This window comes from Chanos chanos, chromosome 10, assembly GCF_902362185.1.
Source record: "Chanos chanos chromosome 10, fChaCha1.1, whole genome shotgun sequence".
NCBI lineage: Eukaryota > Metazoa > Chordata > Actinopteri > Gonorynchiformes > Chanidae > Chanos > Chanos chanos.
The window spans coordinates 2,625,346-2,769,524 of record NC_044504.1 but is presented as its reverse complement, the minus strand read 5'-3'; the positions used below and the strand labels follow the sequence as shown (position 1 = coordinate 2,769,524).

Here is a 144,179-nt window from a genome sequence, read left to right as displayed (position 1 = left end):
TTACCTTGCTTCGACTGCGAAGACTGTTTGTTGTACTAGAAAACTCCTATAAACAAAGTAAGAATTCGATATTGTGTTATTTTAAGGGGAATGTGTGTTTTCCATGAACATTTAGTGGCAGGATGTAAAGGTACTTTACAGATTGTATTTTTTTACAGACTGACTTTGTATTTGCGCGCGTGTGTTAGCTAACGCTGACTAAACCTGGTTATTCTTAAAAACCCACAAATTTGTAAGCTCGCCAAGATTTCTATGTGGAAATACCTTGTAATTTTTACTCATACGACGTAAAAAATCATACCGCAAAACAATTAAAATTACTGGAGTGTCGTTGCTATGCTAAGTAGCTAGCTAGCTAAGGATACTTTTAAATAACGTTAAACGGTTTAAATGGCAGAGCTCCATTTACATGAAATGATAGCTAGTTATCTAGCTGACGTTACAGTCTTCTCAATTGAACTCAGAACATTATACAGTTATCATAAAATTAAAATCAGGAAACTTAGAAACACACAGGATGCCTGTTGAGCATCGCTGCTTGGCCCCCAAATACATAAGTTTGATTAAGCGGCTAATTACTTTATATTACCACACACAGATATGAATACATAGATGCCGCGTTGGCCGCCGCTGTATGCGTCTACGCGTCCGCCATATTAAGATCCGCTAGTAAACCAATACAATGTGTATTGAGAGATGCAGACCTCTCTGCAAAATCGACTGGAACTCGTTTAATTCTGAGCCGATTTTCATGAAATTAGCTAGTCATCACCAACATATTCTTGTGAGCGAAGTTATTTTCTCTTAATCCTTTTTTATCTATATTTATTACAAGACTTTGTTGAACACTCGATTCTGATTGGTCAATTATGGTATTTTACGGTGTGTTATTTCTGAGTCGCAGGCCGTTGCTATGAATAACAGACCGTTGCTATGAACCAACCGCAGAATCTTGTTTTTAGCGGAAGCAATGAAATAATTTTTTAATCAATATTTTGTGTGAAATGATTGATTTCTTTTAGTAAGTAGCCTTGTAATAAGCGAGATAATACAGCTTCGCGTCGAGGTCCTGCAGAACCCTGCCGGGCTTTATTTTGCAATAATAACCGGCTCGCTGTGTGTGATCCCTACATACTTCTAGTCACATTTTTACATTACAGTATTTGAACCTAGCCTAATTTGCCTTACATTACATAAATAGTAACATTGTAAATAGAAGCAATGGTTTTCAGTGGTGTTTTGGCAACAAATTTGATTATGGAGTTAGATTACATGTTAGAAGATGTACTAGGGTTGTCTTCTGAGTTGGGATGTCCATAAAAACACTCAGGCTTATCATACATTTATGTACATTTGCACATGCCTATACTTATTGTGGAGTTCTCTGTCCCCCACTGGTCATTAATCAACACAGTTTTTTTAGAATTTAATATGTCTAATGCAATGACTAAGGTCTTTGTGCTGATTTATATTTTATAATTTTATATTTTCTAAAACACTGTATAGTGTGGTTATATGTGGCCGAAACATAGATATTTTAATTACACTGTGAAATATTTGTCCGTTCAGTGCAGATGGAGCAGTGAGAGCCTGGACATAAAATGGATACTCTGTCCAAATGTTGCACTGTGGAAAGTGTCAGTCTGTGGCCAAACACGGGAGGACATGCAAACTCCACACAGAAAGGAGCCTGGGACGGCCAGGATTGGTTGTGTAGATACTTTTTTATATCGGGGCATCAGACACTGGTTTTATTAGAATAAGTTTCTAATAAATGTCTTGTGTTTTATCAGGTTTTTCAGAAGGATGAAGCTGAAACAGAGCTTGAGAGGTGTCCAATGACAGTGTTTGTCATCAGGGGGAGGAGGATCCTCTCCAGCCACCACATGAAATTGGGATTGTTATTGTTACAAACCAGTTTTACATTTCAAGATTTATGTGGTTAAGGTTACAGAAAGGTTGCAGAAGGTTTAAAAAACATATAAAAAAGACCATCATTTACTTAATTTTATACTTGGTATGTTGTTTTTCCCCTCAACAAGCATTGATGTGTAAGACACATACTGGCTAGCTTTACTGGCTGCAAAATTCATTGTGGGTTTGTATATTTATTTATTTATTTTTAGTACACAACAGAAATTTCAATAAATATTAAGGTCTTTTGAAGAGAATATGCCTGTCTTTGTTTATACTATGTAAACTAAATTAAACATTGAGTGTAACAAAAACATTTTTCAGTTTTATCTAAAGTGAAAATTCTACTTTTATATTATAGCAAATTTAGGTTTTGTTCATGGTAAAATTTAAGATGTAAAATAGCAAAAAAAAATTTTTTTATTGACCTACATTAAATAACACTTTGGCTTGTGACTAAAGGAAATATATTGATTGGGTTATAGTTAGAAATTATAGTCTGTACTGAATCAGAAATGTAAGTTGAGGAAAGTTAATAAGATTGCCTGTAACAAAATTAGAGTGTTTTAATTCGTTTATTTAAAAGTCAAAACTATACTTAGATGTAATAGTAAATGTTAGGTCTTTACAAAGTGAAAAAATTAAGTTGTAACAAAGTGAAAAATTGTGTGTGGTTTTTGTGATAAATAGTCTTCTTACTTTGAGTGAATTTTTGTCTTTGGGGCAAGAAATATTTTGATTGACATTAAGTGAAAACTTAAGATTTCAACCAAGTCATACATATAATTTGAGAAAAAGGAATAAATTTATGTGTAACAAATGAGAGTCATTTTTTTAAGTTGGTCCAAAGTACCATTTTTGTTTCAGTTATAGATTTGTCAGAATAACGAGACAGGCAGCACACTTGTATTTCTGTTTAAATCAAGCTCCTATAGCCTATTTTTATTTCACATTAAACATTAAGAACAACGTGTAGCCTAAATGAATAAAATGAAACAGTTTCAAATAATTTCACAGCTTCGCCAGATATGAAACAATAACTTCTTGTCTTCAACAGGATAGGCTTATTAGGCTACTATATTTCTCTTTCAACCTATCAAATAGATCTTAAGCGTGAACAAATAAATACAGAAATGAAACACTTGCAATTTCAGATATGAAATCTTTGAGATGAAAAAGCAGACGTTTGTCTTTTTCGATGGTCGCGTAGCTATGCAACTTACAGGTCCAGTTTTGTTTTCACAGGTACATCCTAATGATGTATGAATTATGACTGATTAGTATTAGAAGGGCCCAGTCGTGTATCAGCGAATTTGAAAAACCCTGTGTCAGTGAATTAGACTAACCGTGTGTCAGTGAATTAGAAAAAGCTGGTGTGATTTACTGTATTCAGTACAGCTTTAATGTCAAACTGCACTGGCTTTCAATGCCACACACTCATCCTGTGTTACAACTAGGACAAATACAGATCAATACTAACCATGGTGTTATTCACACATTACAATATCAGACATTGTTAATGAGTCCAAATTTTATTTTGGCTCTTTTTGAGAGACAAATGTGCTCTCAGGACGTTGTTTTGTTTGGTCCATCATAGAAGAGGGTGCTGTATGTTTCCTGCTTTAAAAGACAAGAACTTCCTCAGGAGAGACCCAGTGAAACCTTTTTTGTTGAGGTTCGGTGGTCTCCCCCTGATTCACAGGTTCAGCCTCCTGGTGGAACTGTTCCCTTTTCCTCTTCACTCCCACCCGCTGCTGAAGAGGCTGAGTTGGAGCAGGAACCTGGCCAGCTCTCTGAGTTCTTTCCTCCTGCTCTTTCTTGTCGATGAACGTCTGCAGCAGTTCATCAAGCAGGGAGAAGATCTGAACAGGAGACTGAATCACATCTGTGTCAGTTTCACTGTCCTTCAGCAATTCCTCTATGAAGTCCAAGGAATCCATGTTATCTGCAAACATTATAACAATATGATATACAACATGAGTATTAGAACATGAGTTCTAAAATTCTTCTGCCCAGTATTATGCTGCATTCAGTGATGTGTGTGGTCCTTTGATCAGATCACAGATCGGATGCACTTGGCATTGTTTAGTCGTGTTCACGTGACTCTGTTAATCAAAATTCAGTTCAACAGTTCAGCTTCAGTAAGATGGAACAAGTCAAGGAATTCATTGTAGCATCACTGACATTCACATACTATCCATGTTTCAGACACCATATAGAGCCTGTTGGCTAGAGACTGTATCCAGCTGGTGTCTTTGTTTGAACTGAGTTCCTCATGTATGGATTCTCAAATCAGAGTTATGGTCATATTATGCTGGGTTACTCACCATCTGTCTCATCAGTGTCATCATCTTTGACCTGGTTCAGATCCACCTCGATGGGTGTGAAGTCATCGAGGAGCTGAAACAGGTCCATGTCTTCATCCCTGGAGTCGTGTTCTCCACGGGTGTATCCATGGTCATCTCCAGAGATGTCTTCAGTGATGATGGTCTCTTTCAGAGCCAGCTGCTCACTGCGCACTTTCCCACCTCTCCTGGAAGAAGCGCGTGGAGTCCTCCTTTTCCGGGGTTTGGAGGTCCGCGGTGACTCTGGAGGCAGGAGGACAGTGCAGTTCCCCATAATGTTCAGTGGTACTGGTGGGGAATAAACCACGTCTATAATGAATACAAAACGTCAATCATTCCTTGATCTCATTTCTCTGAAAAAACGCAAAGACATTTTCGATTTAATAACAGATATGATGTACTCTCTACTGTCCACTCAACGCAAGGTGTGATTGGTGGACCGACCAGGACAAGGTACTGCATCCCCATCACATCTGAGAAATGCAAAGTCATTATCTGAATCAATTGAAACGTGTTCATTTTAACACCACAAACAAATCTGAAAATACATATATATCTCTCTATATATGGATATGTTATTTTTTTTTTTCCAATTCATTTCAGTAGCATCTATGTTCATAATGTGTTTTGAACGTGCAGAGAGTCTGTGCTGTGGTTGTGTGATGATGGAGAACACACCTGCTGGCTGAGGGGAGACTGTGGGTAATTCAGTAAGAGTCACCCCACGACCAGGGAGGACAAAGGACCCTGGGAGTGGAGTCGTCCCTGCCTGGCTGCTGGAGGCCTGCAGTGGATTTACAGGCAGGTTGGCAGCACTGAAATAAGTCAGCGGTCCAAGTGGAGTGCTGATTGTGAAAACTATGGATAAAATAACAAGTTGATCAAAATTCACCTGTTAAATCAGGTGTAGACTGTATAATGTAAATAAATCTTTTATTCCCTATTAAGTAGTACCATACTTCCAAACCTGCAATTATAGATCATTTCTCACTGCACTACTTAAAATAAATAATTAATACGTTTGAATTAAGGTCCTTATACGGATGTTTACAGCCTTTTTTCTCCATTGGTCTCTGAGGGTAAAATTAGTTACCTGGGCCTGTCTGGCCAACAGACTGGTTGACTAGCTGTTTATTTCTCATTTGTTTCCGTCAAGAGCAAAAGTGCGCGGGTCTCGTCTTTAGTTCGACTGTGCCGAAACTGAGCTCCAAACATTCTTATCCGTCAAACATAACGTACGGCTAATTATGATGTCATCATATCAGTGATGCAATTCAGTTTGAGTGAACCTGTTGTCGCTTTGACCTGGAAAAAGGGTAGGAGATGGATCGAAGACTACAATTGTAGTTCGACTCATTTTTCGGTCATCCAATGAGAAAGCATCTCTTAAATCTGTAGTTGTGGATGGTCTTGTGTAGCGTGTATTTTTAGGAAAAAGCAGTTACACAGAGAGCGATAAATATATCTTATCTGACAGTTTATCGTGGGTGATGCGGCCCCCACCGCGCTTCAGGTTTTAGCAGTTTTTATCTCCTGTTATTTTACCTCGATAATGGTACATTTCCTACAGTTTATCAAGGGTGACGGAACCCCAAGCCCACTGCAGGTTTTAGCAGTTTTCATTTTAATTTCACCTCGATAATAGTACATTTCCTACACTTTCCTAACAGGACTCTTGCTGATAAAGCTAATTCAATACTTTCCAACCCCTGCTAAACGCCATTACTATTTATCTACTTGTTCACCATTGTGTCCGAGGGAACGGCGCGCGTGCTAACTGATTCGCGCGTTAGTCCGGTTTGCTTCGCCCCCACGAAGAGGCCGTTTGTGTGTTTATGGTAGACAATTTATCAGAAGACTTAATCAAAAATTCTGATGGTTTTCGTGCTTCAGTAGGCTGGCCTACATACTATTATTTTTCTTAGAGAGATTAAGTTAAAACTATGTCATGGTAAATTATGTTATTTGAAACTCCAGCTCACTCATGTATCGAAGATGATCACTCTCATCGTCTTTTTTGTACGAAATGAAAGACTGTTCTCGTTTTACCACTACTAGTACTGTCACAAACAACAACAATAATAATAGTGACAAAAAAAAAAATAATAATAATAATAATGACGATGGGGCATTTTCCATTCATACTGTTAAAAGGTATTTACTGTTAGCAGTACCAAAGTAAGGAGACAATAAAGAAACAGAAATAAGTAAAGAAGGAAAAAAGACCATTACATAAGCACATAGCACATAGAGCACATAGAAAACCGTCAACATCCTGAAATGTAATATCTAGTACTCTGAAATGTATGTTTCACTTTAGTGGTAACACAATGATAATGGGATTTTATGAGATTTTCATAAATTTCCTTTTTGCATTTTTTTTCTTCTTTAGAAAAACTCCAAACCTCCGCAGCATGTAGGACTTAGAGTTCACTGAACAATGTAACAAAAATTATGGGATGCATACTGTTTTAAAATACTGGGGAAGATTCTGGGCTTCTTTGTGTGGGAACCGACTGGTGTCCGTATCTGGGGCCTTGGAGTCCATGGATTCAGAATGTTTTGACTTTGGGGGGAGTATCGAAGGTGAAGTTGTCCCTAAAGACCTTTCACTTGTGGTGAACAAGCTTCTAACTGCTTTTTGTTTACCATCACTGACACTGCTCAGTCCAAGACTTTAGAAGTAGTGAGAAGTGTTTAACTTGAGAAGTAGTGTGTTTGTGCACATGTTTGTGTGTGTGCGCACATGTGTAAGCATCTCAGTGACAGAGAGAAATAGATTCAGTCACCTGTGTGAGCTAAACTGTTCACATTTCAGAATCACATTTTAAAATAATGTTAGGATATTGTAGAGACATGTTGTGTATAAGTTCATGCATACGTGAGAGAGAAACAGAAACAGATTGAAAAACTAAATAAACCATGATTTCCATTCCACAGTGCCATTGATAAAGAGAGGGAGAGTGCAGTTCAGGATGTATTTGCAGCCATTGTTAATGGAGAGACAAGTGACCTTGAAATAGAGTGAGATGACAGTGACAGTTACAGCAATCAGGAGACCACAGACCAGGATGGCCAGGATCAAATATTTACAAGAGAGAAAGAAAGTGAGGGAGAAGACCAGGTAGACAGCGATGAGGAAAGCGAGACTGGCAACAGTGAGGAAGGGCGGGGCAGAGTACTACCCAGGCAGATCGAAACTGGTCAAATGCTTCAGTGGAGAAAGAAAACATCCATAAGCCCATGAACTACCTTTACAGGTGCTACTGCAGTGCATACTACTGAATTGAAAACACCACTGCAGTATTTCCAGAGATTTGTCTCTCCAGCGATGACTGGAAATATGGTCATTTGCAGAAATCGGTACAGTGTGGGACACGTGCTGACATCTCTGTAAAACAGGTAGAACAAATGATGTATCTGAGAATGCATATAGTACAAATGCCAGATTTCCTGGGCTTACTGGGGAAACTGACACACGTCATGGCCCTGTAGCTGACATAATGCCTCGCAATCGCTTCCTGTCCCGGCTTACATCCATCCACTGTGTCAACACTTTCACTCTCAGATGAAGAGAAGATGGACAAACTTTGGAAGAAAGTTGGACATTGCCAACTTTCCATTCCGTGGTGGTCACTCTCTCACCATCGTCCATCACCTCTTCTCCTTAGGCTATGGAATTTAGCTATATGCTAGGCTGAATAGGTTAGTCTTTAGCATAGACTTTCACTGAGAGAGTATGTCTGAGTTCTTGGTTGGAAGACTATTCCACAGTTTTTCAGGTTAAGGATCTGCCACAAACCATGGATTTTGCTATGGTAGGTTTTGCTAATGCGGCTTGGCTGTGTCTCCCCTGAAAACATAAGCTATCACAAATTGTTGATGTCAGAGGTCCTGTTCCTCCAAAGTTACTCAAAATTAGCGGTCCAGTCTGTCTTACTATTTAGTGTTTGTGTTAAAATTTGAATTTTTGCACTTTATCTTGACTGAACTGATGTTCTGTGCCTTTCTGGGCTAACATTAGCTAAACATCAGGCTAACATCAGGCTAAATCCTGATACTTCTTGAATTATGCCACAGAACTATTTATCATAGTGACTACATCTATTCTCACCCAGAAAACATGCACGTCTTATGAGTCTTTTGAACTGTGGACACATTACTCATTTTCACCCTCTTCTGATTAAGTATGGTGTGAAACATAAACACATTAAACACTATAAGTCAAATAACACAATTCAAACCAGTGCAATGCCAATATCCATTTATTCAACAATATGTTGCCCAAATTTTACTCAGGTATTAAATGAAACAGAACAATCAGGCTAATTTTACACAACAACAGTAAAACATACAAGGTCCTCTCTCTCTCTCTCTCTCTCTCTCTCTCTCTCTCTCTCTCTCACTCTGTTTGTTTTATGTGTATGGGGAAGTGCAGTTGGGAGCACTGGTAATACTGGCAGCTCTGGTACACAGACACACACACATATTACAGTATAATATTTCAGGATTGCGAGTTGACCATCTGAGCTTCAGACCATGACTCCGTTTATTTCCTCTGTGATCATTTTCCACTTCCTGTCAAGGTTGATGGAACTGGAAACAGCTGTCAGTGCTCCCCACACTGTTGTAAGAACTGCTGCCCTGATTACATGCAACTCTGAACCTAACAGGCTCCACAAACCCCACAACAGAAAACCAGCACTTCAGCCATGTCAAACACACAAGCGTGTTTGTGTGTGTGTGTGAGTGTGTGTGTGTGTCTGCGTGTGTGTTTTGGGGAAGACGCATGCCTTAAGCAGAGAAACTGGTTGGAAACTGGGATTAAGGGGTGTTCTTTAACTGAAGTTTCTTTCCTTTAATGGCTAATATGCTCATTCTTTCACTGGTAATGATTTGAATGACTGTTGTGTGTGTTGAGTCATTGCCACTCTCAAAGTCCCAGGGTTTAACACAGCCGAACTTCTGAGGAAATCTGAGGAATCTCTGTGAATTCTTAACAATGTTGCATTAAACTGATGACAGTCTTTTCTGACCATAGGAAGTGTGATATGTTTCATTTAAGATAAAGTGTGAATATATTTTAACATATACCATTACATATACCACTGATATGTAATCTACAAAATTAGAATGATAATTGTGTTAAACATAGAAATGAGAATCTGACTCCAGAGGGATTGAAAAATGCCTAAGTTCACTTATAGCAAGAAAGAGATCAGAACCTCAGTATTTCTTTTCGGCAAACTTCAGACGCTTCTTTTGCTTTATCCTGAAGTTCGCTAGAAACCACAAAGACTGGACCAAGGACTGATATAAGGTACTCTGGACTGATGAGTCTAAATTTGACCTGTTCGGAACTAAACGGAGGGTGTTTGTAAGGAGATCCGTTGGTGACAGGCTTGTTGATGAATGTATCTGTCCTACTGTTAAGCATTGCAGAGGGAATATAATGGTCTGGGGTGCTATTTGTGGTGCTGGAACTGGAGCCCTGGTCAAAATCAATGGAACAGTGGACAAGAAGGTGTACCACACTTGGCTAGTAAGGCATGGAAATCCATCAGGACTGCGACTTCTAGGACCGGGATTCACGTATCAAGAGACAAAGACAGTGACCCAGAACACTCATCCAAACTCCGTAGAAACTACTTGCGCAAGAAAGAAGGATCCGGAGTGTTACAAATCATGGAGTATACGAAAGCTTGTTTTCACAGTCATTAACGGATGTTTAAGGTTTATGTTCTTTACGGTATGTTTAATGTAGATAAATTAAAACACATCAGTAGAATATTCCATACTACATCATGTAAGGCAACTGATTCTCACAAAGTAAGAATTACACTAACAACACACACAAAGGCTTTTTACACACATGTGCCTGCCTGATGTACCAAATTTAACAAGGTATAAAATATTTTCAGTGTAGGAAAGTGAACTAAAAGTTTAATAAAAGAAATGCTTGTCAAATGCACGACAAGCCTTTGAGACTAAACTCTTTGTGTGGTATTTGTAAAGTTGACGAGTCAGTTAATTTACTGGCCTTTTACTCTAAACCTACTCTAGATTAAATATATACAATACGTATGCAGAACTGTATGCAGGCACTGCTTTGAGGGACCAGTGGTTTGATTGCATCAAAGTACTGGAGCACTGGAGGTATTTAGTAACGCTGTTCCCAGCTTTTCAAACGTAACATCGCGAATCTCATATAAACTCAATTTCACAATCTGTTCCAGAACCATTCCACTGTGTGCAGCACTTCATAGAGTGTTCTTCATGCTGGGAACTTCCTGGTTTTCCGATGAGAAAATCTTCACAGTTAATTTATCTGTGACCTACAGGACAGCTGATCTGCCCTCTCTTCCTTTCTCTCTACTCCAGGGTCATTTTTTTGTCAATGACAAAGTAATGTGGTCAATAAGGTTACTTTACCTGCTTAACTTACTTGCTTAAGTAAGTTATGGTTATTTGTTATGTGATATTGCAGTCTGTGACCATGCTTGTTATTATTTACTGAGTTTTATCTTTACTGGAATGATACAGAGAGACTGCAGTTGTTCTGTGTGTTTGTGTGACACTCTAAATCCACACTGTCCACAGTCCTGATTATAAATCACACTCATACTGGACAAAATTCACACGTCTGAACACCAAAAAGGGAAGCTCGCTTTGTAGCAGCACCTTCCAGTGATCTCATCTCTCTCTCTGCCTTCATTCATTTACTTCATTTACTCTTCACACTCAACAGGTCTGTTTTTGAGACAGACACCTCAACATCTCACAACTTGGCTCCTCTAAGTAAGTATTTTATGATTTTTGTCATTTAAAACCATTCAAACACATCCGTGTTCTGTTCTTAATACGTACAGTTTTACTGAAACGTATGATTGGCGTAGATTCGTTAGTTTTCTCTTTGTGATAATCATACTGTTGTATACTGAGTGAGAATGGGAGAACATCAAGTCAGAATGAAAGAATACATATTTACAAAATGGTTATGGAAATAAATACAAGTTATTTAAAATGTTTAAGTTCACCTGTCATAAAAAAATCAGTGTCTTGTCAGGGTATTTCAGGTGATTCACAAACCCAATACAGCATGTAACTGTGTCTTTCTCTCATTGTCCGTTAACTGTCAAAGTGAGACATAAAATAACGGAGTGAGTCGGTCGTATTCCACAGATGGATATGTGATGATAAAAAAGATTTCTAAAAGCAACAGAAGAGCAACTGGCTTTTATTTCTGATTCAGCTGCATGTGTGTATGAATGTGAATGTGTGTGTGTGTGTGTGTGTGTGTGTGTGTGAGTTACATAAAGAACACAAAATACATACTTGAGCCATATTAGAGGAGTTCTAGCTGTTTTATGTCCACAACCCTTTCACTTCAGTGCAGTTTGTTGACATTAGGTCTCTAAACTGGTCAAAGCATTCATTTGCATGAATTAGTCTGTATCAGTGCAGAATCCAGTTCAGCATATTCTAATGCAATGTTCATTGCTCTGAAAACACGGGGATGTTTTTGAAAATCTTTGCCCTCTTTATTTGGGGTGATAGGTAGATATTACAAAGCTGTGTTGCCTGACATATATATTATTCTCTATAATTGGAAAGAGTCTCTGTATGCTTTATTTAGCGAGCATGTATGTGTGGGGGGGTTACTGGTACCTCCAATGCATCATTCTGTCTCCAAATATGAAATCTTTTAAAAATAATGAAATTAATTATTATTATGGGACACATAAATCCACAAAATATCATACTAAAGCATTTACAGAAGAAAACTGCTAAATCAATATGAATAATTGAAAATGCCAATGTCTAAATAACCTTTAACCCTCTGAGCCAATGGCCTTTGTTAGCCCTTGGTTTCATCAGCTGTACTTGGCAGTGTTGGGCATTCACTAAAATACGCTGTTCAGGTTTGAACCTGAGAATCACTAGTGTGAATGCTGAACTGCCTACTGAATGACTCTGAAAAAGACCTTTCTAAAGAGATGAACTGAGTTAGTTCTCTCTGTTCTAACTTCTTGACACAAGCGACGTCTGTTCCAATGTATTTCACCACACTTCCACTTTCATCTACAGTTACACATTGACATAATAGTTTTTTCCCCCTGTGAACTGATGGTGTTATGTCCACAGAAATAAGTTCTTAGTTCAGGAGTTTGAACAGATGCTGACTAAGACCCTACCTCGTGCCTCATAAACAGCCTACAATTTTTTCATTCCACTCACAATAATCTATAACTAAAGGGTTTGTTTTTCCACAGAATGTCTTCGAATGACACTGATGTCCATACCAACGCCTTGTTCTCCTGTGCCGACCCGTCGGTGGAGGGGTACCGGTACTTAGGCGTGGTGTGGGGATCCGCCGTGATGTTGGTGGGAACACTGGGAAATGTTTTGACCGTGCTGGCCTTTGCCACTTTCTCTCACTTACACACACGCTTCAATGTTCTCATCATCAACCTGGCATTGGCTGACCTGCTGTACTGCACCCTGCTTCAGCCAATAAGCGTCGACTCTTACCTGCACTTGCGCTGGAGGGGCGGAGCCACATGGTGCCGAATTTTCGGCCTGCTCCTCTTCCTCTCAAACAGTGTGTCCATCCTCACTCTGTGTCTCATTGTCATCAGCCGATACCTGTTGATCGCCCGCCGCAAGAGCCGGGCCTTCCGCATGCTCTTCTCCACCACGGGCCTGGCGCTGGTGCTGGCATCCATCTGGGTTCTCAGTCTGGCCAGTTTCGGACCTCTTTGGCCTGTTTATGTGTTTGCCCAGCAGGTCTGTACTTGCAGCTTCCATCGCACCAGGGGGTGCCCTTATACCACAGTGCTGTTGTTTCTGTGCTTCTTCTTAGGACTGGGCTGCGTGGGGTTCTTCTATCTCCTCATCTACCTGCGTGTGCGCATGGCGGCCAAAGCTCTGCTCCGCTATAGGCCGTCACGCCGCTCATCAAGACGTAAGAGGCCAGAGCCTGAGGGGACAACGGACAGTGCGATCAGTGGTGGAGCAAGAACCGCTACCATCCACAGCAGTGATGTCAGCGTGGAAGCGGAACATGCTAAACAAGGGGAAATGGAACATTCTAAACCAGGGGAAATGGAATATTCTAAACCAGGGGAAATGGAACATTCTAAACCAGGGGAAATGGAACATTCTAAACATGGGGAAATGGAACATTCTAAACCAGGGGTAATAGAATATTCTAAACGAGAGGAAATGGCAGAGAAGGATCTTGGGAAGGATGAGATTCCAACAAACACACAAGGTTCATACCAGGTTCCTCCAGCTGCAGTTAAAGAGGATGAACACAAACCTGCAGCCGTGATCCTGACACAGGCCCCGGTTCCAACTTCCTCTGGTTCCTCTGGAGAAGACAGTGACTTTAAGCGTGTGACACGAATGCGCTTCACGGTGTTTGTGTGTTTTGTATGCTGTTTTGCCCCCTTCCTGCTCCTAAACATCGCAGACAACCAGAACAAAGCTCCACAGGTCCTGCACATGTTCTGTGCCAACCTCACCTGGCTAAACAGCTGCATCAACCTGTTAATCTATGCTGCCATGAACTGCCAGTTTAAACCAGGCCTACCGCCAACTACTCAGCAAGGCTCTTTCACCTCTCACACGCTTCCACAGGCTCAACTGAATCAATCTGGACTGGGCTCAGCAATGTGGGTCAAAACCAGACCATGCTGAACCAGTTTAAGATTTACTACACCACTTTGAACCATAATGAACCACACTGGGCCATTTAACCACAATAGACCGCAATGGTCCACAATAAATCTCCATGTTTATTCCATGAACCGCGACTTAACCACTTCAAGCCTTTCTGTACTAAAACGCAGTACACTGTATTGGATCACATGGTACTAAACAAAACAGAGCCACTCACTGGAGAGCCATTCACTGACCCACACCCACCCAGACACACACACACACACACTCACCCACACCCACCCACACCCCCCCCCCCCCCCCCCCCCCCCCCCCCCACACACACACACACACACAAATCTCTGAGATTGTATAACAGATCAATTAGACATTGTAGAAAAGACAATGATTGATACACACATATACACACATGTGTGTGCGCGCGCGCGCACCCACCCACACACACACACACGTGTATGCCTCCAAATAACTGTTGAGCGCATTGATCTGTATCTGTTGATGACTCTGTGGTAAATTCTCTCTACTTATATTTTATATATTTTATAGTAAAATTAATGTTTTCAAAACTATTGCTCTCATGTCGGTGTTGGTGTTTTGTAACTTTTAACTGAACAACACAATTTATTTTCTTGTAGGATTTTTCTTCAGTTTTCAGTTTACCCTATTAAAAAGTTCATGGATGTCACATGGATATCAAAGTCTGAAAAACGTGTGAGTGAATATGAGGCAACTTGACAGGAATCTGTTACTCCTGTGATATATGAACTCTACTCTGTCACTCAGACGCACACAAATTTCACACGTCCACAAATTTCACACGCCCGCAAATTCCACGCCCACAAATTTCACAAGCCCTTACTTGCAGTGCTAACAGATTTCATTCTTTCTTTCTTTTTTTTTTTTTTTTTTACTGAAGTGCAGAGTGTAAATACTTCATGAAGTCACAAACTCTGAAGCATATCCGTGTGTGTTTGTGTTTAATTAAAAAGCCATTATTTCACATAAATCCAGAGCCCTCAGAGTAAAACTGAAAAGGCTGTAACCTCATGAGACTCTGCCAGTCAAACCAGTCAAACCAAACCAGTGTGTCACAACCTGCACCGCCATTTTGGACTTTTGGTTTGACATGTCTTTGTGCTCCTGTTCTCTGTCTGTCTCCGCCCCTCACCTGTACCTGTTTGTCCAATTATTACCTTGTTAATTTCTACCAATCCTGTGTTGCCCTGTTTAGTTCTCCCTCTATTTAAGTCCTAGTGTTTGCCTTGTCTTTGTCTATCGTTGTTTGTGTTAGTTTGCACAACTGTTACGCTGCACCTTTTTGTTATTGGCTTTGCTTTTGTTTTGCACTTGTATTTTGATCTTCATTTTCAGTAAAGTCTTCCGTTTTTGTCACTTCAACCATCGTGTCTTGCACTTGGGTCCTGCACCACACCACCAGCCGTGACACAGTGTGGCTGACAGACTCTTACACATGATGGATTTTAATATTAGCGGCAGTGCAGCACATGGAGCACTCTTCCAGCCTGTGCCGGACTGCATGACTCCCACCTGAGACTGTGTAAGATCTGTCTCATGGCTGGATGACACAGGGGAGGGGCTGACTCCTCGTCCAGGTAGACACAGCCAGGCGTGTTCATATGAGCACCAGGTCACAGATATACCCAAGAGGTACTTGCACTTTTTGTTTAACTTTATGGTGAATCAGAACCATTCATTAGGAAATGACACCATTTGATTTGGTTCTTTCGTAAACCCACAATGTTCATTTCTACGGATACAGCTGTCTTGTTACATTGTCGTAACAGCTACATAGACAGACCTATGTTGTACACAATGACATTCCAACTCAGTCTTCTCCCAAAAAGCAAAAATGGAGCTGGACTGAACAGTGCTTTAGATGCCTTGACTGATTCTTACACATCAACTGGGGTCCAAAGGACAAGTATTACATAGTGGCAAGTAGGGCTGGGCGGTATAGCCTAAAATTTATATCACTGTATAATTTGAAGCACGGACGGTAATGGTATATATCACGGTGTATTAATTTTTCTTAAAATTTCAATATAAATGCTTCTGAAGAGGTAAAGCACTGGTATGGCAATTGTATGGGAGCTATTACTATCCTCTTAACTGTACTCTTTTTGTTTTCCCTCAAGTAGGGTTTCAGCTACCACACTCATGCACTCCTGACAACAACTTGGTCAGTCAATCCAGGCAACTTTAAGGAAACGTTCATTAGCACGTTGTTGGGCAGGGAATGAATGTGTTAGGATTCTGGTAGATCGATCATATTGAGCTCTTAGAACGTTTATTTTCTGCGCCCTCAGTTCGGATTTGAGTGGGTATGTTCATTCAAAAGATTTGTGCTTTGTCTCGAAGTGGCACTTTGCGTTGTCGTTTTTAATAATCGCCACGGTCTGGCAGCACATGAGACATACTAGTTTTGAACTGCGCGTGGGAAGGATGAACATAAAAGTCTGTCCATTAAAAGCTCTGTTTTTGCTGTGTGCTTTTCTCTTTTTAGAGCACCCCGAGTGAAATTACTTTTCTCTGACTCACATCTCTGACTATTGTCTCTTGTCTCATCTTGTCTCTCTCCTGTGTATGTGTGTCTCACTCACTGACTGGAGTCACAATGCTTATCAGAATGCACAGCTTTGATTGGCTGAGTAGCATCACATGAGATGATTTACAACGCATGTAATTGGTTTGTGGGTTTCCGGGGCTGCTAAACCAGCGCTGTGCTGGTTAAGATAGAAACGCTCCGTCAAAAGTTAATAAGTCTCAATAATTTATTGGTTATAGGTCCTGGTCCGGATAGGATATCACCTGGGTCCAGACCTGGACCGCGTTCCGCCTATTAGTGCTCCTTACTGGTGTAGTTACATGATTGCCACTTTAGATCTGTGAGGGTTCCACTGGTCAGCATGGTATAGTCAAGATCCATACCATAGGGCAAATTCATACCGGTGTACTTTCTGTACCGTTTATACTGTCCACCCCTTACCTTACATTCATTTAGCAAACGGTCTTATCCACAGCCGCTTACAATATGGGAGAGCATAAGTGCATCCACCTGATTATGAGTAATAGTGCCTGATCGTGTTTCTAGATCAGCAAGTGGTTATGCTAGTTTAAGTTATAATACAACTCATAAAAACCACCAGTATATTCGATTAAACATACTGTTAAATCCGGCCACGCCAACTGCAACATAAAGGGGACACAGACAGAGTTCAGCCCAATATCTAGGGGTTTTATTACAAAACTGAAAGGCACCAAAAACAAAACATTAACCAGCGCAGCCTAGCTCAAAGGTGATAGTTGCACCAGATAAACCGCCAGGCTGGCGGGTGTATTTATAGAGAGGAGCAAACTGTGCTCAGGTGAGCAAGACAGGTAACCAAGCAGGCGACACCTACCTGCCTGAAAGAATAGAAAAACAGAGAAATAGATTAAGCAAGCCACCAGCAGAGGTAGTCAAAATAAATGTTACTGTGACACCTTCGGGGGCAGAGGAACATAACACATACCAAAAACTCAAAACCATAAATGACAGACCTCAAATGGGATTCAGGTGCGGTCTGAGGAGGTGAGTCTTCAGACTGTGTCAAAAGACAGTTAATGATTCAGCTGTCCTGGCAGTAGTGGGGAGTACATTCCACCACTGGGGGCCAATGCAGAGACATTGAGATTGGGAGGTGTGACTATGCCGAGAGGGGGCAGTTAGTCATTCAGCATCAGTGGATTGAAGAGACCTGGTTGGAGTGCAAGGTTTGAAAATTGACTGGGGGTATTGTGAAGCTGTTTAATTCACTGCCCTGTAGGCTAGCACCAAGGTTTTTAATCTCGATACGAGTTATAACAGGTTGCCAGTGAAGGGCAATAAGGAGGGGTGTGATGTGAACACACTTGGGAATGTTAAAAAAAAAAGTTGCGAATGTCATGATCTGAAGTCAAACAAAAATGTGTGAGGCAAGTGATCAGTGATCAGTGAAGACGTACAACTGAAAATGATATTTCAGATCTAAAAAGTGGGGAAAAACAAGATCTTGATGTAGCTTAATGACCTTGAGTCAAAGTAGAAAAAGTTGATAATTCAGACAAAACGTGGATACAGATAGACACTATGTTGAAATGATAATATCAAGTGAAGTATAAATCAGGTAAGTAGTCAAATCAGTGAAGAAGACGTACATCAGAGAATGAATTGAAATGATTGAGCTTCATGTGTCTTAATGATCTAAAATGAGGTGCAATCATCTAAAATATGTATGTGAGATGCCTACATTATGATCTAGTTGTCGTTTGTGCAAATCCTGTTTTTTCCATCATGACTGCAGAATTCAGAGTGGCACAAGACACGAGGAAGAATACACAAATTAGATTTAATTTTTTCCGACTTCAAAGTACAACACCACATTTCTAAAGATACATTATGGAAACTCTAGCAAGTGTCTTCATTACTTGATTTCAAGAAGACGTGCAAGCGCAGGAATTTATTTTTTGCACAGAAGAATGATCAGCAACAATTAGACAATTTCAAGTCAAATGAAAGTCATTTGGAAGGTTTAATAACATTGATAATGTGTTGCTTTCATAGCATTAGGTATCAGTCTGGGCTTAAATCGGATTAAACCAAGTTCCCATTTTGCACTTTTATCATTTAGACAACACCCGTCACAAGATATATATAGTAATCATCATTTATGACTAGAATTTACTGAAGTATCTCCACTAAAACAATTTTGACACAAACAGTTTATAACGGTGGACTAAGTGCTGGTTTCAGGTGTTCTCCATGTACAGTTAAACTATAACTGTAACTCTTCCAAAGCAGATTCTTTTGTGATGTCTTCCCATTCACTTGGGATGTTTCCTTGACCAGTGAATTTATATCCATATTTTTCCTCCCAGTTTGAACGAAACTTACAGATGAACCATCTCCAGTAACGCTGACTAGTGCCATCTCCAGTAATTTTCCATTTGTTGTAGGGGTCTCCAGCATTTCTATACTTTTTGTAGGGGATCCATTCACCCTTCCCATGTCTGAAGCTCCTGTCACTGTTTACTGATGTGGTACAGAAATTTATGACAAAATTGTCTGTGTCCACAATACGGAAACCAGCCAGAGCTTGACAATGATGGAACTTAACACTGTGATCTCCCTCATGATTGAGGATGGTGTTTGTGCAGACGGCTTTGCAGAAAGGACACTTGGCCCAACATCCCTCAACCTGCTTAAAAAGAATTTTGGTAGGTTTCTCTCTCAATGTCTCCACATCCATCTTTTCACCCTTAGCCATCTCTTCCAGGGATTTGGCCATCGTGTCTTTAAAGAACTGCCAGTCTCTGATGTCTTCATTTTCAATGCAATGCAATTCATTTCTCATTATTGTAATGAGATGCCCCACATTTCTACAGAACAAGTCAAGCCACATGCTTGCACTGCCTGTCTTTTCATCCACTTCTGTAGTTATGTCTGTGCTTGCTATTAATATCTGATTTTTCAGGCTTTTCAGATTTTCCTCATGCATTGCATGCAGCTTTCTGTCATCATGTAAAAATTCATCTACTTTTTCTTGGATAAATCCTTTAAAATATTTCTCTGGGAAATCAATATATTCTTCATACATGCTGAAGATCTCTTTAGTTGCCAGATGTTTCAGTATATGATACTCAAGATTTGATCGGTTGCCATTGAGAGCTGAGTTGTTGGACTTCATCAAATTTGCTATCTGCTGACTGAGTTTCTCATCTGCTGCCCTCAGAACCTCTGGTGTGATGTGGTTACAAAGAAAATCAACAAATATTTTCACAGAGCTGGCTCCTTTGCAGTAGTTTTTGAAAGATTGGAGATATTTGTCTCGTTGGCTTTGTAAATATGTTAGTGGTTGGTTTGCAGTCTTGAATTCCTCATGCATCTTCTCAGATCTTGAGACATTTTTGAGGCAAAGATGGACAGATAACTCCACCCTGAATTCTTTGGTGAATTTACATGTATCTGCTGTGCCCTCAAATGCAAGAATGTCCTTTTCAATATTTGATAAAATTTCATAAATGAAGTTTTCATCAAAATCCTTCTTATCATTTTCTTTGGCAGTGACGTATTCATTTACTGCATGAATAACACTGTGTTTGAGAACCTTTACATCATGTGTAAAAGGGCCCCTGCCACGTATCCAATCCCAATGCCTTTTCACGAAGTTTTGCTGAATGTGTTTTTTTGGATCAAACTGAAACGATCCATCTTTAATTTTGTTTTGGATGCCTGCTTGATTACAGAACTGTTTTAGGAGGGATGCTTGCACAGAGGCTTTCACATTTACTGAACCCTCAGTAGGCTGTGATTTCAACACTTCGGATGTCCAGGTACTCCAGAGTTTGTCAAATTCCCTCACCACCTCAGTATCCGTCAGGTGCTGTGTTTTAAGTTTAGATGCCAGCCTTTTGCTCTGCTCAGTCAGCTCATCTGTGTATTGGGTTTTCTTCTTGTCCAGCTCTGACTTCTTTTGCTTGGAGACAAGTAATTCATGACATTTTTTCAATGTACCATCAATGAGCTCACGCTTCAGGCTTTCAAAGCGTTTGTCAATGTTTGCCCTCCACTTTATAAGGGTCTCTTTGCTTTTGTCCTCTGTGAAATACATCTCTATCTCAGTCCTAAGTGGGTTGTAGACTTTGTCATACTTTTCTATCAGATCTGCTAAAGTAACATTCTGAATTAAGTTGCTGCCGATCTGATTCTCCAGTTCAGTCTGGAGGCTCAAGGAATATTTTCTCAGGTTCCATGACCAGTCTCCATACTTATTCTCCAAAGAGCTGTACACCATCATTTCAACTGTGTTTTTGAAGCTGTCTGTAAGAGCTTCAATCTTTCTCTCTTTGCTTTGGGTGAAATCTTTATGTCTTTGTTGGTGGAAACAGTCAAAGCTGTCTGCAACAGGTAGGCCTGAGCCCTAATGGAACACTGTTCTTTTAGAGAGGAGTACATGCTAAATGCTTTATTCAGTTCAGACTGTAAGAATATGATTTCATTTGTATCCAGAATATGATTAAATGTCTTATATTCTCTACTGTACCCTACGACTGTGATTATGGATAGTATCAACAGTTCAGCTTCCTTTTGATCACTTTCTCCCAAGGAATTACAAAATGAATTCAGTAAGAGGGTTACAGTGTTTGTAGCTTTTGTTTTTGCACTGTGTTCCTGTTCAGCTGAACTGAAGGTGTGTCTGCTGTCTTCCAGTTCTTTTTTCACATGCCGCAACATTGTGTCTAGGTCTGAGAATTTAGACACCGAAACTTGTTCACAGAAGTCTTCTTCAGTGTGGTAAGCCCAATTCATAATTTTATTTCTGTTTGGGAACTTCTCCAGGTTATAAAGATCAGGTTCCAACAGAGAGCGCATCAAAATTCTCAGGTTTACAGCTGTGGATTTGCTGTTTACTGTAGCCACTTCAAACAGATACTCTTGAAGTATCTCATCTGAGAGACATTTCAGAAACCAGGTTTTGTGGGATCCTGTTTTGTCAAATAGCCTAGATTTGAAGTCCAACAACTGTGTCAAGTAGGATTCACAGTCAGAGGCACTCCACCCCTTTACTGACTGAATCAGAGTTTCTGCTTTTTTGCACTTCAGAAAGAATGTCCTCTCCCCACATCTTTTCCACATTTTCTTTAGTGATATCTGTGTATGCTTCCATCAATATTCTGTTTAAATTGGACACATCTTTGAAATCACCTCTGTGAGAAGTCATTACTATTTCCCAAACAGGAATCAGGGTTGTTCCTCTGTCAATAACACTCCAGGTTCTGTTATTAGTGACAAGATAGGATTTCCACAGCACGTGATCATCAATCTTAGCAGGACCACCAGTTTTACTGACTGACAGCTGCACTTGACTCATCAGGTCCTCTCTGTGTTCCCCAGTGAAAGATCCTCTCAGCTGTGTGGAGGATGTTGCTGCTCTGCCTGAGATAGAAAACGCCCCAAATCCAAATCCAGCACCACAGTAAACATTCAGAGATTCAGAAGTCAACTTTTTTACCTCTGACAGATCATTATGTATGAAACCTGATGCACAAGCTCTCCACCAGAAAACTCCACCGAAGTGTAGAGGGCCCTGGTTCACGTGGGACCCAAATCTCTCATAAAAACTTCTCACTTTGTTGGTTTGTGGTTTGCAGTCATTAGAATGCAGAATGACCGTCTCAATTTCTTTAAGGGCATTAACAGCTCCAGTGGAGAGCTTGAGATCATCTTGCTGAAAAAAGCCAGATGCAAGGGGGATGTAGTTGTACTTTGTGTGGAGGATGTAGGACTCTTCTCGTGAATTTTGAACTTGTTTCCTCTGTCTCGGTAGAGTGATTTTTCTCTGCTCCAACGCCAAGGCTGAAGCCTTTGAATCCAGTGCTCAATGAGCGGCTAAAGCTATAGCCTAGTTTCTCCATGACTTTGTGAAAATCTGTTTCAGCTTTGTGGGATGAAAATTTTTATTCTGCTCGTACATAGTATTTTGCCGTGGGCCGGTAAGTGAAAATGAATCTGGAATCTCAATGAGCTGCTCTCTTTTCGCCAGCATGTCTTCTGGATTCCTAGTTTTGTAAACCCCTTCCAAAGCCAGACCCCCAGATGCATTCTTCAGAACATCCTTATCTGAAATCATCTCGGATGAGAATGTTGACTTCTGTACGATGTCCAGCTGTTTATGCAAGTTTTCTATGACATCCTTCAAAGTTTGACCGGTGTTCATCCAGCGTTCCCTCGGGACATCGAAAGCAACGCGAATCTTGTCTTCCATGTCTTTCACTTTAGCATCATTTCGATCTTTGCCCTCCTTAAACAAATTCTCAAGCTCCATGAGACTTTCCTTAACCTGAGCTATATTTTCTTTTAATGACTCCATTCTGGTCTACTAACACTTTTCAAGTATTCTTTTATGTTTTCAAAGATGTCTGATTGGTCACACAGTTATCTTCATTTCCTAACTGCAGATGTTGTCCAGGTGGGAGATCATTCCATAATTCCCCAACATTGTTTCTAAAGCCTTACATTTTGCATGTCCAATCTTGCTTGCAGCCTCAAATGTTCGATACCACATGAGTCTAAAGGTCTGAATTTCAAAAGTAATATAATGAACAGCGTCTTCAACGTGTCTTCCACAATAATTTCCTAGAGGAACAAAATAAATTGATAGAAATGAAATTTAGTCATAACTAAATTCAGGTTGTCAAATACAAGGCATATGCACATTATACAATTTTACTTTCTTTGAATTTACTTTCTGCTTGAAACAATCCCTTTCATCCAATAATTCATTGCTTTATACTTCTGAATGTGGCCATTATTTTGATCATGCGCAAAAACAGGTCCCATGACTGTATGTATTAGTGAGCATATTCATACATTGCCATCATCTGAACAGCCGTCACACAAAATGTTTCTACACTTCAAAAATACATAGTGCTGAACATGGAATTTGTGTTTTGCTGTAAATTAACTTGTAGGTTCTTCACATTGTAACATTTACAGGAGAGATATCTTAGGGGTATTATTATGAAACTTGTTGATATTTGTTCTGGCAAAATCTAAATAATGGCAGTTTTTACTGATTTATGAAGGTTTTATTTGTGATATATTGATCATAAAATAAAGCATCACAAAACTACAGTTTCATACTGATTCAGGAAATAACAGTGCTATCTTGTTAGCGTTAACCCACAGTTGAACGAAAAGCTTTTTTTTTTGTTTGTTTCTTTTTTTTTATGAATCATCTTGATGATATGTACATATGCCAACAACAGCACAGATGACCACAGTAATGTTCAAAGAGCTCAATGAATAATGCTTAGCACAATGCTTGGGTTAACACAGACACATCGTCAGAAATGTTCATGAGCAACCACTATTACGTACTTATATGCAATTTCGATGGAGCAAGATTTAATTCATGAACTGCCATTCCTTGGCCATTCTGTAATGCTTAACTCTTATTTGTCCCATTCTCCTTTTAATATTTTTCACTGAACTTTATTAATAACCTTTTAATTTTTTCTCCACTGTATTGTTCTCAACATTTGCACTTTTCAGCTGGTTGTGGCTGGTACAGAGGTTGTGTGCTGTATAATCATCAAACATGAGTCAACAGTCACATGATTTACCTTCACAGATGGTGAGGGATTATGTGTGATGTGTCTGTCCAAGGAGAATGACTCCAGTAAGCAGCTCTCAGCCCAGGGAGATATGCCGGGATCCCTGCAAGGACACAAAGTGCTGATAGTGGGAAAAATGGAAAACACGTATTGTTATTAACTATAAATTATTATTGCAAGTGCAATAAGGAACCATTTTTTCTCTCATGCCACTGATGATAGGCTGTAAACAAATTCTATCCTAAATCCGCAATTACCCTTCTGGACCAAAAGTTGGCACTTGTGATTTGTGGTCCTCATTGATCAATCCTCTTTTCAGGAAAAAGCAAGTGAGTAATCAAAAAAGGAAACACAAAAATGTCATCCCGTGAGAGTCCTTTTGACAACACTGACCAAATGTGGTAACATTAGTTATACACTGCATATGATGCAGCTAGTTCCTTGAAAAAGATTAAATGTTAAATATACGAAATGCAAGCAACACTTGTTTCTCCTGCTCTGTTGCCCACCTTCCAGACAAACTGGCTCTAAGCTAAGCAGCCTGGAAATAAAATAAGGAAACACTCTTTCATTTTCAGTTTCATTTTGACAATACTGACCAAATGTGATTACAGTTCTGTTGTTTGTTCATGCATTTCACAAGGTTCCAGCTTCCTTGAAACAGCATGATTTCCTGAAAGCCTGAACTGAAGGTTTCTTATAAAATGCTTAGGTGACAGAGCTGTCTCTTATCATAAAAGGCTGGCAGAGGGCTTAGACGAGCATAATCTCTGCTTCATCTTTACATGCTTATATACTATATATCTGCATCTGCTGAATTATCCTTAGATGTCATAAGAGCACCTGATGCCAAGTGTCTGTGTGGTTTCATTGCATTGTCAGACGCCATGAAACTTTGCATGAGATCACATCTAAACACTCGCTCTCCTACACACACAAATACAAGGCCTACACAGTCAGACAGGAGACTTATACACTGAAAAAACAAAACACAAATCCAATACACAGAGAACATGTGGAGGACCTATGAACATGCAGAGAGGAGCACTCACATTTGAGAACACACACACAGAGTAAAACCTGTGAGAGTACACACAAACACACACACAAATGCCACATCCAGCAAACAAAGAATCTCAGGCCTTGTTTAGACCTTGCATTAGATCCGATTTTGGTGATCCGATCTAGTGGACAGCTGAAGTACATCTGTTTTTTTTATACCTGGCTTTAAAATCCGTCTCCGCGTGTCTCAGTGACCGCTTGCGATCGGATCTCACTTGCCCGCTCTATATGCAAATAAACACATACATCATTTACGTTTGCAAAGACCAAATGCGTTGATTTGACAGATGCCGTATGAAATTTCTAACGGCATGTGTGACAGAGGGCTCTGTCCCGTCTTTATTATATATATCGCTTTGTCTAAACGTTCCTATTGTGTTGTAATGTTTGTTGGTTGTCGTGTCTCCCTCTGTTTTCTCCGTTTGTCAGTCCGTTTGGTTATGTGTTGCAGTAGGATAGGACTACCGGTGCAGGGGAGGACTAAACAGAGCTGTAGGAACGCAAGTTCATTTATTTAGTTTTACCGGAGTGACGCATGTGTGGTGCACACGGGGAAGTGGCCACGCCATGGAAAACCGGTTTTTGCCTTAAAATGTAACGATCGGCCGTCACTAGCCAGAAATTGTAAAAGTTAAAACATTACTGTGGACTGTGAATTTGTGTTGGTGATTATGTATATGTAGTAGAATTTATAATTAACTGCCATAATATTTTAAAATAACAGAAGGAAGCTGGTATGTTCCGAGGGGAGGGTCCTATAGTTCAAAAGGGGGTTTTTTTGGTCATTGTACGTTGAGGGAGTCAGGAGGGTGGAGTGGAGTGGAGTGGGGTGGGGTGGGGTGGGGTGTCTAGTCTATATTTTTTTGTTTGTTTGTTTTGTTTTTTTCCTTGTAAATATATATATACTTTTTTTTCACTGTACATATTTGCCATTTTGGACATTTTTTTTCACTTTTCTTCACTTTGGTTGGGACTGTTTTTTTTTTTTTGCACTGTAAATAAAACATCTTGCACTTATGTGCTATTTGCGGCGGAGCCATTTTTTTTTTGCTTGTTTCTGGTGTGTTTTGGGCAACCCGAACCCCTGTTTGGCTTCACTCTGCCACAGCATGAAATCTCTGAACATTTTCGTTTACATCTGTACTTTAGAGCTGTCCATGTGTGATCGGATCACCAAAATCGGATCTAATGCAAGGTGTAAACACTGCCTCAGAGAGGACTGAGACCTTTCTGGAAGATTTGTCCCCACGTCTCTAGGCCTTTCCATTTGCAGAGATATAGAATACAAAGGTCAAAGAGGTCAAATGCAAATAGACATTTGTTTACTATTAGTGAATGAATGGGCCAATTTGTAGCCAATTGTTATTATTATTAATTAATTGTCAAATAATTATTAATTAAATAACTGCCCATATATAAGTATCTCCTCGTACCTTGAGCTGTCTGACTTTGGCCTCCAAGGCCTGGATGGTGTAGTTCTTAAATATGTTAATTGTGGAGATCACAAATGATATACATTAATTCCATGAGGTCCATCAATAATTGAGAGGACATAGGTACAGTGCAGGGGTGTGTGTCACCCATAGGCGTTGGCTAAGCAATTGTCTAGCTTTTAATTGTTTACAATGGCAAACTCGGAAAAGCATCAAGGTCAAAAATATTATATATCCATTCCATTTCAAAACTGATATCAGTTAATAACACTGCATTTCAGGCACCTGCCCACCCAAATCTTCTCTTTCAGACTATGGCTTAGATATCATGCAACCCTGACCAACTCTGTCCCTCAGATTACGCCAAACCTGAGAGGAAAAAATCTGAATGCAAGAACTTTAACCTCAAAGTGACATTGGAAGAGGAGTTTATGTTTCATCTTCATAAACAAAATGCTTTTAGTTTTATGAAACAATGTTTTACAAATCTCAACCACTGCAGTAATTTTGCCTGATATTTAGTTTAAGTATTATTATTATTATTTTTTTTCAGTTTCCTACCAAGGAGCCCATGGAAGTTATAAGCTAACCACCGATACCAAGTATGTAAAAAGGGTCATTCATTTGACTGGTCTATACCTCTATACTGAAATCTCACGAACATTGGGGTTGGTATTGGTGTGACGGTGTGGGTCACAGGCATAGCATAACCTTCTGTAAGTCAGCCTGTATCAAAGTGAAAGCTGAACAGATATGCAAAAGAAGAGTAAGGCCTCTTTTCATCTGTAAACGCCCCCAGTGACAGTGTCATGGAGAAACATGGGTAAGAATAAGAAGGGCCCATAGAGTTCCATTTATCTCCACCATTTCCGATAAAGATTCTCTTCAGACTGTCATGAAGTTATCGTGTAGTTAGCACGCAGCTGTACACGAGAGAACCAGATTTAATGCCATATGGACTTGTGTTAACCATGTAAGAAACAGTTCGAATGAAACAGTCACTGTTTCATTTCCTTCCAGGTTCCTGCCCACAGATAGACAAGCTGCAGTGTCTATTCTGGATATCACCCTCCCAACAGGATTCGCTGCGGATCAGATCTCACTCACTCACTCATTATCTAAGCCGCTTATCCTGATTAGGGTCGTGGGGGGTGCTGGAGCCTATCCCAGCGCACATAGGGCGAAAGGCGGGGAAACACCCTGGACAGGTCGCCAGTCCATCGCAGGGCAGCGGATCAGATCTCAACAAGGTAAAATGTAATTATCATCGGTAACGCCAGATGTGGAAAAAGGCCTGTCCAGAAGAGAATGGTGTGCATCTGAAGTGTGTACACACAAACGCGCGCACACACACACACACACACACACCCACACACAGACCTATCAAGTAAATCCTCAGATTATTATTGTATTTCTTTTAAAAAAAGAGTTTTAACCAACTACTAAGTAGAATTAAAGAGTTTTTTTTTCAACTTCAGGGAGAGAGCCCGGTGTGCAGTCCTCATGCGGATCAGGGGTGTCTCTTGATGAAAGTGCAGATAAAGGCATGCTTGCCACCTCTCCTTCCCTGCGCCTGTTAAAGAGAATGATCTGGGCCAGACAGACCTTGGTCAGCTCCGTCCAGGCTTCTGTAGAGGGACTTTCTTAGAGTGAATTGTACGACTCGTCCTGGCCTTGACTGAGATATGCAGGCATTTTCTGGACATCTCGGGGTAACGGGCACATTCCGCTTTGCTTCCCTGACGTTCCTCAACGCTGTGGCCGAGATCGCCTCCTTCCACTTTTCCAGACGGACGTCTTGAAACTTACTGGTATTCGTCACAAGCTCACTGTTGTTTCAGATTAAACCCTACGCTTTCAAGAGTTTTCCTACTTTAACCAGGGCATTCCCAAGTTGGTTTGCTTGTGATGGAATCGAGAACTTGTTCGGCTCATTGCCATAACCACCATGTACACTTGACAGCTCTGACTGTCTCCTGGTACTTCTCTAGGTTTATAAGATCTTCCTTTTTTTTGAAAAATGAAAAAAAAATATGCTTACGGCACATTTGTACATGTCGTCTACAGTTTGACTTTGCCAAAACTGAGCTCCAAACTTTCCTACCCGTCAAACCTAACACACTGCTTAATCATGATGTCATCATATGTCTGTGATTTAAATCAGTCTGACTGAATCTGATGTCATAGTGTCCTGGAGAGAGGCAGAGAACAGATCAACACCTCTGCTGTGCAGTTAGATTTCTAATCCGCAGTTTTCACACATCTAGTGAGGACACATCCTTTATTCACCATGGTCTCCAAGGAAACAATGAATTGATTGTCATGTTTGTTTGGCTTGCTTCACTTTAGTGAGAAATGGTAGTCTGTGTGTTTCAAACTGGTAGTCTGTGTGTTTCAAACTGAAAGTAAATTGTAGATCATTTACCAGTAGACTGCGTCAAAAACAAACTCCATTAAAATTGCATAACATTATTTTTACAAGTGTAAGTCAAGAATAGGTCAATGCATTAGTTAAAACCCCAGTTTACTCAAATATATATTAGATGATCACACGTCAATCTTGAAAAGCCCATCTTATTTTAACAGTTCCACTATAGCCTGCACTACCACTACTTCTAATAATAATAATAATAATAATAATAATAATAATAATAACAACAATAATAATAATAATAATTACATCCCCCTGTGTCGCAGAGCTAGTCTCTATGAAAGCTAGTTAGGTTTGCAGCTGTTCAGGAGGCTGCTTCATGACATATCAGACACCATCTTACAAATAATCTATCCCATCATGAGAAGGATTTGACAGTTTTTCTCAATTTTATTGGAACAGCAATAGTTCTCACAAATTATTTGCCTTTGGGTAAAATAAACATTAGTTACAACTTGTGCAATTTATAAAAAACAAAAACAAAAAAAAAAAACAAAATTAAAAAAAAAAAAAAACACCAAAAGCAAACCCCTCTACATAACAATATTTAGACCTGAGAATTAAAAATGTTTGCTTACATCATTAGAACACGCGTAGAATTTCACAAGAACGGGTCACATTTCCACACAGGACTTTCACCTCACAACTACCTACAAAGTCACGCCATCTCTGACACCGTCTCTTCATAAGTCAACAAGTTCAATAAGATGTTTTGACACTCTCTACCTCTTCAATGTTTACTGTTTTCTACAAAATCACTGAAAATATTCAGATACCATTAAAAAAAAATATATATGTTACAGAGTGAAAATTAAGAGTGTAAAAAAATGTTACATTGTGGTAAACATCTTTCCTTTTGATCACAGAACCTGCTGGGCCCATTGCACTCATTGAAACATTTATTTATTCATTTTTTTTCTCAATACATACAACTTTTCCCAGTGTATTGAAGGGCACTAAGAGGAATAAGAAAAACAGAAATGATTTCTGTTTGACATCAGAATTTTGGCGTAACATTAAGACGTGACCCAAAACAACAAATAATTTACATATTTTTTCCAAGTGATTTTTACACACCATTCCACTGTCCATTTCCAGTCAATTTCCATGTTGACTTCCGTAAGTTAATTAATTACAAATTAATTTATGAACTAATTAATTACTCCATCTGTAGTGCAGGGACTGATGTGCTCGTGGTATCACTGTACAGTGCAATAGCACACATCTATACCGAGCTCAATTTTTTTAAATTAATATAAGTAACTGGTGAGTTACAGGTGGCACAATAATATCTAATGTACCTCCTAAAAGTACCAGCGTGAACCTGAAAAAAGGTCGCCTTAATTTGTCCTCTATGTAGATTTGGAGTGAGTCACTGACACATGAGAACAGAAGGTAAGGTTGTAGGTGTACAGAGAGCAGCTTCTCTCTCTCTCTCTTTTTTTTTTAAATTTTGTAGGTAGAGTGTGTAGTTGGTGCAAAATGTCAGATAAAACGGTGCAGCTGGAACGTGGAGACACAAGAGAGGAACGTCTGAGTTCCCCGTGAAGCATCTGATCATCACAGCAGTTACACTGCTCAGATATCTCGCTGAAATCACAGCTGATTTCTAATGTTTCATCCAAATCTTAGGTTTAGGAGTTAAAACAACACAGATTATGTTGATAAAGCTCTCACTCTAGTACACCACGGTTGCTGTGTTTTCCAAAATCCTACGCCTATAAAACTTCTGATAGGAGTAAAAGTTTTAATTAAAAAAAAAAAAAAAAAAGGTGTGGCAACACAGAACACTGCTACCTGCCGTTAAAAAAACAGGTAGTGTTTCATTACGATCATAGTGCTTTATAATAATAATAATAATAATAATAATAATAATAATAATAATTTTGACCCACCAATACAGCGGAAACACCTCAGCATTATTTACATGGTTGTCTGGTTACAGCACAGAAAACAAAGTCACTGCTGAGTCACTATGATGAGTGCTGAGGTCGATGAAGAGTCAATAGCACAGCTATTAGAAGAGAGCAACAGTTCTTTGACATGAAAACACTGCTCTATGCTTACAGTGAAGCTTCTGGAACATGAGAGCAGAATCACACACCTCACCTTACATCACAGTGTACACCAATAGAAATCATAACCATATTCATAAAAACAAACAAACAAACAAACAAAAAAAGCTACGCCAGTTACTAGCACTTGTATGAAAAGTTCAACTAGTACTTTGTTCACAGCCCATGTTTTAAAATGAGGCAGAAACATGTGCATTTCAAAGCACGAACCAGTCAGACAGAGCGACCGACACACACGCCAGAAAGAGAACAGTCTAAAACACGCACATACGCGCACGCACACACACACACACACATAAAAGAGCGTGCGAGCGTGTGTGCATAGACACACAGGTGCAAGTACATTCACAGTGCAAGTGACACAACTTATCATTTGAGAAGAGTGTGTTTGTGTGGGTTTGGTCCTGGCATCTGAGAAAACGTGTTTCCTTCTGTCTGACAAAATGTGAACTCGGTGAATAGTTTACAACTGTTTCCTAGACTGAATTTCTTTTCTGTATTTATTTTTTTAAATCTCTGGTAAGTTGTGCTCATTTTGACTGCCTTTTTTGGCAATACCACTGATAGAAAATACAGTGAGTCAATTGGCTGGGTTTAACTCCTGGTCTGACCAATCACCAGCCTCCAAAAGCATTCCCTATCTATATAATGGTAAGTGTTAGGTCTGACTTTGCAGAAGGACGTGTTTTCAGAAAGGCACTATCTGTATTAATAAAAGACATTTCTGAGCTGAGTGAATTAAACGTCAGTTCTCTCTAGCCTGGGTGCAAGCCTAGCCACGCTGGGGAGAATCCGTTCTGGAGACAGCTCTTTTACGGTGCGGTGTTCAGAATGGGCTGCACAGAGGAAAGCAGGTGAGCAGTGCTGGTGAAGACTGAGTAAAAAGGACATCAAGTTTCTAGCACAACCACATAATAAGACAGTATTATAAAATCCATCGTTTAAGCCAACACAACAAAGGCCTGACACGCCCTTTGGCTGACTGGGTTTCCATCAATTTCCAAAGTGGTAAAACACACACACACACACACACACAGACACACACTGACAGTTTAGACTTAACTAAGGGGGCTAGGCAGGAAGATACATTCTGATAGATATAACAAGCACACACGCGCAGAGACACACACACACACACGCAGCAGACACCAACACATGGAGTGAAGTAAGAGGTTCCCCTCAATGGAACTGTTCATACAGCGGGGACAAGACAAAAAAAAAAAAAAAAAGGGGGGGGGGTTACCATGGCAATGAATCGGTGGCAGCATGGCTCATGGGTATATCCCTGCCAATCAGCTATTGTTCTTCATCCTTTAGGATCACCATGGGAGCCAACGACATCCCACTGGTCTCCCTTCTCATTAAAGGACTTAAAACTGAATTAGCAGTTGGGTCAGATTTTCACAACAGACACTCTCCCTGTTTGGATTTAGCTGTTCATATGAGCCCATACGGATCGGCAAAATCTGGGTTCTTCGCAGCTTCGGTACACAGTGCATGTGTACAGAGCCACTGTTTGTTTCCATTATGACAGCAAAGTCATGTGAGATTTCTCACTGTGCAACAAAACACTTGAGTAATTAAGATTTCATTGCCTAATTGTTTAAATAATTATCATTTTCTGAGGCCTGTCTGTACCCCACGGCACACAGACCGAGAGAGTGTCTGTCTGTACCCCACGGCACACAGACCGAGAGAGTGTCTGTCTGTACACCACGGCACACAGACCGAGAGAGTGTCTGTCTGTACACCACGGCACACAGACCGAGAGAGTGTCTGTCTGTACCCCACGGCACACAGACCGAGAGAGTGTCTGTCTGTACCCCATGGCACATAGACCGAGAGAGTGTCTGTCTGTACCCCATGGCACACAGACCGAGAGAGTGTCTGTCTGTACCCCATGGCACATAGACCGAGAGAGTGTCTGTCTGTACCCCATGGCACACAGACCGAGAGAGTGTCTGTCTGTACCCCATGGCACACAGACCGAGAGCTAAGAAATCTGCCCTCTTCTTCCAAAACAAGCTTTATGCAAACTGAGGCTAAAGATTAATCAGTTGTTGTCATAGTCTCACTGAGATGAAATGTACTTCAGTGTTAATATCATTGCTGCTATAGCTTTAATTGTGTTATGCAGCAATTTCTGTTTTATTTCGGGTTTTTTTTTTTAACGGTAAGTGAGGTGTGAATATTTGTTATTTAGTGTGTCAGATGTTCTTTATGTTCTTGTTTTGATGAAAATGCAGTGGAATTACAAAAATACATTCTTAAAAGTAAAGGCTTTGAAGTAACATCACCGGAGATACAAGCCAAATGATGAATCTGGCGAACCACTACACTCCATAATTCTGATCCAGATAACTGACACTGCCTCAGAGTCACACTGTTCAGACACACGTCACACAGATAACTGACACTGCCTCAGAGTCACACTGTTCAGACACACGGCACACAGATAACTGACACTGCCTCAGAGTCACACTGTTCAGACACACGGCACACAGATAACTGACACTGCCTCAGAGTCACACTGTTCAGACACACGGCACACAGATAACTGACACTGCCTCAGAGTCACACTGTTCAGACACACGGCACACAGATAACTGACACTGCCTCAGAGTCACACTGTTCAGACACACGGCACACAGATAACTGACACTGCCTCAGAGTCACACTGTTCAGACACACGGCACACAGATAACTGACACTGCCTCAGAGTCACACTGTTCAGACACACGGCACACAGATAACTGACACTGCCTCAGAGTCACACTGTTCAGACACACGGCACACAGATAACTGACACTGCCTCAGAGTCACACTGTTCAGACACACGGCACACAGATAACTGACACTGCCTCAGAGTCACACTGTTCAGACACACGGCACACAGATAACCTCAGATACCAACTGCACAAAAATCCTCTTTCATTGGCTAAATTAAACAGAGGGTTAGAAGTACAGGATGGCCAAAAAAACAAAACAAAAAACAAAATCAAAAACCAAAAAAAGAAACAGATAAACAACAACAACAAAAAACATTAAGCCCCCAGTGTTAAGAGCGGCCTCTGCATTCAGATCTTAATGGGTTCAGTTAGTTTAAGGCTGAGCCAGGACAGACAGGACGGGATGGACATGTTGACACAGACAGACAGGACGGGATGGACGTGTTGACACAGACAGACAGGACGGGATGGACGTGTTGACACAGACAGACAGGACGGGATGGACGTGTTGACACAGACAGACTGTCAAATGGTCAAACACAGACTCATTTGGGCACACAGAGAGCATCATGCACAGAGAGTCAAATGAAGGTAAATGTGAGTCAGACAGGCAGACAGTCATATGGGTACACAGACAGACAGTCATATGGGTACACAGACAGTCATATGGGTACACAGACAGACAGTCATATGGGTACACAGACAGTGATATGGGTACATAGACAGACAGTCATAAGTAAACACAGACAGTGATGTAGGTAGACAGGGTCACATGGATACATGTACAGTGATATGGATAAACAGACAGTCGTATAGACTGTGCACACGGACACACACACGCGTGCGCGCACACACACACACACAGCCGCTTGTATAAATTTGAAAATAAAAATAAAAAAAAGGTAGAAAAATCAGAAAACAAATAAAGATACATCCAAGTGAAGACTTCTGACATAATACCCTGTTAAGAATCTCTAAGCTGTCATCCTTAACCAGTGTCTGAAATCCAAAAACACATTACAATATCATATCTGTCCTACTGTGACCCGTAGGATGGATAACCCTAAGGCTGTTTGGGCTAGGATGGGTTTACCATGGGTTAAGGTTTTAATCCAGGGTGGATTACTGGTGAGTCAGAGAAAAGGTCAGAGGTAACAGGAAGCAGCCAGGAAAGCCAGGGCTGCAGAGAGGAAGTGGGTGACTCGATACAGGTGCAGAGGTGAGAAGGTCACCATGGCAACACACAAGGGCAGCAGCAGTTTGGAGGTCAAACGGAGCAAGAGTTTACTGAAACATATGGAAAAACACAGGTGTATATCTAAATGTGAGTTTACACATAAACACAAACACACACATGAACAAACTTTATCATCATTATGACTCAAGACACCACAATAATGCACACTTAATACACACACACACACACACACACACACACACCCCCTCACCTGTGTTTAAGCCTGAGAGTGTTGCAGTTGATGAGCAGCACACTGGAAATGATCAGAGGCACTGTATGTGGCCAGAATGGGTCAGGATCCAGATGAGCAGAGTGTCTGTGAGGAAGACTTCAGAGGTTAAATCATCTACCCAGAAGAGCACACACACACACACACACACACACACACACACACACACACACACACACACACACGTTACCACCACACAGTGTCATGTGTGAATATGGAAATGTAAACACATATCTGTACCTGAGGTTTCGTGTCCAGTGGAGGAGGGACGGGCCACTGAGCATCATGGGTAGAGTGAGCAGAGCAGAGACACTCAGGTGCAGCTGCAGATCATCTCTGACATCCTGCAGTACTGACTCAGACAGCAAGGGGGCGCCGTTACATTCAGATCCGGTTTGCCTGTCACCGCTCCCAAAGCCGTTCTCTGCCTTCTCAGGGACCTTCTGCGGGGCCTGGTGCAGACAGCATCAGTGATCTAACCAAGCATGTCAATAACCACAATTCCCTTCATGGACTCCAGCTCATCCACGCTGGCAATCAACGCTGATGTGATGTTTTTACCTAAATGTGAAATGTGGAATTACGCTTATTTCTCACACTCACCAGATTGAGCATGTGGCTTAAGGACCTGTCTGTCATTTGTAATCTGATGACCTGGAAAAAAACAAAATTATTCAGACACAGAATGACAAAATTTCATTAAGAGGTCAATAAAAAAACCCCAGTCTGCTTAGTATAACTATGAGGAATATTTCAGAATAGTCCACAGAAAGGCTATGGAAATCTGGGTAAAATCACTCAAAACTCAATCAGTGAGTTGACTTATTTAGAGTAGCGTAGGATTGCAATCTCTCTGTCATACAGTGAGGGAGAAATGAGTATTTGATGACGCGTTCTCTCACAAACACTCAAACTGACAGAGGGACACAGTCACACTATAGTGGAACAGAAGGTTCTAGAGGTTCCCACCCTGTAGAGGTGAAGCAGGAAGGCGACAGTGACCGCCAGAGCCCCACAGGTGGCTCCGCCCAGCACCGTCAACGCAGTGATAAAGAGGATCTGTGTACGCAGACGGAGAGTGGCACAGTCCCGAGAAACAGAGGGCCTGAGAACACACACACACACACACACACACACACACACACACCACACACGCACACACACCCCACACACGCACACACCCCACACACACACACACACCGCACACACACACACCGCACACACACACACACCGCACACACGCACACACCGCACACACGCACACACCGCACACACCGCACACACCGCACACACACACCGCACACACACACACACACAACACACACACACACGCACACACACCGCACACACACCGCACACGCACACACGCACACACGCACACACACACACACACACAAACACACACATCACACACACACACCCACACCGCACACACACACACACACGCACACCACACACACACAGACAGAGTACATCAAGACCTTCAAATAGTGAAGTTTAGATTCAGACTAAAATCTTGTCTACAGTGCATAAACACACACATGCAGTGAATAAACTCTTTCAAAGTGGCATTCAAATCCATACTAAAATCATGTTTATACTGAATGAGTTAACACACAGACACAACCATACAGTACATATACATATATATACACAATCAGATGTGTGCGAACAGAACCTGTGAAGCTTTGATTGTTAGACTTGATCTCACTGTAAAACTGAACAGATGGCAGCAAACAAAGCAGGCTTGTCTCTCACTTTACAACAACACAGAGCAGAGTTTATATCAGAGTAAAACACTATGTCAGTGTATTGCGGAGGAGGCTGGCTGAAGTCTCTGCTGATGCATCTTTCATGAACATTACCCATCCCTTACGAAACGATTATAAATCTTCTCTTAAAAAAAGATTACACGACTAAATCGTTTCTGTCCTTATGCTCCAGAGCCAGGGCTGAAATCTGAGTGACGCTGCTCACGTGAGCATGTGAAGCCTGGGGGGGGGGGGGGGCAGTACCTGTGCAGGGGGGCGAGAAGGAACGAGAGCATGCGCAGAGAAAGACGGAGGACGGCGCTGGCCCAGAATGCCACGGCAGCCCCCAGCACACACAGGAGGAGAGACACCAGGTGGGTCCAGTCCTGGCTGGGCTGTGTTGCACTGTGGGACATGTCCTCCAGGGGCGTGAAAGGAAGTGTGTCCACCAGGGGGAGCCCAAGAGCCGACCAGCTCTCCTGAAACCAGTCAAATCTGCCAGAGATGAGGAGGGGAAACAGAGCGGGGTTTATGGTGAGAGTGGTGGAGTGAATGAGGAATATAACAGAGGAAGAAAAGGGAGAGGAAAATAATGTCAACATATGAGCAGAGGGGAACACAGAGGTAGGGGGAAGAAGAGAACACAGGCACCAGAGAACAGGAGAGAGAGAGTGAGAGATATGTGATGTGAATTGACACGCAGCTGGTCTGAAATGAGGCAGGGCTGTCTCTCTCTCACTTGAGCAGTAGGTGAAGCGTGTAAACGGGCAGCTGGACTTTATGAGGCTGCAGTGCTTCAGCCACAGCGTCAGTCATTCCCAGCGGACGACCCGTCCGGAGGAGGGAGCTCAGCTGTCTTCCCAGAGCCAACAGGACCGTGACGGACATGTACACGGGCAGTACCGTCCCGCAGAACCGCAACACCTGAGGATCACACCACAACATGTTCTCTTAACGCATCAGAAAAAACGTTCAGCTATTGGTCCGTTTATGTGTCAGTCAAGTTTCGGTTCTTCCAGGACATTACAGAGCTATCCCCACTTTGTTTTACTGTTGATTCAAATGTACAATAGAACTGTCTCTCTCTCCCTCTCTGGTTTCACACCACAGTCTGTTCACTTGCTGATATAGTTCAGGTTGAATGAAGCAGAAATGGGCTGAACAAACTAACTCACCTGGAGCCTTATCATCCTTATCTCTCAGATTAGAAAAAAAAATATTTTCCCTGAATGTAAAAGTAAATTTGCTCTATGATATTCTGTATTTGAAATGAGTGTGATTTAAAACAGTATATAATAGCAGCAAAACGCTCAGTGGCTGACTGGTTTCTCTAGTTTCTAATCAGGGGGGAAATCAATTTTGGATCATGTGATCAGAAATAACTTGTGCATCAGAATGCAGTGTAGATTGTAAAATCATGAGGTAAAAAGCGATATCGCCCTGATACGCGCTATAACCGTACCTGTCCCAGGACTCTGGGGAAGGAGGTCCGCACAGACACCTGAGGCAGGAAGACACAGTGTGTTATTCACGGTTTAACACGTGTTTGAACAGCTGGGTGGACTGCTGGGCAGCGAGTGCAGTACCTTATACTGGCAGTTAGGGGCAGTGTGGAGCTGCAGAATGGCACTTGAGGAGTTGTCAGGTCGCTGGGTGTGAAGCATGGCCGATATTTCAGTTACAGAAGGAACGCTGAGAGGGGGAGGGAGAGAGCGAGAGAGAGAGAGAGAGAGAGAGAGAGAGAGAGAGAGAGAGAGAGAGAGAGAGACGTGCAGGTGAAAAAAATTAGAGAATGAAGGAGATTTAGTGAGGGAAATGGCAATAAGGCTGGTAACAAAACAAAGAGACATACAGACCAGGAACAGAGCAATGGGTGTTTTTTTGTTTTGTGTCTGTCCTTACTTTGCTGTGGTGAAAGTGTCTTCTCTAAACCAGGGCACCTTCATTCTGTACACACTGGGCAGTCTGTCTACACACCAAACAGAGAGGAGTGTTTGGGGTGTGGTGAAGTGCGAGTTTATTGTCTAACTGTAGAAATCACACTGGCTTCCAAACGTAACGGACAACACAGAGGCCGAACTGTCATTATGCTCTATGTGCTTTACCTCTGGGGGATTTACAGTGACTCACAATGCTGATTCTGAAGGCCTGATAGACCTACGGACAGAAAAATGAAACGAAAGAGTTACATTTCTATAAGTCTCTTTTTTTTTTTTTCCTTAGGGGGAGGAAAAGTGGCAGAAGGGAGAAGAGTTGGAGCAGAAAAGAAAGAGGAGAAAAAGCGAGAGAGCGAGTGTTACCTGGTGAAAGTGTTGCAGCTGTAATGTGTGGAGGAGGCCTGAGGAGTTAATAGTGATTTCACTGGCAGTGAGACCTGCAAACAGAAAGAAGAAGAGAACAGGAATTACACACAAAAAGGTCTCAACTAAACCTCCTGTCCAGACAACACAATACGCAAAGCAGACCTTAACCACTTCAGCAGTTTGCCAGGCCAATCTAACTCTATCTATGAGAATCCAAAATTCAAAGGAGTTACCTTGATTGAAACTTTAGGTGAATAATTATGAAATGTGGTCAGATTTATCTTAAACAGTGACCTGTAGCCCATGCTGCTGATAAAGCAGTCAGCCCTGTGTACTGTATGGTAATCCTTAATGCGTATTTATACTGAGATGGGAAAGGCTAGGCGTGTAGAGCCTGGCCTGAGAGGTGAACCTTACCCAGGGAGAGGACATGAGGGACAGGCAGGGAGACAGTTTGGCTCTCCTCCCTCTGCCACTCACACTCCACCATGAACTGTGCCCCACACACACACACACACACACACACACACGCACACACACACGCACACACACACGCACACACACACGCACACAGACACGCGGCATTAGAGACAGTGCAACATGAGGCACAACTGATTGTGCACGGGGGAAAATTCAGTGCACATGTATGTAAAATAATGGACAACTTTACAATATTTAGATAAAGAGTCAGTTCTGGTCTGAAGAGGCTGGTTTTGGAATAGTGGGTCGCCACACAAAATATTATGGTGTCTGGTCAAACTGTTTCAAAATGTATATGTCAACAAGTCAACTATAATGCAATAATACTCTTAAAAATCTCTCTATCTTTTCAAAGCTACAAACATACCTCTTACTATCTATTAAATGCCACAAACCCTATATACAATGCACTTTTGACAGTAACGTTATTTATTAAGAGTGTTGCCAGGTTAATGATGTACCTGTCTCCCACTCAGGTTAGAGGCACTGACGACCAAATGAGAAACGGCAGACAGCTCACTCAGTTTCACCGTTACAGCCTATGAAGAGAGAGGATGGACCAAACTGACCAATCAGAGTGCAGGGCTCATAAACAAGGCTCTAAAACACAGACCACAGGGCTGAAGATCATCATTTCAGTCTAATCTTAGGGCGAAAGGGGAAGGAAGTCCAGGTCATCCAAACCGTCATGAGTCTCTTATCGCTCTGAGTGATATCTTGAGGAAGTTGTCAGAGCGTGGACCTCACAGTTTCACAAGATACAAGATCCGTGAGAAAAAAAAAAAAAAAAAAGAAGAAAACCAGATGAGGAGATGAATTCTCCCTGGCCTGGGTGTGTGGAGAGAAAGGAGAGATGGAGGAGGACAAAGGGGCTGTGGTGTGAGGGGGAGGAGGACAGAGGGGCTGTGGTGTGAGGAGGAGAGGGACAGAGGGGCTGTGGTGTGAGGGGGAGGAGGACAGAGGGGCTGTGGTGTGAGGGGGAGAGGGACAGAGGGGCTGTGGTGTGAGGGGGAGGAGGACAGAGGGGCTGTGGTGTGAGGGGGAGAGGGACAGAGGGGCTGTGGTGTGAGGGGGAGGAGGACAGAGGGGCTGCGGTGTGAGGGGGAGGAGGACAGAGGGGCTGTGGTGTGAGGGGGAGAGGGACAGAGGGGCTGCGGTGTGAGGGGGAGGAGGACAGAGGGGCTGCGGTGTGAGGGGGAGGAGGACAGAGGGGCTGCGGTGTGAGGGGGAGAGGGACAGAGGGGCTGTGGTGTGAGGGGGAGGAGGACAGAGGGGCTGCGGTGTGAGGGGGAGGAGGACAGAGGGGCTGCGGTGTGAGGGGGAGGAGGACAGAGGGGCTGCGGTGTGAGGGGGAGGAGGACAGAGGGGCTGCGGTGTGAGGGGGAGGAGGACAGAGGGGCTGCGGTGTGAGGGGGAGGAGGACAGAGGGGCTGTGGTGTGAGGGGGAGGAGGACAGAGGGGCTGTGGTGTGAGGGGGAGAAGGACAGATTTACCTTGAAAGCTGGAAGAAGCTCCGTCCCCATAGAAAGATCCACTGCCTGCAAACTGAGAGAAAACACTAAATCAGGAGACAGGAAACGGAGCAGGAGAGACAGATAGAAGAATGAAAGAGGTGAGGAGACAGAGGATAAGACAAAGAAAGTAAAGAGAGAGAGAGAGGAGAGAGGACTGGATTTACCAAACAGAACCATTCATCTGTGTACAGCCAAACAGCCAGCTGGACATTTCCTGTAAAAAAACACACCAGAGACAAATACAGCCATGAACCGTCTCATAAACAACTCCACACTTTCTCAAGACAAACCCCCCCGACACACACACACACACACACTCCTCTCTGTGTGGTTAGATTCTACATGCAGCGTTTTTAAACTACTAACACTGATATTACTATTAAACAAAAATGGTTTTGCATGCACAGTCACACACTAGTTCTGAAGTAAACTGATCACTGTGATGGGCTCTATGTTAAAGAAAATCACTTTACAGCAGTGCATAATCATTATGTATGTATGTATATTTGTGTGTGCGTGCATATACTCTAATTAAACATAAATAATTCTGAATTAAAACGCTGCAAGTCTATGTAGGGCTCTGTTATTAAGCGCTGACAGGAAATGAAACCTCTGCTCACCAGGTTACTACTATGGCAGTGGAAGTGACTGTAGGCTCTCCTCCGACTGGACAGGGCAAACAGGAAGTACTTCATTTGTGCTTCCTGTAGAGAGTCAGACACTTTCGTCAGAGTAGATAACCAGGTTAATTACTGTGACAGTGTTAATGTAACAGATAACCAGGTTAATTACTGTGACAGTGTTAATGTAACACATAACCAGGTTAATTACTGGGACAGTGTTAATGTAACAGATAACCGGGTTAATAACTGTGGCTGTGTTAATGTAACACATAACCAGGTTAATTACTGGGACAGTGTTAATGTAACAGATAACCGGGTTAATAACTGTGGCTGTGTTAATGGTGTATGCTGAGGTCGTCATGGTGACCCACCTTGGGTGTGCTGTAGAAAAGCCGAAGAGTGTTCACCTCACTCCATGCCTCTAAGGGAGCTAAAGAGAGAGAGAGAGAGAGAGAGAGAGCACGAGAGAGAGAAAGAGAGAGAGAGAGAAAGAGAGAGAGAAAGAGAGGGAGAGAGAGCACGAGAGAGAGAAAGAGAGAGAGAGGGAGCACGAGAACAAGAGAGAGACTTTACATTTTCTTATTTTATAATTTTGTAACTTTTTTTTTTTTTGTATAATTAATGCCAGGAACTCCCCTTTCTGGGGGCTGAGGCGGTGCCCTTTACAGGGACATTGGATGTGGCAGTGTAGCACTTTACTTGACCGCATGCCCTTGCTGACGTCCACTGTGGCTCAACCAGGCTAGAACTGCCGACCCTCACATTGCGAGGTGAGTGCCTAACCAACCGATCCACAGCGGCTACCTTATTTTTTTTTTTGTGATTATTTTGTTACTTCAAAAAAAGAAAAAAGATTCTGTGTTGAGTTGAAATGAGCCGTACCTGTGAAGGTCACTGGAGTTTCAAGCTGGTTGCCAGGCACCTGTACAGGGTGTCTAATGAAGTGGTGATTCAACACAGACATTCTCTTCTCAATGTTCTCTGTGAACTGGCAGAAAAACACAGCAATTAAGCAGGTACACACACTCAGGCACACACTCACTCACACACTTACAGACACTTACCTGCCTCGTTTCAGGTTCGATGAGGTCAAAGAAAGCCCGGACTGTGGCCAGAACCAGCTCCTTACACCTTCAATCACAATCATGCAACAAAGAGTCATTCACTCTCACTATCACAGATCTATCTAAGAAGAATTACAACAGGTTACTGGAAGTACTGAGCATAAATGCCTACACAGCTAGATTAAAATATTTAAGAAGCCTTCGAATTAATAATAAAAATAGTCATTAATAATAATTAACACTAAGTTTCTGTGTTTCTGCTTTCTCGTCTGTTAACAGAGATGAAAAACTTTAAATCTAATGAATGACACCTACCACACAATCGAGAGATGATCTGTAGACACCCAGGTCCTGGGAACAGCAGTGACCTTCAGTGCAAAACACAGCACCACAGAGAGAGAGAGAGAGTCACACAGAAAGAGAGAGAGAGAGAGAGAGAGGGAGAGAGAGAGGGACACAGAGAGAGAGACAGAGAGAGAGAGACAGAGAGAGAGAGACAGAGAGAGAGAGCTCTGAAGTCTTTGATAGAGGTCATGGCATTTCATTTAATGACGAGTGCCAAAAAAAGCTACATTTCAAACAGGGATTATCAGTCGCGTCTCTGTCTTACCACCAGGGAGATCTTGTTAAGGTCATCCGAGGGGCAGGGCAGTGCTGTCAGCCCGGACCGCACCTGGTAGTCACGGTAACCACCTCCCGCAGAGAGAACCGTGACGTTCTGCAGGTCCTCTGCACCCGCAACCCACTTCTGCCTAACAGCCGAATAAAACTCTGTCCAACACACGGGAGGGAGATGTAAAAAGTCTGACCCCTGCATTAAAGGTCTCTGAGAATATTTAGGTTTGTGTTTTATTGTGAGTGACAAAAATACATGACACGCAGTCAATTCTGTGTAGGTGAGGCAGGTTTGGGTTAAACGTATCTTACAAATAAGTAAATGTTCTTTTTTTTACTCAAAGATAATGAATTTGTAAACTTTCCTTGTACTTTATCAACGTGTGAACAAACCCAATATTTCTAAGCCCAGTCCTCACACAAGGCCAGGCCTGAATAATGTGTTTGTTTTAGCTTTGTGCTAACTCATCTGATTGAGCTCAGTCAGTGGTTCATACTTGTCTAATCAGCTGAATCAGGTGGGTCAGTACAGCACACAACTCTACACAGGATAAACTGAACTCCTGACGTCTGACCTTAACAACTCTACACAGGACAGACTGAACTCCTGACCTAAACAACTCTACACAGGACAGACTGACTGAACTCCTGACCTAAACAACTCTACACAGGACAGACTGAACTCCTGACGTCTGACCTTAACAACTCTACACAGGACGGACAGACTGAACTCCTGACCTAAACAACTCTACACAGGACAGACTGACTGAACTCCTGACCTAAACAACTCTATACAGGACAGACTGAACTCCGGACGTCTGACCTAAACAACTCTATACAGGACAGACTGAACTCCTGACGTCTGACCTTAACAACTCTACACAGGACAGACTGAACTCCTGACGTCTGACCTAAACAAACCTATACAGGACAGACTGACTGAACTCCTGACGTCTGACCTTAACAACTCTACACAGGACAGACTGAACTCCTGACGTCTGACCTAAACAAACCTATACAGGACAGACTGAACTCCGGACGTCTGACCTAAACAACTCTATACAAGACAGACTGAACTCCTGACGTCTGACCTTAACAACTCTACACAGGACAGACTGACTGAACTCCTGACCTAAACAACTCTACACAGGACAGACTGAACTCCTGACGTCTGACCTAAACAACTATACAGGAAAGACTGAACTCCTGACCTAAACAACTCTACACAGGACAGACTGAACTCCTGACCTAAACAACTATACAGGACAGACTGACTGAACTCCTGACGTCTGACCTAAACAACTGTACAGGACAGACTGAACTCCTAAAGCCTGTAGTAAACCTACAGACTTTCCATGTAGAACAAAGATTGCATTTCTACAATGTAACCCTGTTTCTCTAGTCTTTTCATTCAGTTGAACTGACATAAAAAAAATCAGTTTCAAATTGAGAACAGCATCTTTGACATGAATGACATTTGACCCAAAAGCATGTCTGTGTGTGTGTGTGTGTGTGTGTGTGTGTGTGGATTTGGAGTGCATTACCCAGTATGTGTGGATCCAGTGAAAGGACTGGAGCCTGGTGTGGGGAGGCCTGGGTGATGATAAGACTGACCAGACTGGGGTTAAACCGGGGGAGGGTGAACAAGGCTCGGGCCACCACCCCTCCCATGGAATGACCCACCAACACCACGCTCGTGGGGGGGTTCGGCCGGTCCTGTATAAACACAGGCAGATTTTTTTTTGGTTATATATTATTAGAACTTAATTGGAATTGCAGGCGGTTAATTTGAGTTCCATGATATTCAGTGTCGTGAATTGCGGTGACCTCTGACCTTGTAGAGGCGGAGTATGGCCTTGATGCTCTCGTGGAGGAAATGCGTCTGTCGGCGGAGACTTCCCCCGTACAGCGCCACCAGCTCCTCGTTAAAGTCGACGGTGAAGACATTCATGTGGAGACCACTCTCCATGGCCTCAGCCTTCCTCAACGCCACAGAGCCCAGAGAACGAGCTGTCGACCGGGAAACAGGAACTCAGTCTCACCCCTTTCTACCCCAGCATCTCACCAGCCTCAGATACAGGAACTCAGTCTCAGATACAGGAACTCAGTCTCACCCCATTCTATCTCAGCCTCAGATACAGGGACTCAGTCTCACCCCATTCTACCCCAGCATCTCACCAGCCTCAGATACAGGAACTCAGTCTCACCCCATTCTAGCCCAGCATCTAACCAACCTCAGATACAGGAACTCAGTCTCAGATACAGGAACTCAGTCTCACCCCATTCTACCCCAGCATCTCACCAGCCTCAGATACAGGAACTCAGTCTCAGATACAGGAACTCAGTCTCACCCCATTCTACCCCAGCATCTCACCAGCCTCAGATACTCATTACCAGCTTAGAGCTAAAGCAGGGTCTCCTGAACACATCCTGAGCTTCAACAGACTCACTCTAGAGTCTATAAATTGCTGCATGTCTGACTCAAACAGTAAACTGTTCACCCTTCCCATGTGTAGAATAGAATAGAAATCATATAGAGTATATCAGAGAGAGACTATGGGAGCGACATAACTGGAAGGACCCTGGCTGAGGTGCAGAGGCACCAGAGTTAAAACCATTCTTAAAGTGTCTAAAGTCGACATTCAAGTAAGTCTGGGTTACACACTGTGAACACTAAGGACTGGAATTACTTGTTCTCAGCTCAGCCTGCACAAAAGGATTTAATACACCCGAGTCTCACATTTTAGTCTGCGTTAACCTGACCCCATGAAAACATACTGAAAGTACGGTAACTATTTTTTGGGTTTCTTTGATGGAGTTGCTTTCCCCCATGTAAAGAGGTCTTTAATACTTAACTGTGTATTCACTGGTCTCCAACACTGTAAGAACAGGTTAAACAAAGTGCAGGTTAGATGGGCCCTTTAACGTGAACCAATCACGTCTTGCTCCTACGACACTGTGTATATCCCGTAATGTCTCTAACGAAGAACTTACTCCTCAGTGTTAATATAAAGTCACTATTTCATTTCACATTTGTTACACAGCGACGGGACGCAGAAGCTGAGGAAACAGTCAGGTCTGATCATCACTTCAGAGACAGAGGAGTTCCATTTCTGGACGGAAATCTCACCAATCTGTGCTATAAACAGCCCTCAAACACGGGATCAATACTCTTACAGATACTGTATTTCAGTAAATTGTAATATCAGACAATGCTTTAGGAGGTAGCAATTGAAAATGAATCATTGAGGGGAAAAGGTAAGCTTCAGCCATAATGAATAATAAATGATTTAAGAAGAAGTAGGAGTACTTTATTTGTCACACACACACACACACACACACACACTGAGCAGTGAAATGCAGCCTTTGCATTTAACCCATCCTAACACCAGTGAGCACACACTAGAGACACACACTATGAGCTAGGAGCAGTGGGCAGCTGCCGGCGTCGACGCCTGGGACCAACTCCAGGTCTTTTCGCCAGTGCCTTGGTCAAGGTCACTGACAGGAGCACTAATCCTAGCATGCATGTCTTTGTGGTGGAGGGAAACCGGAGCACCCGGAGGAAGCCCATGCAAACACGTGGAGAACATGCAAACTCCACACAGAAAAGACACATTCAAACCCAGGGCCTTCTTGCTGTGAGGCAACAGTGCTAACCACAGAGCCACCATGAAGTCCTTGTTTATCTGTGGTATAAAATCATACTCAGAGTTCGAATTACAGGGGGGATTGAGGGGGTCTGACCCCCCTAATTAAGATATCCTATTCTATATAGCCCTAGAGAAAAACTTGACCCCCCCCCTCCAATTCTCATTGTATAATTCGCACTCTGATCACACTGACTGTGTTAGACACACAGGTCCTGGTCACAGTGTAATGACTGTACATTGATTAACAACCGATAGAAAAAACTGGTTGGAAATTGAAGCTACAAGGTAAAAACGGCTCTGAACATGGAGATCGATAACTTTCTAAAATTTGTGAGTCAGAAACAGCAGGCAGATGAGAAACCAAAAAAAAACCAAACAAACATGTGATGTTCAGTGAAACATCTGTGTGTGTAAGTGAGAGAGGGAGACAAAGCCAGATTGAAAGCGAGAGGATGAGAGTAAGAATGTGCGTGTGCGTGTGCGTGTGTGTGTGTGAGTGCGCGTGTGTGTGTGTTTGTGTGTGCGTGTGTCAGTTGGTTTTTACCACCTCCACTCAGCCTGAGGGTAATCTGAATTCACAGATGGACACTGTGCTTCATGTACACAACTGCACAAAGCCTTTCTCACATAAATACACAAACAAGAGGATAACGGCCATTACCGTCCAAAATCTCATTTTTCATGTTAACCACTTCACAAACTACTCACACTACAGTAACACTGGAGTAAGACAGGCACCCAGGGTTAGACATAACCGTGTCATTACAGAGAGCTCCCTTACCTTGTTTATAACTCCCAGCATTCCCAGGCAGAAAGAGCACAGGGGCACCAGTAAGCTTCAGTCCTCTGGTCTCCTGAGCATACAAACCTTCCCCATATAGGTAGAGGCCATAGGCTGGGTACTGTCGCACGACACGTCGGGGCAGCGGCACACGCTACGGTCACATGCACAGAAGGAGAAAAGCTAAATTAACATCAGCTACTCACAGCTGACCCACACTCTGAAATACAAAGATATAAACCAAGGAAGAGTGAACCCTCTCTGAAGATTTCATCTATATGAGTTATTATCAGACTTCCAAACCCTCATTGAAAACACCAAGATGGTTATTACATGCACAGGCCTTGTGGAACTATATCTGTTGTGGACCCTGGAGGAGAACATTGGTCACCTTGAATCACAACGACATTGAATTGTGTGTGCACAAAATTATTGTAGCAATGATTGAACGGTGTGCTGTTGTATGTATGTTACAGTAATGACTTCATGTGGCACCGATGTGCGTGTGGGCAGAGTGTGGGAGTATGTGTGCGCGCGCGTGCGTGTGTGTGTGTGAGAGAGAGAGAGAGAGGGAAAGAGAGAGAGGAGGGGAAGACGAGTAGTGATGGACTACAGGACCGTATCACCCTAAGCACAAAGTTGTCAGGTTTCATTAACTAAAAGGTGACGCGATTATACATACACCTGACAACACGCCATAAGGTCACCGGCCATCCCCGATCTTTAAAGCTTATCCTCGCCGCGCAACACGTACTTGACACCTCAGGTGACAGGAAATGGTGGACAGCAAAAACCACAGGTATGAAGAGGATTAGGAAATTACTGTTTGAACAATAACGTCGTTACAGCAGCGCAGTTTTTAAAAGTCCACATGACTGTCCATTTGCAGTTAGTATAACACGACTGTTTGTAACAGCGTTGATAACGCAAAGGTGTTGACAAAACAACAGGTAGGATATTGGTAGTTAAGAGTAAGAGGGAAACAGCAGAACTAAGTAACAGAATGACAACCATATCAGTGAGCACTTGAGTGTCTGTAACGAATATTAGCGTCTCCGTTACACAGAGAAAGCAAGAGGGAAGAACCACAGCCTTGTGTAGAACACTATATAAAACCCTACACAGAAATAGGTTTCACGGCTCCCCATAGTAAGATCGCAATTCTGTAATGTAGCAGCTACTCACCCGGTATTCTGGATACTCGAACATGTATGTCATGCTACATCTGTTTTCTTCAAAACCGAAAAGCAGTTCGCGCAGTCCTATAGCCAGAAGCCCGAGCGCACAGCTGTAGAATGCAAATGTAGTAACACTCATGGTTCCAGGTGTTGTGCTTTGACTTTAATCACAGATATTTCGCCTCGATGTCTCCATTTTCTCCGCTCAGTGAAAGCCCACACTACCAGTTTAGACCTATGAGAGGCGCTCCGTTGGGTTGAAAGGCAACTTCTGGTCTGACATCACTAGATTGGCAGAAGCCGTAGCCAATTAAAACGATCCTTCAGGGGACTTGACCAGTAAAATACATCAAGAACGGAGGTTTGACAAAGGTGATTTCATTTTAAAGCAATATTGCTATTTAAATCTTTTTCAATTTTGATCACCCTCGCGGTTCTACACGTAGTGTAATGGAACGCAAATTAATCGCTTACTTTAATTCGAATATGAAAGATTGTACAATCGGACCTTATTTAAATAAGGACAAAACAAACCAACAGGTTGAAAATGTCAATATTTATTCCTTACAAAGACAAATGTATTTCAGTCACAGTTTCATATACTGCCACTGACAGCTGCCACAGACACACAAAGATAATCCCGTTGTACATGGGTTCATGACAGGCACGCTTTTAGATTCAAACGCTCCCCGGAGTAAAATCCAAACAAACTGTCAGTTACAAACAGAAACTCATGACAAGTTGCTGGGAGAGTTTATATTTAGCAACATGTGTACTTCAGAGGCGCATGGAAGAAATGGCAAACATGTATTCCCGGCTTTTCAAGGGGCTTTGAAGTCTCTTGTGAAGTGTCCGCGTGTAGCTCTGTAGCGGAGCCTCAGCCCCCCCCCCCCCCCGGGCGTTTTTAACTCGTTCCCGGCTGTAACACTCCCGGCTCAACTCATCAGCTAATGATCATGCCCTTCATTCTTGGCGCAAGGTGTGTTACAACAAGGGAGAGAGTTAAATGCACTGGGCTATGGGGGCCCACGGCCGCAAGATTGGGAAATACTGCCTCAAAACATAACCGTAAGCTATTCACGACTCATGAAAGAGAACCACATCTGCATATAGCAGTATTTCATAACTTTGTGAGCTAAATTTACAGTGTAACTCATGTACAGTCATATAATGTCTGATTTCAATTTCAGACAGACACATTAATGAAAATTTGTGCACAGCTCATGTCACACACCCACGCTGTGCATTGTTTATGAAGCGGTTTGCCTCTGTCCGACTAATTAAGCGGAGGTCAGAGACGTTTATTTGAATGTTTTCATATGTATGTTTGGGATTCGGAAGAACGTCAGTAAAGAGTAACTGAGGATCTGACATTGAGTGATTGGAAATTAATCTCAAATCTGATTTTGATTTTCACATACAGACCACACTATTAGACTCCACAAAAAAGGAAGAAAGCTACACATCAGGCCTAAGACTAATTTACAGATTCCAGCAGAAGCGTCTCTTTGACTAATTCACACCCCTCAACTCTCTGATAGTGCACAACGAAAGCACAATTTCTGCCTCCTCCAACTCAAACATTTATCCAGGACTGAGAAGGAAGAGGTGGTCATGAAAAGCCAAACGCACTGGGACATACCTAACTCCAGAACCAGAATGTCCTATTTGTGCCTGTTGAGAAATTATTTTGCTTTGTTTGTTTTATTTTCTGATTTTGTGTGTGGTCTGATGGATGCTAACATTGGCACTACATTTCCCATGATTCTCTCCAGCGAGGACTTGACATAATATGGCCAGCCCTTCAGACAGTCATGGTTATGTTCTTGTAAGATGATTAAAGAGTTAAAAAAAGGGGGGGGCAGTGACTAGACAGTCACTCAGACGACAACTTCCTTGTGCTTCAGTCAAGCAGCTTGGAGTGCTCTATTCTAGTGATGGTCCAATCTGGAGGGACACCCTGGGTAAACTCTCTTTGGAATCTGTTAAGACAAAAAATGAAAACACTGGCCAGTCAGTCAAAACATTACCATTTGGGTTTGTTTTCTGTTACACAGTAATAAGGAATCCAGTTTTTCCACAGCTTCCAAAATTTAGAGAATGATACAGCCTTTGTTTTTGTTTTTCCTATACAACTTGATAAACATTTACCCCTATGCACCTCCCCAGTAATAAAAGTGTATTACCATTAATGGAGTAGCAGTGGTTGTCAAAGACAGTGTCACAAGTTAAATTCAGGTTGGGTGTCTTAGAACCGCAATGTAAATATGTGTAAATACATTGTGATATTTCATTTTTTCATTAAATAGTCCTTTGTCTCGCATTTGTGATTTATTGAGACATTGCAAGTGGTACCTTACAGTGCATTAAATCTGTCTTTGTGCTCAGCCCTGGGCAAATACGGCTGCACTCTCTCTCTCAAAAACATTGTCAAGTTTGAGGAAAGTTCTAGATATTCTCTCCATCTGGACTGTTTAACATCCCACAGGCTAAATGACTGTTTTAACACCTCAAATTTGCCATTTATAGCAAAATGAAGTCCAGCGGCTATGGAAATCATTAAAATTACTAATAGTTTGCCTGCCTGCAATGACTCCCGAAGTACGATGACTGAAGCGCACGTAAAAATATTTGGCTTGTCATGTGATGGACAGAACCTGAACACTCTCAGTATCACTCACAAATATTCCAGTGTTTCTAAACCCAGACCACAACAGCACCTGCCCTGTCGCAGCAGTGTTTCATCCCTGTGCTGACACAACACTGCCTGGTTATCTGATTGACTGAAACAGGCACGATGACCCAAAACCGGGGCAAAAACCTGTCAGTTATGGGGCTGCTGAAGGAGTCCTGGGTGAAATAACACCAGGGTTAGAGACACAGGTTTAGAAAGACATCGAAGTCTCTCAAAATACACAGAAAACACTGTGTCCTGTGAGAAAACTGGTGTGATGATGAACTGAGACCACTTGAGCCGTTAGTACGGTTCGTTTTGTTTGGTGTGAACGCTGTCCTCCGAACTCTGGTGCGCACCAGGGGACCGTACCCCGAGTCCTCCAGAACACGGGGGTCTGGGGGTCCGGTTCACCTGAACTCCAGTGCGGTTCGCATTTGGTGTGAGAGCTATCCAATCTAAAACTAGGAAGTAAAAGCTACTGATGACGCGTCATTTGTAATGTGTGTACTCTGTTTGACAGTTGCGCAATCATGCACTACAGGTCGACGGAGGAAATCTCACGTTCATTAGACATTTGATTGGATGAAAGTCCAGGGTTTGCAAGCGAAAAATGGAATGTGAAAGCAGACCAGCGGGGGCAGGGGGGGGAATAATCTCACAGATTAAACGGACCAGCAGAACGGGCCGAGTGTGAAAGCCGCCTAAGGCTGTTTGGGAAGGAGAAGTAGGAGAGGACGGCGTGACGTAATCACTCACTCGTAATTGGCTGTGAGTAATCTCTTGGTCTCAGCCTCTCCCTCTCCACCGATCTGCACCTGGAACACACGAGTCCCCTCCAAGCTGTCGTCGGGAAGTCTTGCACTGGTCAGGTACCAGAACCGCATAAGGATGCTGACAAACTTCCTTCCTGAATGAGAGGGAGAGAGAATATTTTAAATTTTTACATCTTATTACGTCACTTCCATATTAAATGATCACTTTTGTACCACAAAGGGGATGTTTAATTATATCTAGCCTAAGTCAGAAACACAACAGTCTTTTCTGCTAAATAGTTGGCTACAGGAAAAATCGGTATTTTGTTTCCCACCTACGTCAATGTGCATGCTTTTCCAGACTTTTCCAGATTTTTTTCTATGTTTGTCTCATTTAAAGGACTCTGAGTGCTGTATGAAAAAGCAACACTGAATGAGCTTTCACAGGCTCTGTGCTCCTCCTGTTTCCCGAGTAACAGCATTACCTTCAGCTTACCAGAAACCAGCCACACAGAATTAGCCAACCAAAGATGTGATTTCACCTCTGGTCAAGGAGGGGACAAATGCAGTCTTTGTGAGTCTTCTTGCGTGCATGAAATTGGTTTGTTGTCTAATTTTGTTTGACATAAACTTGGTCGTTGTTCAATATAAAAAAAAAAAAAAAAAGCCAAACTTTGCTTTTGACCAAACAGAAATTCATACCCTGACATATATGGATAACAGAGTGTCTGTACAGAGTCTGCAGTTTCCTAAGTATGCCTCAGATAAGATTTGCATACATAGACTCCACTCTGTGCAGTGATACGAGTTTTTTTTTTAAATAACCCCCGCAAGTCAGAAGAGGCACAGATGAGGGGACGAAACCTGAGTGCTCTCTAGAGAAACATGAGTAAGGATTATTACACTGTGGAAGGGGTGTGGCACTCCCTACACCCTAACTATCAGGCTGTCTGCTCCAAAAGCTATGACAATGTTAAAGTCTAATCAGTAACACCACCTACAGGCCAGTGGCAACTCTGGGTCCTCGTGTCAAAACAGGAGAGTCTAGTGCAATTCACAACAAACTAACCAAAATCCATATTTACATCTACACCCATCTATCTATCTCTCTCACTCTCTATCTAATGGTGTTGACTCTTTCTGTAGGCACTACACACAGTACAGGCTCCATCTCAGGCTCTCACCACTGTCGTCATAATAGATTCCAACATCCCCAGGGGTTGTGTACATGATCTCATCTGGGCCTGCTGACAGCGCCCTCTTGTGGCTCAAAGGCAGCTGGGAACACTTCTCCTCCAGTTTACCAATCAGCTGTTATGTATGAAACAAAACACATGTGGAAAACCATTTCAGTTTACAACTTATGATTCTGTTGCTCAACACATATGTTAATTATTAAGAAGCCCATAACGTTCAGCTCTTGGGAACAGGACACTGTTGTGTGCGTTTTGTGTCTGTGTGTGTGTGTGTAACTGAACTTACGTCTTTGGCAACCAGACCTTCAAGTGCATCAAACTGGCACTGAGACAACAATCTTGACACGTGTGAAAACGCCTGTAATTGGAAGAGAATTTGTACACGCACACATAAACCATAATGGTGTTTTGATAATCAATAACCCTACATTAACATTTCGAATTAATGTAACGTTCGTAATATTGAAACACACCATAAGACACAGTACAGACTACTGGATAATCAGGGGCCTCAGTAAAATCGCTGTAAAGATTTGACTGGAAAGGTGAGTATTCTTACTCATCTTACAATAATGTCGCAGAAAGAACGATCGAACAACGGACTAAGAGATTTGCTGTCTTCAGTTATGTTCAGTATTTTTTTTTTTTAAGTCTGTCGACAGCTGAAACCTCTGATGCAAGCCTCTAGTCGGGCTTCTTGTTTCGTTTAGATTCGTCAACCACTTTGTTCATTTACTCACCTGCTTTGCACCTTCGGTGAACTCTTCAATGTTAAATTCTTTGTCAAAATAAGTCCTAATTAAGAAATAGTATATTCGAGTTCGGAACCATATGAAAGGGTTCGGAATGCCAACGACTACAACCTTTTGATTTTGTTTGTGTCCGCCCCTACCTGAGCTGTAGCGGCGGACGCTTGATGGGTGAACAGAAGCGGTAGGATTAAAACTTTTAGTAGGGATCTGGTTGAACACAAAGCGATCTAATTTGAAATAACGATTCAAAATTGATGTAGGCCTACTACAACTACAACATCTCAGTAAGGGGAGCGCCATATTTAACCTAAAATAACCTTCCCTTGTCCTTCGGTTATAAACACTCGAGTAGAAACAACGAATTTTTTCATTTGTGCCAGTTAAAAGTGAGATGCATAGAACGCACAAAAATATTTCAAAAATTACCGATTATACTTAAATATATCTTCTTATTACTATGTGATTATATTGTATTTTTTTGCAGCGTTGTTTAGGTTCAATTCTGCCACAACTGTTTCCCGGGGAAGGTAAATGTCAGACACAACACAAGCGTGTTGTGCGATTTACTGAAGTCTATGCATGCAAGTATAGCTGTCAACCGGGTAGCACCAATTTAACCCAAATTTATGGAATGCCAGGAAAGAGTTGAAGTTCCCGTCTTCACAGCGGTGGAGAAGGAGGTTTTTACACGACAAATTTATCCTCTGGTAAACCATGATTTAAATGTGACATTACTTTGTAACTTAAAGCACTTTAACCAAGAAAGGGTTTGCATTTAAGGGGCAAAAGCATGTAACATATGAAATTCTGTAAGACGATCGATGTATTTTTATGTAGCGGAGACCAGCGGTGCTAAAAGACGTACCATTAGGTCCGTGCTTGGAGAAATGGACTGTGGATTACTTAGCACAAAAGGGAGGCGACCGGGACGTGAAGGTCCACGTCTCCTCAGCACCTCAGATGGACTTCCTTCACAAGAACTTTATCTACAGGTCTTATATCAATAACTTTATATTTATACCGTATCGCGTCAGAAGACAGATATCTGTACATTTCTAAATAGTAACGTATTTCTTTTTCTTTCTCAATGTCTTTCAGGACTTTACCATTCGACAAGTTTGTTCAAAGGGCTGCAGAAGTCAAGCACTCAGATTTCTTTATCAGTGAGGTTAGTTACGTTGGCTTCAACGTATCTGTAAACTGCGCTTGCATTTTAAAAGAGAGGTCTCTGTCTACAAACGTTCTTAAATGATAAATTCTCTCACCATATTGAATAAACAAACAAAATCTAAACGTGTTGGAAGCACAGGGTCATGACACGTCTTATAACGTTTAATCCGCACATTTTGCTGCCCATCATTACGTTAAAGTATATAACGCACCAGACATCACAACACAAATATTAAGGACAAACTGTGTCTCAACAGGATGAGAGCTATTATCTGCGCTCACTTGGAGAGGATGCTCGCAAGGTACAGTAAGGCATGTTCGCTTGATGTTGGTCTCATTGTATTCCCTGAAGAATGATTTAGGATTCTCTCTCTCTCTCTCTCTCTCTCTCTCTCTCTCTCTCTTTCTAAGAATGTGCATAAATGGGTGTGTGTATATTTGTGAACATTACACTGTGTTTCCTGACCCAAACTCAAGAGCTGAAAATGAATGAAAAGATTAAGGAAAGGAAAGAAAACGTTTTTTCAACTCAAAATGCATAAATGCTCTCATTCCCCCCCCCCAGGAGCCGGCCGACCTGAGGAAACAGTTCCCGGAGTTGGCAGAGGACTTCCACATCCCCCCATTCTTTGAGCCTGAACAGTTCTTCTCCAGTGTGTTTCGTATCAGCTCTCCAGGATTACAGCTATGGACACATTATGATGTCAGTGTCAGAGATGGGAGACTTAGTCATGGGTTATTGTGTCATCCGTCTGCTTCAAAAATGCTTCTCACCTTTTATAAAATAGTTCTTCTGGTAATTGCTTTGAATGAGATAAATGTTACGGTTTGTCAGCTGTTTTCATGTGTAGCGATTTGTAGGGCTGTTGACTGTTGTGTCCATCATAAGCAAACATTTGGTCTCCTGTAATATGAATGGACTGGGCATAGCCTCTGTGATCTTAAAGGTTTTTGAAATATAGGAGCAGAATTTAGGTCTTAAACAGCCGTTATAACCGTTTTCAGTTATTCTGGTCAAGATGACCACATGGTAGTGAGGAAAAAAACCACATTATACATCAGTTATAAATTGTCTTCAGTTTCACTGGAGAAGGAATGAATTGTTCACTTCATCACATCACCAAATCCTTAGTTTTTATGCACAAAATTTCTAATTTTTCATGACCTCTTTTAAGGTTTTCCGTTTGTTTCATTAAATATTACCACTAACTTTAAAGTGTTAATAATGTGAGGAGTTAAAAGACCTCAGATTAGCTCCACTACAGCCTTGAACTCCTAGATCTTAATGGTTTGTTACCCAACTCTCTACCTGTTGTGTTCTTTACCTATGAGAAGTGAAAGATGTGGTTAGGTGTTTCCTGATGTTTTTTGTAAATACCGTCCTCTGTCTGCTGTCTCTCTCTCTCCTCTTGGTCAGGTGATGGATAACTTGCTGGCTCAGGTGACAGGAAGGAAACGTGTGGTTTTGTTCAGCCCTCAGGATGCTCTGCACTTATATCTCTCTGGTGAGGGAGAAACTTTGCCCCAAATGTCGCCGGTTTCAGTGTGCTATGTCTTATTTCTTCAGCAAAGGAATGCTGAGAAGAGAAAAGAATGTCACTAACCAACTGAATTGGCTTTGACTGGAATGTTTTGACTGGAACAGCTCAAATGAAATTAATTATTGCCCGTGTTTTTCATGTTTTTATTGATTTATGTTTGTTCATCAGGAGACAAGTCTGAGATTCTGGACATTGACGATCCAGACCTGCAGCGATACCCTGAGTTTGGGAAAGCTCAGAGATATGAATGCATATTAGAAGCGGGAGACCTCCTCTTCATCCCCGGTACGAAGCGCTGGTGGTGGAGGGTTGAGAGAAGCATTTTAAAAATAGTTTTCACTAAGTAAAAATAATTTGTGTCAACATATTTATATGTTTTTGGTGATGTTTTCATGCCATTTCATAAAGCCATCTCTTATTTACGTTTGGGAACTGATTGTACAACTACGGCTGATTCTGGTGAAGTTTCAGTTCTGTTTAATAATTACTCAAGTTTCAGTGATGCGTAATATTTACTGAATCACAAGCATGTAATTCTGTCCAAATTTTTCCAGCCCTGTGGTTTCATAACACTCTGGCTCTGCAGTTCGGTGTGGGTGTGAATGTGTTCTGGCGCCACCTCCCGACCGAGTGCTACGATAAGAAAGACCCGTACGGGAATAAGGACCCGGTGGCGGCCACACGGGCCATGCAGGCTCTGGAGCGGGCTTTGGGCATCATGGACGAGCTGCCAGCGGACTACCAGGACTTCTACGCGCGTCGCATGGTGTTACGCATTCAGAGTCGCGCATACTCCTCCCGGCCTGTAGAGGGAGCTCATGGGCACTCCCACTGTAAAAGTGCACTGTCTCAACCAGACTGACTTGGTGAAGACAACAGGACTGAAGAGGAATTGAATTTCTGTTTGGTATGAGCTGGAGGATTTGAGGATGACAGGGATGTAAAGTTAAAGCTGTTTGATTTCCTTTGTCCCCGACTGAAGTGTGCATTTGAAGGGTTTTTTTTAACAGAGAAAATACCTTTACGTGCACTGGACGACTCAGAGATACCTCAAACTTAAAAACTTCAAATGGTAAATGGACTTTAGTTTTTACCCTTGCTTATGAGAGCTTAAATAAAAAAAAAAAGAAGCCAGTGCATCTGTAGGTTTCTTAGTAACGCTGTAATATGTTTTTGTCTTAAATGTCACAGGAGTACTGTTGTATTTCTCTGTGGACAGGATGATGTCATTAATCAATGCATTTATCAGCCCCCCTGAAACTGCTAAATAAGGTTTTATGAGGAGAACCAGGCTGTGTTTGTGACAGAGTGGAATTACTACTATAGTCTTTCCATAAGTCAGTCACCATATAGAATACACTGAAAACATCTCCAACATTGAATTCACTTGCTGTTATTTACAATGACTAGACTGGAAAGCAAAATATATTTGACAACCCAACAGTAAATTTTTTCTTCACATCACAATGGATATGACGTGTATTCGATGACAAAACATTCCAAAATTGTGCCATTCACCCTTTATTGCACAAAAATTACACAATGCATCGAGTTTTCTTACAACTAGTTTAAAGCTTTGTAAACAGGACGGAGCAGCGTCACAAAAAGGGCAAGTGAATCCATCATCTTCATCATTATCATCTTCACCATCATCATCATCATCCTGCCCTTAACAGCGAGTGTGTAAAAAGAGTTACATCCATTTGTGACCTTCAGTGTAACTAGTTGTAATCACCTGTGCCTCACATGAACCTGACAGAACCAAGCTTCGGTGTGATGTGACTGACAGGAATCCAATGGGTAATCAAACTGGATATTCAGGATGACTGAACAGTGAAGTTTTGCACTGAACGTTCAACGGGATACATTTGCGTTTTTCAATGGTACTCTAGCGGTTAAAGGCAAGCTTGAGATCAAACAGAGCGTCTATACCCCTGAAAGAATCTCTCAGCTTGTATGAGGAAACACACATTTCACTTGGAACATAGCTAAACACTGATGCATCTTCAATACACTCCTAGTTGAATGTCTTTCAGTAACAAGCACCTGGACCGTAACTGAACAACAGTGGATACATTCAAAAAAAGATCAAACTTCAGGTGATTCTTCATTAACTTAGTTCTTTCTTACTTACACACACACACAAAAAATAATCACAAAATAGCCTTTAACACCCTGAAGCATGAACACAGTCTGAAAATGGAAAGCTGGTGAGCTTACAAGTGCAGATAAAAATACAGGTTGTGCAACAAGAGTCATTCATTGTGATATAAGTATTACACAAAATCAGTTCATCTTGGACCAGATGTTTAACACAGCAGGGGCCACTGGTCTCAAAGACACCAAGACCCACATAACAACAACAACAACAACAACAACAACAAGAACAAGAAGATTCTCGAAGACTTTAGTGACTCATACACTTTGGCTTTGGACGAAGCGATTCAACATTTCTGTTTACAAGATAACTCAAAACGTCCCTTGAGAGAGAGAGATAGAGAGAGGAAAAAAACAAAACCTCTTGAACGCATTCACACACGCTAACACATTCATCTAAGAGAGCTGCATAGCTTTTTGTCTGCCCGCATCGTCCTCGCGTACGACGGCACCTGGCTGACACTGGGTCTGTCAGAGTAACACTAACCTGTCCATGCTTTTTGTCGCTCTGTCACGTGACACATCCCAGTGGTTGGCAGTATGCTCTCTCCATACCAACTCCTCCTCCGGGCCTTTTCTCAAGAGTCCTGCCTGTCCTGAGCTTCAGGCTGGTTTGCAACACTGAGGTGACGTTCACACAGTCTGAAGTCATGTTCTAGTATTGTGAGCTTCATAGACTTTTGTTTGTTTGTTTATGTGTGTGTTGTTGTTTTTTGTTTTGTTTTTCTCAATGAAGTGAGGCACACAAAAGTTTTCCCGAATCACCCAAGTCCTGCATGTCCTGCAATTTCCGAAAGTTTGGGAAAGCTTAAGTAGTCATTTTAAAACAAACGCTTAAAAACATTAAGGAATATGAAAAATTGGCACTATTGCGTTTTTAGTGTATCGGTTTGCATTCTGCAGCTGGAGGCTGATGTGATGTCTGTGTTTTATCGTCTTGTGAGGAGAAACTGTGAGGAGAAGTTGAGTCGTGAGGCTGTGTGAGGAGATAGAGGCAGCCCTGAGGAGCACAGCGGGAGTTGCGCGGAGGAGAAGGGAGAAAATGGAGATCATTAAGGAGTCACCGCAGCTCCGCGTGTGGATTTCATCTTCTCCAGCCGTTTGGACAAATGGCTGTTGCTCGCCTCCAACTCCTCAATCTTATCCAGCGCTGACCGAAGCTGAAATCATAACAGATATGAAAAAAAAAAACAAACAAACAAAAAGAAAAACATAAGATGCACGGTATCACCCACATGCCAAAAACCCTATACGTGTATTTCCTATGTTTACATAATTCAGTGTTGGCTGAACCAGTTTGGAAATCAAATAAGAATTATTTTGGCTGCTTTAGGTACAAAAAGTCATATTACACTAAAAATCGTAACTGGAGGTAATCTAAATCAACGAGGTGCACATTTGCTCTGATAAACCACACCCTGTAAATACGGTTTAGAAAGCGCTCTCCAAAACTCCACCTCACGCGGCACCAGTGGAACAGACAAAGTGGCAGATTATCACATTACCTCTCTCTGTAACTTGCGTTTCTCTGCCTTTATTTCGTCCTCTACTTTCTCTGCATTCTCTGATGCTGATTTGTACCGAGTCACCTGACCCTCCAGCCTCGTGACCTGGTAGAGACAGAGTGATTCAATTAATATGTGATCATTCTGGAAACATCCATAAATTCATGAGCAACAGTCAAAGAGCTCGCTGATACGGGTCTGTATGAACTGGTAACCATGTCACCAGAACAGGGGACAATGACAGGACGTCCGTTCCAGTGAGGTTGGCTGATGAGTGGGCCTAGGTTTTGGAGCATGTCCGGAGATACTTACATTCTGTTCCAGAGCTGTGACATCCTGCTCTGCTTTGGCAAGCTTAAACTTGAGGTCAGTGATTTGCCTGTTAGCATCTCCTGAAATGCAAGAATTGATGCAAACACACTGAAAACTACAAAGGTCATAGATCATAGATATTTTAGCCAAATAAATCGTTTTTGTAACTTTATCCGCTGCCAATGATGGAAGCGCAGCAGTGATAACAATGATAACACATGTCTGTCATAAAACATGTCTGACGCAAAGAGAGATCTATTTCTCCCTATGTTACTGTATCTGGGATTACAAACGTATCTGTTGTAAAGCACAGAGCAGCCACACAAAGAGTGCTCTCTCCACGGGAAGACTGGTAACGGAGGCCATATAAGACCAAAAAAAAAAAAACCCAAAAACATCAGCCCCAACAGGAAGGCCGGGGGCTTTTATGACAACCCTGAACCTTCTCTGAACCTTCACACACTCCAGTTCACCAGAGGCTCACTGCCGTAGGAAAAGGCGTGTTACACAGACCAAGAAATCACTCCTGTCCCAGTTCAATACCAGTACACTCAGAAATGCAACAAGAGAACTATGTTCCATATCGGACATGCTGAACTGTAAACATCCTGTCTATATTTGTTAATATTATTACTATTATTAAACTCATGTCCTCTTTGTTCAGACTTTGTTCTCTTATTAAACCTGAGTTCTAAATCTATAATGACTCACAAACTGCTCAAGATTTAAATCATACAAATTTAACCTCATGTTCGTATCGACAATTTGTCCATTTAGAAATATAAACAACTCATGTGAACAGTAACTTAATATATCCTAAACAAATTTGCTCATATACCTTACTTAGCTATTTCTGATTTCAAAACATGTTGAGTGCATTCAGGTTCAGTGACAACCTATGGTGTGTGAAATAGGATATGTATGTTTTCATGTGTATGTGTATCCGTCTTACTCTGCATTTCCATTATGTTTGGGTCGGTGCCATTCTCCAGGACCTCTCCGTCTGGGCTGGGGCCACCCTCAGCCCCAGGCGTCTGCTTCTTCTGCTCCAGCTGGCCTTTCAGTCGCTTCACCTGAGGACACACATCACACAGTGAGACATAAAAATCATAAAAACACTAACTAACAAACAGAAACAACTGAAATGTCATCTGAATACAGCTTGACATCTCATTTTTAATGAATTCACTGATGCGATGACGTTATAGTTTCCAAACAGCTATAATAACTAATTACCTATCGGTTAAGCTTCCGTAACACGAAAGGGAGGTAAAGGTAGCAGGTCTCACCTGTTCTATTAAACTCTCCCGTTCATCCACAAGCTTCCTGAGGCGGATTTCTGACAGATAAAGAAAAAGTGTCAAATTTAAGATGACAGTTAACAGCAAAAGGCAAAGGAGAATTGCATCAACAGCAAAAAAAAAAAGAAAAAAAAAGAAATCACATTATAAACCTGTGCTGCAGAGAACAAATTCAAATTTTTACAGTTGTGTTTTTCAACCCATTCCTTATGATCACTCAGCAGACCACATTTTGGTCTCTCCTTGTGCAACCAAATATATTTAACCCAGTGAAAGGCTCAGTAATGACTTTATCAGCAGGAAACTGTGTGCTAGGTGCACCAGCACAAAAAGAACAGCTAGAGTGTCCTGAGGAAAGGATCACAAGACTGTTTTTAACAGTTGAAAGAAACATACATTAAATATTCTATTAGAAAATAAGCTATTAAATTCTTACAGTTGCAGAAAGCCAGCCTATGACAACTTTTTTTGAGACACAAGGAGGTTTTACTTGCTGAAAACGCTGTACTTGCAACTAAAGCAACCACATATTGTTACATTCACACTATAGTTAAAACAGAGGAAAAAATGTTCACATACCAGTATGGTGAGGAGGAGGAGGAGCCAGGGACACGGATGGGGAGGGGTGTGGTTATGACATGCAAATGAGGGGCTATCTCTATGACAGGGCTGTGAGGGGGAAGGATGGGTGACATGCAGGAAGGACCGCGGTGGATATGCAGCAACACAAATGTGAAATGTGACCTCTTCGTGCAGAACTAACTGCCGTGGCATTAAGAATGATGTTCACGGTGTTGTCATTGTTAGACACAGAACAGTTTTTTTTTTTTAACATCTCTTCTCTTAGGTAAGCTGTTCGAGGTTGAGTTTTTAAAACTATTCACTGTATGGTTGTACATTAAACCAGTTTTTCCCAATTCTTCTCCAGGAGGTCCACAGTTTTGTTTAGTGTTGGTCTCTTGCTGCTATAAGACAACTACTTGAGATAATCATGGGCTTGGTAATTAACTGATGAACTGAAAGGAAAGGCTTAAATGTGAAGTGCTTTGGGCCTACAGGAGCATGATTGAGATAAACACAGTATAATAATATATGTAAAAATGAAAACAAAACAGCAACAACAACAATATAAAAAAAACATATGAACTTTACTGTGTTAAGGCTTAAGAAGAAGGTTTAGAAACCCTGGTTCTCAATATAAAGAGTTCCAGGTTGTTTCAAGTTGTGTGCTAATAAAACTGAAGTGAACTGAAGTTTCAGGGACTACTTAAAATGACGGGTTTTAGAACGCTATCATGAATTGCACAGTTTCAGTTTATAATTCCACGGGTTTTGGCAACAGACTGAAACTCATTTTCAGCATGATGACAGCTATACACCACACACCATGCATAAGTGTTAATGTAAACTTGACCCTTACTAAATTACACCACTTCATACGTGGTCCATAGATGTAACTTAAAATCTTTATACAGTATATTAGCAAAACAACATAAATAAACAAATAAAATAAAAAATACAATTAAAAAAAGAGAGAGAAATCAGAGAAGCTGAGAAATTTTATTGTAATGTTACTGAATGTAAATGTCAGTGGAAACAACTGCCTTGCTTCCCACAGGTACATCTTTGGTTACAGAAGGTATATGTTCCCTGGAGGTCAGTGGACCTAACCATCAAGCTCATTTTGGAACAGTAAGAGAGAGAGATCTGAAGCACAATGGAATGTTTAAAATACGGAATGTTACACAGCTCAAAATTCTAAAAAGCTTCAAATGTTGTTTAATTGTTTCCAGTAGCATTTAAAGAGAAGACAACTGACAGGCACATGAGATGCTCCAAATGATGAGGCTAATTATGGCACTGGAATGTAGCATAACGTAAACAACAAACTTTTGCTAAGATGTCCTGTGTTATCATCACACTTTGGAGTATCTTAGCAAATGACTGCCAAAACATCCATCCAAGAACAAATGATGTATTGTAAATCATCAAGTGCTGGTGAATATGAATCTTCTGTGTGCTATTTGCATCTAAACATTATAGAGATTTAACCGGCACTAACTTGTGCATTGGATGAAACAGGGTATGTGAAAAAATTAAATATATAGGCCACCACACTATCCGGCCATGACTAACATGTGCAAAAATGTAGCTAAGTAATGTAAACTAAGAACAATCCCAATATAACCGCATGACAGGACAATGTAACAAACTTACAAAATAAATAGAAACTGGTATTTGATTTTCTTTGCTTTGGACTAGTAACAAGAGAGAAGGACAGCGTATATTCCAATATACATTCTTTGACCAAGTCACGGTTATTTAAGTCTCAAAACATTCAAGATGGATGTCCCCTCATCACCTAAGTGCTAAAGATAAAACTGACAGATAACCATCACAACAGATTTCAATGAACGTTTACCCTGGACAAAAGATCAGAACTTACTTAAAGTGTAATACTAGCTACTGTATGTTTTGGTGTGGAACTTTGAGTGAATGAAGAATCAAAACCACCATAGGCAATGCATGGCTTAATCCAACCAACCCATGTTTTACATCATTTTATAGCACTGGAACTGCAGGTATTGATATAATACACACTGACCGTAAACATAATGTATTTTGGCATAGAAGTCAAACCATTTAAAGGAGACTTTGTGGCACAGTATGACTGCAGTAGATAAGAACAGACAGAGCATGTCCTTGAACTATCGCACTATGACATTTTACAGTCCTCTTTCCCCTTGCCTTTTCCTTTCCCCTTGCTCCCCTTTCTGGAAGCTGTTTTTATGTTTTCAGGCTCCCCTTCTAATTTCTGTCCACCTGAATCCTCCGCGACCTCACTTCCTTTCCGGGCAGCAGAGCTGATGACCTGCTCCCCTTTCTCTACGGTCCCAGGCTGGGAACTGTTGAGTTCCTGTGAACTCCTGGCTGGTTCAGGCTCCGCACACTCCTTCTTTTCCGTCGTGCGGTCATCATTCTCTTGCACGTCAAGTTGCTTGGGTTCGCCATCACCTTCTTTCTCATCAGTGTCTTGCTGGTCATCTAGTCCAGGGTCTGGGACTGCAGGCTTCAGTGATTCAAGCGAACCCTCTTCCTGTGGAGCACTGCTCTGCTCATGATCGGTAGGGATTTGGTCCTGCTCCACTGTTGATTCTGTCAGATCTTTACTTGGTCCGTCGACATTTTTCAAGGCCTCAAGATCTGCTTCGTCAAAGTCAAATGATGCTCCCTCATCTTCATCATCATCGTCATCACCATAACCATCATCCTCATCATCAGCCTTTTCCTCTTCCACTGCAGGCTGTTGATGCATTAGCTCCACTGAATCATCTCTCTTGAGGCAGTTTTGGTTCCCCGCTAATTCCTCCTCTTCATCATCATGTTGTGGAATCATCTCCTGAGAAGAATCACTCTGTTCGTGCTCTTGCTGGGTTCTATTTCCCTCGTCCAGTTTTTCAGTTGACCCTGCCATCCCCTCATTTGGTTGATCGAGAGGGCTTGTTATGGAAACATCTGTTGATGTCGCCAAATCCATATCATCACCTTTCGATGATTCTACTTCTTCATTATCCTTGCTGGGCTCTTGGTCATCGTGTACCTCAACTGAATTGTCTTTCACTGAACTATCTGCATCCTCTACACAGAGACTGGACGGCAGAGACTCAGTCACCTCCTGAGGTTGTGCTGGGTTGGCATTTTCTTCTTCTCTTTGGGACTCTGTGTCTTTCTCTGGAGTATCCAAATGGCTGTCTGAAATTGTATTCTCCTGACTAGACTCAGTGCATTCAGCTAGATCCTCTTGCTGCGTTTTTGCATCACTTGGGTCATCTTCAGCAGGATCTCCACATTCAATGTCTGTACAATCTCCGATCACCTTTTCCTGACTTGCCTTCTCTGCATCCTCACAGTTTTCAGTGCAGGACGGGGGGGTCTGGCACGTATCTGTAAGGACTGGCTCGGCTTTCTCTTGCTCCTTTTCTTCTCCCTCTTTGACATCAGAGGAGTCGAGCTGCTCTTGGACTAGGGCTGCGCTGACATCCATGTCAGGGGAAACACAGCCTTCGGGATCTGTAGTCTGGCTTTCCAAATCAGCTTCCGTCTTCCCTGACTCTTCTGAGTGTTCAACCACTTGGGGCTCGCCCTTCTCATCTTTCTCCTCCTCAACATTCTTGATGGAATCTAAATTACTGGTAGATTCAGATGAATCCATACAGTTTTCGGTACTTTCTGTGGGCTCTGAGCTGGCAGCATCATGGCCAGGGGATGATCCGACAGTGTCTACTGGAGAATCAGCACCGGTTATAGATTCAGAAACCTCTGTGGTAGTAAGATTCTCTGAATCACGTGGGGTTACTGAGTTAGTATCATCGGTAACTGGGTGGGATTCGTCATGGTCTGTTTGGGTGTTGCTGGAGGATGTGGTTGGAGGGTTGCATGTGAGGTCACTAGGAGAGGACTGGTATTCATCACTGCCAGGAGGGATATCAGTACTGGCCTTGGATTCTGTGGTGTTGGCAGGATCATCCAATACTGCTGTGGGTTCTGTTTGTTCTACTGGAGGGGAAACATCAGCTACTGCTTCTAAGCTGTCTCCTGCATCATCAGCGCTCATCAGATTGGTGCATTTTAGTTTCTCAGAATCCATGGTCTCAACACCTGGTTTCACATCCACCTTTCCTTCACCATTTGATTCAGCTACAGCTGTTTCTTTAGGGTTGACTTCTGACTCGACCTCTTCTTGTGTTTCTTTATTGGGCTCCACATTATCTGACTCTAGGTTCATCTCAGAAGTGCATACTAAACTCTGTTCTTGCTCATCCTCAATCAAACTCTCCTCTCTCTTTTCCTCTACCTTTGCAACACCTTCTTCTTTATCGCTGCCATGCTTCTGTTTCTGCTTTTTCTTCTTCTTCTTTTTCTTCTTGCCTGAGGCACTGCCATCTTGGGGCAGCGATGCCTTGATCTCTTTCTGTGATCCTCCAGCCTTTTGTTTGCTTGGATCTGCACACACATCTTCGCCCGGTTGATCTCCCTCTGTCTTTGTCACCTCTGGCGCTTCAGCAACCACCTCCGAGGAGCCCACGTTCACCTCCGACTCCACTGCCTTGTTCTCCTCAGTAACTTCACTGACTTTGGTAGATTCTGTGTGATTTTGCTCAGCTGCTTCTACAGGTTTCTCAGATTGAACATCAAGATGTTCTGACCCAATCCTATCAGCTTCTGTTTTACCAAGGTCAGCCTCTCCCTCAGCTGTAATACAGACATCGGATCCCGTTGAAACTTCCTGGACCTCAGAGTCGTGGACTGTCATTTCATTGGTCTGAGGTTCTTCGATGTCATTCTCAGATTTGTCTGGATTTACACCGTCCTCAGAAGCACCCGCGTGAACAACCTCACAGACAGGTGTGGGCTCTTTCCCATTTTCATCCTCGTCCAACTCCTTTGGCTGATGATCTTGCTCTTCTGTGCCGGCCATCAACTTTTCATCTTTACCCGGCCGCAACTTTTGGGTGCCTGAGAGACGATTGAGGAATCAGTTCTAGAGGTCACAAGAACTCCTTTTGTCATTTGTGAAAGCTATGCCAAGTAGCGCGATGCAGATTTCAGAGGGAAATGTAAAAAGACAGGGGAAAAAAAAAAACAGCAGGGAGGAGGAAAGGGGCAGAGGAACGTAGTGGCAAATCCCTTCATCCAGATTGAAAAACTAAGACAAAGCAGCATATTGAAATATGGAAATCCCCTGGCGTGACTGTAGAGAATCAATTACTCTTAAGCATTTGCTCTGAAATCCATGCTGTGTGTAGCTAACTTTTGTGTAATACTGAATGAGCTGTAACTCAATTATATCTCTACCAGCACAACAGTGTCAAAGATTGTTTCCTATGTTCTTTTACTATGCTGTGATCTAGAAGAGCTCTTACAGGATATATATATATATATATATATATATATATATATATATATATATCTGCTACTAGTAATGCTAATGACTGATATTTACGATTTTACCAAGATTGGCTAAACCAGCGACACCAGAGCAAACGTTTTTTTAAAGAGCAGGGATAACAACCCTGAGATTTGAAGGAGAAGCAGATCACAGTAGCAATTAAGGTCAAAACATGAACATAAAAAGCCTGGAGTTGATCGTAAAAAAAAAAAAAAACACCAGAAGCAACACAAATTAAGATGTTCCCTTCATGCCGTTTGAACCACTTCTTTGCGCGAGGTTTTATTTGCAGAAACAAAGAGCCTGCGAGCACTAATTACGGCTCGTCACTAAATCAACAGGGAAAGCCACGAGTTAGCATTGCGTTGAGGCCAAACAACCTTGCAGGCATTATGGTTAGTGACAGAATAAGCATTTTCAGATGACTGCGAGTACAGAGCTATTTTGGCATGCAGGAATCTCGTGACACAAACAGCTCCTTACCCAATATACTGGTTCCTTCTCGCACCTCTGAGGAGGAGGTCTGGGAGTTCTGGCCTGACTGGTCTGTGCCAGCAGACCCATCAGTCTCCCCTATATCCCCATTTGTAGTGAGGTCAGGACCAAGGACAATGCCATGTTTCTGCGGAGAATCATAATAAGAGGGATTGTGTTGCATATTCAGAAGGTTTCCCAGACAAGTCATACAGTAAATCTTGGACTTTATAGCCTCTAGTCTTGGACTTAAGAGTTTTTTTTTTTAAATTAGGAATGTCAATTTCTTCATCTCCACCAAAAGATTTGTAAACCCTCATCAAAATGGATCCAAGGCAATCGACTCAATCAATAAGGAATATATCTTGTTTGTCGGTTGTGGAAATGGTCAACTGTTAATAGTACCGCCAACCTGTCATTTACCGTACAAGGTAAGGTAAATACATTGGGGCGATGGTGGAACGCAGTCCAGTACCTTGAGAATATCTTTCAGCTGGACCACCTCATCCCTGAGTTCATCCCTCTCATTCCGAATGGCATCGGAATACTCTTTCTGCCTCTCTAAGGCCTGAGCAGTGCCCAGAACAGTTCGGAAGCAAAGGAGCAGTTGGGAAAGACAGAGGTGGTGAAGTAAATGGAAAAGATCAGCATGTGAAGAGAAAAGCAAGCAAGGGCCTCATTGGTAAATACTGAAGATGGAACAAAACCAAGTAAATAAACTGGATTAGCCACTAGAGAGCTGAGCCCAAGCTACATTTGCCTGGCTGTCGTCAACAGTTTCATTTTGCTTTTACTGGTAAAACATGTGGACGGTAAACAGTTTAGGGGTTTACAAAGCATACCCCAATTTTTTTATCCTTCCACTCAATTGTTTCCTGCAGGTCAGAAATTTCCCTAGTAAAGCCATCTTGCTTGAGACGGAGCTGACGGATTTCCTGAGGAACAGAGGCGTGGTGCGGGACGCAGGAGAAGGGTAGAGAGGGTGGAGGAAAAACAGATTAGAACAGGAAGGAAGTAAGAATATGAGGAGGTTACCCAGAAACAGGGCTTGAGATCAGGAGTAAGACCCTCACGAAATCTGAGTTCATTTGTGGCAGTTATGTACTCACGGTCAGTAGTTCTTCACTCTGTTTCAAAGTCTCTTTCAGGTCATTAAACTGAAACTGGAGTATACCGTGGGCATGTTTCTCCCGCTCTAACTCCTGCAAAGAGGGAAATAACTGAATAAGAACATGGGAAGTCATGGACCTCTTTGATAAAATTTCCTGTCAGTTACTCCGTAAATATGCTGGAGCTGTACATTTCCTGAACCAGGGTTGGCAGATCTAGTTTGAAAGACTATTAACACTGAATCTGGAACGTTAATTTGTGGTATGTTCATAAACACATTTGGCCATAAAAAAAAAACAAAAAACAGCTCAACTTCAGCAACCCCTGAGGTTGCAGAGAGACTCCTCTTTAACTCCCTGTCTTTCATTACCTTTGTCCTTTCCTCATATTCGCGCCGGGTCTCAGCCAGCAACTCCTCCAGTTCCATGAGGGAGTCTTTAAGAGTGTCCACCTGGTAAATCAGGTTGGACTTTTCATTGTCCAGCTGGGCATTGGATACCATGGCTTTCCGGTACTTCTCTTCAACTTCTGACAAGGAATCCTTCAGATGGAACGAGAGAGACTTTTACATCACCGCAGGTAGGAGCGCTCCGTCCACGTCCTCAAAACCATCCAAACCCACTGAATGAACAGTACTTTGACAAACTGACAGACCTGAACTTATTCGGCTATATTTATAAGAGAAGGAAACGGTCATTGAAAAGAGCCATGCAAAGTTTTGTTTTGTTTTTTTTTATGACACATTTCACTTACACACAGAGACAAAGCAGAAGGTGTGAGATGAAGCTGATAATATACAAACAGATAACGAGGAAATGGAGAAAAACAGACAGAAGGAGCGATGTTTCTAGCCTGAGGGCAGTCTCTGTTCATGTACAGTAATTTACAGCTCTACAATGAATTATGACAAAATGTTATTAATAGAAAGAAGTAGAACCATTGATTACAGATAATTCCTCGAATGTTATTTATCTTCCGCTTTTCTCTTGGGCTTTTGATGGAGTCCATCTAAGGACAGTCATACTTCACGACCCAAAACACATCACCACCACGACAACGCAACACACCCAAACACACACCCGCCGTACAAACAGCTCCCTGCGATTTACTCAAAACAAGCTGGTTCCCATATGTAGGTCCCCATGTGTAGGTCCCCATACATCATTGGTTTCTGATTTGCTCTGAATTAGTGGAGTACCTTGACTTCTTTGAGGCTCTGCATGTACTTGGCCTCCACATCCTGAATCTGGTCCTTAAGCTCATGTATCTCCTGTGCGAGGAGTGGAGCGGCAGCAGCAGAGGGGAGGTGACAGAGGGAGAATGAGGTGCAGCGAGGAGAAGGGCAAGGCGAAGGATAACAGTCAATGTGGTGCGGTGAAAAAAAAACAAACAAACAAACACTCCGGCTATAAAACAGTGGTTGGCTAGAGAACGAAGAGTGAATTTACAGCACTGTGAACATTCGCCGTGAGCACGCCATGGAGGACATACACAGTTAAGAGTAAAAATGAACAGCATAGAATTGGCCATTAAGTAATTACAGTGTTTAAAAGAAACACTTTCACAGGTTTGAAGGAGACAGAAATGAATCTAATAATAGTCAAGCCGTACAATCTAAGTGTGTCATGGTCAAAGTGTCACAAATACCAAGCAGAGTACGTTAAGAAATGTAAGGGAAACACATACAGTACTTTACATACAGGGAAATGTCATGTATGTCTATATTTATTACTGATCGAACCACAGAGTGGAACTGCAAAAGTTACAGTGAATATATTTACATGGAAAACTGTGAAGGGAAAACTTTGTATAGGTAAAAACTGAATATGAAAATTTGTGGCTGAAGCAAAAGGAGCATTTGGATAATAGAAAAAAAAATTGGATATGAACAGGAATAGAACCATGTACGGAGCACAAACTGTGATATTGGCACTGCAAGAGAGACAGAGAAGGGGGGAGAGAGAGAGATAAAGTTAGGGAGAGAGGGAGAGGGAGTGAGAGAGAGAGAGCGAGAGAGAGAGAGAGAGTGAGAGACAGACGAAAGGAGGGAGCGGGAGAGAGAGAGATAAAGTTAGGGAGAGAGGGAGAGGGAGTGAGAGAGAGAGAGATAGAGAGAGAGAGAGAGAGAGAGAGAGAGAGGGAGGGAGACATACGAAAGGAGGGAGAGGGAGAGAGAGAGATAAAGTTAGGGAGAGAGGGAGAGGGAGTGAGAGAGAGAGAGAGAGAGAGAGAGGGAGGGAGAGACATATGGAAGGAGGGAGAGGGAGAGAGAGAGATAGAGTTAGGGAGAGAGGGAGCGAGAGCGGGAGAGAGAGAGGGAGCACCTTTATTTCCCGTATGGAGGCTTCTGTGTCAGCAGTGATGGACGTATCACCACTTCCTCTCCTGGATGAGGTGCCGCCCAGTGAGGCCAGCGTAGCAGCAGACAGTGTGGAGGCTCGAGAAGACCCCTGAAAACAAAACCCCTCTGGTGAATATTCGATATGTTTGAAGTTAAAAACATACTGTACGTGGCACCAGAGTGTAATTTGCCAACCTTTTCCATGTAGTCTCGGTCTAACTTGTCATCCACCTGCAAACAGAGAGAAAAGATTACTGAGGCGAACACTGTTTATGGCAGTGGACTGAGGGACGGAGGATCTTTCACCTGACTCACTGGTTATTGGCGGCAGATCACAGGGGTAATGTTTTTAACAGCGGAACCAAAAACCAAACCACGAACCTGTCATTAGAGCAGGTCCTATCAAAAGCTCCTCCAGGTGTTTGCTATTTAAAAGCACATAACTGAAGCTGATAACCACTCAATGACCTTTCAGTTAAACATGCAGGGCTTTTTAACACGTAGCTTTGAAATCATCCACTGGCTGGAGATTAGGGAGCGTTTGGAGCTGTTTTTTTTATGGTTCCTTCGGCTTCCAAACATTCTTCTCAAAACAAGACCTGACATTGCAAAACTAAAAAAAAAAAAAGACAGCGAGTAACAACATGCAAGACACTTATATACCAACGAGCATGACACAGAGATCACACACAGAGAGAGCATGACACAGAGATCACACACAGAGAGAGCATGACACAGAGGTCACACACAGACAGCATGACACAGAGATCACACACAGAGAGAGCATGACACAGAGATCACACACAGACAGCATGACACAGAGATCACACACAGACAGCATGACACAGAGATCACACACAGACAGCATGACACAGAGATCACAAACAGAGAGCATGATACAGAGATCACACACAGAGAGAGCATGACACAGAGATCACACACAGAGAGAGCATGACACAGAGATCACACACAGAGAGAGCATGACACAGAGATCACACACAGAGAGAGCATGACACAGAGATCTCACACAGAGAGAGCATCACAGAGATCACACACAGAGAGAGCATGACACAGAGATCTCACACAGAGAGAGCATGACACAGAGATCACACACAGAGAGAGCATGACACAGAGATCACACACAGAGAGAGCATGACACAGAGATCACACACAGAGAGCATGACACAGAGATCACACACAGAGAGCATGACACAGAGATCACACACAGAGAGCATGATACAGAGATCTCATACACAGAGAGCATGACACAGAGATCTCACACACAGAGAGCACGACACAGAGATCTCACACACAGAGAGCATGACACAGAGATCACACAGAGAGGGTTTTCACATTGGCTGTATGCTGGGCCAAAATTCCATGCCGAAAAGAAAAAAAAAATCCACTATATGAGCTGTTTCAAGAGGACTCCAACTATTCTAACTATTTCTTTTCAGTAAAAACTCACACCAAACAGTCAGCCATTTCAGGACACTGTGTAGTTACACAAAAATAGTTCCAAAATCTCATGCAAATAATACCACGGTTACACATTAACCAATGCTGTTCACAAGGCCACACTGTCATTGGCACTGTGGGCCTCCGTGCACTGAGGGCAGGTAGAGGTCTGTCCATACACGACCATGCTCTCATACTGAACCCACAAGTTCACTCACATCTGGCAGGTCAGGGATGGTCACATGATCCAAGTCCCTGGGCAGGCCACTGTTACTGGCTGCACTGCGCAGGAAACTGGCCACTGAGCTGCTGCAGTCCTCCTAATAGCCACCAGGTGGCACCAAACACATTTAGACGCAGCTTCATTTCAATTCACACACCCTTAAAACTCTTAAAACTCTCTCTCTCTCTCTCTCACACACACACACAACACACACACAAACACACACACACACACACCAAAATATATTTTCAGCTTTTTGTTAAAAATTGAACTGAAGCCCTGGTAATGGGCTGACTGTAATGCATCTGTAAGGCCCATTATGTGCCACCACTGGGCCTGCTGCTCAGACTGGGCGGATGGTTAAAGTGAAACCAACTGACTGACAGAAGAGTCTCACCACTGGGCTCGCACAGGCAGAGCTCGCCCTCGAGGAGGTCCTGGAACTAGAGCCCTTAAAACCACTGTACTCAGAGGGCTAGGAGGTCCCCACACACACACACACATGCACACACACACACACACACGCACGCACGCACACACACACACACACACACAAAGACAGCCAGAGAGAGAGAGAGAGAGAGGGACAGAGAGAGAGAGATTGGCAATATGTGAGATCGTATGTTATTGTTGACACTTTCACACCATAATCATTCCTATCGTTGAACATGCTAACAAAAGGTTGAGACAAAACTGTTCAGCTTCACGCTGTCCGGCTTCATCACATTCAAAGACAGGGTACAATCTCTGAAGGCTAGAGTTATCCAAGTCCAGAATATTCCTCTAATCCAGATACAGATACACACACACACACACATACACACACACACACACGGGATAATGTTATCTGATGCGTGTTATTTTAAAGTACACTCTCTGAGAACACACACACACACACACACAAACACACACACACACACACACACACAGGGGTTAGCGAGACACTCAAGTTACAGTCACAAACTCCCTCTGAACTCGTTGGTTCAGGTAACACACACAGGCTTAAATGACACACACTTGAAATTCTACAGTGCAACACATCAGCTAAAAGTTACGCTTACAAATGATGTAAAAGTAGCAACAAACAGCCTAGTAAGCGGCTCTGCTGGACTCAGCACCTCACCGGATAAATCAGAGAGAATCTGATGAGTCATAAATTGTTATTTAAAGTAGAAGCCATTACACGATGCTTAAAATAAGCAAAAGCAGGAGACCTAATGATGATCATGTATGCTATCTGTGTACTGCCCGATAATTTTTAATTATCAGTAATTCAAATTTAATGTGAGGGCAAAGTAAAGACAGCACTGTATGTGAAACATCAAATATTCTTTGGGAATGTTTTCAAAAAGCAATATTCATATTTGAAATGTGATATTTGAGATTGTAAAATTTTCACGTGGTTTGTATCTGGTTACCATGAACTTACTGGGACCACGTGTGGACTGAATCTCCTATGACAGATAACACTGTCACTCCATGTTCACTCAACAAACTATTCCCTCCTTGCACATGGCCAACCTGTTAGTGTCACTGGTTATGAGGAACTTAATATATGGTACAAATTATCACACTGATAAACTGAATTGATAATGAACAATAAATTGCTTAGTAAAGTTAATATTTGTTGGGTTACAGAAATGACAAAACCTCATAGGTTCCTCTGGCAGTTTGCAGGTTGCACATTTACATTAAGAAGCAAAGCATATTTGACTATTCAAGGAATTTTTAAAATTTTGAATTAAGGTATCTATTAGGAAATTCTGGTAAAAGTTGTAGGTGGTCCTTTAGCAAACCTTACACCAGTGAATTCATTCTAAGGCTTTAGACTAAACACAGACCCGAGTCAACAGAAGGGTTAGTGATTAGTGGTCTGAAGACCAGTGTTGTAAGGACTCGTGACACTGGCCATACATGCAGTGGGACATGCAGTCTCACACGTGGCGTAGTGGTATGGAGTTTCTTACAGTGCGAATGCTGGAGCCTCTATACTTCCGCGACCCACTGTACAGGCTCTCCTCATATAAAGAGCCCTAAACGATAAGAGAAAGACATCAACACTCAGTTCACACCCTTAAATCATACACGAACGTGCTCACGCACACACATGCTCTCACACACCCGCATGTGCTCCAGAGAGTCTCCGTGATCTATAAGCATGTAATTCGTCTCCAGTGACAGACAGTGATTGTTTCACAGTCACACTGTGTGTGTTTGCTCTGTGCAGTGACACATCTCTCTAAGTTTAGTGTGGAACTTAAGGATGTAATTTTAGTATGGACCACTCAGTAAAATCTACTTGTGCAGGGTGAAAAGCAGTCAAACCACTGAAAAAGACCAGCAGAACCTCTGTGTATGTTTCAGAGGAAACAAAACACAAGTGACAAGTTGGTGGGAAAGGAGGATGTGATATTTCAAACGTATCTTGTATCAGTGAGGCCAAGTGAAAAGGTGTCGGGGAGACAACGAGAGAAAAAAAAAAAAAAAACCACAAACCCTACGCTTCCTAAAGTAGTTACAAGTGCTGTGCAGCAGAGACAGCTGGACAGACAAGAGAAAGAGAAATTACAGATCTTCATAACTGTGAATCTCATTGTCAACGTGTAGGTGTTATCCAAAAGGCATGGGCTTTAAGCATAAAGTTCAAACAGAGTTCATTTTTTTCCAAACCCTCGCTAGGCAACGTTCTGCAGGAAGCGTCTGAGAGAGCACCGCTTAGTGCAGATCATCCAAGAGAACATCCAAACAAATCGGAGACGGATGTTAAAAGCTAATAGAGGGGTGAAGCAAGATGGGGGGGGGGGGGGTGTTGGACAGACCTGGTATCCATTGTAGGAGGGGCCCTGTTGTCTGGAGGAGGAAAAGCTACTGCAGCTGTTAATCTCAGAGGGACTGTACGTGCTCTGAGGTGAATCGGAAAGAAGAGAAACCATGAGAGAAAAAGACAGAAATCGAGAGGGATTAACAAAAACAGAGAGATAGAGAGAGAGAGAGAGAGAGAGAGAGAGAGAGAGAGAGAGAGAGAGAGAGAGAGAGAGGGAGAGAGAGAGAGAGAGAGAGAGAGAGAGAGAGACAGGGAGAGAGAGAGAGAGAGAGACAGGGAGAGAGAGAGAGCCAGAGAGAGAGAGACAGGGAGAGAGGGAGAGACAGGGAGAGAGACAGGGAGAGAGAGAGAGAGCGAGACAGGGAGAGAGAGAGAGAGCGCGAGAGAGAGCGAGAGAGAGAGAGACAGGGAGAGAGAGAGAGAGACAGGGAGAGAGAGAGAGAGAGAGAGAGAGAGAGAGCGAGAGAATAACAAAAAAGACATGAAATGATCAAACGAAAAGACAGGTAGATGACTGACTGTAGTCAATTGACTGTGTTACTGGTATATAACGAGGTAATAGTGTGTTATTGGTATAGGTTACTAATATTGGCAAAGGGCTTTTGGAAAATTGACACTCTACAGCCCTGAAAAACAGTAAATGACATGCATGCCAAGCCTGTTTGTTTTAAGCATTCACTTCACCAGTTACTGATTAATCTCAGTTTAGTTAACCTCAAAGTTACAAATCATACTTCCTAAATGTTTGCTGAGATAACAGTTAGACACACATCTAGGCTAAGTTAGTATGCCAATCCAAACTTAACCAAAACACATTTCTAGACCTCAAGCAGTGTCAGTTTACTTAGACCAAAAGGACAGGGATTAGAAAACGGAAGAAAAAAAAAACCAAAAACGACATCACAGGAAAGATGGAAGCTACCAACCGGTTGTAGGTCGAGTCTCGAAGAGCGAGACATTCTGCTCTCGTCACTGAGTTTGGAGCTCTGGACAGAGATACAGACGGCCGTCACCTTACCATAAAGCACCCCGTCTAAAAGGCTCTCATGCAAAAGCCCAAAATCCAAGACCCGTTATTCTCTCAAAACTCTTAAACCAGCGCACTGCTAATTATCCTCTCAATATCACCCTCATCATGGGCTTATGTTTAGTTAAGTCTCCGTAACAGTTTACTCCCACTGGCATGGAAAAATAAAACAACTCTTAGAATAAGTCATGCACAATAGCATGTTTTATCACTTCAGAAACTCATGCTTGCGGTAAAATCCTACGCAAACAAACAGAACAATCCACAGATTAAAAAAGAACAAACAAAACAAAACACAACACAGCGTTTTGTGTGAGCGAGGTTTGTTAAGAGCCTTTTCATGACGTGTTTCCAATTATGCTGTCTAGGATCACACAGTAAGGGGAACTACCAACCAGACCAGATATTGTACTGTAATCATCGTCATAGCCGTTGCTCTGTGGGACAAGGGGGAAAAAAAAAGAAAACATGAAAAAGAGGAAAGAAAAAACAATGACAGCGTTAAAAGACATCGGGGGTGTAAAATGTCGTCTACAGTTTCCTTCTGCAGGACCTACAGGTTTAGAAGAATGCTTCTTCTTCTTCTTCTTGGACTTCTTATGCGAGTGTGAAGATGAAACCTGAGGGAGCTTCAAAAAAACAAAACAAAATAAAATAAAACCAAATGGATGGATGGAGTGTTCATCGGATACTGGAAAACACTGCGGAAAACCACCACGGAAAACCACCACGGGAACACACCTGGAGTGCACGTTAATTCACTTCAACATGCTGATGTTACGCAAACGAGAACCTACTTGTCCACGTACAGAATACGAATACAAAAAGAAAGAAAAAAACTCTTCTTTTTGCTTGACGAAATTCCTGCTTGAACAGTCCAGAACAGAACACTTAGGAGGTGTTTTCTAAAATGCTAAATAAATATTCATTAAACCGGATCTGATACTGGGTAATGCAATGTGGCAGCCTTGGTCTAATGCTTGACCACGTCATGGTGACCACATTACTACGACCAGATCTGGCATAACTTTCATTTTAGACTTGTGATAATAAAATAGTTTTGTGAATGGTAACTGCACAGGATTGACCAGATTCTCTTAAGTGAAACCAGATTTGACGGTACACGAGGAATGAAGAAACTATATGACTTCAGGTGAAGGGTTTCCTTCATTGTAACTGAAGTGATTTAGTTCACAAGCATCCGAGACCTCTGACGTGACTGTCTGATTCAGACTAAATCTGATATGGCATTACCCACTTTCATTTTAGACTTGTGATAATAAAACAGGTTTGTGAATGGCAACTGTATGGGATCTGTATGCTTCTCTGTAGTGAAACCAGACTTCATGAGGAAATGGGATGGTCTATATGACCTAAATGGAGAGCTTTCTTTAGTATAATTGACCATTTACTATATTTATCTGTTCACTTTTTTCAGTTTCTGCAAACAAAACAACTGAAAGTACTTTCAACAGATCAAAACAAGGTTCAGTCACTTTTGAAAAATCAAGCTTAATCCTCCTCTAAGGCCTGGGGCATACATTGATTTGTTTCTTCTGAAGAAAAGGCTTCAAAGAGAAACTGGTCTACAAACGTCTGTGAGCAACTCACACGAAAACTGACCCATACAAAGCATACCGTAATGGGTTTGCCAACAGTTCACACTGCCATACCAGTACATTCATTAGTCTGGGTTAGTTCTAGCACACCTCTCTAACCAAGCAGGTGTGGCAGGCAATTAGTAACATAACCAGACTGAAGGAAAAGTTAGAGGCGTCAGGTGTTTTTTGGAGGAAAATCACCCTTACCCCACCATACGCTCCCACAGCATCCAAATCCGACTGCACACAGAAAAACAAAAGCTCTGTGACAGCGGTTAGGACATCCACCTGCTGCATCCACCCAATCACAATCACAGATACATACACCCCCCCACCACCACCTGGACCACCACCAAGCCCACCAACTCCATTCCTCCTTTTTACCAGCGTTAAGAAGGGTTTTTCGCAGGATGTTAATAACTGGGTGGCGAACAATACTGACCCGAAAACTGCTCCTGCTCCCAACTGACATCCGTTCATCATCATCTGACACCTGAGGCAGAGAAAAGAGACAGAGACAGGTGGAGATCACATCTAGCAGTGAGACAGGGTGCCTCCCACACACACACACACACACACACACACACGCAGTGACTTTGTGCAGCAGCTGTGTAGTGTCACAGTGACGACAAATGCAAACTTCCTGGGCAGATTCATTTGAAACTGGGAATACGGTGCTTGTTCTGTGGGTTATCCTAATTATGACTATGGGTTGAATTAAAGGTTTCAGAAAAGGCTGTTTCTAACGGCAACCAGTGGATGTTTAAGGATAAACTGGATCCAGTGAGAAAGCGAGAGAGAGAAAAGGAAAAAGAGAGGGGAAGGAGGAGATACAGACCGAGGCAAGTCTCCGTGAGTGCCGATTGTACTTCTCACTGTCCTCCTTCAGGGACAGACAAAAAAGAAAAAAAAAAAAAGCAGACAGGAGAAGATGAGGGGTCAGAGGATAAAATGGAGGGAAAACACAGACAGGACAGAGATAAAGACACAAAGACGCCCAAGTCCAGTCAGTCTTTTCTCAGTCCAGAGCCATGTCTCACAGCACACCGTAAAAACCACACACATGCACAGAAAGGTCTTTTCATGCATTAAAAACACTCCTGCATGTTACTGCCACAATGAACCATGCAAAGGAGGAGTAAACAGCATGGCATGCCCCTCCCTTCTTTCTTTCTTTTTTTTTTCCCCTTTTACTAGCCGTGCGGAACATGCCACAATCGGAGCAGAAAATCCACCCCACACCGTGTGGTCTCTTCAGTCTAGTAGCTGTTAGGAGTTACTTCCTCCACTATGTATGAAGTCCTCACTGTTTCATTGTAGGGGCTCCGTTACAGTGCCAGGCAAAAGAACACATCTGGGCGTACTCACTCATTTAGCTTCACTGAGCGTAGCTTTACAATGACAGGGAGCGTGACCACAGATGATACAACCGTGCAATAACACATGGCCAGCTGGATCACAGCCAAGCCATTATTATTATCTTTTTTTTTTTTAATCAGAGAACCAAAAATAAAAACACACGCTCAAGTCCACAAGCAACCATTCTGATATCTCTTCAAACACTCAAAAGGACAGAGATCACGGTTAGCTGTGATGGCAGAGGGTTTTTTTCCCTTTCTCTGTTAGTTTTCTAATATCCATTAAAAGTTCAGTGAGTCACACAGTACCATCCACTGTTCAATGTCTCCCCATTTGTTGTCCAGACCATAATATTTCTGGGGAGAGAGAGATGGAGGAGGAGAGGAGACAGGGCAGGAAGAGGGAAAGGATAAGACTGTGACGTTCTGGAAGCACAAAAACTGAGACTGAGAAATGGAAAACTTGGTAACAGGAATATCCCTGAACCCGGTGATAATCTACCAACAGAAATCTGACAGAATAGAAATAACAGTTACAGATCTCATTTCAGCTGTGCTAAATTCATCTGTCTAGTCTGACTGGTCACACGCGCCTGTGGCTGTCTCGTTCTGTGAGGTAAAAAGACTAAAGTGTGAGTCAGTGGTAGTTCATAAAGATGAGGAGCATCCTACCTTCTGGACCTGGTAAATCTACAGCGCAGGAATGCACAAAGCATCAGGAGAACAGGAATGCACAAAGCATCAGGAGAACAGGAAACGGGAGGCAAGACCACAGCAGAAAGGCACAGACAGAGAGAGAGAGAGAGAGAGAGAGAGAGAGAGAAAGAAAGAGAATATGAGAGAGAGAGAGATTAAAGCAGCAGGCTATATGTAAACAAAAGAAAAGGCAAAACAGAGGTGATAAAAAGCATAGTACCAGACAAAAGAAAGGCTGAAATTCTGCATTGTGGACAACTCAGAACATTCATAACATGTTTAAATTACAGACCAAAAGATCAAAGGTCATCAGGTCACCTCCAGTACCTGAGCAGAAACTTTAAAAGTTTAACAGCAGTCTGGCCAGGCTGGTTTAACCTTACCCTCTCAGCGTGGAATATCACTTGAATGAATAATACGGAGGTAAAGTGACCTGACAGCCTGAAACATCAGTACAGTTAAACAGGAAAGTGAACAGGGTTTATGGTATTAAGAGAAAGTTCTGATTCACCACCAGGGTCTCCGGTCCCAGAACTCAGTGGCACTTCCTCCTCTAATAAACTGCCCCCTGTCAGTCACCTGCATGGACCAAAGATTCACTGCACTTTCCATTGTCCTGATGATATATGGGAAACTGGAGCAGCCCAAAGAGAAACTGCAACCTGGTCTCTGGAACAACTTGGATTCTCTTGATGACAGTTTGAAGTTTCAGTTGACATATTAACTGTGGTATTAAGTGTGGTATGACTGCTTTTCAGCATGTCTCCACAAACTGGTCTGATCACAGATACGGTTTCTCAACAAATCTTTACAGAATACTGCACAGTGTCTAAAGACAGCTGGAAATTGCTCTGCTGACATTGACTCTGCCAATACTGAAGGAATACAGTCTATACAAAAAAAAAAAAAAAAGAAAAAAGAAAGAAAAAGAAAAAAAAAAGAATGCATTTGCAGATATGCAATGACCTAGATATGAGCTTCAGTAATGTGACAACACTCATTCATATTCCTTATCTATTATTTAATACATACAACGCTTCCTGTGAGAGCCTTCCATTCTAAATTTGAATACAGATATGAGTGATACCAGGGAAGCCTATCTTTATTGTCCTGCAGAATGGTCCATTAAGCAAACTCGTCTGATGAAAAGACAACAAATGCCTCTCTCTGACTCCTGATAACAGAACTTTGACCTATGACCCAGTCATTCTAGAATCTCAAACCACCCCACTCATACCGACTCTCATCAGTTTATTATTAATTGGATATAGTGCTGACCTAAAGCAATAACAGTACAATCACATGACATATTACTCCATATTCCCTGAGTAACTTTGGGAAATTTGGTTTTATCTTCTCCACAGCACTGAAACACAACACACTGGTATATATCTATAATTATGCTGAACGAGTGCTGATACAAGTTATATGAAAAGAAAATCTCCATTACAACGTAACAGATATATTTGTCTCCAGCAGATGAAGCTGTAGCGTTGGATTGTAAATGTTTATCAGTTTACCATTTGAAAACTAAAGTTGAGATTGTAACGGACAATACAGCGTAAGAAACCACTATGAAAATAAATCAGTTCACAGTGAAACGGCGCTATACAGCATTCTGTCCTTATTGAAAACAGTATCAAAATACAGCTTCACAACAAAGTTTTTCATCGACCCTCACTGGCGTTTGAAATCACAGTGGATGTTGTTGTAAATTTAAAAAACATTCTCAAATCGAAGGCAAAGCAATGGTGAGTGTTCCCTCGTTTTCAGATCATACTGATAACCTCATGTTGCTGATGAAGATGAAGAGTGTTCGCTGGAAGCATTCCCTCCCATACTAACTCAAATCCCGTCATAATGCACGGGCTCCTGATCCTTCCACTTCTAAGAGTTGTAGCTATTTCAAACTTGTTAAGAGTGTCTGAGCAGGGTCTAACAAGGCCTCTGGGCTTACAGCGACCGCATGGGACGATACTACACCCGAGACTGTCTAAACGGACAGGCAGTTTACTCAGTCCTAACTGTTTTTATGAGTCGTACGTATGCTTCTTTGGGTTGCTCTTTCAAGCATTTCCATGGCAATAATTCTATTTGCTAACAGTTTGTTGAGCTTGTTGCTTAAACTTTAGCACGCTGACTTCCTAATGAGGAAATGCCTATTAAACAGACCTGTCTTAGCTCCCCCTCCACTCCAGCTGTTCACCTCTATCTGTCCAAGCCAGATGTCAGACCGCCTATTCACTCCGTGTACATACGCAACAGGCTTTCTAAAGGTGCTGATGTTAGCTGGCTGATTCCTAAGGTCGTCGTGCGTTTTCATTGGTCCCTTCTGAGCAGGTCACCTGACCCTCTGTCTCCCCATTGCTCTTAATTTTTCCTGGGGCACCTACAGTCTCTGACCACCTCATCAATCTACCGGAAACAGCTCGGTCCAGCCTAGCGACCCTTCCCTGGCTGTGTTTCTCTGTGACTCTGTATCAGACTGCTGTCCACTGATGTGTCTGAGTATGCTTACTCAGCCATTCTGCATTTTAACTATGGCGGTCCAGATCTTTCTCCTTGAGTCTTGACTCTGATTCAGATCTGTAAAACACCGCTTTTGGCAATAATCATGTTCAGTAAAAAAAAATGAAAAACACATGTAATATTCATGCAGGAACACAGATTAATCTCATTAAATATAATCTGAACAGAAACACCTTGCATCTTGTCTTTCACATTCTGTCTTTCAGGATTTCACAGGTATATGACAAAAAAATACACGTTACAAAAAATTGCGGCAAATGCATTTATATGCACAAGTGGTAAACACAACACATTCATTTATACCAAACTCAAACTTATTCAAAGCTGAACAGAAAACACTGAGAGGTGATCATTACATAAAAGATGTGCATTGCAGCAAACTTTTCTAGCTCATATTTTGTAGCTCAGATACACACACACACACACACACACACACACACACACACACACACAGATATACAGAGATACCTATTCTTTTCCAAATATGCCACTTCATCATATGCCAATAATAACAATAAGAAAATATATATATATATAATGCATTTGATCTTTTCAGGCCTGCATATTCATTTTTCACCAGCTCAATCTGATCACAGCATTAAGCTAAAAACAAACCCATGCGACTCAGTGACCTTTCGCTACTCTTTGCTTTGCCGGAGCTTTCTAGAAAGTCGGTGAACCACTGACAGGAAACTGCTGTCTGCCACCAAACAAGTCATTTCAAATTGTATTACACGGAGTACTACTCAGATATATAATAAAGTTCTGTAGTCATTAATGTCACTCCAAGCCACTACAGTATTAGGTAACATAGCACATGATCTATACATGAATCAATAGACAACTGAGTGTATTTAAACCAACAAACAACTGCACGTGAGCATAGCATGATACATCCAGTCCACCCATATGGATTACATGGCTAGTCTGCATTCCCAACATCCTCCACCCCCACCCTCACCCAAGAGTAGTCTCCTAACAGGGCTGCCCACCTTCCTCAGCAGAGGGGTCCGTGGATGTCTGCTGAGGGCCACCCTGGTCCCCTTCTCCATCAGCCATCTTCTGGCCTTCCTGCCAAGATTAGGGGCTTCCCCCCGGCCTCCCATACTAGGCAGCGGCCAGAGCTGGGGCTGAAAAACCTCCCGAAAGACCCACACACAGGCGACCTGTTGACTGCCGTCTGTGTGTTCCTCAGAGAGACGCTCTTACTTTCCACGTTCAGCATGAAACGTATCCAATTGACATGAGACCGTGAGACCAAAAGGAGTGTTAAAATCCCTCCTAAGTTATTGCTTCAGTCAGTGAAGTGAAGCATTGCCAAATTTAGACTAAACATCAGCAGACATGTATCATACAAATCTAGAGTCGATCAGTCGCTGTTTCTGTGTATTTTTTTTTTTTTTTTTTTGCATTGTGTCGAGCAACGGAATGGTGTTAGCACCGTTCCAGGTTCCAGCAAAGGAGCTGATAATCTCCTCTGAAGACTTGGCGAGAGGTTTAAAGCCACACACACACACACACACACACACACACAGAGCCAACCACTCAAACACTCACATACACCTCGAGATCAGACAAGGATTAACTCTAGACCCTGTATAATCTCTCGAGTGTGACTGTGTGTGAGTTGTTTGTGTGTAAGTCTGCACATTACATAAGTTTACGCCTACATGCGGCACCTGTGTTGTTTGATTTGAAATTTGAGGTCCCCGTACTCAGGACCATAGTACCCTGACTTTATCTCAAACGTATCTGGTCTGTATCACTGCTGCCCTTCTGTAGGGGAACTAAACCTGTAACACCTCAGAAACCGTCGCTGTGATTTCAAACGATGACTGACTGAAGGGAGTACGGGAGGAAAAGAGAGAGAGTCATACAGGACCCTTTGTGCATGAAACGCATTAAACTCAAAATGTTTTATTTTCCTGGGTAGCATCTTACCTGACAACACTTTAAAATATTATTTTCACATCATCATTATTAATATCATTATTACTATTATATGCCATAATCATGACAAAACACACAGCAGAGATGAATTGAACATGATGGGAGATGCACAAACCGCTGAATCAAGCTTATGTATGAAGTCACTGAGTCATCTGTGCTGTTTCTGTGTCTCATGTGAACTACTGAGATGCATAACACCGAGGTTCTGTGTGAGTCCTAGGACCACTGAACAGCTGAACAGTGAGTTCATTTGAGCAATATAGTGAAATATAATTTACACACACACACACACACACACACACACACACTTACCAACTCTGTCTCTCATACACACATACATACACACCCATCCACCCGTTCAGTAAACAAACCTTTAAAGAGCAAGAGTTACATCACTGTGAGCTGTAAACTATGATCAACAATGTAAATGAGAGTCAAATAACTTTTCACCATCACCTGACCTGCGAGATAAAGACACAGTACAGGAGATTTGACGTTATCTCTGTAATCCGCATTGAATAAAACAAAAACAAATGTTTTGTTCAGAGGAAAGGCAAGGTGCATTCCGTAACAACGACGTGATCTACACTGATAACTCTTATCATGAACTCTACAGTGCTACAGTGGAAATGTTATGAAACACCTTGCACTATCACCGCAAACCAGCAGACATTAACAGGGAAGTGCTGTGCCCTCCGTCAAATAGGTGTGCTGATGAGTTCCTATTGGTTACTGAGCTGGACAGAATGCCACCGGTCAGAGTGGGACTGGAGGTATATCTGAATTTTCCTCTGTCAAAATGCTTCTCTCATCCACTGTGAAAATACAGCTCAGACTCATAACTGTATGATAACTGAGTGAAAAAAAGGCTGCAATCTCAGAGCACTTCTGCTGATTCTACCACTTAAAAAACTGTCGCTTTCATAGTCGTTTACTCTGATCAGTAATGAGATTTGTTGAAATGATTGTTGATTGGCTGTGATGGACTGGTGACCTGTCCGGGGTGTTTCTCCGCCTTTCGCCCCAAAGAGTGCTGGGATAGGCTCCAGCACCTCGCGACCCTGATTAGGATAAGCGGCTTGAAAAATGAATGAATGAATGAATGAAAGAAAGACTGCTGATTGGTCACTGTCCACATAAAAATGACCGAAATTCACAGCGGTGCATATTATTATTATTTTTAGCCAGGCAGTCTATTATATTGTTGTTGTTGTTGCATTGACTTTCTACTTCAGAATTCTGTCTGATGCCTGTAAACTGTAACATCTAAACTCACAGATGCTATTTTCTTGTGACTGTCTCCTGGTCTTCGGGCCGTGAGCCCGTGGACGGAGAGACAGAGGGGCCTGTCAGATCCAGGTTAAGTGTTTAAGAGTGTGAGGTCAACCCTTTTTCCATCACTTAAGTCCTCATTACCCTTTACCCCCACCCTTCTGTGTCCTCCCGTGTGCAGCACTGCTTCACCCTTCACCTTTACCCTCCTCCTCGGCCTTTGACCTCTCTAAATTAAACAACGCTTCAGCAGCATCGACTGTCGACACTAGCACTGGACAACGGCGCACGGCTCATCTGCAATGGGCGAGTTTGTTACGGTAGGTCAAAGATTTACGTATTTGTTTACCAGAGACAGGGTTTTGTGGGTATGTATGTGTATATGCATGCGTGTGTTTGTATGTGTATATGTATGTATGTATTCGTGTGTGTATGTTTTATGGATGTTCTGGATGTTGCCACGTAGACTGACAGGATCTAGTTACATCAATGACAGTGTAGACCGACTGGACCTAGTTAGATCCACAGCAGTGTAGATTGACTGGACCTAGTTAGATCCACAGCACTGTAGACTGACTGGACCTAGTTAGATCCTCAGCAGTGTAGATTGACTGGACCTAGTTAGATCCTCAGCACTGTAGACTGACTGGATCATCGGGAAGAGTGCCCAGGTCGTAGTGTAACAGTGTGTGTGTGTGTGTGTGTGTGTGTGTGTGTGTGTGTGAGTGGTCTTACCTCCTTCTGCTGTCTCTCTAACTCCTTCATACGGATCTCTCGAGCCTCCGCCCGGGCTGCCCTTTTCGCAGCCAGCCTGGCCTCCGCCTGAGAAAAAGGGACACAGAGAGAGGGGAGAGAGAAAGAGAGAAAGAAAAAAAGATCATTCACAATGAGGATCATACCATCATCTCTCAGCCACATGCAGCAGTTGAGCGTCTGAAAATACAAAAACCTTTAACGATAATAAACACATTTAATGATATCCAGCCACCCACACATACCAAACTACATACATGTTTATTTGTATTCTCATTGATTTAAAGGGCTCTGAGGTCAGCTATGTAATGAATGTGTTTTGGAAATATGTATTTTTTTCTGATTATCTCATGTTTTCCTGTTCTGTTTATCATTAATTCACCTTAATTTTTTATTTTTCTGAGTGACAGCCACCAGAGCTCACGGGTGAGTTACTGTTGCTGTATTCACAGCATAGCACATGCCAGCGACATTCTGTCATATCTTTTATTTTCCCATCAATAATATTGACAAACAGCCTGATACTTGCTCCTTCGAAAAGTAATATCCACAGCTTTGAGAGCAGATTCCTGTTAAATCTCTGCAATGCCGTTTACACGACAGTTTTATGTTGCCCTATTCTGTGTGTGTGTTTGGACTCGTGTTGGAGAAATTGTACTTGTGCGTTTTCCACATTAATGCCACCAGAGGTTACATGTATAACGTGTGATGTGAGTAAAGGTATGAGGTGTGAACACTCATTATATCAATATTTATGTCAGCATTCACTGCGGTCTGCTGTAATGATCTACTTTATTATTAAGTGTGTGTGTACATGTATTCATTTGTGTGTGAATGTCTATGAGTGTGTATGGGTGTGTATGGGTGTGTGTGTGCATGTGTTAGTATGTGAGAGTGCCTGTGTGTTTGTGACTGTTACATTTGTTCCAGTAGCCTGTAAGCACAACCTTTTAAGGGAAAGGATCTGTCTCAGCAAACAGAGAGGGAGTGTGTGTGTGTGTGTGAGAGAGAGAGAGACAGTGTGTTTATGGGAGAATGTGAGAGAGGGAGAGAGAGCATGAGACAGAACCAGAAAGACAGGCAGGGGAGAAAGAGAGAGAGGGAGAGAGAGAGAGAGAGAGAGAGCGCAAACTTCCTTCCTGTTGCAGAGAGCAACAAAATGTGGTCAGGAGCTAAGTGCCATAGTGGTGGGACAGTAAGCCCCTCCTCCTTATGAGGTCATAAACACCAATCAGAGCCCTTCATTGCCACCCTCCCGCCCCCTAGTGAGACATGCCATTTATACAGAGAGTGCACAGTAACAGTAATCAAACACAGAAGGTAGACTTTTCAATGCAATGTCAAGATCGGGCCTAAAGAATACATCACTGATTATGCTTAGGGACAAAATCTTAAAACATACAATTTGTCAAAAATACTGAGTCCTCAGGTTTTACTTTTCCTTTTCTTATCTTTGTTTAGCCAGAGAGGGTTGTTTGTGACTTTTACAGTGAATAAGTGCATATCTAAATTTCCAGCATATTCATATGATAAAATTAAGAGTTGTACGTATTGAAAGTCATTCTAAAAACTGCTATTTACACTTTTATTGAACAGTAACTGACTCTGGCAGTTCAATTTAAGGTGGTGCCTTATAGAGCAGTAATGATATACACATCCCCATCTGACAGAGACACTTTAAAAAGGACAAGAGTTGTTTGGAACCTAACTCAGGATCTTAACAGTATCTGTTTGCTTGTCTGTCACATTAAAGGTCTTTGGAGCATACATCGGTGTGTGTGTGTGCCTCTATCTTTAATTTATTCAGAAAATCACTCTCATATCACTTCAGATATGAGAGTCACATCCAGTTGCCAGGAGTCTAGCTTTGATTGACAACTGTTCTCAAATGTCACTGACGTCATATACAAACAAACATGACACGGTATCATCCTATCAGACATGCCACATGGCTTGATTAAAGCCAGAGAACCGTGTCACACCCTCAGCCAAACATCTACGTGCCAGTTCCTTGACTATGAGTTGGGCAGACAGCCAGACATGTCATTCAATTCAAACCAAGGTCTATCAGCAGGGCCTGCAGAAAGATTAACATAAAACCACACATTTTGACTGAACAAGACCTGCAAGAAGCCTTAATTTTTCTCCTTTAGGGACAATCGAATACTATGTTTGCAAATCAGGTCACAGCGTGCTAGAACAATTCAAACTGCTACGAGCCGGCGCCAGGTCTTCTTAACGGGGTGGCAAGATTACAGAGAAGCAGTCTAATGAAGTTATCGCCGCTGCAAATGTGGGTTCGGAACAATGTATGTTGTAACTAAGAATCGGGTTATCGGGTTCAGATTCTTGTGGTACCAACGCTGTCGCGTTGTTCTTATCACAGATATCTGCTAATCACCGTTCTAAAAATAAAATCTATTTGAGCGAGGCTGAACCCGAGTGCATCCCTCTGGGTCATCCAAAAGGACAACCGAAAATCTTCGGCAACGTGACCTCAGCTGAACTGCTTACACAGCAACAGAACTTTAACTGCAGCCAACAAGACAAGCATTTTCTATAGAGGCAGCTGCCTGTCCACAAAGAATTACAACTTCTAAGAAACTGAAAACAGGGTCGGGACAGAGTAAATATGTGCCTGAGAACATAAACAGTGTTTTCATCGAATTAACGATTCATAATGCTAGCTTTCCCCTCAAAACAGCACGCTGGCATGCAACAGCCACCGGCGCGCGCAGCTTTCAGTGCAGAAGACAGGGAGGTGTAGGCATTATTGTTTTAGTGTGAACACAGTCCGTCATACTGTCAGCCTTAACAACCAGGCGATAATGAGTAAAATCTACTGGCCTTTGAACAGCCTCTTAATGAAACCGCGTATAAAAAATTCTAATGAGGGTACTGGCGTCACTGGCTGCTTGCAGTTATACATAAAAACGCTAACACGCAAGTGACTTTTATTATTACTATTACTATTATTAGGGGAGTTCTCCAAAAGAAAGCAATGGAATGGAATGAAATGGGTGTAGCTTATTCTCGCGATCACTTTACAAACCCTTTTAAGAAAACACGCCTAGGTAATTACAGCTTCCATGTAACGCACAACACTAAAAATCCTATCAGTTCACTAACTTGTCATTTAAATGCCATGAAGCAAAAGACGGGACATCCATTATCTTAATTACAGGACGCACCACCAACTAACACAACTTGGACAAGGGCGAGGATTTGCTTTAACAACAACAGCTCTATAAAATGTTATATTCTAATCTCATCCACGTTTCAAACGAAGCTTTAGTTCAGCTAATATTAAGCATGTTGTATGTTTGTTGTAGGCTCGCTAAAACTTTGCACGCTATTCTGTCATGCTTTAACCAAAGCAGGAAGTCAGAGGACTGAGTCACTCAGAAGTTAGAATCACACCTCTTCCTGTACTAGTCATAAGAAAAAAAGTATTGTACAAAGACCCCAGTCACTGCTCTGCTCCACTGAGAACTACATATGTGTTTGAGTGCACCCCCCTGACCCCACCGAGCCTCTTATAAATACTGTGTGCTTGACCACATATTCACGGCTTCTTATGTCTCAAGTAACGCGAGTACGCGCACGCACGATGACGTCACAACCGTCCAACTTTTCAAGCTTGAGTTGAATCGAGAGGAGATCGAGACGTGATCAAAAGCACATTCATTCATAGACAGACAGACAGACACACACACACACACACAACCTTGCAAAGGAACCAAATGCACATTCAGAGACACGCATGTGCACAGAGAGTCTATGATACCTTCTTGCAGTTATCAAAATAAACCATTATATCCGTCACAGAGAGCATGTGGAAAGCCGGGTCATCTCCATTCCTGCACATCTTCAACCTCTCTCTCTCTCTCTCTCTCTCTCTCTCTCCCTCAGAGAACAGAGAGAACCAAACTGGGCCGACAGAGGGACAGAACGAGGAAGATGCCTGTGCCTCTCCGTCCTCCTCAGCTATTTTTACTGACCTATATGGACTTAGGCTCTATCAATATCCACAGGGCACCCTAATTCTGTGAATCTGTCCTCAAGAGGCCTGGAGAACTAGTTCTGACAGCTCAACACCAAAAGCATGCGTCAGTGCTTCCCCTCCTGCGTGCCGTTCCTAAACTGGTGGAGTCCATGGCTCTCAAGATTGCTGCAAAATCTACGCGTAGCAGCCAGTTTAAGAGGCACACAAAACTGGATTGTTCCTACAGACAGTGAGTCATGTGGCCTTGATTGGCCATATAAAGCAGGCAGACGGGTATTGAGGAACTTAGTTAGTGTTCAAACGGACACCACCGTGGGCACAATGAGTGTGGGCTAGGACATGGCTGTTGGTGACAGAAAGACCAGTTACAGTGTCAGAGATGGCTGGACAAAACAACAACAACAACAACAAAACATCAGTCAGTAGCAGTCCTGTGAGTGAAAGTAGCTTACTGATGAGAGAGGTTAAAAGGCAAAATTTGATGAAGCTAACAGGCTGGCCACATGCAGGCACATAAGGACACAGCACAAGCATAATGGGCTATTCTCAGCATTCATGTAACACCATCCAGTATGCAGCAACTGCATAATACTATTGTGATGGCACGAACCAATGTTATTCTGGAACGTTTCCAACACCTGGTAGAATCCATGCCCCATAGAATGCAGGCTGCTCTGAAGACAAAGGGAGTCTAAACTGGTAGGAGACATGTGTGCCTAATGGTCTGGCCAGTGAGTCTACTTTAGTGTTCATTTTTACATTAGTGTTTCATCAGGGCCAGAGAAATAATAGGAAGACTCTTAAAGTCAGAGAAACCTGTAATAGATGACTCTGTATGTAAGGTTTGTTGTTCTAACTGGAGTTTCTGATGTGCAGGGTGTACTGACTAATAATCACCAGAAGGTAAATTTAGAACCAAAAGAATTGTGGCAAATATCTTGCTGGGCATGAACAAACAGAGACAGAATCACATCCAAAGATAGAAATGTCCATAAAAGTCCTGAGTAGATGTGAGTTGAGTTGGTAAGATTTGTACTGAAACACAGTGAGAACTACCACTCACTCTAAGTCTCTGGAAATGCGTCTGTTCTCTGCTGATATGAAGACCACATTCAAAATAGCAGTGCCAACGTAAAACAATGGGTAGCCTCTGTGGGTACATGTCTGCGTCCTGTCACAGTTAACAAATGCTGAGAGACCTAAAAGACTTTTAGGTCTCAGGCCAGAGTACCACATGACTGAGTGCCAGGTTGCCTTTCCTCCCAGGGCCTACGCTGTTCACACAGCCCCAGTGCCAGTCCACCCAGCACAAGGGGGTGTGCTATTCATTCTAGTGAACTGACAGATGGGACAATGCAAGGATGAGAGACATTCTGAATGTAGGATGTGGGGAGTGGTAAGGGGTCTGAGGGGTAGAGTAAAAACATGTCAAATTAGGTGTTTCTAAAACTGTAGCCACCACAGTAAGAGGCTCCTTAGGACTGTCAATCATTGTAAAGGATAGATAGACAGATGTTTTATTTGTCCCTGTGGGGAAACTGGTTTTGAAGATGGAAAAAAACAACCACTTTCTTAGGTACACTGAAACCAAATAAAAGTTTTTGTTGGTCTCTTTTTTTTATTATTAATTAATCAATTAATTAATTATTTTTTTTACTGTGATTCCTTATGGAGTAGACATCTCTTATACCTGTTCTCTGTACAAGTTCAAAGATGCTGCAAACTCAGCGTAGTGGTAAGAACGTACAGAGATAAAAGTTAAGAACTGGAGATGAGCACTAATATTCCTGCAGTTACATAATCAACAAACTGAAATGAGGGGGAAAAAATGTTCAAGTCTGTTCTTGCCAGTCCTGATAATGTAATGGTTTGCATATAACAAAAAAAAAAGAGGAAAGAAAGAAAGAAAGAAAGAAAGAAACTGTTTTCAACAAGTACATATAAGGGAAGTGAGTCGAAGCCGATGACATCAGCACAGACCACATAACGGGTGTGCCACGCCCTGACTGGTCCGACAAAAATGTCCAAGTCATTCAGGCCCGGCTGCCGAGTAAGCCAGGCACCACCAAAATAAATACATAAATAAAAATAACAAAAAAAAAAAAAAAAGCCAACCGCCTAAATTAGGCGTGGCGCATTAAAAACATGGCTCCCCGGCGTGTTGATTGTCTCGCTAACGGCTCAGAGTTAGCCTGTGCTAAAAATGGAGTTTGATAAGGTGGCCAGACGATAAAATAAAAGCTGTAGGTCTGGTCTAGTTTTCCAGGCCACGCCAAAAATAACCGTGGTCAGACGGAGACCATGGGCACTCTACCAATCTCTGAACAGTGAAGCAGTGTGTGTGTGAGTGTGAGAAAGAGAGAGAGAAAGAGAGAAAGCACAGATGGAGGAAGGGAGGGGGATGAGTGCATGTCAATGAACTTCCTCATAAAGTGATGTCTTTCACAGGTTCTCAGTGAGGTCAAGCTGCTTGCTTAACCACTTCTTCTCACTCTGGACATGCTCTGTGCTGCATTTCCGTGCCTGTGGTCACAGGAAGTTACTCAAGCATTGTTACATTCATGTTAGGAACAAAAACAGAGGATTGTTTTAGAAGGACAAACAAGACTGCACTGCATTTTCAAAGAACTTCAGCAAGAAAACAACATATATTTCTCAGGACAGATCTATTTCTAAAGATACTTTTATTGGTAGCTAACACCAGTCGCTGTCAGCCGCTGTTCTCTGATCTGGTGTTTTAATAGATATAACACTAAAACGTTCACAGGTTGTCTCAGTAGGTGTTCAGTAGATTTTGAGAAATAATAAAAGTATAGCCATCAGTCTGATGTGTTTTGTAAGCCCTTACTGAGTACCAGACTAGGTCATATTGAGAACGTGTGTGTGTGCATGTATATATGCATGCATGTGTGTGTGTGTGTGTGTGTGTGTGCGTGTGACAGGATCAGAGGTAAGTTACATGGTTCAGATTCTACATTTTATAACCCTAAAGACTATAGCTTGGCAATGGGTTGATAAGCATTGGATGTATCAACCTGAATAATGTTTTCTAGTAGTTTCTAATATCATGAGGCAGTGCTAACAGGGTAGCAGGTTAGAAGTCACTGTGCCCAGGGGGTGGTAAGTTCTGGAATTTGTTCATCTTGGCCCTAGTGAGAGACTGCTCTGCTGGCAGGCAGGACATCACAAAATCACACCTCACCTTTTTCTCATCAATCAGTACAGACTCCTTCACACCTTCAGGCTCCAACCTTAAATGTCACCCTGATTTAGTAGAGTTCAGCAGAGAGCTTAAACCAGGTGAAGTGTTTGTTTTTCTCTCTTGGTCTTCATATCTGTCACAGTGAACAGGTTTGAGGATCCCTATCAGCACATTCTAACCGATCCTTCACATTTTCCTAACGATCAGAAGGTCTTTTCTTTCTTTTTTTTTCCAGAGAACTCAGCAGCTTTCTACCAAATCCTTCTATGGTAGATAGAACAAACTGATCCATGGAATGTCCCACAGCTGTGTCAAAGTGTGCTTCCTGGAAACATTTGTGCAAAATATGAACATTCTTCCATCAAGTGCAAGATACTGAATCAATCAGTAGTCATAATCAGAACCCACATGCCAATACAGTCTGCAAACAGTCTTATCACACAGTAAACCCCTGGCCCCTACTCCCTCCACCAAACAATGTGACCTTGAACGCTGCAAAACCAGATGAATGAAGTACTTTGGCCTGTGTGCACTCATAGACTCACTCTCTTTCTCCTTTAAATGCTCAGTACATGAATTTCAACAATATCACTACCAAAACCTAGCGAATGACACAAAAAAATACTGCTTATAAAGATTAGTCGTGAGAGGGCCTTCACTATATCTTTGTTGAGGATATTTTTTTTAATGCACATGCTGTCTATTTCTACTGAGTACCCTCATGTGGATTCATCCACCTGGAACTTATCTGCATTTTCAAACAAATTCTAAAATTCTACATGCAAATTTGCCATTGAGCTCATGTCTTTGCTTAAGCTGCTGATCAGGCTTCGGGGAGCACAAAGACGGGCGCTGGCTCTCAGAACAGAGAACATTTTTTACGGATTTATTTTTTTCCCCCTCTATCCCATGCATATTAAGTCTCAAAAAAAAAAAAAAAAAAACTGCATGTTTCCTTTGGCCCTGCACTTCTTCTTTCACCGAGCATTGTGAATTCCAGTTCCCGTCCAAGTATCAAACACACTTCTATGGAATTCTGTGGAAGACAATCGACTTCATAAGGCCAGCTACAAACTCTACGCTTCGACCAATGGCAGGAGTCTAGCAAGCTTAAAAAGCCTGAGTAAAGATTACAATAAAACAAAAGAGTAAAGATTACAATAAAACAAAAGAGTAAAGATTACAATAAAACAAAAGAGTAAAGATTACAATAAAACAAAAGCAGAAAGGTTTTGACAATTGGCAGGTCTCTTGTATTGCCATACTTCTGAACATATCATGTTTTCCTTTTTTGGGGGCCAAATTTCTGAGATTAATTAATTTGAAATTAAGACCAATCACAACTGGGCTGGTGAGTCACACTGTCTGTGAAGGGTGAAGTAGTTCTGTTAAATTCAACCTTGACTGAAAAAAGAACACAGCCACTGCTGCTGGTGGGACACTGTCAGGCAGATTTCAGGAATATTTTAGAATAATGCCTGAATTTGTTAAATAAGATTAGTCAGACATAGATTTAATGACGAGTCCCATCATTTGACTAATTACTGCAAAGGGCATGTCTCTGACCAATCGGGTTTGAGAGCATAAGAGCCTTTAGCCACTCAGTGGTGCTCCTTGACTTTGGACGGCGCCCAACAGCATAGGATAAACAGGAAGGCGGTTGTGATAACAATCGACATGGGCCCTGATGACATCACTGAGAGAAAAAAAAAACCCCACAGTATACTCACATCCTTATATGGAGGACTCCTGTTTTCAACAAAGAGTGTGAGGGAAGCTAGAGGCTAACCGACGCAATGCTCCTACAGTTTAAAATATCGTTTAGAGAAGCAAAGTCTTAGTCAGATCTGTAATGTTTCTTTCCCAAGCACAGACAATGGTGGGTGAGAATGTGTCAGCACACTCTAAATCAGCATGCTCAGGTTTTTTTGTTGTTTTGTTTTGTTTTTCAAACAGCCCTCTGCTTACTGAGAAATTCAGTGGTTGCCATAGCACCACAGTTTCAGAAGCTGAAAACGAGCCTGTAGACACTATGAAATGATCTGCCCCGAGAATTTAACAGTATCAGTTTATTCTAGAGTGTGTGGATGTGCCCATTATGACATCACTGGTAGACTGGTACACAGCCTCCAATCAGATTTATACCTTACACGTCGTCACTGCACGGTGTTACAATAACTGACCAAGTGAGCCAATTTTTTTTTTTCTGTCAAAAAGTCATATACCTTCAGTTTAAGCCCGTCTCAGAGGGCCTTATGAATGAATGTGTAAGTAAATGAATGGATAGGCCCCTATGTCATCTGTGTCTCTCTCTCTCTCTCTCTCTCCCTCACCAAACATAGCACATACATCTGTCTGTAGTGCCGTTGTACCCTCATGCTTTAGTCAAGCAAGATGACAATAAGAATTAGATTAAAGTCCCTGATCCTCTCCTTCCCCCCCACCAGCCTTCATGCTTCTCTCCCACAATTAATCACCCTGAAACTGCAGAGTGCTCATCTTCTCCCTGCTACCTGGTGTCTGACACCTTCTGCCAAACTGGCAGCCTAATCTGGGGTTTAGCCGTCTCTAAGGAGAACTCAGACAAAACAGTAATAGTTTCTCGGCCAATCAGAACAGAGCTTAAAGCCAAGACCACTGGAAAGAGCAGCTGCCAGGTCTCGGACTGGCAGCTAGGACACAGAGCTCTTTAAGGGAACTCCTCCCAAAATCAACACGCATTTTTGCTATGTTCGGAATGAGTCCATCACTCTAAAGGAGGAAACGCATCCTGTCCAAGGCAAAAATACAAAAACAGTCGATGTAATCTAAGAACTACAAAATTGCTGACTGCCCCATGCTTTCATAATCTAATTTCTAAACTCAATGGCTGTGTTTATCGACATGTCAGAATCCGGTTTCCCCTTTACGCTCATAAAACACACCGAGACGTCTATCTGACACAGTCTCACAGCATTTGTTTATAAAACACTACAGAGCAGTTTTTCAAAGGCAGTATATATTTAAAAGGTTATTTAAGCATACAGATCACACACATGAAGTGCGATGGTAAATACTGAACGATGTCCTAACATTAGAATCAAATGGCTCCAATTTGTTTGAACAAATAATGTGTAAATCACAGTGTAGCATGTAGCTTTGGTTTCATTTTATCTCTTATTTTAGCCTTATCATCTTTTTATCTCAGGAAGTGTGGCACTGTGATTTTTATGATGTCTCTCTCTCTCTCTCTCTCTCTCTGTGTGTGTGGTGCTTTTACCCCACCTACCTCTCGGTTCATTATACACAATAAGTCAACCAGTAAACCCAGTACACACAGAAAACTCCCCATCACACACACTTTATCCTGACTGTCAGTAATTCGGTCTGGTTTTGCCGTACATCTCCACCAAAAACACTTCATGGTCCGCTTAGGCCCATTACTCTGAGCTCACTTTGCTGGATGTGCTTTACTCAAATGAGTGCACTGTTAACCCACTTCAATACTTCAAGGACCTGTGTGGAGAACCACAGCACTGGGAATACCACAGTCCCTCAGCTGAAGCATGTAGGACACGAAACAGGAGCACAGGGAGATATGTGGATAGAGGTCAGGAAGTGACATATTTTGATCCTCACAAAACGCTCCATGTCACTATCAGGATACTGACTCCAGATTAGACTGTGTGAAATCCTGCTCCTGAAACAGGTGTAAGAAAACTTAGCTCAATAGTGACACGGGAAAGTTGTCGTGCTCTGGCACTTAAGGTCAGTGGAAGAGGGGGGAAAAAACCTCCTTGAGACTAAAGTCGGCAGGTATCACGATTATTATCCAAGCTTGCCCTTGGTCCGTGTCAGCCGAGCTGGGTCATCACCGAGTGTCGTTAGCCTGGATCCCAAGGGCAGAACACAGCAGATGCCTTTAGATTGCGGTTACTCAAACCTGACGTCAAAATCATTACGGGGCCAGCGGTCTAGAGAAAAGCTCCACTTTGCAATCTAGTTCAGCTTAACAGACAGCTCCTGAACTAAGTTTACACAGCTGTTCTGAAGGACAACCAAACGCTAATTTCAGTATTCAAATAAACTGACAACTGTGGAACAAACAGGGGAGACAGACTTAAGTAATTCTCCAGACAAGAGCTTATCCCCTACCCAGATTTTATCTTGAGGTCCTTTTTTCTTTTTTACAAACAACTAGGAAAATTACTACAGTGTGCGAGACTGAACCATTACAGCACAAAAGACGTTTCTAGAACACATCAGTTGCTGTAAAAGAGCCCAGCTCAAGCTTCCATAAGTACGAGCCAGAGTGGAACTGCTTGTTTACTCTGTGCGTACCAAAAGTTCACTTTTTTGACCCTACGTCACTTAAACATATAATTGCTCTCAGGATCAGCACATCTGATCTGACCACCTGGTTTATCAAGCACTTGATTAGCCGGCGAGATGATCTGGGGGAGAGTGTAGGGGATATGCGGTAGGTTCTCTAAGGGCTGAAGGAGCAGAGTTCTTTTTGCAATTAATTATCGCTTCAACCACTAGAAAGTGCTTACGTGTGGTGCGCTCGACAGAACAGCTCCACTTTCCAAAGTAGTTCAAGGTAACATTCGACTGCTGAACTAAGCCAAAAAGTGTTGACAAGTTGTTCAGAATACAGATATACCTTAAGCTACCACACAGAATGGAACCTCAACAAAAGCTTGAGAGGGAAGATCTTGTCCAGATGACTGTGGCGAGTGACTATTGTTGGAATTCCTCATCAGGGAATCCCTTCCTGTCACATGGTCTACAAACCCGTTGACACAGTGTTCATTTTCACTGCTTGATAAGCCTCAGGAGAAACAGAGCTTAAGTAACCAGAAAAACGAAGCCAAGTCAGAGACATCAAAACTCCAACGAGAGACTTTCCCGGAGGTCAACTTCGAGGCTTGGTTTTTCCATGGCGCACATTCCCTGGTGACCCTGTTCCCTACATTCCATTATAATAACCCCCCCCACCACACCCCCTCCACCCCGTAAAGCATCATTCTAGGTCTGGTCACCGTACTGACTGCACCAACAGCTGATCTTTACAGGCCTTTCTAATTTTAAAGCACTTGGTACAGAAACAGTCAGCTCACCAGGGCCAGCATACCAGATTGTCAGCAGACTGACAGTGTAGGAACCTGCCCACCGTGCATTTAAAGACACAGACATAGAGAAGCTCATTACGTCCCAAAGCCAAACGCCTGGGCCTTTGGGAACACAGATCAGTGAAGAGAGGCAACTGTTGCTAACATTTAAACAGAATGTATATGAAACGACCATGAACAGATGTACAACAGATTCTAGACTACCGTCACAGAAAAAATAAAGCAAATTCTGTCCCTCCCAAAAGAAAGTCAGAACCTTCCAGGATAACCCCTCCCCAACACCACTACTCCCATCCATAAAATCAGCTCTCACAGAGTTATTAACCCTGAAATAATAACTAAAAAGAAAAACAAAAATATACAGTCTACTGGGGAAAAAAAAGTTAGCTCACCTCCACTGTTACTAAGATAGAAAAATTCTAACAATGATAAAAAAAAAAAAAAAACAATTAAGGGCATCCATTAAACCCTGCTAAATATAAATGATTTAGAATCCACTCAGAACCTTCACACGTGTGTACTCACGCGCAAGCACGCACGCACGCGCACACACACACACACACACACAAGTGTGATTAGAGTGCAACAAACGCAATACCGTTAACATCGCATTCAAGCATGTAAGGGAAGCATAAAAGCTGAAAATCATGCAAATTTGCAACGACTTCCTGTCTAGTTGTTCTCTTACGAGGCGCATTTGAAGTCTGCAAGGCTATAATTCACGCAGTGTCACAGGTAGACACATCTGACCGTGTGTCGCGTTTATGGAGGAATGCACTCTCTGTGGGGGAGACTAATTTTAGGCAAGGTTTGAGCTTTTTCGTACTGAACACTTTCAGTTCAGCACATCAACACAGCTCTATTAACCTCGCGGTGTGGAGGCGCACGTGCACATTCAGGCTGCAAACGTTTTTCACAGGGTTCTAGGGTCCTCTCCTCTTGTTTCACAGAAGTTTAGTAAGGAGTCAGCACTAACCCTAATCTAGAACATGACACACAAAATGTGTGAGTCTCTTTAAAATGAGTTTCAGTAAAACGCGTCTACATAGTTCATTTATTCTGAAGAAAATAAAACGATGCAAAGTGAACACGAATTGCATCAGGTTGTCGCCTGTACTGCAAAGTCTTCATTATTCCGTTTATGTGGTCTTACACTTTATAAGTGTGATTTTTAATGCTGTGTTAATATGGTGCTTTGCAGGGGTTGCGCGTTTGAGCTCGTATAGGACCAAATATAGCTGCACATTAGCATTTTTGAGGAAGAATCAGCGTGGTCAGTGCGTGACTGTAGAGTGAGTGAAGTCTTTAACAGTACAGGAGGCATTACCACACTTTAGACATGGAAGACCGAAAACCAATGCACGAATGTTTGCTATTTTTAGCGTTAGAAAATTGCCAAAGGCTAGTTTCGCTTAGTGGGAACACGTACTGTACACGCACAACAAGAAATCATTACTGGTAATATGACCAAGGGATGTGGTAGGCAAACAGCAGTGGGTTTTCTGACCATTGTGCTAATATAATGAGATTACTGCAGGAAGAGTAGCCCAAATAGCGGTGAGAGAACGGTCACAACATGGCAACAAGCACCTGTCAGCCTGACCACCTGTGACTCTATGTCAACACTGCCTGAACAGGACTTTAGTCAAGAGGGATTCCAACGGCACAGCACATGTTACAATAAGAAAATTAGAATATCAGTATTCCGATAGAGGCGGATTGGTCAAAACGGAATAACTTCCTCAACTTTTCTGGCACTAATGTGTACAGACACGTGTTGCTAATACAAAAGGTCCGTTCACAAAGTTTTGGACTTGAAACAAACTGTACTGAAGTACCGGTGAAATACCGGATTCATGTGTAATTTTCCATGAGAAAACATTCTAAACGAGATCTTAGATAGAAGACAATTTCGATATCAGCTCACTACTTTACCCTCCCGAACGTGGGTGTGTTAAAGCCATGCAAGTCACCACTTTTTACCTCTCTTGCGATAATGTTCAAGGCATCTTCCTCGGCGGTCATCCCATTCCTATTCGGAATCCTTTTCCTTCCTGGTCCTTGAGTTCCCATTGGGACAATCTGTTTGGTTATTCCTTCAGTTAGAAAAGTACACAAAAGTATCCTTTTGGGAAAATCACAAATGTCCGTTCCTTCGTGTTTTCAAAGTGATTCGCGAAAATGGCGAGTCGCACTGTCAAAAAGTGATACCACGAAAAGAATGAGAACATTAGTTCTCAAAGATAAATTAAAAAAAAGGGGAAATTTAGAGCTCTCAGAGAAAAGCTACTTTGTAACGTGCGCGAGACTCATAATGTAACATCCGTCTGACGCTCTCTTCCTGGGTTGTTTCTAAGTTACCGACAGACAATTGTAATGACAGTCACTGGTCGAGAAAACCAATAAACATATTTGCGCCACACGTGTTGACTCCCTGAAGATTTCAAAACGGACTCCTTCTAGGCAAAGAATCATACATTTCCATGGGTTTCCAAAAGCCCGGGCTCCATACGTTGAAGTTGTAATTCACCTATTACAAGGTACAAGCCAAAGAGATCGGAGTTATCCGCTTCTCCTTCGAAAGAAGTGTTGAGAAACCACTGCGCTCAGAGAGTAAAGTTCTGACAAAGTGTTTGTTTTCACGCAGTCTGAATTTAGTAAGCGCCGCAGACTGCAGTGGTCCGAACTGCATGCGCTCTAGGGGGAGAGGAGGGTTATCGTACTCTCTCACACCCCCTTCGCTATTTTTGATGATGAGAAGGGGACGCTAAAAACAGAAAGCCTATCTGGTACCTCTTAAGGACGTACGGGTCTTCTGTGAACTGTAGCTTAACACCTTTTCCCAGAGCATGGCACTTCTCCGACTCACATACATTTAGAAGGAAAATAATTCGATTTGCCTCAGCAGTATATTTACGTGAAGACCACCCCAAATGCATTCTTCTTAATGCAGTCAGGACCGCGCTCCATCTGACAACATATAAATTAAAGTTATTCCTTACATGCACAAGATTTAACACAGATCAATTACTTCGTGTAATTCAGTTCATTAAACAATTACACAAGTGTAAGTCTTTTCTTAATATCTGAATATTTAGCGCAAACGTTTACTAACTTTTAAGGTGCCAAACGTTGAGCAATGAATGTGATCTACTATCATATTTTCCTGGTACGTCCTGACATCTAGTGGCGAAAACAGCGAATTTGGGAAACGACGCGTCCGGTACATTTTCCCCTACATGTGAGTAGCCACAGGCTACGCGAGCGGTGCGCGTGTGTGGTGGTTTATTGGGAGTCTCGCCGCTGCTGCGCTTGATTGGTTATTAGTAGGAAGCTGCGTACAGGTGTTACATATAAAAACGCTTTACCTAACCGAAGTTCCTTCTTGGCGTTATACATCATGGGTGAGAGCGTCTGGAATATGACTTTGCAACGTGTATAATATTCTGTCAGGCACACAGTAATTTTTTACTATTTTATTAGGCTGCTTCTCTTAGTTTTAAATTCATTATTATGGATGAATTCTATTTCCCAGCAATGAATGTATATTTAAATGTCTTGTTTATAAAACGATTCAACTGGTTTATTTTCAATATTATTTTGTAGCAACCAAGAATGTACTGATCGTGTTCGCTCACCAAAGCGCTACATCTTTCTGCGCGGCGGCGAAGGACGTCGCTGTGGAGGTGTTGAAAGGACAGGGTTGTAACGTGGTTGTGTCTGACCTCTACGCAATGAAATTTAAAGCTGTAGCAAATCAGGAAGATATAGTCGGTAAGAGGGCAATCAGAATATTTATGTCGTACTTCTGTTAACTACTCATTTGCATGCAAATCGGCTTAACTGAGTTGTGGTTCACAGTTCTTAGATCCCGAGTGTTCTGTTAAAACTCCGTAAAAAATTGTTGACGCTACTTTTGAACTATCTGTTTTCCAAAAAGGAGAGCTGAAGAATCCTCAGAACTTCCGCTATGCAGAGGAGATGATGCTTGCTTGGCAAGACGGGCGTCTCAGTCCCGATATTGTGGAGGAACAAAAAAAAGTGACCGAAGCAGACCTTATAATACTCCACGTAGGTCTTGGAGTAAAGAGGAGAAATGTCCGGAAACTAAGGCTAGACCCATAGTAAACATATGTGCAATTACTGTTTCCCCAGCCAATGGATATCATTGCTCTGTAGTTGTTTGTAGAACGCTTAACATTTAGCTTAGCGATCAAACATCTGACGCTCTTTTGATTTGTTTGTTTGTAGTTCCCCATGTACTGGTTCAGTTTTCCAGGTGTTCTGAAGGGCTGGGTGGATCGGGTACTGACACTCGGTTTTGCCCACACGTGTGAGAAGCGCTATAGCCAAGGAATCTTTCGGGTAAAGCCTCTGCAATATGAATCTTTCAGTATTAATCTGTCATCCTCATTCTTTTATGTCGACTTTGTCAGGAGAAATGTTGCCTTTTTCTTTTTTTGTTTTCTTTAGGACAAAAGGATTATGTTGTCCTTCACCACGGGGTCTTGTGAATCAATGTTTAGTTGTAATGGGGTCAATGGAGACATGAATGTTACACTGTGGCCAATACAGGTAAGGAACCTGGTCCTCATGCATTAGGAAATTTGTAATCATACAAATTCAATTAAAAACGGCATAGATAACATGACAACCCCTATTTAAAAAAAAAAAAAAAAAGTTTATTGTGGTTATTTTTGGAGAGGGATTCATTAACCATGGGCTGTCACTTGTACTGTCGAGTAGAGTTTGGACCTGGTGCACAGTTGGGCATGGGTTGAGCTGCAAGCTTGTGAGCTTAAATGAAAACGTTTTGTCTCATTTCTTGATGTCTTATTGGATCACCTGTCCCACCTCCGCAGAACGGCATCCTACATTACTGCGGTTTCCAGGTTCTTGGACCTCAGATCTTCTGGGCCCCGCCCTCCATCTCCCCAGAGGAGCGGGAGAGCATGTTGAGCGCTTGGCGAACTCGTCTCCAGGGTCTGTTGTCCGAGCCTGCTCTTACCTTCCCCCTCCTTGAATGCTTCGATCCGGGGATGGGCTTCAAGCTGAAGCCAGAGGTGCACGAGAAGCATGTGGATGCTTCCCATGGCTTAACAGTGGGGCAGCATTTGGGCAAAGCCCTGCCCCCCAACAGTCAGCTCAGAGCTGGGATATGAGTTGGTCTGTAGTGAGGTGGCACCAGGCTAAAGTTGAGTAAACAAATGCTGTGTTGGTGGACAAATAAAAAAACAAAGGGTTCAGAATGGTCCTGACTTTTCTTGGGGGGGGGGGGGGGGGGCAGTGTGTGTGTGTGTGTGTGTGTGTTTGGCCTCACTTTCTGATGCTCAGCAGAGAGCTGAGCATACCATTTGAGCTGTAGCTGTCTGGCGCCAAAATAACTCTTATTGCAACTATGTTAGTTTCCAGCAGGGGGTGCTGCAGAGTCTGTGTAGAGCAGTACGCGCAAGTCAATTTTAATGGTCCCTCCTGAAGCTCCAAAGCCGAGTTAACATAAGGCCAACATTTTTTTTTTTGGTTCAGACCTGCATTTAATTAAACTTGATGTTCTACAGTGATGGCACAGTTTCTGAAGAATCTCACAAGAATCTCCTACATGGTACATTTATCACTATGTTCTATGTAGATTTTTGCATATGTTGTACTGATTGTGGTTGCCGTAGGACTGTGTGTTAATGGCCCATTATTAATATTCAGGGGCAGCACTGCCAAAACTCTCTCCTTCCTATTTCCTAACTGTTATTTCATATAACAGCATGTCTTAACAGGACTTGGAAAAGGTCACAGAAGGGAAAAAATGTCTGATTTTAGATGCCGTAGGTACAACTTGACTTTTGATCGTTATATTCAGATTATAATTCTCATCTGAAGACAGTCATACATTTAATGACATCTAAAGTATGCATACCTTAGCTACATGGTTAGGCAATACCTCCCCTTAGCTTTAATTGTTTGAATATTGGCTATACATTCCACATGGCCTTTAACATTTATACACTTTCACTATGGGTTGGAGTTTTTACTTCAATTTATTACATCTGCAAAAAGTTTTCAGTGAGCCTTTTCGGTGTGTCTCTCCCCCCCCCCCCCCAAAAAAAACCTCCTAACTCTTGGGAAGGAGTGCGTTTAGGATCTTAAAAAAAGTGGCAGGAACCAGGAATTAAACAACCACAAGAAATGCCAGACTGTGTCGTTCATTGGTCTGGATTTTAAGGGCTGCAAGACTCTGTGTAAAGCTGCAAAGACAAGTTCTTGTTAACACTGAATGTTATTGTCTCAGTCTCCTACAGAAAACTAAGCCCAATATTTGTTTCTACGGCTTATGACAATATAACCCTTTAAATTATAAAAACTCAGATAAAGTTGCTGCTCTGATACCTTCTTCCTCTCTTTCATCATAGCTGGAACAGCATTTGGAGTCCAGCTGTATGGATGCTGTTAATTTTCACCACAAGGTGGCACTATAGGAATGTTACTGCTGGAGATTCTTGCGAATACAGATGTATTCACAAGAATCTCCTACACGATACAGTGATAAATGTATGTTCTATGTAGATTTTTAAAAGAGATCTTTAGCATTAATTTTTAAATATTATTTTTTTAGTGTAGTAATATTAAGTGCACTTCTGCTCTGTAATTGTGGTAATTGTTTCTTTTTATATTATCATCACTAAAACAAACATTTTCAAAAGCATGAACGCTGAAGTTACCCATGTTCACTTGGACAACAGCAGCTATGACATTCCCATTGGCATCTGTGTTTAGCTTGCGTTTGACAAGGTTAACTGCAGGGCAGACCTTTAAAATGCTGAGCCACAGTGGGATACTGGGCATTAACACTGATTTACTGTCATCCATTTGTTCCACTCTCACTCAGAGAGCCAGAGCCCTGAGACGTCTCTCCTGAAAACAGGGCCAGCAGATGTTGTGCTCCTGTGCTTTTGAAAATGCTGTCAAATGAATGACCTCAGAGCACAGATTTGTGTTCTTATGAGTTTGCTGGCAAATAATGGATTTTGTTCATGCAGCTAATATATTTAAGTTTTGTTGATGTTATCTTTGAATTTGTGGAGGTGAGTCTGCCCAGTATCACAAAACAAGATGGCTAATAAGGCTGATTTATACTTCTGCGTAGGCTCTACGCGGAGCCTACCGCCGTAGCCTACGCGAGTGGCCTATGCCATTGTAAGCATTTATACTTATGCGTTGGTGTGTCGGCGTCGCTCTGTAATGAAACTGTCTAAACACTAGTTTGCGGTGGAATTTCTATGGCACTGTGTTGATTTCCTCGTGCATTACACACAATGGAGTTAAAAATAAATAAAAAAGTTGGGATTCAGTCCTTGCACAGCAACATCTGTAAACCAAGTTTTGCGTACAAAAGAAAGACTAGTTTCTAAGCGTGGTGATTCACGCATGGAGCATGCTCAGTCTACAATTTCCTTTGTGGTATCTGAAACAATGTTTTTGTGGTCAGTCAACTAGCTCCTAAGTTATTTTATGGATACGCAAGGTCACTGCCTTGATGAAACACCCATTTGTTTCCAACTTTTAGTTGCCTAAGTGAACAGAATCAAGTTTTATCAGTTTTAACAAGGTCCTGTTAGTCTGTTAGTCAAATATCAATTATAGCTACCGTAAATTCTGAAATAAAAACCAGGTCTCAAATAATGGCCAGGTTTGAATTATAGCCAGGGGTGCTGCCTGTTTGGGCAAGTAAAGACCTGTTCCAAACACAGGCCAGGTAAAAAAAAAGCAATAAAAGAACCCTATAAATTACAGAAAGGCTCAGGTGTTAAATTCATCATATTTCCACAGCATTATTTACATCAGTACAACAGCATACAGTAATTATGCTCACCATTCTGTTGCTATTAGTTTCACTTTTTAACAGAAACACCATATTGATAGTGTTCTAACTCACATGGATTGTGGTCGCTGTAGGACTATGTGTCTTAATGGCCCATTATTGATATTCAGGGACATCACTGCCAAAACTCTCTCCATCCTATTTCCTAACCATTATTTCATTATTCCTATGAGTTATTTCATATAACAGCACGTCTTAACGGGACTTGGAAAAGGTTACAGAAGGGAAAAATGTCTGATTTTAGATGACATAGGTACGGTAGGGACATGTCGGCCGGTGAGCAGGAAACAGAGGAACAGATTTTACCTTTAAACCTTTAATCTGACACAAACTGCTTGTAGTAGACCTAATATTTTTTTTCTTTAAATACAGTACAGTATAAGCTATATTCGACTAGTAGGCATACCCGTAAAACCTTATAGGATAAATTAGAAAATAAACATTACTACAATATTACAAAATACGCTACTAAAAAGGACAAGTCATAAATAATGGCATGTCTCTAATAATAGCCTGTCTCAAATAAAGGCCTGATTCTCTCTTCAGTTGAGGTAAATAAAGGCCCTGGCCACTATTTGAGAATTTACAGTATGTTGACATTTGTCTGTGTGTGTGTGTGTGTGTGTGTGTGTGTGTGTGTGAGACAGAAATCACATTGGATTAAAGTGAGAATACAGTGGACATTCACACATTATTCCCTAGACATTATATACAGACTCTGGTGTATTCCTTCAGCTGTACACTATTTTGAAAGGATGTTGTAAATAAAAGTAAACATCTCCCTCTCAAAAGAGAGATAAGGGAGAGAGAGAGAGAGAGAGAGGAAGAGTCCTTAGATTATTGCCCTGGCGTTTTGCAGAATGTGGTATTAATCACCTATCAGAATAAATACTGTGCTCTTTTTTTGACAACTAAAACAGGATTCTTAGCTAATCCAGTTTCTTGTGATTCAACAAATTTTTCACTATTGCTTACTTATTTTTAATAAATATTTCCCTTATACTGACAATAATTCTTGGTTGATTTTGGCTGATTCTACTCCTCAAAAATTTTATACACTCCAAAATATCAAAGAGTGTATTTCACTGTGGGTTGAAATATCAGTGTGTGTTTTCCAGCGGCAGTCCAATAGCCCTGTGTACAACAGAACAGTGCAGCTTTGTCCAGTGCAATGAGATCATTACTAAGTTCATTAGCTGTTTAAAAATAAAAATTTATGGGTGTGGATAACTGGTACTAATTACTAATTGTCTGCTGTGGAAAGAATACTTTACTTTAAAAATCAGTTTCTCTGGGTAATTGTATTATCACAAAATATTAACAGCACATAATTGGTGTCATTTTATTCATTTTATTAGGGGGATAAAACCTTCAGAGAGCTGAATTAAAACTGCATATGCTTCAGAGACTTTGCCCAACCTTTTCAACACAACAAAATATTGATATTTAAAAAATTAACACAAATTCCTCTAGCTCTCCATCAGTTCTGAGAAAGACATACACATCCCCCAGTTTCTCCTGGTTCTTCATTTACACACACACACACACACACACACACACACGCACACACACACACACGCGCTCACACGCACACACACAAACATACATACATACACACACACACACACACACACACACACACACCTCCCTCTGCCTCTCCTGATGCTTTCTTCACACACATTCAGCTCTGTGTTTCTACTAGTTCTCCTTTAACACATACATTTCCCTCTTTCACCGTCGCATTTCTTCAAGATGGACTATTGGAGAGGCTGGATCTAAGAGCACATACACTACCAGTCAAACGTTTGGGGCACCTTGCCTTTTTCAAATGTTCAAAAAATGCCTGTTTTTTTTTCTTTTTCTTTTAACATAAAACAGCTATTTACCAGTCCCTTGGTTATTAAGATTCACGTTCATTAAAGTATCTTCCTTGGTATGAAGAGTAGGTTTCACCTAAATAATGACTAACAGTTCTTTTTCAAAACCATTTTTAAAAGCACACGTTGAAAGTCTTTTACCGCAAAAGGTGGTCTGAGTGCTGACATCACAACAAAAGTATAAACTGGGTGGGGTATGTCATCTTCGGGTTTGCGGTTTCTGAAAAGCAAATTGTCAAGATCTAGGCATCTTTCTACTGGAACTTTTCAGTATGTACGTGTATTAAGAAGTGAAAGTTATTTTTATTGACAAATATCTAAGTGCCTCGAACTTTTAATTAATTAAGCAGTGTACATCTATATGAAAAACTATGCCAGTTACATTCTGAGCTTCAGTAAAGAGATTTGTTTGAAATCTGTCTCGATTTGCTGATACAGTCACATTTTGAGCTCCCAGCTTAATCAGGGACATGCCACTGCGGTTATTTTGATGAGCTAAAATAAAATGATTGACTTGATTTGAAACATGCTCCACGTTCCTCAAAATGCTGATGTGCATTTGTCGATGCAACATATTCAAGTCGTTCTATCGCCCTGATTAAAAATCTATTACGGATCTCGACGTTGAGCGTTCTCGTTTTTTTCTGTGAAAAGATGTGGTATCAAGAAGCCGAGTATGCAAGAACATTCGTTCTTGTGCCGATGTAAGGGAAAATACGGTTGCATTTAAATGGACGCAAACTGAACACGTTTTCTGCATTTCATTTCTCGGCGCCAAATATCCTGAAACAAGAACGTCACAGCTCAGAGATTTGCCATCACGTTGTCTTTGAATAGTGCACAAGTCCAAAATATAATTCAACTATACTGCCGTGTTCAGACCTGTCAGAACAGAGGATGTGCATTGTTTGTTTGATATGTTACAGTTAGTTTGATGAAGTAACGGATAATTTCCATTACTAGGATTTGACATTACAAATAGCAGGGGGTGTTTGGCAACGCTAAAACGAACTGACGGAGTGTTAAATTTAATGCAATGGAGAATGAATGAACGAACTGTGTGTAGTGTGTTTGTTGATGCGGGGCGAAAGAACTCCACATTGTTGATCGGAGAGGCAGGCCGTGAAAGAAGTCACTGATTGTTGAGAGGTTGTTGTTTTGAATGCTCTGTTTTCAGGTTTGCTGGGTGCTTCGTAACAGGCTGGACCAGTTTGTGGAAGAACTTTGTTCTTGTACTGTTGTATGTAAGATGAAGTGTGTGTGTTATGGTAGATGAAAAGCTAGCATCTGGCCTATTTGGGCTGATAAGGACAGTGTCCAGGTATGAAACAGGGAGATAGACAACAGACTGTGAAGGATAGAAACACTGAAATTTATGTCAGTGTGTCCGACACTGGCTCCAGCCAAAGCGATATAAATGCAGTGTTGTGGTTTCCTCCTTTTGTGCCGTGTCTTTTTATATACTGTTAAATATCCAACTTCCAAGGAATGTGACATGAACAGCTTATCTCCTTTTAAATAGTCCCACTGGGCCACAGGCTGGTCCCACCCTGCAGGAGGAGGCATCACGGGCCATGAAAAGTGGGGGTGTGGGGGTGTTGGGGTGGAAGCATGAGCAGCAGGGAGGGAGGAGTGAACTGGAGCCAGATGCTAAGAGGACTGGTGCAGTGTCAGACTGTAGAGGCTTGTGCACTGAAGCTGGGAGGGAAGAAATGGGGTTACAGAGACACAGAGCATGCAGGCAAGCCCTTAGGTTAGGGTAATGGCAGGGAATCCTGGTACTGGGAAAAACAGAGAGGCGAGGACAAAGAGAGAGTGTCAGGGAAAGACCAACCACCTTCCAAATCCCGCTTCCAAGACACTGACTAATTTGTTGCAAAGAGTAAAGGGGAGGAGAGGAGGGGCGTGGGGGTTAGTTTGGGCGGGATGCCCTGTTAATGATGGAATGTATAGTGTAATGTGGATATTTAATCAGAGAATATGAACTATGGGACATTGCCTTTGCGGAACCTAATTACGCGGTAAATGGCAGTTATACCAGAGCGTGAATGAGAAAAGGATAAGGGAGGGCGAGGACGAACTGTCTGGGGCCGGGAGAGGAAACGCGTTTTTTTTCTTCTTCTGTTTGTGGTCTTGGTGGCAGAGAGACGCTCAGTTTAAAGGGTGTCAATAGTTTCCTCAAGGGTTTCAGGTCTACCACACCCTTACATTAGTCACAGCTACCAGACTGACTCAAGGGAAAACTGCGTGCAACCCAGACTGGAGTGCCAGCCACGCACGCAAAATACCACTTCAGTTTTCCATGGACCGTAGTCTCACAGATACGGTCCAGAAGTTGCGTAACGCTTTGAACCAACAGCAGCCGTCCAGTTGCTCTTGCACGTTACTTCAGCTTTGGAGACTGCATTCCTGCCATGAGCCAAACACTGGCTCTGATCTGATCTGAATGTGAACCAACCCTGTGATTTTGAATGCTATGGTTATTTCATAGGCTTCCCATGGCTTATTTTCCCTTTTTTTTCTCTTTTTTTTCTGAGTCATCCTGTGATTTGAAAAAAAACATTTCCTCTTCCCAGCTGTGCCACACTTGCCGACTGTGACTGGTAACCCAGGATTTGGCTGCGCTCCTCTGGGAAGTTGAAATGCCCAAATTTCTCCCTCTCTTCACACCCAGGTGGGCTCTGTCATGTGGCAACACTATACACAACTTACAGTGTCAGAAACATGCCCGGCCTCAGACGTGACGGAGGAAAGGTGTGTTAGCTTCACTTTGACTGACTGCTGTTCAAAGGGAGACTGACAAGATTATACAATTACAGATTGCGACTGGGTATTCCAAATTTGGAGGAAGAAAGGAATTTTTTTTTTTGTTTTTTTGTTTTTTGTCAGAGAATGTTTCATTTTGAAATACAAAACATCTGGATTTCCCATGCAAGACATAAGGAAGTATTTACTGTACAGTGGTGTCATCACCACAAACAACAGGCGGATTAGAGTCCACAAAGGCCCATGCTGTAATGAGCTGAGATATACCATAAGGAAAGGAGTTGCGGTATATCAAAGCAGCTTTCTCCCATAATGAGACTGTCCCTCTGAAGAAAAACCCTGTGTGTCTGACATGGCTTTGTTCCCTGGCCTCCAGGACTCCACAGAAAGTCATGAATAACTGTCAACTGTCCGGTTGGTGTGTCCTCTCCCACTAAGACTAATCAAGATGTACCACTGTGCCATTTACCATATGCTTGCTGGTTTACTAACTAGACTCATGGGCACATGGTAACTACCACAACTGTGTTTGTGCTTACACGTGATAGTTGACCAGCCACGTGAATGCACTGCTTATATAGAAAGAAGTCGGGTTAACATTCAGCGATTCCTCTGCAGTTTCAGTGTATCCGTGTTTTAAAGGTGATACAGATGCTAGGTGTTTATGCCAATGCTAAAACTGCTGAGTTAGCATTTGTGAGCCTAAGCCTCAAACAGTGCAAACTCTTTCGACTCTGAGAATTCTAATGGCCAACAGATCTGAAGCGCGTAAAATCCAACGTCGTTGGCAAACGTTTGCATTTCTTCATCACCACATGAAAACGGGCTCCCATATTGTTGGCACATGTGAGAAAGAGTACCTCTACCACAACGCCAGTGTTTGCCTGAGGGCACGGTTGTTTACAGCTCTCACGTATGCACGTACAATCTCTTTCTGTTGTGGCCCATTGGAACCAATAACGACACAGGAGGGTGCCCTCGAAAACCGTGCCTTGAACGCAGCAGAGACCAAGCTTTCTGTGTGGTAGAAACCAAACCTACAGGCAGGCTCAAGATGCTTTCTCTCTCTTATCACTAACATATGAGTCTTTTTTTTTTTTTTTTTTTGGTGTTGATTGTGAATGGCACGAAATGTCATGGCCTCCCAGCTTCTAAGGCTCTGTGAAGCGTTGAACATACCCGCAAATGTAAACCACCTGGGATGACAGGGCATTGCTCTCTCCATCTTGGAATGCCATGTGCCCACTGTGTGTGTGTGTATATTTTCCCTGCCACTTTACATTCCAGAGAGAAAGATGCTCTTTGTCTCCTCCAAAGCCCAGTGGCACCAGTAACATGTTTCTAGTGCTATCATGTTAGTGATGTTGTAAATATTATGCCATTTGACAGAAGACAAAAGCTTTGGTTTGGGGATTCTCAGTGTGTGTGTGTGTGTGTGTGTGTGTGTACCATTTATTGGTATCTTCCTGGGACAAAAGACCCAATCCCCAGTAAGATAGCATAATCTGACAAAAAGTGCCTAGTGGGGACCAAATGCAGGTCCCCACTTGGAGGACGTTTTTCTAAACTATATTGTTGTTACTGATAAAACAAAAAGTGTCAAAACATTTCTTTGTTTAAGGTTAGGGTTAGGGTTAGGGATAGGTGAGCATTCTTTAGTTACAGGATAATGGGAGTCAATGGGAGGTCTCCACTAGGATGTGAATTCAAATGAGTGTGTGTGTGTGTGTGTGTGTGTGTGTGTGTGTGTGTGCGCGTGTGTGTGAGCATACCCAAAGTTGTGAAGCCTAAGCTGTGTCTCAACTCAAAAATATTAATGTTATGCTTGAAATGGACGCATCTCTGTACTATTGATTTTCGTGTTAACTTGATGTGTATTGAATCTGTACTGATGTTACAGATCTGCAGAGAAACATGGGACTGTTGAAGCTATAATTGTGTGCTATAATTTATGCTTCAGTATAATGTTAAAAACATACTTCAATTTCATCTCCTTAAGCTTCAGTGTACTCACAAAAAGCATGTTTATCATGTTTATGTTGTAATCTGGCATAAAATTAATGAACTTTATAAAATTATTTCCATATTATTCCTCTCATTCTCCAGTATATGTACAAAGTGTAGTAGAAGCCCTGTCAGTTTATAACATGTATTAAGAAGATTATTCTGTATTGTATTTAAAAATATGACATGTATTGAATGCAGTGGGCTTTCTTAACTGATGCTTATGATTAGTGAAGCAGCAACATTAGCAGATGTTTGGTGTTTGGGGTTACAGTTGTCCAATTCATTCAAACATCTCTAAGATCGTTTTAAGCCACCCAAAGCAAACTCATCAAAACACATCAATGCCAATAAAGTGCATAGAAATGATTGTATTGGACAACAAAACCATTTCTCTTTTCCATGTACCTGGAGTGATCTGGATGGACATGGACGGACTGTTTGTGGTTGCTTCAGAACCTTTCCACAGTGTGTGAGAGAGAAATGGGAGAAAAAGGCATTGTTTTCTGTTTCATTAATGTTCATACACTGTAATTATGTTCTTATATTTGTTGTTTGTTGATGGGTGTACACTGAAGGTCACATTGAATGTCAGTCACAAACTTCTTAGGAGTTAGCTCTGCAAAGTAGGTGTTGTACCTGAATTTGATCTTGAAATTGTGGAATTGCTGAAAACTAATATGAAACGGGTTCACAGTGCTGTTGATTTCAGAATACAACCTCACACTGGTAATGAAGTGCACAAAAGAAAAACACAGTAGGGCATTTACGGTCACATGTCGACAGCGACTTGTGTTAATTCCATGCCAGTAATGTGTGTTTTTTTCTTTCTCATACATCTATCCCTTTTTTCGTGGTTTATGAAATGTGACTAAGAAGCAGGAATAACACCCTGACACACATGGTGTTTATATGAAAAAGCAAAACCACAGAATTTTTTTTTTTTTGATCTTGTCAAGTTTCATTAATACTGAGGGTGCTTCAATACACATAACTGACCCTTCTTGAATCTGCCATCCCTGTATGTGCTTATGCAAAACAGGTTTAGTAAAAGATTCTTTGACAGATTTTTTTTTCTTCAACTAAAATTTTAGTTTAAAGAATGATAAGCAATACTTGCAAGGTGTAAACACAGAACAGTTGTCAGATGAACAGATCTGCTCTGGTGAATAACATTAATGAATAAATGATAAGACGTTTGTTTGAATGTGATCTAGTATACTACAAGTACAGAACATATGTACTATAAAATTCTTAAGAAAAAATTTGAAGCGACTTTTAAAATGCAACTTGAAAATGGCCTGTTTTGTTTCAAAATTATTTTTTAATTTATAATTATTTTTCTAATATATTTCAAGAGCCAGCATGATTTGGTATGCGTTCCAAATAACTCTGAATTCCGAAGGATAAAGTCTCTATTCGGAGGGATAAAATGTATTAGAAAGAAAATGAAGTTTACCTCAGCTGGGTCCAAAGTAATGCAAATATAAACATGTTTCCCAGTCTGTGCTTGGCTGCACTGGGGAGAAGAGAGAGATATGCCTGCCCTTGGCCTCTATCCGTGACCCTGGATAACTTGGAAAATGTTTAAGGACTGCTTAAGGTGATTTTTACCGTGGGATTAGCAGTACTGTAGCACCAATAACTCCATCAAGAAATCTTATGAAACTGCACAGCATTCTTAGAAGGGCTTACAATTAAAGTACAGTATAACGAATCTTTCCAAGCCTTCAACGCAACATAGACCTGTGAGACAGAGAGTCCTCCTCCAGAAAACAACTCTGATGAACCTATTTGAGACAACAGGCAACATAATTACTCCTCAATAAGGAGTGGCAGGAGTAGAACTGCAGTGAAGGAAAGTCCCGTAGATTTGAAGGATGTTAAGAATGCAGCCGTATGGATTTGGCCAAGTTGACATAAGGCGGTAGTTAAATCCCCAGGAGGGAGTGTACATTTTTCTCCCTGACACAAACCTTACTCAATAATAAACTGTTTATCTGATCTCAACATCCTTAATTGAGCATGCAAAACTGGTGCCTTCGTTCTGACAGACCATTGGGTGGGAGAAATTTGTGCCGATTGAACAACGAGGAGAGCAACAAGAGACATTTGGGAGAATGAATAGAATGTAATCACAAAAAGCATTTTTTTTCATTTGTTCGTGAACAAATGGATATGGGAGTAGCTTGTCTCATCCTTTTCATCTAATGAATTGCTCAGAGAGAGTCCTGTTCACTACGTCCAATACATCCTGCCGCCTAATCATTCAAATGGAGAATGTCATGAGAACGCTGTGGCTTCACAATGCTCGTTATGTCTGAGTGAATGACTGGGATTTCACTGTCGTGCCTGGCCCAGTGAATTGGAAGTGAAGTGAATGGAATTGTGCCTCTAAAGAATATTTGTTTTGTTCAGAGTCACTGTGTTTTGTTCAGAGTGCATGCGTGCGTGCGTGCGTGTGTGTGTGTGTATGTGTGTGTGTGTGTGTGTGTGTTTGAGTGTTTCAAATTGGTCTATGCAGAACACCGCCCTCATGTGAGAGACACTTCAAAAGGGAAGTGAATTTTTTAGACTTCCCTTGAGATATTGCCAACGTGGGAATTGTAAGTAATGGAATTGTTATTGTTCCCATGAGCAGGTAACTTGTGTGTGTGTCACTCTCCACCAGCTGAACTATATTTGAAACCTATTGGAAAAACCATGCAATGCTCAGCCATTGAGGAAATTGTCACCGCCTCTGGAAGGGGAAACCCAGACTGTTTTAAAGCCCCGTATTTCCTCTGGATGCTTTTAAGGGGCCCATTCACCATACACAGCATTAGAAAAATCAAAACGAAGCCTGTTGAAATGGTGTTTACTGATACGGCAAAGCAACGATGCTGGCAAGAAACTCAGACACATCAAAAATACATTACATATATTCTTAACGTAGTAAAAATATATTTAATGAGAGATTACACATTAGACAGTATATCTATAGACCTTTTAAAGTACTCTGAGCCTTTGCCACTTGTGGTATTTCACCTTCAGGCTTTTAAACCAGCCAAAGGAATGTGCCTGTCACGTATAATAACTGATTGGGTATTACCCCTGTTTACATAACGCATATTTAAATTACATACTCACAGTACATACAGTAGATCTCCACATACACTGAGGTGAGCTTTGGAGTCCCAGAAGTTTGTGTTTGGTATAGCTGGGATCATTGGGTCTTTGGAGAGCATTACAGAGCAAATGTGTTTTGGAAACTGGAAGAAAAGGAGATTGGATTTGAGGTGAAGCCAGTAGTTGACCCCGCTTTAAAGGACTGGGAGTATTTAACTAACCACAGTCTTCTGCAAAAAAATCCAAGCAATCCCAGTTATGAACTTAGAAAATGTTTGGGCTGATTAACAACATCCCAAGCCTATGGAATATTATCAAGAATATGTACAGCTGGTTTACCAAAATATGCACAAAATTTACATTTTTTTGGTTAGTCTGAGTTCCTGAATTCCTGAGTGATACCAAAAGGCTGTCAGAAGGCCAAACGGAGTGAAAGTGTGAGTACATCCAGACACTGTTACCTGTTAACTGAGCTGAGCTCATTTAGTCTGCACCTGCATATTAACATTTCATTGACCCTACTTCTTGACGGGAACTGTAAGCCTGTTTGAAACAGCTAGTTTACATCATTGGTAGTCTTTTCAGTTGGCTTTCTCAATGCCTTGTTTCGAACTCTCATCCTGGGTTACGTGTGAACATCACACGCTCTGTCTGCAGCCTAGCCGAAAAAATCCATCTGTCTTTAGGAGATACATAACAGAGGTTCATATTTCTCTATCTCTCTCTCTGTCTCTCTCTCTCTCTCTCTCTCCCCCCTTCCTCTCTCTCTCTCTCTCTCTTTTTCTTTACACAGTTCATTTCTAAATGTCATGCTTTGGTTAAGAATGATTCTACAGCACTGAAAGTGTTTACACATGCAAGAGGGAATATGACATCACTGAAATCAGAGTTTTTGACTTCCATATGAAATGTGAGTCTCCTTTGCCTTTAACAGAGTGACTTTTACAACCAAATGCAACCTACTGTTAAATGTGTATACAGTACACCTACATTTCAAAGGCCCCTAGCCTGCAATAAAGAAAGAAAGAAAGAAAGAAAGAAAGAAAGAAAGAAAGAAAGAAAGAAAGAAAGAAAGAAAGAAAAAGAGAAAACGAGCCAAGTCTGTAGTAGTAACAAAGTGGTAGTAGTGGTAGTCGAAGGATGAGAAGAAGTAAACATGGATATACAAACGGCCTTTCCCTTAACCTCTGGATCAAGTTAATTAAACAATTCAAGCAGTAAACTCTACATTAAATAACATCTGTCTTTTACATCTGTGTGAACACATATGGTTTATGGCTAAAGGCAACATAGCAGGCCACCCAGCCAACTGTCTAACACACAAAAAAAGAATTAAAAACCACCAATATATATACGTCATTTCTAACAGCCCTCATAACTGACAACAAGGAGTTTGATTGAAAAGTACAAACAGAGAATTTTCCCAATGAATGACCATGTCTTTTTTTTTAAAAAATCTCATGACATACACACACACACACACATATATATATATATATATATGTATGTATGTGTGTGTGTGTGTGTGTGTGTGTATATATATATGTATATATTCATTACATACATACATATATATACATATATAGCCATTTCCAGGTAAGCATTGTCATAACTTTTTTATGACTAATTTGCAGGAACCTAAGAGACAAAATATACACTCTAAAATAGAAAAATAAATCACAGACAAAGCACAACAAAACAGACTACTAAGCAAAAAGAACAAACCACAACAACAACAACAACAACAACAAAACGCCTCACTAATAAATTTGCAGAATGTGATGTGCATGGTAAAGTTGTCCTAGACTGAGATGTCAGGATATAATTTAATAATTAATATTATAAACTAAATTTTTGAGTTTGTGTGATGTTTTCAGTTGAAATTTCCTTCGTGCCCACTTGAGCCCGTGAACCCACAGACAGGTTAGCGTTCAGGCCCCTGCATAATCCACCTCACTGTCTGACCAAACAAATGAACACATTCTCCAACAGATTACAGGCTTCATTAAAAAAGATTTTCCATCCTGTCCACGTTTTTGTTGCCCACTGCTTTACCAAAATGTTTAGACCAACTCCCATTGACCATTCATTGAGAGAAATTGTTTTATTTGAAAGGGGATTTTACTGTTTCTAGGTTACTGTAAGTTATAAGACACGCAGACCCATAAACGTAAACCAGTCGTCTACAAAAGGAAAGAAAGTCCCCTGTGTACCCCCTCCCACTCTGAACAATGGGGCTTACAAATAATCCTCTTGGGAGTAGCTAGGAGAAAATTAAGGAAGACGGAGAGAGAGAAAAAAACAAGCGAGAGAGAGAGACAGAGAGAGAGAGCGAGAGAGAGAGAGAGACAGAGAGAGAGAGAGAGAGAGAGAGAGAGAGAGAGAGAGAGAGAGAGACTGTAGTTCAGTTCCACAGACTGTGGTTTAATGTGAATGCATGTGAAATCTGGAGTACTATGCAAACATTTTGGTTCTGAATCAAGACAACTGCTTGGGAAAGAAAAAAAAATGTTTGAGAAATGTTTGAGTTCATCAGCTGATGAAGTATTACAAGGACATTCCAAAAGTACAGACAGAGGATGACTTACAGACTAAAATTCAAAGGGAAATGCAACATGTCTCTATTTACTGACATCTAGTTATTAGGGAAATTTAAGGAAAATGTGTAAAGGTGTAAAGTATATAATCATAGAGTTGTACTTTTTAAAGCTCTCAAATAAAAAAAAATCAGAATAACATTACTACAGACCTGCTTAAGATGACTCTTACAAGTGAAGAAAACAAAACTAAACAAAACAAACAAACAAACAAACAAAAAAGGCCCCATGATGCTTATCATTTTGAAAAGAACTTTGTGAGTAAGTAGCATTCTGTAGATGGATATTTTTTCCAAGGTTTGGCGGCCTGTGATTGGTTAATATTCTGAGCAGGATGCTCAAGAATGAGGTTGTTACAGTGACAGCCATGATCTTTGACCCCTTGGCCCTGACTCAGACAGAGGATGGCCTGACCTTAGGCATTTAAATACGTTTATCCAGTGCATCCTTGGATGTCACCTCAAGTGATCAACTTAAACTATTGAGATGTTTCCACGAGACAGACAACTGGAGAGTCAGCATGGGACCTGTGGTTTGAGTTTTGTGTGTGTGTGTGTGTGTGTGTGTGTGTGTGAGTTTTGTGTGTGTGTGTGTGTGTGTGTGTGTGTGTGAGCACGCGCTCGTGCGCATGCACGCTCCTCCATTTCTCCAAACTCACACCTTCTGGTGCACATTTCAAAGCTTCTGCAAAGATGAACTTCCAAAATATTTTTTTTTCTCTCTCCTCTCCTTTTCTCTCCTCTCTCCCACACACAAAAAAAGGTTAAGATAAAGAAACTGGCAAGAGTTTCAGGGAACATAGATGCTTATCAAAGGCCTTTTGAAATCTGCCGTGATACTTTTTGATACGCAGGGACAATGGATATCCGTGCGTGCCACGATTGTTCTCCCAGCCACGTTTTCACAATCAAAATAATCACCTCGCAATCTGTTCCAGTCTTTTATGAGGTCAGAACACCATTCAGTAGTCGCAAAAACAATCGCATCCCTCTTAAAACACAGCGTGCAGTAACTTAATTTTTTTTTTTGCAGGTATCATACCATCCTTAAACGATTACACTTGTAGATGCACAAGTTTAGAAGCAGATGAAGGACATTTGTCTGACGTACAAACAAACCGCTCTTAAATACGATGTTCTGCACGCAGTCAGACGTGTAAAGCAATTAGCTGCCACTGTCGTCACCAAACCTATTGCTGGATGGTTTGACTCATTGTTTTTTAAAATGGTTGCTGATTCAAATAAAGTTGATAATGTGTAAACTGGACGCAAATGCTTTACTTGCTCAAAATTCATCCTGAGTCGCTCAAAGATTTGGGTTCAGTCACCTAAGTCATGTTCCTCGTGAATTAAATCCATGTCTCCCATCGCTGAACTACAATACGATACAGTTAGGGAGGCGTAATAGCCTACTAAGAACTGATTTTCATTTAAGTTTAATTCTAATGAAAAATGTTACGTACGGATGTGAATAAACACATACGTATGTATAGACGCCCCAAGTGGCGACGTTGTTAATGTCAGCAATGAGTTGCGTTGTTCTGCGAGTAGTGAGCCGCCGCATATAAAGGGAAACAGCATCACTTCAGTTCTCTGGTTCGTCTCCGTATTCATTAACCCCAAATGTAACGAAAAATCTTCAAACGGTTGCTAATTAAACTCAATGTCTACATGTAGTCACCTTCAGGTTTCATGGACTCCACTGCTCAGCTAACCATTGTAAATCAATCTCTCGGCTCAAATTTTGATGGGTGGCCCACTTGCTAAAAAAGCACTACTTGAATCAGACTTACTGTTGAACAAATGTCTAGACTTTGACTCTTATCAAGATTAACTTAAGCAGTGAGCTTTGTCGTTATTGGGTGGGCTACTTTCATAATGAAAATACGGATGGGTTGAGTCTCTTGAGGTTTCTGCAGGAACAACCTGTGCGAGCGAACGAACGAATCCCAGTAGCGGCGGCGGAGTCGTTTGGCTGTGTCGCCAATGGTTGCGACCTCATCTATGTTGCAAGTTATTGCTAGTTATTCAGTTAAATCTGTAGTTACTTTTAAAAAGTAAAGTTTGGTCAGAAATCTGTCTGGTTTTATGAGGTCAACTATAATCAATTCCTGCTTAAATAAGCGTTTTTGTATTAATTATTTCAAAAGCTGCACTAACTTTCTGGTCTTTTACGGTTTAAGACAAATTCGTCCTAACTCAGGTGCAGCAGTCCCTGTTTTTTCCTCTCGTGCGGATCTGGCTACTTTTTCCGCACCTGACTTCCCACATTTTCCCATCCTTTCTGCAACATGGAATTTGTAAAAGACATTGGCGACAAAACAAAATCTGTACGCGGCGCAGTGGCATGTCTCAGCTTGCGACGCACATGTATAGGTTACGTACGTTTATAACATGCCACCTGACCTCACGGTTTTCTTTGATGCAACGACGGGGGAAAAGATTCAATGAAACCCTTACCGCAGGAGGCGTTCCTCCTCGGAGTAGCCTGGACTTTATAAACAACAGAGAGCACAAGACTCTCTCAGTCAGTGTGCAAAGGGTGCTCACTGCTATTTCGACATCCATCAGAAGACTTCAAAAATATCGGGACAACGCATAGGCTAGTATCGTTGGATTCAACTTTACTTTCAACAGTTTTAAACGTAGGTCAAAGCATTCTTGATTTCTTGTTCTAGAGAGCTCAAAAAGTGTGTGGTCCCCTAAAACAATTGGGAAATTAGTTGTACATTCTACTTGTCTTCTTTTGAAATCACTGCGTAGCATTGTTTTTCAGTTTTTTAAAATACTGATTTACAGTAATCATACGCGCTTTTGATTCATACTTCAGTTCTTTTTCGGTTTCATGATGTACGGATTCTTGCTCTTGATGTTCTATAGTTACATTAACTCCTCGGTTTCTAAAACTACTCGTAACTTTGCGATTAACGTTTAAAACTTCACTTTTAAAACTTGAGTGGGACCTACTAATATCTCACACTGTTTATCCAAATATGGGCCCGCATTTTCTGGGGGACTGAGCATAATGATCAAATGACGTTGGTTCAGTTTACAAAAGAAATAAGAGTAAATATCCATCCATTTAAAGTTAGATGATGGGAAAGTGATGCTTTACGCGTTACAGAAGGGATGCAGTAATGACGACGCAGCGTCAGCTAACAGCCGTCTCATCATTGCCCCGAAACACTTCATGTGCCCATAGGGATAATGCACAAAGAAAAGTGATGAATGAACTTAGCGTTGCGTTAAGGTACATCGGGTTGTAATATGACACCTGCCTCTGGTACAGAATTAACAAGAAAAAAAAAAAACAGCTTTCACAGGTTCATGTTCGTCTTGTGTGTACATACGTTAAATGAAATCTGCGCTGAAGTGTTGAAACCGAAATAGGCCTAGTAATACACTTATTTTATGCATGTTAATAGTTTTCAGAACTCTTGAAGAGATTTTAATCGGCCAATATGTAAAAAACAAAATACGTCACCGTTGTATTGCTCGCATTATTTCTACTTGTAGAGTAGTCATGAAGGAAAATACATTATTGTCCGATCATTATTGTACATTATTCCCTGATGTGAGAAAAGGAATTTTCAAACAAATTTCAGATGCTCCTTGGAAACAGCCGTTGATGTTCAGGATTACACACATCAAATCATTACGCACGTTTTAAATTCGCGGATACATATTAAATATTTACTTTTACCAGCAGGTGTCGCTGCAGCCAAAACTGTAGAAAAACTGTACAAAGTCCAGCTTCTAAACAACAACTACACAGTATCTAATTACTTTGAAATAGTAAAAAGTACCAAACATACTAAAACCATATCAACTCATTTTTATTTATGTTTTATTTAATTCTTAAAAGAAAAAAGGATGTTTTGTGATCTGATACAGTTGAATCAGCAAATATAGGTTAAGTATAAGTCTTTAGTTGTAGAATCCACGTAAGTTTTTCATGTGTAAAATTGATAGTCACATATTGTTGTGTGTGGTGTGAACACAGTTGTGCTATTATATTTTAACGATGTGTGCAAAAGACCTTTGACCTGCACTGTGACTGTGAGCAGGTCATGTTTAAATCCCTCACACTCAAGATGAGTGTCATGCTGTTCAAGGTCCTCAGGGTGTCTGTTTTCTTAAAACATTTGACCTCTGACCCACTAATGCACTGACACCATTCCACTACCATGCCAATGACGCATAGGTTGACTCCTATGAGAGCTTACAGGTATTTATCAGCACAGACATGATCTCTGCAGTCCTCAATACTATATGACTCTCTCTCTTTCTTTCTTTCTTTCTTTCTTTCTTTCTTTCTTTCTTTCTTTCTTTCTTTCTTTCTTTCATTCTCTCTCTCTCCCTCTCTATTTCTCTCTCTCTCTCTCACACACACACACTTAGGCCTTTAGACACACTTGATGTGCGTGATAAACTGCTAAACACTGTGAGTGTCATAGGTGTCATTACATGTTTCATGCTTCAGGTTATGGGTCTTAGTGAGGCTCTAAAAGATGGAGGCTTTGAGGGAAAAACATGGGGTCTGATCCTTGTAAATCACGCAGTGACAAAAGCAGGCCTTGTAAAGATCACGCTATAATGTTTACGAAAACAGGACAACACCCAAAACATTAAATTGCTTCAATCCTCAAGATCCAGAGGCTTAAACTTATTTGGTAGGTGGAAGTGTAGAGAGAATGAGGAATCATTTCAGCTACATTAACTTACTGAATCTTATTTACATCTTGTTTTACTGTATGTATTTACTGCGTGACCTTTAATAAGTATCATCTGTATTTTTCACATTGAATAGTAATAGAGAATAGTGAATATTCATGAAGACTGTTATTAGTAAAGATCACACTGTTAAACTGGTATCCACTTTTGAAGCAGTCGTAGTTTCCATGGCTTCCAAAGGCTCTTCCAAGTGATAAAGGAGCCCGGCCCTGTTTATTTACTGCATCATTTCTTACCCTTTGACATGAGGTAAACTCAAACATGTCAGCTGGCTCTGTTATTCAGTGTCACATAGCACAGCAGCAGTGACATACAAAGCAATCCAGTAGTCAGTAATGTTTCATGATTTGTTACATTTTTACACAACAGGCAAAATCAGCTGTTGGCTGTTTTTTGGCAAGAGTTAGTTGGATAAGAGTTCCGTGAAGCGTGATGTTGTGTGTCTTCTCACATCGACTGGGTACTGATAGGAAAGGGAAGCTTAAACTCTGATATATGCACATTAGGTGGTTAATATGACATTAAGCTCTCAGCTGTAATACGAATATGTGTTTTTAGGCCGAATTTTACGTTAGGGTTTCTCGCTTGATGGTACTGTCATGATTCTGCCACACAGGAAGTACATCATTTGTAATTTATCTTCTTCTTCTTCTTCTTCCTCTTCTTCTTCTTCATCTCCACAGACGCAGTTGTCTTCGTCCTCTTGTGAAACATGAGCTTCGCCGAGGGAGAGCTCCCTGAACTCTTCAACACATGGAACGACCTAAACATCTCAGGCTTACTAGAGAACATATCACACGTGGAACTGCACATGTGTCATACAGCCTTCAACCGCACCGCCCTCCTCCACGCCATGTGCACACTTTACATTTTCATTTTCGTGATTGGCCTGGCTGCCAATGCCCTGGTGGTGTGGGTCAACGTCCGTGCCAAGCACCACCAGCGTCGCCATGGGACGCACCTCTACATCCTGAACCTGGCGGTGGCAGACCTCAGCGTGGTCGCCACGCTGCCGGTGTGGGTGAGCTCGCTGGTGCAAGGAGGGGTCTGGTCCTTTGGCGAAGCTGCCTGTAAACTCACGCACCTCGTCTTCAGCGTCAACCTTTTCGCCAGCATCTTCTTCCTCACGTGCATGAGCGTGGATCGCTATCTGTCCGTGGCGACACGGCTGTGTGAGCTGTCCAGTCGCCGGTGGAGGCTCGCGCGCTGCGTGGCATGTGCGGGGTCCTGGCTTTTGGCGCTAGTGGCATCCGTACCTGACACCTACTTCCTGCAGGCTGTGACAGAGCCTCATTCCAAGGTGACCCAGTGCCAGCCGGTCTATCCGGAGGACAATCCGCATGGGTGGATGGTGGGAGTGCAGATCAGTTTTGTGATACTGGGATTCGCTGTGCCTTTCCCAATCATCACCGTTTCCTACGCGCTGTTGGCAAGGGCCCTAGCTTCCTCATCTTCCTCTTCCTCCTCGCCCTCCTCTTCCTCGGCTACGGACCAGGAGCGAAACGTGAGCCGGAAGGTCATTCTGACCTACATTGTGGTGTTCCTGGCGTGCTGGGCACCGTACCATGCGGTGTTGCTGGCCGATGCCGTTGTTTTGTTGGGAGCGTTACCACTGAGCTGCAGAGCGGAAAATGCACTGTACGTGGCGATGCATCTCACCCAGTGCCTGTCACTGCTTCACTGCTGTGTCAATCCAGTGGTTTACAGCTTCGTGCACCGCCACTACCGCTATGACCTGATGAAGGCTTTCATCTTCAAGTACTCCACCCGCACTGGACTGGCCCACCTCATGGATGCCTCGCAGGGCACAGAGACCGAATATTCTGCCGTGGAAAACCCCCCTGTTGTGGCAACAGGAAGCCCCTCTGAACCTGAGGAAATTCAGACCTGACTAACTTCCCCCTTCTTCTTCGGAAATCTGCAATTGAGAGGTTCAGGGTCTGGAATTTCTCACACAGACGGAACAGCACATTAGACCTAAAAAGCTTTTTACCAAGGGAGTGATGAAACCCTCACAGCCGCAGAACCAGCTACCAGCTGACTGTCAGCATCATGTGACATTATGTAGGAGACGTCCTTCATTATGTCTTTTCAGATATGCTGTGCTGAAGTGAATCTTCATCAGATTTGATGAGAACAGGGATCATTTTGGGGACATTCTGTTACACCCGCTGACCTGTTTAATTTTTTTATTTTTTTTTAACCATGCATTGTTTAGCCTTCACTGTGTCCCTTCACAGTGAAGTGACCAGTATTTGATCAGTTCTCACAGAGAATTCTCAACTCTTTGTGAATCCTCTCTTTACATTTGACTCGAAATTGCTGTAATCTCTGAACCCCAGACTGGAGTGCATTCTACTTATTGTTTTTTTTTTTTTTTATTAATCACTGGTGTTATGCTTTAAATGTATTGTGGTATCTCTCCTGCAGGTGTGCCCATGTCCAGTCCTGGTTCACTATCTACCCTAGTACAGGATTAGGCTGCAGTCCTAAGTTAACACACCTGATCCTGAAAGTCAAAGCCTTCAAGAGCATCTGAATATTGGAGTCAGGTGCGTTAGATCAGATTTGCAGCTGTATTTAGAGTTGCAGGAGGGTAAATCTCCAGGACTGGACTTAGGCACCCGTAGTCTGCTGGAATCTTACAGTAATCAGCCTCTTCTCAGTTTTGAAGGTAAAACTGAACGCTGTCATCCAGGCCAGTTTTCTAGCACAACAAAGACCCTCATTGTAGCAGCACCAATACTGCAGTCAATTAGTGCTTACTGGCACCAGCTCCTCATGCTCCTCACACTGTTGTGTGTACAAGGTACAGGAAGGACAAATGAGGTCCATTACTTCTCTGCCAAAGGCTGCATACCTAACTGGGATGTGTATCTATGCTTATATACACGTGTATGTTCAAGTGTGTGTGTGTGTGTGTGTGTGTTTGTGTGTGTGTGTGTAAATATATATCTAGATTTCTGTAAACCCTAATTTATTGGGCATTCTGAAAAAAGTTAATTTTATTATATTTATATATATACACCAAACAAATCTACTTGCCATATTTTTGGATTGTTACGCTCAATATAATCTTTGAACAGCAATGGCAATGAAACATGGGATTTGTAGTTTATAAGCTTAGACTGCATGTCTTGTGTTATCCACTGTTTGATGAAGACTGAATTAAAAACCGCAAAATCTGAATCGCTTCTTTGTCAATATTTCTTCCAGTTCTACCTCTAATCTCTTGCAGCTCTTCATTTAATGAAAATGAGACACAAATGTTCATATTTTTATAAGGGTCTGAAAGATCTGAGATGTGTTTTTAATGTGGTTTCAGTCAAACTTTGGCAGTTTACACAGGCCTCGATTAGTGGAAGTAAAATAATAAGAACGATATCATTCCTACTGGCTGGTTCAGTCAGCATGGCCTGAAATGCAGATAAATGGCTTAGACCTGGAAATGGGACTTTTCCAAAGTCTGATGGATTTAAAATGGAAAGATTCCAGTCTTTATATCGCTAAAATGTTGGAGAAAAACGTAGCAATGTTTGCCACAATAAACATCATGCTCCTCGGGCCACATTTTATTGTATCTTGAGCAAATGAATCTTCCATAATTTAAAGGTTGAGTATTAAAGTGTGAGTCACGCTAAAGGCAAGGGTTCAACTATTTTAAAACACACAGATACATGGAATTTGGCAGATAAAGCTTTAAAAGGTTAACTCTTCTTCTTAGACAGGAGTTACGCTTTAAAACCTATATCTGCCATTTTAAAAAATGTGAATTAGTTAGTTAAATTGATGACTCAAATATGAAATGAAACAGTTCCACGATATATTCCATACATCATTGTAAACATAGCCACTGTACACTGGTTACTCTGTTTGGAATGTTTTCCACACAAAGGAGAAGATAGGCACGGCATTGTCTGATTTTTAGTTCCCAAAAGAGGAAAACACAGATCTGAAACTTTTGTCAAGGTGTAGTGTTTCCATTCGGGTCATAGATGATTGAAATATAGCACACTTTGCAACAACAGACTCCCAGTCACTGCTATGTGTGGTAGCTCGACCATGTGTTGCAGATGCATTGGTATGCATATGAGCAGTCGTGCCACGCTGAGCTGTGTAACTGATTAAGATTTCTGGGGCAGCTGCTGCTGATCCTGTGGAGCTTTGATGCTTTAGAGGGAGCAGAGAGCACTGAGAACGGCTAAGGAAGAGTTTCATAACCTCTGTCTTTACCCAGTGGGACGGAAAAGGACAGGCTTTTTCAGGCCTGTGTGGAGATTTCGTCTGAAGGATTACGTCGCATCCTACCAGGAAATTAGTAGGAACTGACAATGGGAGATATATTGAAATAAAATTGTTCTTTTTTTTTTTTTTAAATCTTTGTAACAACAACAGCAAGTAAGTGCGTTAACAGCGCATAGCAGTTCAGTAGTCCGTGTCATTGCATGCCTGATGTAATTATTGCGAATGGATTTAAAAGGCAGCAGCAAACCATTCAATATGTGTGCACCACTGCTGGGTCTGAGCTGTGGCAGAGAGGCAGTTGCAGAGGCCAGATGTGTTACACATGTTCAGCAGACATGAAAGCATCAGAATAGAAGCTGAGAGCTCCTTCTTCTTCTTTGGCAAAAAAAAAAAAAGTGTAGAACTTTCATTCTGCCATTCTATTTCAGTGATGTAATAAACTGAATCAGCATAACTGATATTACTGAACAACGTTTACACTACTACGCTACTGAAATAACACTGAACCCCACCACTGAAATGCAGTGAGAAGTCCAGATTTTGTGTTACTCAGTGTTACAACTTCTACAGCTACGTTCCTTGTTCTAAAGACGATTATACTATCATACTACACCAGTATGTCCTGCCTTTAGTACTGCAAAAACTGCATCCTTTTTTTTTTTTTTTAAAGTATGGTGAAGGTTCAAGTTCTGTCTTAGGTCATAGGTCATGACCGGGTAATCGTAAATGCGCTGTCGACTTCACACAGTGGCTTGACTACAACTTACTCGCTGAAACTGTTTAAGCAGATGTTTTGAACTGCAGGTACCTAAGTCGTAATTTTTCGGTATTTTACACTCATTTATTCATCGTAACAAAATCGTTTGCTCCCTTTGAATATTTACTTACCGCAATAAACCACAGGGAATATATTGGCGCTATTTCTCTACGGGAAGTGTTACGCTTTCTGACAACGCCCCCTTTGCTCTTCGGAGTCGACATCTGGGTCACACAGTGAGCATCAAACGGTGCATTGGCGTGACTGGACAGATTAGAGGAGAAAGTGGAGCTTTTGAATGTGATTTATGCTGATCCTAACATGGCCCTCACAGACTCACTGTCTGTATGTGCTTTATTTAATGCACTCACCAGTCTTTCCGCCAGGATTTCAAAAGAGCCTAATCAGCCACATGTAGACTAATGCACTGGCCAAACTATAAGAAATATAGTCATTTGGGGGGGGGGGGGGGGGGGGGGCAAACAGACGCTCTGACATTGAAGCTCAGTAAAATGATGTCGTGGTTTCATTCTAACCCAGGTGTAGGCTTGTTTTAAGGCCCCTGCTCTTCAGCGGAGTGATGCTGCTGTCGGTTTGGTTGGGCCCGGCCATATGAAATACAGCAGAAATATTCATAGGGAATGAGATCGTTGGGAAAGAACCACATGACTGCTGTATTGAACCGCATCATTTAACTTCGTTAAAATGCAATACCATTTATTATTGTTTTTGTCATTGTTATTATTACTTTTGTAACAGAGAAGTTCCATTTAACTTTGACCAATTTGTTGGGGGACTTCTTGGTGGAAACAGACTATATTTAAGTGATTAGACGGATTATCCATCTGAAACAATTGATGGTAAAGTCTATCCTTATATAGATTTAACGATCGCTTGATAGGAATTAAATCTCTATTACCACAACTAACTACCTGACCAGTGATACTAAATAACTAGTCTAATAAAGCTAAAACCAAGATCATCAAGTTTTACAATCATTAATAATCCTTGAAATGTACCAGCATATCAAATGTAATGTACTCTGAGAAAGTTTCCCTCATCGACCCTTTCTTCTTGGGCTTATTTGGTTCCTATTACTATGCTGCTGAATTCATAATCATTATAACCATAATGTTCTATTCAAGCTTCCGCTACTTGATTCACTAAGACAACGATATATTGGCTCCAGAAAAGGACCACAAGCCACAGAGTTGGCAGACAAGAGCAGAATTGGATGGAGAACCCCCACAACACTTCAGAGCTTACAGGAAAAATGATTTACATGCCCGTATCACTGTCCTGCAGGACGTATTAAATGTGGTTACAAAAAGCCCATGTGGGAAAACCAACAGTAACCACAGAATGACTCACCATCACACAAGACTCTATTTAACTGTTCAAACGAAGACTGGGAAAGCCAGAGACAGAGGGAATATGGGAAACAGAATTTAGACAGACAGGAGCAACTTGGGCTGATCTGTTTAAAATGACAATGTAATACAACAGGTTTCTCGGACCACAAGCAAAGGGTTTAGTTTTGTTTATTCAAGATTTCCAGATCTTAGGTGAGGGGGAAATGAGATGTACTACTGCATAACTTTAATATGAATCAAACTTACTGAAGGCTTTATTTGCCTTCCAAAATACTTACTAGATCTTTTTTTTTTAAGGGACAGAGGACCACTGCTGTGGATCATGGGCTCTTGATGTGGAACCAACCCACCATGTAATGCATGGCAGTTAACTGAGGACTGTGGGGGAAGTGATTAATTCTGTGGGCTTTGGGCCATTCAGAACTGTGGTCTGTACTAGGTTGGGCCCATCTTACTCCATTCTACAGTGGGGGATGATTTTGTGGCGAATCGTCAAGTGCTGGTGAAATATAAACATGCATACTCTTTCTGATGCTTTCTTATATTTCGAGCGACAATAAAACAGAAAATAAATTCACGTACAAAACTATGAGCGCTGAGGTAAATCAAACACATGTTATTTGTTGACGTATTTAAGGCATCTGGTCCCCCCCCCCCCCCCCCCCCCCAACACACCTTACATTGATTTTTTATTTCAACGGTCATATTCTTATGTGCTGCATCAGCAGATTCTCAGTTATCTGTGATGTGAACAATCACAAAACACATCACATGACATGATACAAGACAGTATTTGATTTTTACTCTCTTCTCCCCAGTTCCCTGTCCCCTGCCCTCGCTCCTCTTCTGTGTCAGTCTGGGAGGATGCAGACAAGCGCATGCATCTCTCCCTACACATGCCACCATCAGTCACCAACTCTTTTCACCTGCCAGTGTGCACACGTCTCCACAGGAGCCTAGCACATGCCAAATCCCTGCCTGCATCCCTGGATTTGCCTGGGACTGGTGCCCTACTGACCACTCCTAACTGACCCTCCCAAAATACGGCCTGATGAGTTTTTCAGGGACTCTGGCCCCGCTGAAATTTTAACAGTGCTAACACTGAGATTTTAACTCAGAAACACAGTGTTAAATTTGCTGGTATAACAACCAAATGCTTGATCCTTGTCAGTTTTAATTAATCCTGGTGATGCTGAGAGATGATCCCAAAGAAAAGACAGAAAAGACTGAAAACTAACTGACTAGAATATAGCTGATTCACACAATTTCAAATCTCATTTGAAGATGTTTTTGTAAATCTAAGTCTGTCTGAGCTGATAAAACAGATCAGTGATTACTATTGATGCTCTTATTACATCACCCAGTGGAAGGCTTTATTTTAATGAAAACTGTCTTGTATATCTTAGAACCTGTCTGAGTACTGGTTGAATTCTTACTGTGCTTACCTACAGTCTAAATTCTGGCACTATCTAATTATATGTGAAGTAAGTATAGATCAATTGTGAGGGGAGGGTAAGGGAGGACAGGATAGGACATTCCCAGAAAAGGAAACTGGAAAGGTAGATTCATGATGGACCGATGAGCGCAGTAAAGATATGAAAGAGAAGAATAAAGCATTATCCAGGATTTTTCCCTCCCTCAACAACTTAATAAACTCTGAGAGGGTCCAAACTATAATAACTCAAGTCATGATGATACAGCAGTATTGGACATGTAGAGCTTAGCTAGAGTAAATACAGGGTTATGGTTAGATAGATGTGAAGGATCATTAAGAACTGTGGACACCCAGTGTTGCACAGTGAGGAGAATGCATGAGTTATGGATGCAGGGAAGGCAGATATATAGAAGTGTAAATATTTGTTAAAGTACATGGTCTGGTAAATTTAAAGGGGAGGTTCACCATTCAACCCTTTTGACATGTACAAAGATCATAACCCATATTTCAACACTGGTCAGTACCATAGTTTTTCTTTCTTTCTTTCTTATTTTTTTTTTTTGCGCAACCGCCTGGGTTTCCTATGTACAGTTTCTGTATTTTTCACAAAAATGCTAATTTTCCTTAGCAATCTATAATATAACACAGCCTAAACCACACTGGTTTACCATGCCAGAATTAATGTTGTCAGTGAATTGCAATTCAATACAATCATCATCACCATTTGTCAATCTCCAAATAAGCAATGAGTGATAAAGGGAAGTATATGTGTTGGAACTAGGCTGTTATTGAAATCCATTCAGGATCAGTTCTGAATAATCTGGATGTTGTGGGTGCATGTGGAAGCACTGTATATACATATATGCAGTGGTGGGCTTACAAAGTGAACCAACTGTAAATGTATGAAAAGTGAGAATGGCTCAGAGGAACCCTTTCTTCGAGTTGGGAGCTTTTCTATGACATCATCAGGAACTGAACTGAGTCGCAGGTAACAGTCTGAGCAGAGCCTCGGTGGACAGCAAATTTCAATGCTCAACCAACCATTTTAGTTTCCAAAGTGCTAAGTCTTCTAAAATACCAGCTGATGAGTCAGTTAAAGTTCGGTATTGGTCTGGTTTGTTGTTCAAGGAGAGTAATTTCATATCGAGGACAGGAGCTACACAGGTTTGGAACACATATTCAGAGATAATGTCGACATACTGGTAGCCTATTTGTTTGGAAGTATTACTGAAATGTCTCAGCGTGTCTTTGTCCCATTTGCTCAGTAACGTGATTGGTTGGAGATCGTATCGCTCCCAGATTGCTTTGGTTGTGGGGTAAAAGTTCAGTAATACGACTGACAAACTGAGTAGAAAGAATATAAAATCTGAAAATTTAAATCCTAGATAATAAAAGACAACACATCTGCTTTCTGTCTTGAGTAACATATCTTTGTCTTATCAAGCATCATTCATGCTAATATCTGAAACAACTTTTGGCCAAGGAACCGCTGATCAGCAGTTCATACATCGTTTTAGAGAGAGCCCTACAGACTGGTGGCAAATCCCCTACCTCTTTGCCTTGTCAAATCTCAGGCATTCTGTCCACTCACAGCCCACAGGCCCCACCAGACAGCTTGATCACTTCATATATTTTACTCCACGACACACACAGACAATCATTAATCACCCCCCTCAGGGTTTTAGTTTTATCTCCCTGTCATAGCAAATTAGACTCTCTCTGTGTTTATCTCTGTTCTCTCTCTCTCTCTCTCTCTCTGAAAGAGAACATCTAACTCACAGCTCCGGCCATCTCTCCGTAAATCCTTAAGATCACACTGCTATCTCTGTGGGAACAGACCAGGGTGTTGCAAACCCGGTTTTGCATGCTCAGAAACTGTCTGGAAATGAGAAGAGTCATGTGAGGGTCAGCTTGTTTAAGCGTCCTTTGGGTGCGTACCTTATGTGGAATAATCCCTCACATTTGTAAAGGTACCTCTGCTCAGTTTAACTACACACCTAATGGACCTGCATGTCTGGATACTGGTGGAGACCCCCACAGAGAATAGTTATGGAAAGTCAAAGCTGAGGTCTGGACAGCTGAAGTTATGTCCTGTTGACACAGCGCTGTGTGTGAGTGTTATGTGATTCTTAAGTCTTCATTGTTCTCAGTTCTAGTTAACAATTCATTCATTCATTCATTCATTCATTCATCAGTTTATCTATCTATCTATCTATCTATCTATCTATCTATCTATCTATCTATCTATCTATCTATCTATCTATCTGTCTATCTATCTGTTGCTTGTTTGTTTGTTTGTTTGTTTGTATGTATGGAGGATAACGTTACCAGCATGTCAGGAGGATGGCCATATACTCTTTCACAATAAACACATTCCAGAGTGGAAGCTGATGGTTAGAGTCACAGCTGCAAACCCCAGAATAGCAAAACTATGAGTAATGATTAAGGATAAACTTAAACATATAAAACATATCTGAAATGTCCCCCATCACTGTTGGACACTGCACATACTCATGAGTTATGTGTGTGTTCAAATTGCATATTTTCTTACGCTGTTTTGATGAAATTGGAATTTAAGGCTCTTAAGAGATTTAACTTAATTCTCTAGTACTTGATATAATCTATAAATACCTGCTAGTTCCCAACTGACATTGGCAAGGGGGAACTAGCAGGAACTAGTATTGGAGGGACATGCATGAATTGCTAGACAGCAGAGACAGCAGATTTAAGGCCCTGAGGTAAGAGAGTGGCATCCTGGTCTAGTACTCACATCGACATGGACCTAAACTTACACATTAACAATGATAACATGACCTCTGTCAAGTACACCGCTCGTTTTGGGTGAAACTTTTTTTTGTTAAACTGTGACAATAGTCTCCACCCTAACCATAGAGCGTCAAAACCTGTACCCTCTGGTACTCTGGTTTCTATTCATTTTGAGCCTTACAAACACGGATGTATCACATTACAAGTGACTTATAACTCACTGGTTGTATAGAAAAGAGACCACTGGTTTTTGACCATTGCTGGGAACAGTCATTGTTTAAAACTCTCATGGGTCACAGCTTCACTTTCTCTTCAAGTCAAACTTATATGAATCACCCAAAATCCTGGCGTAAAAACTATAAAATACTACATTCAACACAGAGCAGTTCAATTAGTGCACATTTGAGATTTGTCCATCTGAGCTTTTTCTTTAATGTTGTGTGTTCTGTTTGAACTGTGCATTTTCTTTTTTATGTTTTATGTTTTTACCCTGCTCATGAAGCACTTTGAGCTCAAAGTAATGTGAACAAGGTAGTGAATAAAAAAAATGATGATGTTCAGTACTAACTCTGTATAATGATGACAATAATAGCAGTCATCAGAGCCCAGGGCAGCCATTCCCTGGACCCGAACAAACACCTAGCAGGCATGTGGACACATCATTCACAACATTCTGGATCTCTCAGAGGACTGGTTAGGAATGCACTGTGAGATCCAGAAGAACAACAATCAACCCAAGGACAAATCATGTTAAAAAAGAATATAATCATAACAACAACAACAACAACAACAACAACATACTACTACTACTACTACTACTATTACTACTGCTACTAATAATAACAAAAGAAGAAGAAGAGGAGGAAGAAGAAGAAGAAGAGGAAGGTTATGGTTGTTGTTGTTGTTTTTATTGTTATTGTTGCTTTTGTTTTGTTGTTGTTGTTGCTTTGGATATTGTTGTTGTTTTGATGGTGGTTAAGTAACAAAATATGTCATTCTGCATCACCTGACACTCCTTACTGACTTCAGAGAAGATCTGAGGTTCAGTGACAGGTCTACACTTGCCTGGTCACACATTCCTTTGTCTGAAACAGATAGACAAGGACCAAAACACAGGCTGAACCACACATGAACCCGGACTGGGCCCCTGCCAAAAACACACACAGCAGTAAACAATGTGCACTGAAACGCACTGAGGCATGCTCTCCGTAATTCTGTTTAGTGTAATTTACAAATTGAGTGTGTCAGTGTTATTAGACCACTTACATAAAATATATGAGTAATACAGAAATGCTCTGGGATTTACAAGTTGACAGTCCTGTCGCAGCTTCCCCACCTCCACGTGAATGGATGACACTGATTGATTGATTATTTGTGATGTAAATATTTTTAAGTGTTGACAGTCTTGGCAGCTTATTTCTGTTATGGAACTCCACAAGACTGAGTAGAGAGTAATAAAGAGAGCAGTAAATAAACTCATTCAAGTGATATCCAAAAAAAAAAAAAAAGGTTTTGTCCGTCTAAAGTTTTATCTCCAGTGGAGCAGTGACTTGTATTACTGATGATCTGTTCTCTGCCCTCAGTCTTCCAGAAAAGGATCTGGACAAAGACCAGTTTGAAAAAGGAGAGTTGTGCACATGCTGTACCATCCTCCAGTCCGGCAGGATTTAAATCTTCAGTATCTCTGAAGTATTTGGTTCAAAGATAAAACCGGGGAGGACATGATCAAATGAACTATTAATTTAAGGAAACAGAGCTACACTATAATATTGTATTTTTACATAGATAAATAAATGTATTAAAATAGCTCAAAAGAAATGAGGATATAACAGAAAAACAATATTGTGCCACTTACTCATTTAAAAGACTGTTTGTGGTCTCTGAAACTGTATGCACAATGAGTGAGTTCTTGCAACTTGCAGATTACATAATCATTCATATATTGTATATAACTCATAGTAGCAATACGTTACCGCTGACTTCATGTTGTCCCTGTCTGGGCATTCTTTCCCTTTATAGATACTTCAGTATCAGTGACAGACTGCAAAAGGGGGACAGGGGCGGGTGTTTTCCGAGGCGGATGAAGAGGAGAACAACAAAAGAATGTTCCGTAATAGAATCTGTGGAACTCAGATTAGAGTTCAAGAGAATTAGAGTTCAAGACAAGGTCTTTCTAATGACGAGGGATAGATGTGTGACCACACGGTCCTTTTCATGGCGTTCCCATTGGGAAAACCGTGGGCAGACATTCATAACTCCCAGTTACCGACAGCTATGTGTACAATACACGGAATCATGATCCACCAGGGTCACGTTTCAGATGAAAACTCTTGTTTGAATGGTCGGAGAAAGAAAACAGATTTCTCCACCTAATATGCTTCCTATTCAACCATGCTTTCCCATAGAAAACACTGAGGGTTTGATGATAGACTGATCAGCACAGCACACATGAATCATGTCTTAGTCAGCATGATACTGTTTCTTTGAGAGGTATGATGGACTAGTAATGGACAGTTATGAGACTTGATAAGATATTCAAGTTAAATTCTAGCAAAATCAAATTACAGCAATGCATAACAGTATAACTGGTGACAATCTCTCTGTGTCTTTCAAATTCAATCCTGGACCCCTTAAAACATAAGCTTTTGTAAGCTTCTCTTATTTAGCATAGTACACCTCTTCATGAAACACAGCCATGGAAGTCCAAGCAGTGGAAAAGAGTGCTTTATGAATACGGGTGCTTTCAAATTACTCTTGATGTTTGTGGTGTTGTTCAAAATGTCTGATTACTCCCAACTGGTTTATAATCAACTTTAATCATTTTTCAAGGCACACAGCTGGAGGAAAACTCACTTTTAACACGTCATAAAATATTCCAATGCTGTTATAATGGGGTCTTACTGTAGAACAGGGAATCTGCCATTCCAAATAACCAAGGTAAAAACAATTAAAAAAGAAAAAAAATTCAACCCATTTTAAATCGAAAACTTATTTTCACTGTGGAATGCAGTCAACAGCTCCCCCCCCCCCCCCCCCCCCTTCAGAAGGGTCTGGTAGAGCAGACTGTTTGACTTATGAGTTCCTGAAATGAGACAACACCCATGCTGGCAGACATTGTCCAGCTTCTCACCTACACATAAATACAGACAGTCGCTCAAACACACACTCTCGGCATGTGTGTTTTCCCTTTGTGTGTGGCTGAATATCACGCGTGAACCATAAGGATTATAAAGGTTTGGGTAAGAACATATGTTGGTGGCTGATTTTATCTGAAGGTTTCACTTCTGAACGCCTGGACAATGGAAAGAAAAATGACTTTGACAGAGAATTTTTTGTTGAGGAAATTGTCACCACTTGTAGAATCTGTTTTGAAACAAGGTCTCTCTCTCTCTCTCTCTCTCTCGCCCTCATCAAACACACACATACGTACACACATACAGACACACATACACATACACATACATATACATATACATATACATATACCACATAAGTTTCAGACAGATCCAAATCCAGTTAAAGGTTTGTTTTTTTTTAAGTGAAAGATCAGCAACACAGCCTCCTGAAGCAGCATCAGTTGAAGACAGAGGATAAACCTCATCTGAGTCAGACTTTGACAAGAGGTAAAAAAAAAGACCTTTTCTGTCTGTGGGCATGGAGCAGTGTTCTGTGGACAAACTGAATTGTTATCCTGGTGTGGCAGAGCAGGGCGGGGCCTAAAGCATGCGCACTGATGGCCCCCAGGAACAGGATTGGGAAACACTGGCCTTGTACCTCTGATCATTTTCCTTATCCACCACCAACCGTTTATGAAATAATAAGGCTCTGCAGGAGAGACTGAATTAGGCTAAGATGGGTGTGAGCATGAAAACTGGATGAAAACATTTTTGGCATTCATGTCATCAGCTGACCCAAGATCAACCAAGTCCATTATTTCAACAAAATAAGGTCTTCGCATTGCATCAGATCATCACGGACCTCGCCTTCAAAATGCCCCCACGGCTCTCTGTGTGCTGGTTCTCTCGTCTCTCATGGTTCAGAACTCTACCCGGAGCTGAATGGGAGTCCTGTAGAACCTCACAGGTCCATTCATACTCAGATTCAGTTGACTGGTCTGTGTGGAGCAGGGGGCTGGGAATTTGAATGGTAATGTCTCTAAGTGTTGGGAAAAACGTCATTAGGATCTTGACTACCTACTCAGGCTTGGTTGGTTTCAGACATTCAGCAGGAGACAGGCCATATCACATGCTATGAAATCTCTCTTTTTATGGCTTTCTTTCATCTGTTAAAAACGCTGTCATTGTTTTTTTTTATTTTAGTGGGGTTTTTTTCTCTTGTTGACTTTATTTGAAGGTACTGACATATGGACTATAATGTTCACTATTCTACTGATGTGTTCAGTCTTCCACTCTCTGGTTCAGTCTCTCAGCTCAGATGCGTCCATCACTGAGGAGATGTTGTTCCCTCGGTTTTCTGTTCTGATTTGAACTATTGTCAGCCTCATTGAGCACAGCTGGACACAGGGAAGAGAGGGGCCACATCTCAGCATGTGACTTTTAAAGTCTTGCTGGTTAATGGCGAGTTTTACTGTCATAATCCATATCTGTGTTATCAATGTCAAAGCTTTCCCCAGCCTGAGGGATGCTGGTGGTTTTTAATGAAGCCCTGGGTCATCTCAATGCAAGGCATCTAAAACCCGACTCGACCTCAGACTAAAACAAACAACAGAGAACATACAGACGATACGCAATATTCATAAACGTTTCAGCTCAGGTCCATGGTCTCGTCTCACCAGTCGAGATTTTGACCGCAACACTGTTTACTTCAGCTCCGGCCGTAATGATTATAGTGATGCCAAATGAATTATCAGTACCTGGCCTTTTATCAGCCATGTGCACTACACATATCTGAGGCATCTGTGACAATAACATAGTTCACTAATCCTGCCTTTTGGTGCTTTGTCAGAGAGAACCTCTTCGATACGGAAATAAAACAGCTCTGGCCATGTGAGTATTCTTATTACTTAATGAAATAATAACAATATTTATTGTCATTATTGTTACATCATTGGCGACATTATTATCTGTACACTCTATTAAAGCCTTTTATAGCCTACTAAATAGGTGCTTCCAGTCTCTTCCGCGGAGATCAACCTTACCTACACAGTCTGTGTCTACCCTCCGCCACCTTAAAGTCACACTATCTCCAGACCTCAAACTCAAAGCCCTTATTCGTGACATTAAGTCATATATTTTTTCACTTGCTCTGGGGCTGTTGGTGCTTTGCACAGTCCAGATATCTCCCATATCTTTTCCCAGAGTAAATAGATTTGTAATTAGGGTAGCCTAAACTGCTGACATGCAGACATGAACCAGGGATGCCCTGAGGAGCAAACATTAGCTGCAGACCCAAGGCAAAGAAAATTCAGGAAAAAGACAGAGAAGGTTTGAAAAGGAAAGCTCTCCCCTATAGTTTATCAACGTCCCCCCCCCCCCCCCCAAAAAAAAAAGGGAAGAAGGGTACGTCACACCACTGATTTGTGCCTCATTTCCTAATAAAACAGGCAGACATTTGTTGAATGTGAAAAAATGATTGAGGAGTCAGGACATTGTGGAGCATAATCTTTCTAACGGAATGAGTCTGAGGACGACTTTGAGAGTCTGAGGTCGACTTTGAGTTAAGAAGAAAACTGTAAAGGTAGTGATAAAAACCCTCTCGTGAATGTCCTGATGGGTAGAGCCAATTAGGAATGGTTTGACCATGCATGGAAAAAAACAAGTTTGGATTACGCTGTATTTCCAGGTTTTATTCTGTATTTCTCACACAGCAGGCATGTTGACCACCTACAGAACACAAGAACGAAAACACCCCTTGGACTTTAGGAAAAAAGCATAATATATAAGCGCATACACACTGTACGATTTGACTTGCATTCAGCCTTTTTTCCTCATATTCACTTTAATACACAGCAGAGTTTTGTTGTTACTTCTTATGATAAGTGTGGGGTTTTGGTGTCGTCTCTCTCTCTCCCTGTAACAAATAACTCTCCCTCATCAGTCTGTCAGCCTCTAATCAATCTCCCTCTGGTTACTGTGTGCCCAGGGCTCTCTGTGCCGGTTTCCAGTTGCAGCTAAAACCAAACAGGTGAGTCCAGACACTTTAAAGCGTCATCCATCATGGACCCCAACACTGACACAGTGACTCAGCAGAACAGAGTGGCAACAGAGAAACCTGATACACACACACACACACACACACACACACACACATAACATAACATATCAAACGTTCTACAGAGGGATCTAACAAGTTACCAGATTTGCTTCACATACAGAGTAACAAATTGGCCCCAGCTAATAAAGCCCTGTAGAGCAGACCTTAGAACAGTACAGTCAGATGTGTTCCATCTGCTCACCTCATCTGTGTAGGGTAGACAGTCAGAGCAAGGGCCGGGACTGCTGTTGCATGCTTTACTCCCAAAACCATGGCATGCTCACGCTCATCATGGACAGTGGAGTGGAAAACAGAGTGGAAAAAGACCTGAGAATAGAGCTTTAGACAAATTTAGACGGTGATGAGCACGCCATTGCTAAAGGTCAAACCAAACAAAACAAAGAAAAGGAAAGAGAAGGAAAAAGGAAAGTGTGTGTTGATTCGCCTTTTATAAAACAAAAAAGCAAACGTGATACCAACAGTGTGAAAACTCCCAACAGAAATGGGGGAGGGACAAGCATCTCTCTAAAATTCAAACATTAGTGACATCGGTGGTTCAGTGAAAATGGACCTGTTTGAGCATTGAACACACACACACACACACACACACAGGCACACGCACGCATGCACACCTCAGCAAGTTACTTAAGTTTCTGAATGGCATGTGGTTAGTAGAATGATTTGTGTTGGACTTAAAATATAATCATATATAAGCCTTACTCTTTGTGAACAAAGGCCCTCTTTGACATTGATGGTGACTAATCAGATCACGTATCACACCCAACAACACATACTCTGTCACATATGCTCTGTCCAGTTCACAAGGGAACAGTGGCTTTTGGCAGTCGGAGCTTGGAGATGGATCCAGCCGATGTCTGGAGATTTGTCAAATGTCTGGCTTGTGCAATGTCCCTGGAGCATTTTTAGAGTTGAGGCAACATTGCTTTGGCTCATGAGTAAATGTAATTTATTTCAACACTGTAACAACTGTTTTGTCAGCTCTTTAACCACCCTCAGTGTATGACAGCACAACGCAAAAGGCAGAATCACGTGCACATACGCATGAACTCACGACCCAGACACACACACACACACAGAGACACACGCACACACACAGAGACACACGCGCGCACACACGCTCGCACACACACACACATAGATGGAGAGAGCGAGAGAAACACAGAAACAAAAAAATAACATGTTAAAAACTAAATTGATGAAAAGATTAGCCGAGTCACTCATACATCCACATAAATGACTGAAAGAGAGAGTGAGAAACACTGAAAAAATAAAACAACATGTTGAAGATTAAATTGACTGACGGGGTATCTAAGTGACTGGCGCGTGCACACACACACACACACACACACACACACACACACACACACACACACACACACACCTGTAAGTCCACATTAAATGCTGTTCAGCTCATCATTCAGTGACAGCTGTAAAATGTAGAGAGCAGCTCTCTGTTGTGGGGTGTTGTAAGTCCTATTGAATAACAGATCCCCCCCCCCAGAATTTTCCCCCGCATATCACAGATATGCTTTCTCAGCCATCACCCCATGTTTTTGAGATTGTGTGACTGAATCACTGTGTCATCAGAACATGCATTTGATTCCAAGGAACAGTCACAATCTAAGCCAAACAACTAACAGCCCAGTGGCATCCCAGATGTAAGAGTCTGTTTCAGTGACTGAATGATGCCAAGATCTCATATGTACACACACACACACACACACACACACATCGGTATTCTATGGTTTTTAAATTAATACCACAGGCATTTGAGAGTGAAGTGTTTTCACTGAAAGTTATGGAAACTACTTTCATAGAACTCACACATGCACATTTTATTTATTTATTTGTTTGTTCATTTGTTTATCATAAATTCTTCTTCTATTTCACAAACAGATACATTC

General features: G+C 41.8%; 6 protein-coding genes and 1 pseudogene across 6 annotated transcripts; 4 read left to right on the top strand and 3 right to left on the bottom strand.

Annotated features, from left to right (window-relative positions):
- The first annotated feature begins 12,533 nt into the window (after positions 1–12,533).
- On the top strand, positions 12,534–13,911 carry LOC115822649 (G-protein coupled receptor 84-like; annotated as a pseudogene).
- Positions 13,912–34,931: 21,020 nt separating this feature from the next.
- On the bottom strand, positions 34,932–49,395 carry pgap1 (post-GPI attachment to proteins inositol deacylase 1). Its single transcript, XM_030786833.1, has 26 exons — positions 49,264–49,395; positions 48,079–48,232; positions 45,479–45,654; positions 45,189–45,360; positions 43,640–43,800; positions 43,345–43,397; positions 43,030–43,096; positions 42,848–42,953; positions 42,337–42,395; positions 41,963–42,046; positions 41,507–41,556; positions 41,322–41,373; positions 40,290–40,367; positions 39,766–39,841; positions 39,346–39,419; positions 39,151–39,202; positions 38,948–39,014; positions 38,632–38,737; positions 38,508–38,546; positions 37,785–37,969; positions 37,310–37,540; positions 36,264–36,399; positions 35,898–35,948; positions 35,535–35,746; positions 35,277–35,381; positions 34,932–35,115 (listed from the first exon to the last, which is right to left on the bottom strand). Exons 1-26 carry the CDS (start codon positions 49,393–49,395, stop codon positions 34,974–34,976), a joined length of 2,820 nt encoding a protein of 939 aa, XP_030642693.1. The 3' UTR covers positions 34,932–34,973.
- Positions 49,396–49,827: 432 nt separating this feature from the next.
- maip1 (matrix AAA peptidase interacting protein 1) lies at positions 49,828–54,933 on the bottom strand. The gene is made up of 5 exons (XM_030786300.1): positions 54,622–54,933; positions 54,168–54,239; positions 53,870–53,996; positions 52,690–52,840; positions 49,828–51,238 (listed from the first exon to the last, which is right to left on the bottom strand). Exons 1-5 carry the CDS (start codon positions 54,931–54,933, stop codon positions 51,160–51,162), a joined length of 741 nt encoding a protein of 246 aa, XP_030642160.1. The 3' UTR covers positions 49,828–51,159.
- A 298-nt stretch (positions 54,934–55,231) lies between these two features.
- Positions 55,232–58,320, top strand: tyw5 (tRNA-yW synthesizing protein 5). Its single transcript, XM_030787163.1, has 8 exons — positions 55,232–55,340; positions 55,471–55,625; positions 55,732–55,801; positions 56,061–56,105; positions 56,369–56,506; positions 57,221–57,308; positions 57,513–57,629; positions 57,899–58,320. Exons 1-8 carry the CDS (start codon positions 55,260–55,262, stop codon positions 58,204–58,206), a joined length of 1,002 nt encoding a protein of 333 aa, XP_030643023.1. The 5' UTR covers positions 55,232–55,259; the 3' UTR covers positions 58,207–58,320.
- A 668-nt stretch (positions 58,321–58,988) lies between these two features.
- Positions 58,989–103,178, bottom strand: lrrfip1a (leucine rich repeat (in FLII) interacting protein 1a). The gene is made up of 17 exons (XM_030786558.1): positions 102,491–103,178; positions 88,168–88,254; positions 80,070–80,120; positions 72,690–72,725; positions 72,478–72,603; positions 71,352–71,423; positions 70,524–70,694; positions 70,153–70,245; positions 69,507–69,611; positions 69,053–69,191; positions 65,337–68,136; positions 62,772–62,776; positions 62,608–62,657; positions 62,271–62,391; positions 61,319–61,398; positions 61,007–61,111; positions 58,989–60,661 (listed from the first exon to the last, which is right to left on the bottom strand). Exons 1-17 carry the CDS (start codon positions 102,578–102,580, stop codon positions 60,554–60,556), a joined length of 4,239 nt encoding a protein of 1,412 aa, XP_030642418.1. The 5' UTR covers positions 102,581–103,178; the 3' UTR covers positions 58,989–60,553.
- A 631-nt stretch (positions 103,179–103,809) lies between these two features.
- Positions 103,810–105,725, top strand: LOC115822879 (NAD(P)H dehydrogenase [quinone] 1-like). The gene is made up of 6 exons (XM_030786832.1): positions 103,810–103,911; positions 104,114–104,281; positions 104,448–104,578; positions 104,759–104,872; positions 104,981–105,082; positions 105,370–105,725. Exons 1-6 carry the CDS (start codon positions 103,908–103,910, stop codon positions 105,667–105,669), a joined length of 819 nt encoding a protein of 272 aa, XP_030642692.1. The 5' UTR covers positions 103,810–103,907; the 3' UTR covers positions 105,670–105,725.
- Positions 105,726–126,177: 20,452 nt separating this feature from the next.
- ackr3a (atypical chemokine receptor 3a) lies at positions 126,178–127,356 on the top strand. The gene has a single exon (XM_030786557.1). It carries the CDS (start codon positions 126,178–126,180, stop codon positions 127,354–127,356), a length of 1,179 nt encoding a protein of 392 aa, XP_030642417.1.
- Positions 127,357–144,179: the final 16,823 nt, after the last annotated feature.

Coding starts and splice junctions, on each gene's coding strand:
- maip1 (XM_030786300.1), bottom strand. CDS start 54,933: ATGGCGCTCCCCTTACTGAGATGTTGTAGTTGTAGTAGGCCTACATCA. Junction 54,240..54,621: donor TCACCGAAGGTGCAAAGCAG/GTGAGTAAATGA, acceptor TTCCAATTACAG/GCGTTTTCACACGTGTCAAG. Junction 52,841..53,869: donor AATCTATTATGACGACAGTG/GTGAGAGCCTGA, acceptor CCTCTCATTCAG/GAAGGAAGTTTGTCAGCATC.
- pgap1 (XM_030786833.1), bottom strand. CDS start 49,395: ATGAGTGTTACTACATTTGCATTCTACAGCTGTGCGCTCGGGCTTCTG. Junction 40,368..41,321: donor AGCTTCTTCCAGCTTTCAAG/GTAAATCTGTCC, acceptor CTCTCTTCATAG/GCTGTAACGGTGAAACTGAG. Junction 39,015..39,150: donor TCACTGTAAATCCCCCAGAG/GTAAAGCACATA, acceptor TTTGGTGTGTAG/ACAGACTGCCCAGTGTGTAC.
- lrrfip1a (XM_030786558.1), bottom strand. CDS start 102,580: ATGGGAACTCAAGGACCAGGAAGGAAAAGGATTCCGAATAGGAATGGG. Junction 69,192..69,506: donor TTCTCAAGGTACTGGACTGC/GTTCCACCATCG, acceptor GATTCTCCGCAG/AAACATGGCATTGTCCTTGG. Junction 68,137..69,052: donor AGAAGGAACCAGTATATTGG/GTAAGGAGCTGT, acceptor ATCGTCTCTCAG/GCACCCAAAAGTTGCGGCCG.
- LOC115822879 (XM_030786832.1), top strand. Junction 104,282..104,447: donor AAATCAGGAAGATATAGTCG/GTAAGAGGGCAA, acceptor TTTTCCAAAAAG/GAGAGCTGAAGAATCCTCAG. Junction 104,873..104,980: donor ATAGCCAAGGAATCTTTCGG/GTAAAGCCTCTG, acceptor TGTTTTCTTTAG/GACAAAAGGATTATGTTGTC.
- tyw5 (XM_030787163.1), top strand. CDS start 55,260: ATGGAATGCCAGGAAAGAGTTGAAGTTCCCGTCTTCACAGCGGTGGAG. Junction 55,626..55,731: donor CACAAGAACTTTATCTACAG/GTCTTATATCAA, acceptor AATGTCTTTCAG/GACTTTACCATTCGACAAGT. Junction 57,630..57,898: donor AGACCTCCTCTTCATCCCCG/GTACGAAGCGCT, acceptor AAATTTTTCCAG/CCCTGTGGTTTCATAACACT.
- ackr3a (XM_030786557.1), top strand. CDS start 126,178: ATGAGCTTCGCCGAGGGAGAGCTCCCTGAACTCTTCAACACATGGAAC.